The sequence below is a fragment of the Achroia grisella genome, unplaced genomic scaffold (assembly GCF_030625045.1).
Source record: "Achroia grisella isolate CSIRO2021 unplaced genomic scaffold, CSIRO_AGI_Agris_v1 utg537, whole genome shotgun sequence".
NCBI classification, from domain to species: Eukaryota; Metazoa; Arthropoda; class Insecta; order Lepidoptera; family Pyralidae; genus Achroia; species Achroia grisella.
Window position 1 is genome coordinate 206,482 of NW_026712923.1, and position 105,348 is coordinate 311,829.

The 105,348-nt window shown below is 31.4% G+C and overlaps 14 protein-coding genes and 10 pseudogenes across 15 annotated transcripts; 20 read left to right on the forward strand and 4 right to left on the reverse strand.

Moving 5' to 3' along the window:
* Positions 1-2,662: 2,662 nt before the first annotated feature.
* On the reverse strand, positions 2,663-5,215 carry LOC131847527 (uncharacterized). The gene is made up of 2 exons (XM_059197106.1): positions 4,204-5,215; positions 2,663-3,862 (listed from the first exon to the last, which is right to left on the reverse strand). The coding sequence occupies exons 1-2, from the start codon at positions 4,603-4,605 to the stop codon at positions 3,107-3,109; spliced, it is 1,158 nt and encodes a 385-aa protein (XP_059053089.1). The 5' UTR covers positions 4,606-5,215; the 3' UTR covers positions 2,663-3,106.
* On the forward strand, positions 5,011-12,587 carry LOC131847524 (zinc finger and BTB domain-containing protein 14-like). 2 transcript variants are annotated; one of them, XM_059197101.1, is made up of 9 exons: positions 5,011-5,090; positions 6,753-7,059; positions 7,678-7,875; positions 8,282-8,428; positions 9,084-9,307; positions 9,540-9,717; positions 10,462-10,558; positions 11,293-11,486; positions 12,185-12,587. In XM_059197101.1, exons 2-9 carry the CDS (start codon positions 6,771-6,773, stop codon positions 12,325-12,327), a joined length of 1,470 nt encoding a protein of 489 aa, XP_059053084.1. In that variant the 5' UTR covers positions 5,011-5,090; positions 6,753-6,770; the 3' UTR covers positions 12,328-12,587. The 2 variants fall into 2 exon arrangements, with proteins under 2 accessions (XP_059053084.1, XP_059053085.1); XM_059197102.1 differs by having other exon boundaries at positions 9,099-9,307.
* Positions 12,588-17,008: 4,421 nt separating this feature from the next.
* On the reverse strand, positions 17,009-44,037 carry LOC131847522 (gastrula zinc finger protein XlCGF46.1-like). The gene is made up of 12 exons (XM_059197100.1): positions 43,921-44,037; positions 43,349-43,397; positions 42,557-42,752; positions 41,571-41,737; positions 40,681-40,859; positions 36,823-37,018; positions 23,529-23,617; positions 22,833-23,007; positions 21,960-22,099; positions 21,214-21,403; positions 20,390-20,532; positions 17,009-19,554 (listed from the first exon to the last, which is right to left on the reverse strand). The coding sequence occupies exons 2-12, from the start codon at positions 43,365-43,367 to the stop codon at positions 19,426-19,428; spliced, it is 1,623 nt and encodes a 540-aa protein (XP_059053083.1). The 5' UTR covers positions 43,368-43,397; positions 43,921-44,037; the 3' UTR covers positions 17,009-19,425.
* A 1,528-nt stretch (positions 44,038-45,565) lies between these two features.
* Positions 45,566-48,222, forward strand: LOC131847525 (uridine 5'-monophosphate synthase-like). The gene is made up of 4 exons (XM_059197103.1): positions 45,566-46,290; positions 46,739-47,216; positions 47,334-47,806; positions 47,890-48,222. Exons 1-4 carry the CDS (start codon positions 46,147-46,149, stop codon positions 48,220-48,222), a joined length of 1,428 nt encoding a protein of 475 aa, XP_059053086.1. The 5' UTR covers positions 45,566-46,146.
* A 940-nt stretch (positions 48,223-49,162) lies between these two features.
* On the forward strand, positions 49,163-52,331 carry LOC131847483 (uridine 5'-monophosphate synthase-like; annotated as a pseudogene).
* A 136-nt stretch (positions 52,332-52,467) lies between these two features.
* Positions 52,468-54,407, forward strand: LOC131847484 (uridine 5'-monophosphate synthase-like). The gene is made up of 4 exons (XM_059197067.1): positions 52,468-52,491; positions 52,924-53,401; positions 53,519-53,991; positions 54,075-54,407. The coding sequence occupies exons 1-4, from the start codon at positions 52,468-52,470 to the stop codon at positions 54,405-54,407; spliced, it is 1,308 nt and encodes a 435-aa protein (XP_059053050.1).
* Positions 54,408-54,545: 138 nt separating this feature from the next.
* On the forward strand, positions 54,546-56,485 carry LOC131847485 (uridine 5'-monophosphate synthase-like). The gene is made up of 4 exons (XM_059197069.1): positions 54,546-54,569; positions 55,002-55,479; positions 55,597-56,069; positions 56,153-56,485. Exons 1-4 carry the CDS (start codon positions 54,546-54,548, stop codon positions 56,483-56,485), a joined length of 1,308 nt encoding a protein of 435 aa, XP_059053052.1.
* Positions 56,486-56,607: 122 nt separating this feature from the next.
* LOC131847486 (uridine 5'-monophosphate synthase-like) lies at positions 56,608-58,546 on the forward strand. The gene is made up of 4 exons (XM_059197070.1): positions 56,608-56,631; positions 57,063-57,540; positions 57,658-58,130; positions 58,214-58,546. The coding sequence occupies exons 1-4, from the start codon at positions 56,608-56,610 to the stop codon at positions 58,544-58,546; spliced, it is 1,308 nt and encodes a 435-aa protein (XP_059053053.1).
* Positions 58,547-58,678: 132 nt separating this feature from the next.
* On the forward strand, positions 58,679-60,616 carry LOC131847487 (uridine 5'-monophosphate synthase-like). The gene is made up of 4 exons (XM_059197071.1): positions 58,679-58,702; positions 59,135-59,612; positions 59,728-60,200; positions 60,284-60,616. The coding sequence occupies exons 1-4, from the start codon at positions 58,679-58,681 to the stop codon at positions 60,614-60,616; spliced, it is 1,308 nt and encodes a 435-aa protein (XP_059053054.1).
* A 128-nt stretch (positions 60,617-60,744) lies between these two features.
* On the forward strand, positions 60,745-62,684 carry LOC131847488 (uridine 5'-monophosphate synthase-like). The gene is made up of 4 exons (XM_059197072.1): positions 60,745-60,768; positions 61,201-61,678; positions 61,796-62,268; positions 62,352-62,684. The coding sequence occupies exons 1-4, from the start codon at positions 60,745-60,747 to the stop codon at positions 62,682-62,684; spliced, it is 1,308 nt and encodes a 435-aa protein (XP_059053055.1).
* A 134-nt stretch (positions 62,685-62,818) lies between these two features.
* On the forward strand, positions 62,819-64,758 carry LOC131847489 (uridine 5'-monophosphate synthase-like). Its single transcript, XM_059197073.1, has 4 exons — positions 62,819-62,842; positions 63,275-63,752; positions 63,870-64,342; positions 64,426-64,758. The coding sequence occupies exons 1-4, from the start codon at positions 62,819-62,821 to the stop codon at positions 64,756-64,758; spliced, it is 1,308 nt and encodes a 435-aa protein (XP_059053056.1).
* A 134-nt stretch (positions 64,759-64,892) lies between these two features.
* On the forward strand, positions 64,893-66,832 carry LOC131847490 (uridine 5'-monophosphate synthase-like; annotated as a pseudogene).
* A 746-nt stretch (positions 66,833-67,578) lies between these two features.
* LOC131847491 (uridine 5'-monophosphate synthase-like) lies at positions 67,579-68,891 on the forward strand. Its single transcript, XM_059197074.1, has 3 exons — positions 67,579-67,888; positions 68,357-68,478; positions 68,580-68,891. The coding sequence occupies exons 1-3, from the start codon at positions 67,579-67,581 to the stop codon at positions 68,889-68,891; spliced, it is 744 nt and encodes a 247-aa protein (XP_059053057.1).
* Positions 68,892-70,897: 2,006 nt separating this feature from the next.
* Positions 70,898-72,974, forward strand: LOC131847475 (putative nuclease HARBI1; annotated as a pseudogene).
* Positions 72,975-73,054: 80 nt separating this feature from the next.
* Positions 73,055-74,999, reverse strand: LOC131847519 (uncharacterized; annotated as a pseudogene).
* Positions 75,000-75,073: 74 nt separating this feature from the next.
* Positions 75,074-77,469, forward strand: LOC131847482 (putative nuclease HARBI1; annotated as a pseudogene).
* A 623-nt stretch (positions 77,470-78,092) lies between these two features.
* On the reverse strand, positions 78,093-79,502 carry LOC131847493 (uncharacterized). The gene is made up of 4 exons (XM_059197075.1): positions 79,394-79,502; positions 79,138-79,323; positions 78,839-79,024; positions 78,093-78,317 (listed from the first exon to the last, which is right to left on the reverse strand). Exons 2-4 carry the CDS (start codon positions 79,321-79,323, stop codon positions 78,093-78,095), a joined length of 597 nt encoding a protein of 198 aa, XP_059053058.1. The 5' UTR covers positions 79,394-79,502.
* A 231-nt stretch (positions 79,503-79,733) lies between these two features.
* LOC131847517 (putative nuclease HARBI1) lies at positions 79,734-81,423 on the forward strand (annotated as a pseudogene).
* Positions 81,424-85,307: 3,884 nt separating this feature from the next.
* Positions 85,308-87,931, forward strand: LOC131847474 (uridine 5'-monophosphate synthase-like; annotated as a pseudogene).
* Positions 87,932-88,900: 969 nt separating this feature from the next.
* LOC131847494 (uridine 5'-monophosphate synthase-like) lies at positions 88,901-90,009 on the forward strand. Its single transcript, XM_059197076.1, has 3 exons — positions 88,901-89,006; positions 89,475-89,596; positions 89,698-90,009. Exons 1-3 carry the CDS (start codon positions 88,901-88,903, stop codon positions 90,007-90,009), a joined length of 540 nt encoding a protein of 179 aa, XP_059053059.1.
* Positions 90,010-90,057: 48 nt separating this feature from the next.
* LOC131847473 (uridine 5'-monophosphate synthase-like) lies at positions 90,058-96,195 on the forward strand (annotated as a pseudogene).
* Positions 96,196-96,329: 134 nt separating this feature from the next.
* Positions 96,330-98,269, forward strand: LOC131847495 (uridine 5'-monophosphate synthase-like). Its single transcript, XM_059197077.1, has 4 exons — positions 96,330-96,353; positions 96,786-97,263; positions 97,381-97,853; positions 97,937-98,269. Exons 1-4 carry the CDS (start codon positions 96,330-96,332, stop codon positions 98,267-98,269), a joined length of 1,308 nt encoding a protein of 435 aa, XP_059053060.1.
* Positions 98,270-98,391: 122 nt separating this feature from the next.
* Positions 98,392-100,321, forward strand: LOC131847496 (uridine 5'-monophosphate synthase-like; annotated as a pseudogene).
* Positions 100,322-102,020: 1,699 nt separating this feature from the next.
* Positions 102,021-104,671, forward strand: LOC131847477 (uridine 5'-monophosphate synthase-like; annotated as a pseudogene).
* Positions 104,672-105,348: the final 677 nt, after the last annotated feature.

Sequence of the window (105,348 nt, forward strand, 5' to 3'; positions counted from 1 at the left end):
GTACGCGCTAGTTCTATGATACTAATTAGGTATAGGTATTTTTACCTTGTTGCATGTTTTTTGTGCATTAATATTACAATAATCCTTGAAATCTGGAAGTGTATTGCACATGAGTATTTTACATTTTTTTTTTTATTAAACTTGGTTGTATGATTATGCATGTACCTATATTATGTATATATTTATTAATTGTACAAATAAAGTATTTTTTATATTTTTTTAATGTTTATTAATGCTTTGTTCTTATTGAGGAAGTGATTGTTTTTAAGTATTACATTTATGTCATTTTGAAATGTGAAAAACGTAAAAATGAGCCAAGATTCCACCTCGGGACATAAAAAGTGTCAGCTTTAAATTAGGTGTAAATTGATATCAAATGTACTTAGGCTAAGTTTCTCGAGCATCGTTAATATGTAACGGAGATCGAACAGTAAAACAATAGGTTGTGTATATAAATGACACTATATACTGATAGATATTGTTTCCAAGAGTTTATTTCCATATTTATTAGTTGTTTCAGCAGAATTAATTTGTGTTATAAAAAAATCTTCGTATTGTATAACAACACAATAAAAAAACAACTATTGGCGTACATTTATCTCTTTTAAAATATATACATATTGAATATTAGGAACTTAGAGTGAACGCGGCTATGGTGGCTGGAACTAAATCTGGATTTTATCCTCAGTTTGTAGAAAAGTATGGAAGAACTTAGTAGTAATCTATGTCCATTGTATTAGTGACACTAAACGAATTTCTCCAAGGAACAGGTAAAAAAATATTTGGTTTCATCTCGTGATCGTGTGATTGTTGTAGAACTTGCATATATGCTGGAATACATAGTATTGCATGTTTGTGTAAGGTAATCTGTGGTAAAACGTACAGGTGATCATGCAGTACTTTGTGAACAAGTCTCATATTTGTCTAAGCGTTCAGTTAAGAAGATTTAATTAACAGTTACTTTTATTTTAATGAAATTCCTTGGAGAAGATCGGTTGGTGACTATTACGAAATTACCTATTAGTATACTCTTTACTACTAATCTTGTAAAATATATGTAAACGATTGTTTTCTGTCTGTATGTTGATTAAATTAGAATATTTTCTTGGTGCTCCCGATATTTCGTACTTGTACACAACAATTTAATTATTCTCACTATTCAGTATTGAACGTCTGTAATTTGGTTTAGTTGTTAATACAATCCATCACTGTTACACGTTATTTTTTGTATTTTTCTCGAATAGCAACATAAAAATTGTATGAATTAGATCATAATTATAGTTCTTTTTAAATGAATTTGAGATAAATTAGTCCTTCGATTTAAATAGATGCTAATTAGATATTTTTTTTTTGTAATTTTGTTTATTTAAAACTAGTAGTTGCAAGTATTATAAATGGTTAAGAACATAATAATAGACGAGTAAGTTATATGTCGAAACTGTAATATTAGACTTTTTTATATGATCCCCTGAACACCGTAAAAGAAATGAGAGAAAAATAAAAATCATTGATTTTTAAAATGTTTATCATTTATTACATACCTGTTCCGCAGAAGTCTGTTTACAATTTGTAAAAAAGTAATGTGATAGGTATCAAGGAGATTTTTTATTGTAGTAATTTTGATAAAAGCTATAACAGAATATCACAGAGATACCGTTATGTCTCCATTAGTTTAATTTTATTAGAAGCGCAATTATAACTTTAGCTTTTAATGCCGCATTAAATTATAAGATAAAACATGTTATTATCGAGACAAAGATGATTAGTATTATTATTATGTTGAGAAACAATTTGTTACTTTATTTATTCGGATGAAAACTATATTATTATTTTTTAACATTACTTGTTAAAAAATATTAATTTTATCCTATGTTATTTGACAATATTCGAAGTTACTGTACTCACAATAAACACTATGTACGTAGCATTAGAGTAGAAATTATTACAGTACTATTTTCAGATGCTCCAATCACTTAGATATTGATTGCAATTCTGGACTACGCAATTGTATCACGAGGACGGACATAAGCTGTTTTAAAAAAAAATCTTATAAAATAATAATAGACAAGATCGCAGGTAGTAGTAGTAATAGTAGATTATTCTGCAGTTTTATCTGTTTTTTTTTTTAATAAAAGTGCTACTTTTGTTCTTAAGACTGTGTTACCATTAGCAATAGAATAGGTAGATTACTATTACATGCGATATCTTCTATTATTTTATAATACATTTTTTTAATATAACCTATGTCTATCCTCGTCATGCAATCTATATTCATATCTAAAGGTATTAGGAAACGTTCAGCCATTAGGCATGAAAAGCTTACAGACATACTTTGGGATTAATAATATTAGAATTGATACAATCCTATTAATATTATAAACGTAAATGTTTGTAAGAATGGATGGATATTTGTTACTCTTTCACGCAATATTTTGATGAAGCTACAGTAAAATAGGTTATTATTCATCAGAATAACATATAGGCTATTTTCAAGCCGTTGAAACTGCGGGCACGACTAGTAGGTATATAACACAATTACAAGACAATATTTTTTTTTGTTATCTTTATATAGTATAAAATGAAATTGCTTCCACTGTGTGTTCGTTAAATGCATCTTTAAAATGCAGATTTTAGTTATATTTATAATACATGTATATCCATGTGAAGCCGGGGCGGGTAGCTAGTAAATGATAAAAAAGAGAGATGCTTGTAGACATTTAATTCAGCAGAGCGAAGTTACAGAAGTGTATAACATAACCATATAGATACCTACGTTTTTAAAGTTGACGCGGTCATTATTTATACGTATCTATAATTTGGAAAAATCACGGATCTAGTTTTGAAGAAATAAAGGAATAGTAAGATATATACGCAGACTAAATAATAGCATGAAGGCAAGGTAATAATGATGATGAAAGGAGCAGCAAGGAATTAATAGGGTGCAGCGGTCTTACCAAATGTAAGTTTTGCGAACGAGTTTTATAAATTACAAGAAAATATGAGGCGCTTTTGTATACAAAGCACTCATCAATATATTCACATAAAACGGTAGGTGACTGTTATTTATAATTAGTAATTCAGTAAGTATGTAGCAATAAATTAAAAACTAAAATATTATATTTATATTAGAGACATTTGTGCCATTCTCGATCATTATTGTTATAGGTTTATTAGGAATAAACATTGTAGTAACGTTATTATTTTGCGTATATGAATCAATTATAGGCTCCGGTTGATAAGAGAGATATTCAAGAAGCGGGGCAGTTGATGGTTCCTGCTGTTGTAAAGTTGGTAAATATGATGAAGATGGCGAAAAAAGCGCGTCATCTAATGTATCTAAATCTAATTGAACATTTTCAGTTGGGCAGGCATTTTTTTTCGCCTTTTTCTTCGTAGAATCTTTTTTCCGGAGCTCTTTTGTGGTTTTACTTGATTTACGTTCTCCATGTCGCTTTTTCTGTTTATTACTAGGTGCGTTTCCAGACTCTGCTAGCAGAGCAGCCGCCGTTCTTCGAAAACAGTGTCCAGTATACAGCTTGCTATCAGGTAATTTCAAGTAATTAGCGATTTCTTGTGGCATGCTAGAAAACTTATTCTTGCCTATCACATGTTTGTAGCATTTACCATTTTGATAGCGTATGAAAAATCGATTGTTTTCAACGTTATTAGGTCGCAGTGCTTGGTATTTCTCTACAATGCTTTTGTACTCGTCGGGAACGGTAAACGATCGGTCCATTTTGGTTATAGAGTCGGTCATCTTAACAAACAGCAACTGATCAGACTGCTTTTTGACATCATTGACCGTAATATTCAAGAGTTCGTTAGCACGACAAGCTCCTTTTATTCCGAAAATCAAAGCTACCTGCGACAAACAAAATCTACGTTAAACAAACCTAAATAACTCACTGCTTAAATGACACGGGATTGTGTTTAGCGTCATACTTGCCGGTCCGATTCCTTGCACAAAGCACACATTTGTATTAAAAATGATTGTTTGTATTTCTATCAGTTATTTAGTACCCATAACACAAGCTCTGCGTATTTTGGAACTATATGACGCTGTGTGAATTGTCCCGGGTTATTAATGTTTACACAACTAGACATTTATATTTTATATTTGATACTAGAAATGCATCATTACTACTTGCTACAAAACTGCTAGATACATACGTATGTAAATAAAATAAACAGTTCAGTACTAACTTTTATGGCTAAAAATTCTTTGTCTGGTGCCTCTTTTATGAACGTATTTATATTTTCTACAGAAAATACTTCAGATGTCGTTGATTTATGTCCTCTAGACCATTTCTTTAGATATGATATCAATTTTGTGTAGTTTTCCATTTTAATTCCATTTTTGTTGCCGACTGTCGACTTGAGCATTGAGTATGTGCTCCAAAGAGTGGAGGGTTTCTTAGATTTGGCCAATTCTTTAAAATAGGCCAAAAACACAGGTTCCGAAAAAGATTTCACTCCTTTTCTTTTTTTCCATAAGGCGAAGTTATAATATGCTTTCATATATTTTTTCCAGGATTTTGACGTTAACAAAGGCAGCGGTGAATTCGGTGGGCCTGTTCCAAAATTGCTGCTGCTTGATGAATTCATGTTTGAAATAATTTGCTATTTTATTGATACACACATTAACCGGCAACTTATCATAAATGTAATATTCATTCAAACACAAAATGCATATCGTAATTTCAATTCAAAACCTATTATAGTCCTCTATAAATTGCTTTAAAAATGTCTATTTTGTTATATTTCACTCATAGAAATAATCAAATAAATTGCTGAAAATACACAAATCCCTGTTTCCAGTTAGATATGTAACAATGTAAGGTGTTGAGACCTCAACAAGTCTGAGAGGCCCTCTGGCCATCGCTCCGCGGCACGTGTGCGGCTGGCGCCCCGGCCCCAGTGCCCACTCCGCCGGCTCGCCCTGCGCCGCTCCACGTCGCTCCTGCAGGCTTCACGCAGGCGCCTCCCCACGCGCACCCACACCGCGCATACCGCCATACCTCATCTAGCTTATTTCGACAGTGACCGACACATAAAACGTTATGAAACCCAGCTTCTTCGCTGCAAAACAGGTAACTACTCAACCATTACCAGATTCCATCCCCGTCGTCCCGTTAATGAGCTCGTAGTGCTCGATTCGCGTGCAATGGTGTGAGAGCGCGGGCCGGTAAAAATAGAGCGCTAGAAATGCGGCGGTGACTGGGGTGAGGCAGAATGGCGGGGGTTGAGTGAGCGCCCTGTCAGGGGCCGCACCCTTTGATTCACTTTGTTGTGGTTCGCACACCGCATACTCCACCTGCCCGATAAAACGAGTGCATGCAGTCATTGTTCCTTCGTGCTTTGGTCCATTTACGACCTTCATAGTATTCACGCCATTTCCTTAAACCTTCCGAGTGCGTCAAATTGGATCATCGCCAAACCACAAAATGCACCTACATATATTTAGTTAGTATTCGTAAATTCATATAAATTTTTGATCATAATAATTTTTCTCAAAGATTTATTTTCTATTTACTCCTTCTTTAATTACTATTAACCCTAATTAGCCATAATGTTATCCGTGCTGGAAGCGATCGATTGTAAAATGTACATAGATAGTACATAGAACTTTCACGTCTAGTGAACTGCCTTGTAGCAGGCCGCGCGAGTAATTCACGTAAGTCGTTGTAACATGGGATGGGTTTCGCGTAAGACTCACACCATTGCACCAGGGGAACTAAACCACCCCACCCTTTCATGGGAAGCGAGCATCACGTTTTTTTGTTTACAACCTTACTGCATTTTTTTAACCAAATGACGATCAAGTAACATGAGTAGGTTTTTGTTTGTTTATAATTTATCTGTGGTTTATTCAGCATTAATGTTGTTTTTATTACTTATAAATTATACTTACAAGCAAAAATTGTACAGTATAAATCAAATCGGATGACACAATAAAAAAAATCATGCGTCACTCTCAATCACGCATCGAAGTGCCTTATCCTATTTCTATGCATCAGTTCCACATAATAAATTCAGAGTTTTAGACCATAAAGCGTACCGAACAAACAAAATTACTTTCTCATTTAGGTATATTAGCGAAATTTAGAACTAGTTATAATACTTAGTTAGCGAATTAGTTCACATCCCCTATTCGAATTAGTTCACTCTCCTACTCCATTACAGAGTCAAATATCCTTGAAGCTAGAACGGCAAAAAGAAAACAAAAAATTTAAAGAACCGTTCTTTCCTACCCAAAGTAATGAAAACATTGTTAGGAAGTAGATATTTTTAATTTATAGCGAGAAATTTGTAGTTTTTAATAGTTAAATTAAATTAAATAGTTTTTAATTAAACAAGATAATTCATTAATATAAATTTTCATACAGAATTAGTAAATCCAAACTACGCTAGTATGCAGAATCTCCCTTTGTGTATTTATTTATAAAGTATCATAAACGGGTTTACAATTAGAAAACTTATCACTATTGTACATTAACCATATGTATTATATTAATGTATAAACCCAACATGTATGATCTCAGATTATATTTAGGTATTATATATTAAAGTACTTTAATTAAACGTCTTAAAGTAATATATTAACTACTACTAATAATTATGATTGGTATATTGGTTGGGTTGAATGAGGAAAAGAGTATACGAGATCATATACGTATATATCTATATGAAGTAACTTAGTATATATAAGTACATATATACAGTAAATAATAGTATTACAATAATACAAATAGTTTCAGAATTAAACCAACATGAACTTCGCCCCATTCACGGGTCATATCCCGACGGCAGCGGCGATACCATCTATCCACCAGTTCGCCGCAAAGTTCGGGTATGAAGGGACTGGTAATACCGGCGTGGTGCAAGAGACCAGATACCAGAACACAGGTGGAGGCGGCGGGGTACAGTTTGCTGTTGCACCGACATCTAGCGGGGTTTCAGTGGACGGTGTGAAGTTCAGACAAGCGGAGAGTGTTGTGGTCGTCAGCAGTGCTCAGCCTGGCGCTGTCACGTTAGCTGGAATTGCGCCTTTACATTCAGGTATGAAAATCTTTAATTCCTTGTAGAGGACAACTAAATTATTTTCAGGAATTAGGAACTTAAAACTATTGTTACATTATTATTTTTAAGGTATTTTCAATCACTATCATAACTCGTCTCATGGACACCTTTTTTACCTATTTCTGCAGACATGCACCTTGCTATGAAAACGGTCTTTCGTTTTAAGGGTGCGATATGTGAACGATATTAGAAGTTTCGGAAGCATGACAACCTCGGTGACCTAACGGTTTAGTTAGTTTAACTCCTTGCTATCTGACTCTTGCAGGTTCGATTCCTCGCACATTGCAAACATTTGTATTCATGAATACGGTTCTTTGTATTAGTTTTGGTCTGTTCTGTCTTTACAAAAAATGTGTTAAGGTATTTCAATCACTTCTCTAATACCCATAACAACTTAGACTGGTTTGCACTGTCTGAATTGTCCAGAGTTACTGTTATTATTATCTTAGCCTTAATTCTGGCAACACATCAGAGATATTACGTGCATCATATGAAGACGTGATATCTGTTTATTTATACATATAAGCGACAATTGCCATTTATCATCAGACTGTCCCTTAGATTGTTTGCCATTTCAATGACATAAATATATTTCAGTGAATACAGGAGTGAAGTATCAGACAATATCAACATCATCCGTGAACCTCGGCAACATCGCGTATGGTGGGCAGGCGAGCTATGTACAGGCTGAGACGGTCCACCAGCAGTTGAAGGCAGAGCAGCGCACCGACAAGCGAGAGTACAGAGACGAGTTGCACCATGATCTGATGGCTACAATGATGCAGCAGCATCAAGGTAACATATATGATTTAGGTACTACCAACTTCGTTCCTATTACCTATAGAGTTTAACAGACTTAAGTTTAGATATCACTTTAGATATCACATAACCTTTGTAATGTAAATGTCGATAGGATGAATATGAAGTCAAGTCAGTTGGCCCGTCGTAGCTAATCCGCCAGGAGTTAACCATAACAGTGGCCACTTGCTATTTCTAATAATAAATTGATTATGCGTTATTTATGTCCCAACCTTTAACCGCAACAAGCTTGCAAGCAACCAATATGATGGTAAAAATGGATGAAACAAAGATACTTTTGCTGATATGTCTTTCAATAGTAAATAAATAACCATAATTTCCTTATCGCCTTACCAAAGAAGAATGAAAAGAAAATAATCATGATTATACTCATCATATGTAGTGACCCAAGCAACACCACTGCAACAAGGCACGCAGCAATTGTTGGTGGTGTTACACGAGCCGAAGGAAGCGGCAGCGTTGGCGCGGGCTATCAAGCAGGAGACGAGACCGGAAAGAGCAGCGGCCACCGCACCCGCCGAGTTCATAAGTAAGCTACACTACATTACACTAATAAATAATATATATATATAAAAAATAATTGATACTATCTATAGATAGTAAAAAATAAAATATAGGTACTAAGGAATATATTCCTTAGTACCTATATTTTATTTAAAAATTAAACTATTGCAATTGTAATCCCAGTTGAAAGAGTCAAAAATATAGTAGGTAAGATCAGTATTATAAAATAAATCAAACCATATAATATAATAAGAAATATAATACGAATAATTATTTTATTAATAATAATAACTATAAAAACTTTATAATAATATTCTTTTATTTCGGATTCGGTTACGGTTACGGATATTTTTTTATATCGGATATCCGATAGTTTCGGTTACGGTTACGGAGCTCCCTAAGATCCCTGATACTTACTGTAAAAAGGCATATTACAGCGCTGCCTGCTGATATCCATCTGGCTTAATTGTATATTTATATCTGTCTGTAATGCAAATAAATGACTTACTTACTTACAAATAAAATTTCATTACTAAATAATTTAAAATTCACAAACCAAAAATACACAAAATTCACACACACAAATAATCAGTACGGAAACTAGTCAAGTTTCCGTCACAATAATATGAATCCATTACGTAGTTTTAGCATTTTGTTATGCATGTAATACATGTGATCAGTTTCATGTACGCCAGGTATCGGCGACGTGACCGATAGCTCGACATGGCAAACTCTTGGTGGCGGAGTGGCAGACTATCTCTCCGCGCTGCCTCTACCTCTGCACCACTTGCTCAAGTACTCCACACCAGCCAACTCCATGACAGACGGCAAGAGAGACGATCAACCGACTATCGTAACGGCGGTTGCTGCCAATGCCCTGCCGTCCATGTCTTCGCTCGCCTCTGTAAGTAACTTCTTTAAATATCTTTTACATATTACATATATAATATCATAAAATTGTCTTTATGCTTCGAGTGTTAATGTTTCAAATAAAAACGACTGATGGAATTAGAATGATATTTTCACAAAATGTATTGTTAAATGTGCGCCACCAACAGGTACGTGGCGCGGAATGATAAAAAAAATCATAAATATTGTAATGGTAATAACATTAAATAGTGATATTTTTTATAAAGATGCCAACGAATGCAGTCAACAGTGTGGTTGTACAAACAGCCACGATCGTGAACCAAACTGTGAACGCAAACACAATGAACACAGTCACAGCGCCCAAGAGAAAAAAGAAGAAGAAAACCACCAAGGAGAAGAAACCTCGTCCCAAGCCGGGGGAAATACGACTTAGCACTGCATTAGGTAACGAATAAATTTTCTGCCGGTCATATTTATGTGAAAAACGTATGATTACAACTTAGGTAGGTAAAGTAGTTTTAAAGCGGAATCAACAAATCCATAAAGAATTTGAGCCAAAATTGAGCCAATCCATAAAGAAAGTCTTGCGTATAAGTAAAACCGACATTATTTTTACTGTTCAAAATAGAATAGAATAGAAAATCATTTATTCAAATAAACTTACATTTACAACACTTTTGAATAGTCATCACATTTTTTTTAATCTACCGCTCATTCGGAAAGCTGTCTCATCACAAGAAGAACGAGCAAGAAACTTGCGTGTTGCTCTTTTAAATAATTTTATTCTTTACATTTTTAAGTTTAAGTGTGTGAATACAAACTACCAATTAGAACTAATTCAATTATATCTTAGTTTTAAGACAAAATTGTACACGATTATTTCGAATGAGGATAATGCTATAGGTTGTCATATTTACTTAAACACAAGAAAATAATGCAAAGTCCTTTTTTCATCTTCAACCTAGTATAGGGCAAGTCACAAGTACCTAACTCCTAACCTGTAGAGTTACTTAGAAAATAATAATAGCGTTTACTAAAACAAGGCTTTTGATTTAATATCCGACTACCAAATTATAAGGGTAATTCCTTTCAAATGACTTTTAATTGGGTTTTTTTTACACAACTACGCCTACAGAAAAAGGAAGGCTATGATTTCGACTATTGGTACACATTGTTGTTCTATTTCAGATGGCAGCACCCTGTATTGCTGTCCAGAGTGTCATATGGCATATCCTGAGCGCGGGCTGCTGGAGCAACACTTAGTTGGACACACCATGGAAAGAAGGTACAGAAATACAAAATGAAGTGATTATAATTAACAAAAAAGTATTTAGAAGTACCAAATTAAAATAATTGGAATTGGTCTCAAAATTTTCGTTATTGCTTTTGAGGTATACATTATTAAAATCACTGAATGATCAGTCTTCATGATGAATTTTTAATCACATCGAGGTAGACTTTGACGTTGATTCTAGAACTACTTAATCTGGTACCTTGATTCACCGAGACTTGACGTGTCCGCATGAGGCCGAAAGCGCTTGAATTGCCATATTAAACGTACCATTTTGCAAACAAATTTAAGTGTCGAGACATCGGTATTATTTCAACATACTCTTATTTCAGCATAACATGTCTAAATGCATAAAATGCCTATATACTCACATATACATGAACAGCACTGTGGCCATCAGGTATGACTATAGTGTGACGCCCGGGTTGCCACATCGTAGAACCACAGATGAAATAATATTACATAGTAAATTATAAAAAAAAACTTTTTTAAATTGTTTTTATTTTTTAATTCCCCACTCACACTGTAATCACACCCTACAATGGAAACATAACTTACAAACATAGTGGCTTGGTGTTTGTCGTAGTTGAGACTGGGGTACCCACAGAGACGACTTTTTACAGAGTACATCGGTAAAATCTTTTATATTGTATATTTCTTTCGTCATCCAATCATATAATGCAGATTTTAATCTTCGTAATAGTAATAATAACGTACATTTGTTTCAGATTTGTTTGCGATATCTGTCATGCGGCGTTAAAACGCAAGGACCATTTGACACGACACAAGCAGTCTCATAACCCGGAACGACCCCACGTATGCTCGGTGTGCCTGAAGGCGTTCAAACGGAAGGAACAACTTACGTTGCACTATGTGATACATTCCGGTGAAAAGAGGCATATTTGCAACGAGTGTGGTAAAGGTAAAATCCGATATGCTTATACTATTTAGTAGTAAATAATTATCATATATATGTAGAAAGTCACGTATACATATATCCATATTTTGGGAGCCTCAGGGTATAGGACACCACCTGACATCCGATGATTGCGGACTCGATTCTTCGCACGATATTTTTGTATTCATGAGTAGGTACGATGAATAGAACAACTATTCATCGTACTTACTCATGAATACAACTACTACCACAGATAAAGAGATATAGAACATGGTTCTGCGTAGTTTGAGCCTAGATGGCGCTATGTATGTATAAATTGTCTTGGATTACTACTACCACAAATAACATAATATTACATACTACTACAATCGTATCGTTCAAGGCATTTTTCGATAAAAATTTTGAAAGTTTGCTACACTAATTGGCGTTTTGGGGATCTATACTGACGTAAGTTAGATTATTATCAGAGATTTAAAATTGTTAGCTTATTTTTGAAAATATAAATTTAAAGAATATTTTAGTTATTAGACGTTTGAAATTTAATAAGTAGTTACGACAATCAAAATATCACATAAAAAAAGGTTAATTAGTATATTTTTCAAAACCAGGTTTTTGATAGACTTGCGCATTACGGATTTTATTTATGGGAGTATAATTTATTAAAAGGGTTTTATTGTATATTTCAATGCCAGGTTTTTATTAGACTTGCTTTTGTTTTACAGGTTTCTACCGCAAAGATCACCTTCGCAAGCACACCCGTTCGCACATAGCGCGGCGCGTGAAAGCGGAACTATCGCAGCAGAGCGCGTCCGGTAGCCCGCCGTTACCACAGGCGGTGCCGGCGCCGACGCCCGAGCCGTCCTGACCGCAGCCCGACGACAAGAACGACCTGCTCACACTCATCGCAGCCGCTAAGGACACCTTCTGACTCGAGTAATCACAATACACAGATTGCACAACTATTAGAGACCAAAGCCTTGTAGATGTAGGGGTGATAGTTCTTTCAATTTAAGCACGCGTGGGTCATAACCTTTATTTGTATATAGACACATTGCTTTGCGTAAATTCTACAATCTCTTTGTATGGAAAATGCTGTAGTCTTCGCTAACGAAGTACCTACCATACCAGTGGTCTTCCACTTCCAAGATGAAATTGAAGTAGAGTCAGTTAGAGCTTGTACGTCATTAATAATAAAAAGAGGCGAGCTTATGAATTGAAAGAACTACATTATAAAAGTTCTAAATAACTCCATTAGAAGACTAAATTACTTTAAGAAGGCACCTATGCAGAAGGCTATGTAATGTGAGAAAAGCTGACAGTGATATTTCCTATGTGCGAAGAGTAAAGTGGTGGTGATAACTATTTTAAGAAATATTATTTGAATTAAGTTTACCGTAGCCCGTCTCTAAAATACATGAATGAAATCTTTATTCAAATAAATATATTTTTAAGTACTTTTAAATATAGCCCACCTACAGTCTCAAAAATAGATAATGTACTGAGATTCATATTTAATTATGTGTAAAATATTTTCAGTTTTACTATATAAGTAGAACTATGGAATGTCACAACAATGTCTCCCAAAACTTATTTTATTTCTAAAAACAATTAAAAAGGTTTTTAAGATAATTTCTTTATGATATTTTTTCTTCATGAATTCTGTTACTTTTTTCTAATCAAGAAAAGAATAAATCAGTTTTCAATATTCAAAGTAGACGTTTGAGATTATTATTAATAGTCGGATTAGATTGCTCGATTCTCGAGAACCAGATTATCAAAAGAACTAAAGTCTGCATGGATGTCCCGTTAATAAGAGAAGCCAATGATTATACAATGTGATTATTATCAAACCAAATTCGTTTTTATACCTGCATAAGATATTTTTTTCTTGTTTATTATTTATTATAAAAGCTATTTGCGCATTTATAATTATTAGTAATGTTGCACTAATATTTCGTAAATATATTGCACTTACGGAACGTAGAAAAAAAAGTAAAATAGAAAAAATGATAATGATGAGTCCATATTCGGAAACAGTCAGTTGCGCAGGAGATATTTAGGTGCACAAGCGGACGCGCAAACACATGTGCACACATAGAAAAATTACTGCACTATTAACCCCGTGTCTACATAATACCTAAAAGTAATCAGATCGCCATCGATTTTCTAGCTTTTATTCAAATAAGTTTACTAAGTAAGCTGCAGTCGTAAAGACCGATACGTCATCTCAAGGATTTAAGAAATAATTTGTGGTCATTTCAATAATTAGAAAGATGGTTACATACAGATGACTTCTATACTACCAGAGTCCCGAGGTTGAGTAGCCACGGAGTATGATAGAAACATTTGAAACAGATTTTGCTCTATTTTTTATTTTGAAGACCTTTATTGTTCTATTAATTGTATTTAATTTGCTTACCCTTAGAAAGGGTTTTCCTTTTGTCTTGAGATAAAATTAATATTAAATTTAAATAAAAACTACTTATAACGCTTACTCAAAATTAGCCATAATTAAAAAAATATATAGTTTTATTTTAGCGGTGAAATTAGGTAATTGACTAAATAATTATACTTGAACCGTTAGCTTTTATGTAAATAAATATGACTAAATAGTCTGCAAATAATATTTTTTGAATATAATATTAAACACAAAATAACTTTTAAAGAGAAATCTAGTTACCACTTAGTATCTCTCAATTATCTACCCTTTTTAGCTAAGTTAAAACAAAAACTTAGTCTTTCAATAATTAAGTTATATTTAAGGGTTAAATTTACAGAATGGATTTCCTCTTGGAAGGGTTTCGCTTACTATTGGCTCGTGGTGGAAATTGGTATTCATGTTATGAATGAGAACTCTTCTTGCACACTAGTAACTCTTTAGAAGAGAGTATACTTGTAAAATTATGGTATAAATTATCGTGTCTTACGAATATCGCAATAATGGAGCGTTAAAGTAGTTTGAGTACTTTATGGTGTTCTAGGTCTCAAATTCAGTTTCAGAATTCGACGTTTGATATTTTCGTCTTTATAAAAACATCAAATATATTTACTTAATAGTTATGAGTTTTCTAATTTATTTGTAATTAAAATAGTAAAAATATTTCACTGTGGAATATTAGAATGAATCGCTTTAAGATAATATTGATCTCTCGTTGGAGTTTATTTCAATTGCGTGATTATTTTTTGCTGTGATCGTGCTAAAGATATTTTATATAAAATTGTTACGTGTTAGGAATCTCTTAGTTTTTGTTGTGTTAATGGTTATTATTAAATGTTCTAGGGATTGTATAAAAATTTTCTTTATAAATTATAGATGATCTCGGTGATTCAAAATGTACCTATTTATTATAATGTTTGCGCAATACGCATAGCTGTTATTATATAATGAGTATGAGTTTATATAAATTGTAAAAAACTTTTATAGTATAAAACTTATTTTTTTAGTAAAATTACCTTTGGACGTTTAAGTCTCTCTAAATGTATACTTTAGTTATTTAATAAAGTACAAATCATTCGACTTGTTTGTGTCCTTTGGATGTGTAATAAAGTGGTCATTCTTCGTCCTCATCATACCTCGTTGACACAAAAAATAGTTTTAAAAATCCATTCAGAAAAGGTAATTGATACCTATTATATGAACGGAAATGAAAATGAAAACCTTTTAAAAATTGACTTATTAAAGACTTACTTCCTATATAGGCTGTATTTTCTATTTACAGATTATATATTAATAGATATAGAATGACCATTTTAGACCCCCGAATGTGTGTAGCCTTTATATAGATGGTTCCAGGCATGTGTTATGATATGAACAATATTGTTACAAATATTTTGTTTGCTCAAATATTTTTTGATCACAATCTCGATTTCATTCATTAATCGGTGTTATAGTTTTATAAAGAGATTTGTCATGGCGTGACTATGTTGTTTTGATATTTCCAAACATATTTGTACATATCTTTAAACAGTCGACAAATGTCTGGGATCGAATTAAGAGAAATTATAATAATGGTTTCCCATATAATAATGTAAATAAAAATCGTTAATATTGTGCCCTCAAGCTTAGACTACGCAAAGGCGGTTCCGTAGGATGACTTCTTATGCACTATATACCATAAACTACATACCTACCACACAGTATTGATTGATGTATTAAAATTTGAAAATTACAAAAGTGTCGTGTTTACTTTTGTAATTTTTAAATAGTCTCTCAAATATCCACCTCTCATTTATCTCCGCCTCTGTGGTCTGAGCTTAATCTATTCTAAAGCGATTTAATATAAAAAAGATGAGTGAATATTATAAATATAAACATTTCTTAAGACCAGCTACGTCTGCATTAACTATCGTATTTAAACCAAATTTGAACGCTTAAATATTTTAGAAATCTGTTTACAGAGATGGAATAAACACAAAAAAATTCAAAGAGCAGCATGGCTTTAGAAAATTAACAGGAAAATTTAAATATTTTTAGGCACTAATATTTTAATTGCAATATACAATGATAATAAATCATTATTTATTGCAGATAAAGAACATAAAAAAAGACATAACATATCGTAACATCTGTTATCCCAGATGAGGTAGTCAGAGGTATTCTACTATTGATGTTGTTCTCTGGATGGGGCCTGGGCCTTTATGGATATAAGTTCATAACAATTTAGATTTAATATTTGACATGTAGTAATATGCAGATGTTGCCAGTCTTAATGACGCCTAAGCCCCGTCACACATTATTCGGTTCATTCGACGGTTGCCCTGCTACACGCGTTCGATTGGCGGCATTTGAATGCTAGGCTCTCCTATTTAGAAATGCGCCAATCGGAATAGAATCGCCATGCGGCTGAACCTAATAATATGTGACCACTGTAACCCTGGCCACACATTTCCGATAAGAGTCGGATGGTTTGATCGACGCATTAGTTGCTTCCCCGCCATTTTGGAAATGCGGCAATCGAACGGCGTCGTCAGCACGAGTCGTCCGACTCTTATCGGAAGTATGTATCCCACTGTAAGTCTGTTGATAGCCAATTGTGCTTCCCATAATTATTCGCTTCTAATAAAGAATAAATATACTAATTCACATTAACTTGGCGTTTTATTTGACTATGTTAGACATACTCTGTATAAATATTGTATTAATAGTCAACTGATTAAGAGAACCATTACCATCCCGAATAGGTGATAATCAGAGATATTTTGCTAGGTATTTGTACTAGAATCCACGTAGCGAAGTCTACCACCCTCTCTCAGAATAATTTGATTTGTTATAATTTTTCCCATCACCAGTAAGACAGGCAGAAATATAATTGTCATACAGTTGTTTTTCTGTCGCCTTGATTAAAAGTAACGAGTTTTAATTGGAAATCATGATAATAAGCAAAAAGTCCACGGAGTTCTCATTGAATTAAAAATAATCCACTGAGTTACTTGCCATTTCTTCATAAAAAGAGAGTTAATATTAACTAAAACTGCTTAAGTAGCTATAAATGTATATGTATAGGAATAAATGTTGTACTATTAAAAGAAAAGTGTATTTGCGTGCAAAATATTTTATTTTTGTACTTTCGTCACATTTCGTAACTTGTTGATTAATGTCATAACATATTCTGGATGATGACAACATTTGAGGAACTTCGTAATGAAATATTAATTTATTGATACATAGCACATTTAGGTGCTATGTGCACTTGGGTAATTACGAAACGTAGGTTTTCGATATGTTTTAACAGTCGATAAAAATCTCTAATCTAGAGACCGGCAGTTTATTTTGGAAATAATTTGCAATTATTAATATTAATATTGCTTAATAACTGATTGTAATAACTCAAAAGTCTAAAACTTAGGAAATCGAGCCTGAAGTTTAGTTTTTAAACTCTAGTTCCAAAAATTTGTAATATATCGTGTATATTTATAAATTGAAATTTTGTGCAAATAACACAATACAAAGGGAAGGCGTTTGTTAGTAATATGGACTGATGACCCATTGCTAGCAATTTGTTGTTAGGTTTCTACGACGTTCCCCCCGGAAAACCATCGTGATAAATTCCTAGTGAATTTATCACGATGGGCTACCTGACCGGACATCAACTTCATCTTATCATCCTCCACTAGTGCCCCGTTGTGCCCAGTGCCCAGCGTAAACAGTTAGCGCAATCGAGAGCAACATTTCATTATCATCCGTTTAAAAAAAATCCCGTTTCATAAAAAAATATATATTACTGACTGGCGTCAACAGTAAGGAAACGCATTAAGTTGGTGTTACATCGTTGACGCATTCAGTAAAAATATGGCTAATTTTCGGAATGTCCCGATTTTCATAATTACCCAAATCTTCACTTAAACTTATATTATTGAAATATGAGAAACTTGTCCTTAAAATTAATACATGAAATGACATTATAGATATGTACAACCTCGCGCTTCTATAATAAAATAACATATTGAGATCATTTGGACCCAGTTCACACATTTTATACGTATTTCTTATACTTGTGCCATTAATTATGTATATACATTACACAACGAATGCATAATTGATTAATTTTAAAGATGGCGACATTTCTTTTACATGCGATATAAACGATTTGGTTAAAAAATTAAAATATTCCACATTTTTACATATAATAAAATTATCACGAGGCGAAAACTGTGTGTTTATATTTCACATGAGAATTGTTCAAAGAATTGCAATAAAATTTTCACAGAATATGTTGTTAAATATACATAAATATACTAAAGAAATTGTGTAAAATATCCGCCAAAGAGAGCAAAAATTAATTTTGTGTATTTTTAATATGATACAATCAAAGCAATATTATTTGCATAAATATACTTTAAGGTTTCTTTTATAATAAATACTAACGGCCTGTCCTGGCTTCCCACGTATGCATTACAAATATTTTAATTTCTAGGCTTTTTTTAATAATATGCAGGAATTATGCATATAAACCTTCCCCTTGGATCACTGTATCTATTGCTGAAAAAGGCATCACGTAATATAACGATCCAAACGTATAGACAATGGGCGACTTCGTTATATTCTATGTAAAGATATAATGAATACTAGTTCTATATAAGTATGTGAAATTAGTTGGCACACGGTACTATCTGCCCCGTAAGGGAAGTGGCGTGAATATATATATAACTTACATAACTTCTTAACTAAAGATTATAAAAGTAAGTAACACTGACACGATATTATAAATTAGTCTTTGTAAAAAAAAATACAATATAATGAAAATCTAAAGAGCTGTCTTTAGACATTGTGTTGAAAGTTTAAAATTATTAGAAAATTGAGTATTATTGATAAAATCACTAATGCTAAAATTAATACTAAATTTGTATTGAAATATTATGCATTATAAAATTATATGAATATTTATTACAAATAAGATTGATGTAAAACTAAAAACATGATTCATTGTATATTATTTCCATAGAAACATCTTAGCAAATTTCATTCGTGAAATTAAATAAATTAAGGTACATAGGTATTTTTTTATAGTTGTTAATCAAGGAGAACAACAAAATGCTTATTGGTAAGCGACGTATTTGATTTAGTAATATAGATATAATGTATGATATGAAAAAGTTCCAAGCTGTATACATATATATGTATGTCTGAAACAATTCAATTATATTATATATCATTCTTATACTGATGCATTACAGTTACAAACTATAGCAACTATTATTTAAAAAATATGGATCTGTGCTTAGACAAAGGCAATTTCAATACTGCCAAATATATAAAAGTTACTGGTTCAGTTACTATTAAAAAAACAATTATTTTCATTATCATTGTCACAATGCACATTGAATTCACATTACCAGAAAAAAAACAATGTTTTCTTTTAGTATACGTTAATTATTTAAATAATGTCATTCTGTCATCAGCACTGTCGTATATTTTTTTTATAAAATACTTGAACTCACTGCTTCAGTTATTGTACTCAGATGTTTACATATGTTCGGCTTCTGTTTGCGGGTTGATGGTGACTGCCCGTTGTTCTCCGTTGTCCATTGACATTACCATTTGGTAGGGCACCTTAATTTGTAGGGGCACACGTAGTTTTGTGTTGGACGGTGCCTGTCAAATAAAAAAATGTTTTATAAAAAAAACAAGTCGCGATTTGATATAATTAGTATCTGTTAGACGGCCTCAATAATCTAGCGATTTAGCACACCCCGATTTCTCATACGGTACAAATATTGGTATACATTAGTATGTTTATTTGTATCGGTCTGGATGTTTTCTATGTATATGATGTATGTATGTATTTACAAAAAGTTACTATTTATTTCTATCAGTGGTCTGGTACCCATAACACAAACTCTGCTTAGCTTGATAAGAATACCTCCGAAGACTTCTCACCAGATAGTCCTGGTAAGAAGTCAGAGACACTTTTGTATTTCTATACATAAGTGTGTCTGATTGTTTCTTACAGTTTATCTTAACTGGTCAAAGAAACATTACGACTAATCATATATTTGTCACAAATACATGAGAATAACACATAGGCTATCATTTCAAAAGATATTATGTAAATTAGGTGTACATACGACTATATGACATTTTAGCCGCTTAACTGAACGTCAAATTTATTGTATTAATATTTTTCCCTACGATCCATTTCAAGATACAGATTCAATTGAAAACTGGCAAGAAACTGAACTGAATTTCTTTCTTTTCTAAAGACTTTATTTACATGGTGTGCTTATGTAGATGTGTATGTCTAACATTAAATGAAAATCCCGCGCATGAACAACTATTGCCATGCACGTTCGTCATTCAAGTAATCGTTTAGTGAGTAATATGCTTTGCTCAGTGAATATGATTTAAAAGATGTTATGAAAATTAAAGTGTGATGCAGACGAAGTTCTGCGGTAGTTAACATTATTTCAATGGCATTTAATATACTTACATGTATAGTAATCTCAGGTTTGATTTCATTATTCTTTGGCAGCATGCTGATTGGGTATAAATCAGGCAATTCTTTCTTTGGCTTTGGCTTCGCTTTCGTGTGTACTTGCGAGTGCTTCTGTAGATGATCTTTGCGATAAAATCCTGAAACGAGAAACATTCACATTAAAAATTTGACCTGAATTATAAGGTACCACACTGTTATAGCCCAGGTGTACGAATGTGCGGCCCGAATGCTATTTTTTAAGACTGCAACAGCTCAACGTCGGCGTTTCAGTGGGACAAAACGACAGTTATAGTGTGACAATCAAATACGCTAATGATCGCATTACGCATAATTATAGACATTAAGATTTAAATAAATAAAAAAATTGCCAGGAATCATTTAATTACACACTCAAGACTCTTAACTCAGAAATAAGCGCTAACAAACACACATAAAAAATAGAATTTAATAGAAGATTCTTTATATATATAAACTTAAATTTAAGCACTGCTACAATAGTCACATTTAACTTTTTTTAATCTACCGTTCATTCGAAAACCTGTTTAATCACAAGAGTAAGAAACATGCGTGTTGGTTTATATATACAAGAGTAATAAATTTGAACACAATCATGATATATTAAACTGTAACCTAGATACTGAAATTTTTAAATAAAGGACTATAAAATGTGAAATAAGAAAATCTGAATTGTTATGGGTGAAGTATTTAATATAAAGTTGTTGTAAATAAATCATAGTATTACAATTCCGTTACAAAATTTTCTTCTCTGAACATCTACATGGTAAATAATATCGAAGAATGAAATGTATGATGTATACCTTTTCCACAATCCGTGCAGAAGAATGACTTGACGCCAGTGTGTATATGCAGATGTATCTTATAGTGGTCCTTGCGTTTGAACGGCTTGTTGCAGAACTTGCATACAAAGACTCGTTGGGGCACAGGCAATTGTTCCTCTTCGATTATAAGAGGCTGCGGCTGCCTCTGATCACCTTCATCCATTACCACCTGAAATAAAAAAAAAGTGTAAATATTTTTTAATGGATAGAGATTAATTAAAGTATTTTTTGTTATTATTTCATATAGAAAAATCTTTATTCAAGTAAACTTAAGCACTTTTAAAAGTTCTATTTATTTATTTTATAACTAATACGGAACGCAGACTCAACACAAGAAGAACGACCAAAACAACTTGCATTATGCTCTTTTAAATAAATATTGTTCTAATTTTCATTTGTAAGATTTCGTGTAATTCTTTGATATGTATGTTAGTCTGTAACACGACAGCCTATCGGATTGACAAAATAACAGATAAGATAAAAACATAGATGAGTGTATAATTTCATTTTCGTCCACCTTTCGTTCACATGAAAAACACCACGAATTTCACAAAATACCCTTATACGAACTAAGGTCTTATACGAGCTAAGGTATTATACCTATGCTATTTCACTACCAGAAATCACCCATAAAACCGAAACACAGCTAGCAAAAGAAGCTCCTGGCAGCAGATTTAAGAGACAGATCTAATTGTTACAGCCATTTCTTGTATTCTAATACTTACTTGTATGCAGTCAGATGGATATTTGTTTTCTTTCTTAGCCTCTTGGACAGTGTTACCAGGATTTACATCGCCATTCTCAATGCCTTCTTGATGCAATGCCATACACTCATGGGTCTCAAACTGATCGTTGCTAAAAAAACCTGCAATAATATTATATAATTATCACGGTCTAAAAAAATACGACATATGGTCGCGGGTTGATCCTCGCACGGCACAAACATTTGTATTCATGAGTATGATTGTTGTATAAATGGCGATTATTATAATATGTATTTATTGACAAAAAAAAAATAATCTATGTATATGTATCATTTATCAAGTAATAACACAAGCTTTACTTATCTTGGGTCTAGATGGTGCTGTGTGACAGTGTTGATATTATTATTATTATATAATAAAAAAAAAATACCATATTTCCGGTGATTACGGAGGGAATTTCGTACAAATCAGCCCTGTGTGGTAAATAAATGGCGATTATTGAATCGCCTTATGACACAAACGCAATAGCCTATTCGTGGTACCCTCAAGTAATTAGTGTGAATACGACCGCTCTAAGTCAGTGGTACATTAAAAAATATATAATAAAAACTAACAATACTATATTTTTTTTTTCGGACAGCACTAGAGTATAGTTCTGTTGGCAGCAGCTGGCCTTTACAGCTTCACCGGACGATACTTTAGTCTGAGAGCACCGCTAGGGGGTTCGAACCTCAGCCCAGGCTGTCGTAATTTCGATCCCCGTTAGAAATGGACGGGGGATCGATCGAACGGGATTAATAATATTAATAAAAATAAACTAACCTTAAACAAATTTGATGTAGATTTATTGAAAAAACTATTCATTCCTATTCTAAGGGAGAATGATGTTTTTACCTTCTTTACACAGCGAGCACCATATCGTCGCCTGCTGTCGCATGTGCACGTTTCCATGTACCTTCAAGTGTTGTTTCCTTTTAAATTTTCTGTGACATATTTGACACTCGTGGGGTCTATCAGCTTTCGCTGAATTTGGGTTTGGTCTCTCTATTAACAACTCCATATCGTTTATCTGTGGAAAAAAAACAATTTTTTTTTAATGATGAATATAGAATGGCGTCTCCGTCTGCACTAATGGTATATGCTTGCAGTGCACTAGTGGACGACAAGATGACGATGAAATCAGGTCAGTTAGATTTTAAAGAAAATTCGTACATTGTTTTTTTTTTCATACTATCAAATATATTTCATATATGATTGATTTATTCTGGTTACTCAAGGAACTATTTATTCCTTTATATCAACTTTACTATTTAATAGTTTCTATTGCAACAAAATTCTTAAAAATGTAATTCTGAACAACATTTATAAAAGAGCAAAACGCAAGTTTCTTGTTCATTCATTTTGAGATGAGTCTGCAATCCGAATGAGTGGCAGAATAAAAATAAATATGACTATTTAAAAGTTCTTATATTAACTTCATTTGATAAAGATTTATATTTCTATAATTTGAATAATAGTGTATCAATTAAAACAAATTATAGATAGATAAATATATTAGACAAATTATTTATTTTGAAATGTTTTTTTTACCTTTTGCCATAGCGAATCATCATTCTGGGCGCCATACTGCTGTATGTGATTCTTCATATGATTGAGCAGTTTCTGCGTGTTATAATATACTGAAACAAAATTCAATTTTATTACTACTGTTTGAATGAATCGTCAAATCCAGTAAAATATCTATGGCTATACTTTAAATCTTCATTCTGATTTTAAAAGAATGCACTAATTCTAGCAAAAGAAATATTATTTTTATCACTCTATTCTTAATAACAATTTAATATTCATCAGTACATAAAAACTAATGCTTAAAAAGAATTTGGTGAAAATTAGAATATTAATAAAGTACATATTACTTTCAGTAGTACGTAAATGATTTATTTTTATTTATACACTTTGCACCAGTTATACAAACATGTTAATTAATATAAAAATAAGTAGGTATATACAATTATGAGTACAAAAGGCGGTTTTATCGCTAAGCAATCTTTTACAGGATATAAAATGGTCTATGATTAAAGGTTTTAATTATAAAGTGTTTAAAATTGACAGATAAAGTAAAAGCTACATAACTTCTATATGAACTTAAATAATACTAGCGGACCTAGCAACTTTGTCTGAGTCATATTTTCCTCGTTTTTGCAACACTTTCATTGCATCTCCGCTCCTATTACTCGAAGCGTGATGTTAGAAAGTGATATCCCTCGATAAAAGGGCTATCATTACTTAAAGTATTTTAAAAACTAGAACAGTAGTACCGGAGATTAGCCCGAACATTTAAACTCACAAACTTTACCTCTCTATAATATTAGTTTTAGTATAAATTATCAAAAGAGATTTTGAATTAAATACAAAACAGTAAACAAAATATCACTGATATATATTTATTTTTTGGTTTGGTAGCAAAGGCTTCGTTTTACGGGATACGTAAAGAAATCCTCAGACTTACAAATAAACTAAACAAGCAACAATAAACAAATATGATTCGCTCTTTAAAATATAAAGTACGACCTACCAATTTACTATTAGACTAATTCTGAAATGGGGGTTGTTTTGGGGTGGGCTCAGAATATAATTCCTACCACCCCTGCCCTGTGAGGGCGCAGACTGTCTATGTACAGTAATAGGACGACGCCCATGTACCAGCGCGTTGTTATGTACGCAAATAACATGAGCAATATGAAGATATAATGAAAATAATGTACTCGGCGTATATATAAGACAGCCTCGGTGGTTTAGTGGTTTAAAACACCGTCTTACTTCTAAATGACAGTGATTCGATTTCACGCACGATGCCAAGATTTGTATTAATGATAGTGATTGTTCATATTGGTTTGAGTATTTTCTGCGTTTACGAAAATATTTAAGTACTTCTACCAGTTGACCTATAACAAAAGCTCTGCTCGAGTTGGAGCTAGATGGTGTTGTGTGGATTGTCAAGAGTTATTTTTATACATACTAGAATGTTTCAAATGTGTGTTGTCCAGGATTACTATTATTATTGTACAAAAGACTTTAAAAATTACCCCAATTATATTACGAAGTAACCGATTATCTTGGTATGGACATGTTAGGAAAAGTGAGGACCATGATTTAACGATAGATTTTAACATGAAAACAAATGGAAGTAAACATAGAAGAAGAAAAGACGGAAGGTCTGTGTGAAAGATGATATGCATAAAAGGAGAGTAAGCTCAGATAAGACGGCTTATAGAGCAGGTGGAAGATACTCCGCCGACCCTAAATGATGGGCTAAAGGCGAGTCAATGATGTAGTATGTCCTACGGTTGCACACGGTCTTTAATTTAAAAAAAAAAAATGGCGGGATCTACTTCTCCACACCCGCATAGCATCGCACCACTCGCCCAGGTGTTTCTTTTTTTGCTTAGTGTTCGTTCGAATTTTATTATATTTATATTTACTCAATTGTAAAGAAAAATATAAAAAGCGACTATGTGACCACCCGAATCAACTGGCTGCTCAATTACTACAAATACTTTACCCCAAGCGACTAAAAAGAAGCGACATTGTGTAATGTTTGCAGCATGCTTAAGGAGTAGATTCGCCCGTTGGGGTGGACACTCCATTCTTAGATCCCACACCCAAAAAATCTGCTCATAGTTCCGGGACTGATTGCAGATAAGAAAAGAGAAAAAAAAAAAACAATATTTACTCCACTCTAAGGGAAATGTATTGAACACACGCTATGTTGTTCAATACATTTCATTGTCATGTATGTATATCTGTCTCCATCACTCCACTATACACTTTTTTAACTGTCGGCTACATTTGAACTCACGACCTCATGGACGTAATGCAGGATAGTAAACTACGGTCACGATGATCAAAAATCCATACTAATATTATAATTGCGAAGTGTATCTGTCTATTGGATGCCTTTTCATGGCTAAACAGTTGAACGGATCTTAATGAAATTTGATATGAAGACAGATGATATTACCGGGATGGATTTGGGCTATTTATCAAAAAGAAACTAATAGGGAGTGACAATTTCTCCAGACGAAGTCGTGGGTAACACCTAGTAGCTTATAATCCATTCGTTGTCCCCCAGCTCCCCCCCCCCCCTCTCGTCGCACCTTTTGGCAACGTATCGGCCGTCCGTGATCAACTCCTTTTTCGCTTAGTGTTCATTTTTTTATAGCATATTGTGCAAACGAGCTTGCGACACACCTGATGCTAAGTGATTACCGACGCCCATTAGCACCCGCAACACCAGGAGAATTTGGTGGGCCTTTTAAAACGAGGTGGGTAGGGAAAGAAATTAGGAAAGGGATAGGAGGGAAGCGTCCGGAACCTCGACTCACCATGCAAAACGAGAGCGAATGAAGAGGCGTGGTATTTTCCGTTTCGAACGGACCCATTCGTACTACACTCATTCAACGCGAGGACACATAGCGCACTCTACTACTTAAAAAATTAACTTAATAAAAAAAAAGATAGCTAGGATTTTTCTTTTAATCCATTTTAAAGCGTCGTAGCGTAATCTTTAGACTTTCGACACGTTAAAAATAGGTAGAACAACTTACAAAACTTTGAAGATTACCATAAACAATGTGCTGTCAATTGTACCAAAAAATTAAATATACCTTAATATATCAGTTTTTATATAGTTTTCCTCGAGGATAACGCAATCAAACTAAAATTAATTAAATTTAAGGTTATGATATATGGTAATAACCTTGATGATATGGATGACGTCATGCCACTTATCCTGTAATTTCCCTGCCTAATCTGACCCAACAAGCAAAACACAGCAAAATCTGCTTGGCTATTGAAATAGGTGTGTCTGAGTGACGCAAACGACTTTACGGACTACTTCCTGTAAAATATCTTGAAACAGTAAAGAATTTTCTAGATATTACTGTGATATAAGAAAACTCGTTCTCTCTTATATTTATTACATACTATAAAATGAAGTCGGCGCCGCTGAATATTCGCTTATATTTTTTTAATTACGTAACGAATTTTAATGCAATATTTAACAATAGATAGAGTGATTCACGAGGAAGTTTTATATGTGTAAGGCATGCGTGTTGTAGTATAGCATACAAATTGTAGTATACAAGCCGAGAAATTCAAAGAATTGCAACGTATTCGTGTGTAGCCGGGACGGGTAGCAAGTATAGTATAGATTTCATCCGGACCAGTAAATATAACATTAAACAAAGCTGTATCGGCATGAATTCCTTTACAGCGTCAATTAATAATAACTGGTAGAACATAAACGTGTTCTGTTGGGGGTAGAATGGGCGCGCCCCACCCGTTAAGGGACTAGTTCAGGTATAGAGCCCTTTGGGCATTGTGAACCCGAGCTCCCCTCCAAAAGATAACGGTTACCTACCTACCTGATCAAATGGCGTAACTTATAATATTGTAACAACGTTATTTATAACAGAACAAAGAACAAAAGTAATATTAGAAAAAAAAATAACACGATTAACTAAACATACATAGATACAAATATCTACATTGATAGTAAATACTAGCAAGACATCCCGGCTTCACTTGAGTGCACATTTCCATAGCGCATGCAATGAAATACACTAAGGCATTTTTTACACCTTGCATTATATCATTGATGTAGGGGTCTCTATTTTTTTCTAGTAATAAATATGTAATTTATAGCTTATTATAGTTACTCTGATGTACATGCTATATTACTGTAAAGTGTCATAAAAATCCGTTCAGTAGTTTTGACGTGGATGAGTAACAAACATCGATCCAAACTCACACACTTTCGCGTTTATAATATTAGATGTTACTCAGGGATAATGCAGCATTCTACAACAGAATTTTTGAAGTTGTCCAGTAGTTTTTAATTTGATTTGTCGTATTATTTTAAGCTTCACCGTACGAAAAACTAAGGACGAGTGCAGAAGGCACTAATGGATAATATTAGAAAAAACAGACTAATGGGCTAATACTGAATGGTGTTATTAAACTGAAGATACTAGGTAAACATGAATACGAAGAATAACATAAAATATAAACCACTAAACAAAAATACGCAATAATTCTCCTATTCAAAGTTGGTTCAAAATACTGTAGGTATATCTTCGTTTTGAACATAAATATTTTATTCTACAGCACTGACCTAGTGGCGAGCCAGCAGAAACGAAACCCAGCCGACCCTCCTAAACCGTCCCCCTTCCATTTTTTGTGTAACATACGCGACTGTAACCCCTGTGTTATTAAGTATTATAAAAAAAATCTTGCTGAGAGTTTCACTTGTAAACTGGTTAATGTTAATAGTAATATCAGACGCGTTGTCTAATCTACTTTTTCCAGTAAGTTTATTACTGCGATATGACTATTTTTTTTATACGAGTGCTTACTTAAAAAGGAGTTTCTCAATTGTGTTAGAACAAGCGATTGCTGCGTTAAATTAAAACCGATTTTGATGATTCCTTAAGTCGATACTTTTTAGTTCCCTACCGCGTTGGTCCTATACTAATGTTGTAACTGTGTATGTGTAACAAAATCTTAAATTACTTATTACAATCTCACAAACTACGAGTATAGCTTTATTATTCTTCTATGGTTAATTTAATAGTACATTTAAAAGAGATAGATTTATACAATGTTGTTATCGTTTAATTGTTTTATGTTGACAAAAACAAAATATCTATACATATTCCCGGCCGTATTTGTCTGTATTTTTGCGACAATCTCAAATCCACAACGGGTTTTGACTGATCCATCAACAGATTGATTATTTGAGGAAGGATTAGTTGTAGAAATCATTTTGTTTTGTATAAATTAATTAAATACGCATACCAAACCTCCCCGGTTTGGGTCGCTAGATTTTAATAAATTCTTAAAAATGTCGACAGTATGTAAACAAAGACTTAATCTGTAGGGGAGCGGGGGGTACGTTGTTACAGGGGTAGGAAGTTACACGCGTTTTTACCGGGATTTTAAACTCTTTGATGGATATAATTTGACTCATTTGTGTTCTTATAATGTCGTGCACTAGATAAAACAAGCTAGGTTGTGTGCATGTGTCTCGATTTCAACCAAGTAAGTAAAAAAATCTTTTACGAAATATTTGATTCCTGATGTCTATATATTTTATTTCCTCAAAATTTTTAACCTTGAACGTTCATTACATATCTACCTTGAAATTGCAATATTATTTTATTCTGATATTGATATACATTAATGATGACTTCAATTTATATTAAAAACGTATCATGGGGCAAGTAGTTACAATTTTTGAAAGTTGTTACATGTAACAACTACGCTTAAGCTTACTATAAAATTGAAGAATTCGTTAATGATAATAATGTTTTTATAGAAAAACTTCAAATCCATAGCACTGACAATATTATCTAATTACACTAATAATGAGTGCGTGTTATACTGTAATTATTTATATAAAAAAACATCTATTAAAAAGAGCAACACACAAGTTTGTTGCTCATTCTTCTTGTGATGAATCTGCATTCCGAATGAGTGGTAGAATCAAAATATGACTATTCAAAAGTGCTTGTAATGAGTTTATTTGAATAAAGATTATTTCTATTTCTATAAAACTCGATTTAAAAAATATTCCCCCCAGTTGGTATAAAAATAATATGGCTGGGCAGGACTGGTTTCCTGGTTTTAAATGTTACAAGACTGTTTAAAATAATGTCTATTGTTAGTTTATATAAAACATTATATGTTTTAAAATAATAATAAAAAAATATGTATAATTAATGATTGTGTTTATTTATCTACCGTAACATCGTGCCCCGATGATGTAACAACTAGCCCCAATTGGGGGGTAAGATGTTACAATCGACATACATACATACATTTTAATTAATTAACTTTGCAAGTAATCCAATGTATAACTACCTACCTACCTACTTTAATTAATGTGATGCAAAAACTTTGTACCCTTTTTACGATAAATTGCGTGGAGTGAAGGAGTAGTATGAAATTTCGCACACACAACTTTAAGTGTACAAATTTTCATACTCCTCCGTTAATATAGAGAAGGAGTGCAGAATGCTCATATTTTTTTAAAATTATTCATAAAAAATATGTATATTAAATAAATAAAAAAAATATTACATATACTACCATGTATTTGACACACACACACGCACATATATACTCTTTTGTTTATTATTAAAGTCTGTGGTCAAATTGAGAACAGATTAATGCTGTTTGTCGTTATTATTATTTGTCTGTAGTCCACATTCAGTAAATTCAGTTTAATTATGGTCGTATTTCGACCACTGGGCGAAAATTTTAAATCTTAATTCGAACTATGTGTTGTCCACATTTATTGAAGTGTAATTATATGTGATTTGTAACAAACGATTTCGGTAAACGATTTATCTGTCTATCCATTTAACTATTGGAGTGTTTTGTCGCACACATAGCGTGAACAAAATAGCATACGAGAAAGAGACGAACAGTTCTAGATACAGATAAACTTTAGCTAAATAGGTTTATAGAAAGGAGAATCTATTACTCAACAAAATAAATAATTAATGTAAAATATTTTAATATGTCGTTCTTAAATAATAATATATACATAAATAAAGCAAAGAACAAATTTGAATAACACAGATACAAATGAAAATACGGTTAAAATCAACAGTCTCAACACACCCGAGGTCGCCCCTCCTTCCAAAAATAAATTAGATCTCAGGAGCGGTCCCTAATCTAGCATCCCTTGGAATAAGCACAATCCCCCTTTTCGGTCCCCCTCATGGGTCGGTCCATGGGGGATCTCTCTTGAAATAGGGACTTTTTATAACATTCGCTTTTAGATTTTACCGCACACAAGAGTTATCTATTTTTGGTGTACAGATATAAAATACAAAATGCTACTCAATACAAACTAGTCTAGTCCATACTAAGATTATAAATGCGAAAGAGTCAATACGTTACCTTCTCATGAGTAAAAAAACTAAATAAAGCTTAATTAAATATCAGACAAATACACTGAAAAAAATGTTTACAAACGTAACTACTAAACTGTAGTAAGTTACTTCAGATGGTCGCGGGTTCGATTCCTCGCACGGCACAAACATTTATATTCATGAGTATGATTGTATCGGTCTGGGTGTTACCGATGTATGTATTTACAAAAACAAGTGTATTTGTATCAGTTATCTACTACCCATAACTACTCAAGCTTTAGCTAGCTTAATATGGGTCTAGATGGCGCTGTATGAATTGTCCTGTGATTATTATTATTACATTTGCATGCAATTTCAACACAGATAAATCATATTTCGAATTAATATATATGAAACTTTTTACTTTACCTGCTTAAGTTTAAAAATAGTACCCAAACCGGTTACTATTTTTAAACTTAAGCAGGTGTTGGCGCTATATACGGATAGTCATTACTATTTGTATACCTGTGAACACTATATTAATTACTCTAGAGGCGAAACAACTCAACCGATCTGCCCGCAATTTGGCATGCACGTAATTGTGATGGAGTAAATTAGGACGTACAGAACACAGTCAATCAATACAGCCCAGACACGGACTAGACGAGGTTGGAGGGTTGGAAGTAGTAAGATAAATATGAGTATGACTGTCTACTTCAATCACTAACGGTTAAACCGATATCTGAGTAGTCTAAATATATATAACTCAAAGGTGACTGACGTAGTGATCTATCAACGCACAGCCCAAACCACTAGACGGATCGGGCTAAAATTTGGCATGCAGATAGATGTTATGACGTAGGGATCCGCTAAGAAAGGATTTTGATTAATTCTACCGCCAAAGGGATAGGGGATGAAAGTTTATATGAAACTTTGTCAATTTTAAACCGATCGAGCTGAGACTTTGCATGCATAAAGCTAATATAACGTAGGCATCCCCTAAGAAAGGATTTTGATAAATTCCACCCATAAGAGGATAAATTAACGCGAGCCAAGTCGCGAGCGAAAGCTAGTTAAATGGTACCGGCCAAACCCGATTTTATGACAGACTAGCTTTTCCTAGGCTAAATCAGTTTATCCTAGGGCCGATAGGAGAAACTAGCTTGTCCTAAAATCGACTTTAGGACAAGGTAAATAAGTACTTAAGGACAGACAAGCTAAGTGTATATGTTACAACATATACACTTACCTTGTCTGTCCTTAAAAAGAACGGAGGCTAAATCTCCATTTTCAAATAATTGTATGGCCGATAGGAGAAACTAGCTTGTCCTAAAACCGCGTTTGTCCTACAGGACTATATGAGTTAAGTATTTAAGGACAGACAAGCTAAGTGTATATGTTACAACATATACACTGAACTCTGAAAAAGAACGTAGGGTAAATCTACATTTTCAAATAGGTGACTTTGAACAAAGTCGTCTGCGTGAGTACCACTGTCTCACCCATTACGGCCGCTAAGCAGCTTCTTTTGTAATGTGAGTTTAAGTTCAGATTCAGAAGGATGAGTGAGCTATAACAATGAAGTTATAGTATACAGGGCGGTAAGTGGATTGTTATTAATGTGAACTGATGACCCCTTTGCTATCAACGTACCATCCATGTCAGGACCGACACGCGGTTCCCTGTGGAAACCATCTAGATAAATTCCTGGTGATTTGTCACGATGTGCTAACTGACTTGACCTCATGTTCATCTTATCACCCTCCACTGGTGGCCCGCCATCGTAAACTGTTAGCGCAGGCGAATGCACAATGCACAATCCATAAGAAAAAACATGGTACTCGTACATTACTAGCAATAGGGCTATTAATTATCGGTACCACTTACCATCAGGTATTTGATAGCCATATCAGATAGTAAGCTTGTTTACTTCATTCATCGTCAATGGCTTGCCTTTATTCCAATATTTGGGGTCGGCGCAGTATGTCATTCTCTTCCACTGATCTCTATCGGATGTCATATCTGAGCATACTCTTCTTTTATTGATATCATCTTTCACACAATCCATTCATTTTTTTTAGGGCGTCCTCTCCCTTTCCATCCATCCACGTTCATATTATACACTTTCCATAAGACATGATCCTCGTTCCTCCGCGTAACATGCTAGTATAAAAAAATATTCTGTCTACCATAGATACCTACTGTTAATATTCTAAACAAGTTTTCATTGTTGGTCATTGATGGGCGTTGGTAGGGGGTGACCCCAGGGACGCTGACCTCGCCTTTCACCCCTTTTTTGGGTTGACGCTACAGCGTAGGATTGTAGGTACATAAAGTTTTTACGTGATATTTGTATCGAGTACAAAATTACAACTGAACAAGAAATTACAGTATATGCTTTTAATTTTTAAAATTGATGTAATCAAAACAAGTGCTCATTATTAATCCTGACAATGATTAATACGTTTTAATATTGAAAAATCTAATAAATAATAAAATCTACAGCGATAATTTTCTTACTTCGAAATATTTGAAAACAAATTGGAAGTAACTCTGATTTTCATATCTTATAATATGTACTAACGGAAATTCTGAAGTAACAACGAGTATTAGAGTACAATTACATTACTACAATTGATTGTGATGCATTAATTAATAGCATTATTCCCGTATTAGTTCCATATTTATTGCGTGAAATGGAATATATTCAAATAATAATTTAAGCACTGTTGAATAGTCATATAATGTTTTATTCTACCACTTGAATGCATCACAAGAATGAGAAAGAAACTTGCGTGTTGCTCTTTAAAATAAATGTTTTTTAGAATTACATTTTTAAGAATTTTGTGCGAATACAATCTGCCAAATAGCAAAGTTGACATAAATAAATAAATAGTTATGTCAGTACTACGGTATAGTAGGAGAGACATCTAACATTAATATTTTTTTATACAACGTTAATTTTACTGTAGTCTTCTTAACCCACTTTAAAGATTCTTTCACAGTTATATATTTTAAATTTTCTTTGTTTTCTATAAGGACAGAAAACTATATTTACTTTTGAAGAACTAAGAAATTCTTACAATAATTACGCCGTGCGGAGCCGAGGCGGATTATTAGTATATATACGTTCTCGTGATTCGCCGTCGCTTACAAACGGGCGCCGCCGCACCGTCACAACGGTCGGCAACCTCATTCCCCCCTGAACAGTCACTATCTATACCTACCAGTTATAAATTCTATAATGGACCCATGTGTCATACGCAAGGGGGATATCGGAAGAGTCTCTTGGCCACATACCGGAGCAATCATTATTTATCTTGACTTTTGTACTGTAGTACAAACCTTCTGACCATGGGCGATATGGGAATAGAATAGAAAATCCTTTAGTTATTTCTAAACTTTCTTATTTAACATACATTATTAATTTTATTAAACGAGTCCTTTACACGAGTAATTTAATGGCAAATAATGGTATTTACATCTCTATTATTAAAAAATATATATTCTTCCGGAATGAATAAGTAACTTGAAAAAAATACCAATGAAAAAAGCACCCTATGGCCTAACGTCATGTATGAAATAAGGAGAAACAATATAATGACGGCCTTGGTGGTCTAGCGGTTCAGTACACCGCTTACTTCTGATGGTCGAGGGTTCGATTCCTCGCACGGTGCAAACATTTGTATTCATGAGTGGCGCTGTGTCAATTGTCCAATTATTTATATATTATTACACCTTGATTTAATATACCATATTAATATTCCGGAAAAAAAAGGTGAAACTTTTATTCCGTCCTTGATATACAACCTATTTTATACCTATACATATATATTATATGTATACTAGCTGTCCCGGCAAACGTTGTTTTGCCATATAAATTAATATCGCCATTAAAAAATAAGGGTTCATGGTAAAAGGGTGGTAATATTTTTATTTAATGCCGAATCATAAAAAAAGAAAAAATTGACACAAAATAAAAAAAACAATTTGGTGTGGGTGGGTCGGTTCATTCACTTAGACAACCTATTCTCAGCCCTACTAGCTACCTACCCCGGCTTTGCAAGGGTGTACCTTTCTCTTGAATCACTCTATCTATTGCTAAAAACTGCATTAAAATCCGTTAAACTACTTAAAAGATCTAAGCTAACAGACAGCGGAAATAACTTCATTTTTATTATGTAAAGAAGAAAAAGATTAACATCATATTTTGTGAAACGGTTAAAAACCGACAAACTTATACTATGGGATGGAAGTATAGATTTTAAATTTCATACATCATGTATGTTATGGATTTTGTTTGTAAGGTGTTTTAAATATTGGTACAAATTCATTTATGACTTGAAAAAAAACTGGCAATTTGTATTCAGACACGCATTCAGTGAAGAGTGGCCGTTTTTGACTTACATAACTATTTGTCGCTCAATGGTCTAAATTCGACCATAATTAAACATTATTAAGGTCTATTGTCACAGACTATATTTCTATTCATGTGTGTGTCAAATACATGGTAGTGTGTGTAATATTTTTTTTTATTTATTTATCGTATTTATTATTCAAAATAAAAACATAGCATTCGCACTTCTACTTTATATCTTAATCTTAATAATATTATAAATGCGAAAGTTTGTAAGTATGGATGGTTGTTACTCTTTCAACTGAACAACAAAACTACTGAACGGATTTTGGTGAAAACTTATAGTAATATAGCTTATACATCAGAATAACATATAGGCTATATTTTATACTGTTATTTAACGCGGCTAAAACAGCTAATAGACTGTAAATGTGCAAAATTTCATACTACTCCGCCCGTGCAATTTTTGTAAAGGGGTACAAAGTATTTGCTTGACGTATTCATGTATTGGTATACAAATTTTGTTTGTTGTTTTAAATATTATTACGCACGATATAAAAATGAAACCGAAATAAAACATTATTTAATTATTATTACGCGCGATTAATAATAAACTGTATTATTAAATAATTAAATAATATACAAATAAAAAAATATACCAATAATGATATTTTCGAGAAAAAGACTTTATAACTTTTTATAGTCGACTAGGTGTTACTCTACTACTACTACTGTGACCTCCTCTGATTAGGAAAAAAGCCTATATTCTATCACGTGATACAATATGCATATTAATTTCTGTCAGGAGCAATAATGCTATAATTTTACACGTTACTGGTCATATTAAATTGTCCTATGCTAATTAATACATCTTCAGAAATATCTTCATGTCTCTTATAATAATATATAAGATTTATACAACGGATTAGTCGTAAACATTAACAAACATGCAGACATAAACGCCATCACATTTTGTTATATTAGTATGGATTTTCCTATTTTTAAATTATACGGCCGCATGGTGTAGCGGTTTAGCATACGGCCTTACTTCCGATGGTGTCGTATCCGACACGCGGGATTGGCCTTCAGCCGCTCCATAAGTCCTTCCGCGGGTTTGTAGTGCCATCTGCACTCGCCCCCTATCGACCGGTGAAGCTGTAAAGGCCAGCTGCGGCCAATAGCATTAGAGTAGTCCGAAAAAAAAAGAAACTTCCGATGGTCGCGGGTACGTTTTCTCGCATGGTACAAACTTGTATTCATTAGTATGTTTTTTTATACCAGTCTGGGTGTTTTCTATACATATAATATATCTATTTATAATACATATATTGTAAATGTCTATCAAAAATCTTTATTAGACTAAATCGTTCGGTATACAAAAATATAAAATACAATTCTTAATAGAAAATACAATGTAAATAAGAAGTATCAAACTATATGGCCAGTACTTCCGCAACAATATATATGTAAATATTCATATCAGTTGTGTAGTACCCCTAATACAAGCTCAGCTTAGCGTGAGACTATATTGCGCAGTGTGAATTGTCGTAAAATACTATTATTTTCATTCATATAATTATTTATGTAACTTGAAATCATCACTCACCTTTCCCGCACTCGGTGCAAGGATGCTCCTTCCTGTTATGGGTCGCAAGGTGCAGTTTTAAATGGTCTTTCCTCTTGTAAGTCTTGTTGCACAAATGGCAACCAAACGGTCTGTCGTCATCTAATTTTTTACTATTCGTATGTTTATACAATTCCGTAGAGTCTACAGATTCGTTAAAATTAAACGAATCTCCAGCCTGAAACAAACGTTACTTTATAAATAAGGAATACCATGTCCGTAAAAATACAATAAACAACCCGGCCTCGCACGGTACAATCACTGATACAGGGAGAGGGGGGAGGGAAGGGGGAGGGGGGGAAGAGGGAGTAGGCGATTTTTAGTAATGTGGATTGCTATTTGTGTTCATTGCTACCATTGGACCATGTCAAATTGACGTTCATACGGTCCTCCCTGGAAACAATCGTGCTAAATTCCTGGTAAATTTGGCGGGATGATGGGACTGACCTGACTTCACTCTGGCCTTATCGGTACTCGTATACATTAGGGGGCGGGAAGGGGATTGTTAGTAATGTGGATTAAGAACTACATTGCTAGCCACTACAATTGAATTGTGCTATGTCAGGTTGACATCCACGTGGTTCCCCATGGAAACCATCGTGCTAAATTCCTAGTAAATTTACCACGATAGGCTAACTGACCTGACCTCATACACATCTTATCATCCTCCACTGGTGCCCCGCCAGCGTATACCGTTAGCGAATACGGGTGTATCAGTCCATTAGCATCCATAAAAAACCGCGTGTCGTGTAAACAAATATACAAAAAATCCAACGTTAGTCATACAGGTAAAACTGTTGCACTTTTACGTCACTTTTCCATACCATTTCATTTAGAAGTACAAGGAAATTATTTCATACATTCCAAGGTACGACTCATGAATTGTGGTATAGAGTTTTAAACTAGGTAATATACCTTGGGAAATACCGTCCATGTGATTTAAGTATAATAACAATAACCCAGAACAATTCAAATAGCGCCATCTAGTCCCAAGATTAGCAGAGCTTGTGTTATGGGTACTAGATAACTGATAGAAATACTTAAATAATAATAATAATAATATTCTCAGGACAATTCACACAGCGCCATCCAGTCCCAGGTTAAGCTATCTAAAGCTTGTGTTACGGGTACTACATAACTGATACAAGTACATAGATTTTTTTTCCGTAAATACATACATATTATACATAGAAAACACATAGACCGATACAAACAATCATACTCATGAATACAAGTGTTTGTGCCGTGCGAGGAATCGAATCCGCGGCCATCGGAGGTAAAGCGGTGTGCTAGACCGCTAGACTACCGAGGTTGTCGAAGTTTAAATAGTTGTAAACACATACATAGTATACATAGAAAATATCCAGAGATACAAACAATCGTAATCATACAAATGTTTGCATCCTGCAAGGAAACGAATCTGCGACCATCTCGCATTCAAGACGAATTACGAGTAAATGATAAGTTAAATGTATTCAATTTTTTTATACAGGTTTCTAAAATAAAGACACTCAAACCGGCTCCCCGAGCTACCATAGTGATTCCAATATCCCCTCCATTCTGGAGTATTCCCTCGTATGTAATGTCCCCCACGTAGTTTTATATTACCCTTTCCTGCATACCGATTAAACCGTTACCTAACGGCTTAATCACCAGCAAATGCATATCCAAAGAGAATTAATTTAAGTCGAGCGGTCGATGGTAAGTTCTTATGTATTTGGAATTACATTGGACGGGCCACCTGATCATCATGTTATAATGTGTCTTGTGATAGGTACTAATCTTGCGTTGCCATCCGGAGTAATAAGTTGTCCTGTAATGTGTCCTTAATATCACTGCCTATTCTCACCCTATGACCGGCTTACAAAGCAAGCTATTGGCGGTTGAAATATGTGAGACTGAGGTACATACACAGACTTTGTACTGTAACTGTACTTTGTTAGAACAATCAATACAGGATTTTTTAGACAAAACAGCATTAAGGGCAGAACTATCGTACAGTTGTAATAACTTTTGGATTACATTCAAGTTTTGTACCAAACTCTCCTAATAAAATTCTTGTTCTTATTGTAATCTGGTTTGTGTGCTAATATATAAATAACAGAAAAAAAAAAATTATGAGTATTCTTTTAAATGCACTAAAAAAGTGCCTACCAAAAAGTAATAAACACGGAAATATTGATTAGATTTTACTAAAAAACAGTAATAGACTAGTACTAATCTAGTTGTACTAGTAACTAAAAATTAGCTATTACCAAAATATTGTAAAAAATATGAAATATTTTTGTTTATTGCACTATGGTTTTTTAACCCAGTAACCCAACAAAGTTAGTTAAACATTTCTATCAGCGTGTGTATAATAAACACAACCTAAAATATTAGTTCTAGAAAATTTATTTACAAATATACCTAGGTTACTATTATTACGTAGGCATAGAAAGGATATGCGAAATTCCCACGAGAACACGAGAGAGGGCAAGGGTGGGCAATGCCGCAGCTTGAAGGGGGTGGGGATTGTTAGTATTGGGAACTATTAGCGCCATTGCTACGGCGGGCTAACTGACCTGATTTCTGCCTCCTGGCACCCCACCGACGTGTGTCATTAGCGCAAAGCGGGATCACTAATCCGTCATCTTCATTAAATAGTATAAAACAAAGTCGCTATCGCTGTCTGTCCGTCCCTATGAATGCTTAAATCATTAATTCTACGCAACGGATTGAAAGTGTTTTTTTTATTAGTTAGAGTGATTCAAGAGGAAGGTTTATATGTATAATGCATGCGTGTTATAGTATAGAACAAGCCGAGAAACTAAAAGATTGTAAAGATACATCCTTGCGAAGTCGGGACGGGTCGGTAGTGAACAATCAAAAAAGTAATAATAATACAGTAAAATGGAAAATATACATTGAAGTGACCTATAAATGTAGTAGCTACCTATATGTATAGGTACAGCCAGTCGTTATAAACGTTATGAGTATACATTATTATCTCTAGTGAGATAACTGAATAACTTCAGTTATAACCTTTTTTATTTTTGGAACTAAACATTTTAAATAGACGAAATTATTAATAATATATAAGGGAAAAGAAGAGAACCTACACTGCCATACACACTTAATACAATACTTTTCGGGGAGCAAATGAAAGAAAAAAGGGTATGAACTGTAGTCTATGGAAAAAAAATTGACGCAATTAAATTTCTCTTTCGACTAATACAAAAAGAGTAAGATTTAAAAACAACACCAACAGATAGCGAAATTAAAAGGTAAATGTGTAGAAGGTTACAATAAACAAAATTTTTGTTACATAATACGTAATTTTTTTTAATAGAACGAGAGTATTTTACTTATAATAGTGCGAAACATAATATGTCCTTAAATCCACCCTGAATGGACCTCACGTGATTACGTCACGCGCACTTATACTTTACCATTCCGGAGAACCAATTAATTAATATCCTAATTTTACTGCCTCAACCCGACCCCTCACCCGAAACACAACTTACAAACCAAATCTACTTTTTATTATAAGTCTATCTTCGTTAAATTGTTACTTCACCCGACATTATCGCGCATAACTGAATTCTTTTTGATGAATCTTTATACAAATCCATAGTCATTTTGTCATGATTTATTTTCACACTTGTAACACCATATAAGTATATATAAACGTCTACTGTCACAATATTTATTTTATGAGATAAAAAAAGGATATATTTCTACTTTTAACTATGTGTCCTATTTCATAACATGTACGATTAACATTGATTACCACCATTGTAGTTTAAAAAAACATTGTTCAGTAAGGCTAATTATTTAAAGTAACAAAAGAAACAGTACCTCCTCATATTCCACTTGATCATTGATATCGATTAACGGCGTCATGTAGTCATCGGTGATCTCTTGCTTGATATCCATTAGTACATCACCATCATCATTGGTATATTGCAAATTCTGTTCCATGAAAGTCTTGCTGTGTGTTTGTAGATGTTTTTGTAGGTGGTCCTTGCGATAAAAAGCTGCAACAAAACCGATTATTCAGTCAACCGAACCATTATAAAAATTTGTATAAAGTCAAAATAGTTCATAGGACACTAGCTATTACCCGCTTTATATTGTTTTGAGATAAAAGTTATCCCTTATCAGTACTCTTGATAAAATATTATCACATCTAATTTCTATAAGATACACTCAGGCCTTTCTTCTAATGCCTTCTGAGGTCTAGCGGTTTAGTAGAACGCCTTACTGGTCACGAGTTCGATTCCAAGCATGGTATAAACATTTAAATTTATGAATATAACTTTTTATATTTGTTTGCGTGATTTAATGTATATTATGAATGTATTTAAGTATTTTTAGTATCCACATAATATAGTATAACAAAACATAATAGTATAACACAACCTCTGATTAGCAGATGGTTTCTAGCAGAGCTGTGTGAATTATTAAGGTTTGTTTAAAATGTTTTTTGTAAATATTTAAAAAACGTTATAAACCAATTTAAATATATTCATACATGTCAGCAGGCAACAGTCTTTGATTTTAATACATTATAATGTCAAATATATAAAAAGAACTGGCAAATACGCACATTTAGATTATTTTTAGTCCTGAAATATTTTTTCACTTCAAATTTCAACATGTTCATTCAGCTATTTAATTATGAAAAGGTAACAAACAATTTGTATTCATAATATTAGTATTGGTGTTGGTGTATCCATACTACTTACATCTGCCACATATTGTGCATGCCATATTCTTGTCTCCGCTGTGTATGGCCTTATGGATATTCAGGTGCTCCTTCCGTTTGAATGCCTTCCCACAATGAGGACACACATGTGGCCTCACCTCCTGGTGCTCTTGTGTATGTCTCTCTAAATGTTCTTTACGTTTTAAACTACATAATAGAAATTATATATTTATAACATTTTATTTCAAAGTAAAAAAACATTTATGCATGTAGTACATTTTATTTGTTTATGAAAGTTATGTTTTTGTATTCATATTATTTTCCCTACAATCTAGTAAAGACTATAGATTCAATTCAGAAGAACTGGCAAGAAAAAAAACACAATATGAAATGAAATACCATCATTATAGTATGTAGATCGGATAAATAAAAACCTTATATTATGAAAACAAAGAGTTTTAATTGACAATAAAAAAAACATAATAGCATTATTTAAATATGAAAACACTACTAAACTCATTACAGATATACATCCTATGCACTGAAAACAAAAATATTATACTTCAGCACCTACATCAAATACACATATATCTTCCCATGTACCTTAAATTTGATATTTGATAAAATAGGTATAATCTTACTTATGACTTGAGAATTCTAAAATATAATTACTCTGTTTGGTTCAAGAAGCTCCAAAACTCATGCAAATCTTTATCCTAAAGTAAGTAATGGCTGTCTTTAAATATATAAAGTATCATTATACTAAATAAAGGCATGTGTATTTCAACGGTTACAAGATCTTTGTCTTTAGTTCATTGTTATTTAGTTTGATAAAATGGAAAGTATTGTTAAAAGGAAAACATTAAAATATGCAGGAAAAATTATATGCCTAGAAGTAGATCAGTCCACCTTTCTCTGATTCCATTTAGGGGTGAATAAAAGGTTTATGGAAGTTCACAACAGTGCGGGGAACTAAATTGAGTATTCCCAGTGGTGAAATGTGATGGCATTTCGATTTTAACTCACCCCGTTCCACAGATACCACAAATATGTTTGTATTGCTTGGTATGTACACATAAGTGTAACTCAAGCTTTTCTTTTTCTACATATTTTCTGGGGCATGCTACACAGCAGTACTGTGTCACACCATCCTGATCAGTTAGTATAATAGCCAGTTTATTCTTAGACGGGTAACTGCTTTTGATAGCTTGTAGTACAGAATCTGAAATATACATATGTTATTGAAATACCATTTGGTAAAATTATAACAAGAAAACAAAAGAAAGATAATAATAGTACCTCATCAAATATTTGGGCTCATTTGAAAGTCCAGAATAGTAACAATTTTTTATCTAAACTTTATCTAAGCTACAAAATACATTTTAAAACTTTATTGGTATAACATTAATATCAGTACCTAGATGAATTAAATAACAAATATATTATTTATTTGAGTGACAACATCAAACAGAAATAATCTTTATTTAAATAAACACAATACAAGCTTTTGAATAGTCAATTTTTATTCCACCATAAAGAATATGGTGCAAACATTTATACTTATACACATCTGCTTAAATATATAAATTCTGCTTAAAAGTGATGAGAAGTGTGAGTGTGAGTGCTCATGAGAAGTTTTAGAAAATATCAGGAAATTATTACTTTACATGTTTGTTTTAAATATTAGATCATTTTTCTATGGAAGGGATGGCCTTAATATTACAATAGGTATATTAATGTAAGATATATATATACATATATATATGTAATTTAAAACTAGTAAGTATGGTAATAATACTTTTACATCTAAAAGTTTACCTTCAAAATCTTCTTCCATTCTTAATTAATACTTCTTGAATGTACACACCTAAAAAATATCACACATACTTAAAATGATGTAAATATAACTTGAATGGACATTTAAAACATGTAACTATAACAAAATATGTTTAAAAGTGGTGCTTAGTTGCTTCCGCCGTCGCCTTACAAGTGAATAGGGGGCGAAAAAAAACCCAAACTTGAAATAGTGATCCCCACCCCTACCCATGGATTTCGCCCAAGGATCGTGCTCCCCTCTGTATAGGGGTGACTACCCTTTGTCTACCCTAACTTCCCCTACAGCAGGGGAGGGGACCCCACTTCGGACCGTTAACCGGAGGGGTGGTGTTAACTTACCTCAACATCGATTCAAAATTCACTACCTGATGTCTAAATCTAAGTATATATCATTTATAGATTATTATATTTTCCTAATTTTACAAATAGTGGTAAATTTAGAAAGTTTAAATAACATTTTACTTGATAACTGATTGGTACGCGCCAAAAATTTTAAAAAAAGTATTACCTATTCATTAATCAAAAGTAATATTTCAATAACAACAAATACTTACATAAACATGCTAATTTATCACAATTATTTAATCTACAATTAGCGAATAAAATATTAAACACACACAAAGCAATAAAAACATAAAACACGTATCACTAAACCATTCAAAACAGGGTTGTATAAATGACTGAGTAAGAGTGAGTTAAGTGAACGTGTGCGTAGTGAACTGATGAGTGGTGAATTGAATGACTGAAATGACAGCACCATGGGTACAACCACAGAGTCTCTACGGGGGAACAATATGAAAATATGAAATTTATTTATGTAGAATATGTGAATTTCATACAAAATTAGCATAAATTTCGCAAAATATATACTAAGCGGAAGTTATTATATATAAGTTAAAAAATTTTTAGACGTCTCGTCATAGTATTATAACGTATTATAATAAATTTATTACATACGGGCTTAAAATTAAAATTATTCTATTCTTCCCTATTCTTGCACTGTTGAAATTCTACTTTGATTTACTAGTTGTTATGACTTGTGTTAGGACAGAAGCTAAAGGTGGGTTATATATTTATTACATTGTATTCTTACTTAGTCACCCACAAAGCCGATATGCATCTATTTACACATTCCTAGATAGACTTGTTGGTCAATTAAATACATCATGTATACAATAAACCTACAGAAGAAGGCAAGAGCATTTATTGGCATTTTATTTAAGTACCGATCTATATACTACTACTACTATTATACTATAGATGTGAAATAAATGGAATACAAAGAAAAATATCGTTTTATTGTCTATATTTTATCATTACATGTAATAAAATCGTCGAACTTTAACAAGGCGAAATCTGTGTTGTAATTTGTAAATTTGTGTGTTTACTTCCTCTCGTATACCTACTGATGATATATATATATTTATAAAATAAAGTATCGTTCTACAATTAGAATGAGAATTTCACATTACTGCAATGAAATAAGAACCATGGGTACAACGATAGCCTTTATAGGGGAACAAAATGAAATTTACGTACCTACGTAGGAGAAATAAGGGAAAATTAAACGATAATGTAGGAGAGAATGAGAATGATATAATTGTCTACTGTGGGTTAGGTGGGTAGGTACATTCGAATCATATATATCTATCTATAATTAATAATGATATATGATGTATATATAGTTGTTCTTGTAACAAAACATCCCGTCCCCTGGATGAATGGAACCAAAGAAGAATGTTATATGTGCTTCTTACGACGCGACGCTAGACGCTAGTTTACATTTACCTACATGTGTTGTGTTCTACACGTGTTACAAGGCAATTATTGTTTACTATCGTAATTAACTGTTTAATTAAACAACACGCATACATACATACTACTACTAGACATACTATTTCAAATTATTAATCAATTATTATTTCTTACCAAGTAATAAGGTATTACCTATACCTATGTAAACATTTTTCGATCTAGAGGACATACTGGCTGGTTGTAAAAAAATCGTGTATCACTTGTTTTTTTTTTTCACAAAATTTAGTATTCTGTATCAATTTTACGGAAAAGAACGGGTTAAATTTTGGACATACTCGGAATTAGTAATCATGGGTTTTCAAGTGTAATGTTATTACGTAGCTTATTTTAGACAGCTTATTTGATGAGAAAGTTTTATTAGTAATTTGTACGATTAGAGTCATGTTTTTTTTAAGCTACATGGCACTTAAACTCAACAAACGTTATAAAAAAAAATCGTTTGTGGTCCTAGCTATTATTATACTTATTAAGCATTCATGGGTATTTTGTCAGTTATTATGTTTTTGTTACCAAGTCCTCTACACATAAAAATTAGGTTGAAATACATTCAACAAGCCATTTTTTTTAATAAGTTGTAAAGACGCTGAATTGGATATTTTTTTAAAAATCACATAATTTAGAATAACTCGAAACATATAGAGGGTCAAAATAATTGCATCTGAGCTCCTCTACCTAGTCCTGATGGGAAAACGTCGAGTCACCAGTAACCTTGTATACATGAGTAATATATTAGTTATCTGTGGTAATACCGATGGACAGAAACAAAAGATAGATGCTGACTGTTAAATAGTTCGTCCCGAAAATCATAGATGTCCTATATTTTGTTACGAGTTGTTCTTCCCCTCCCCTGAATGAATGGAACTGAATGGAACATTCTTAGCATCTTAGTACTGCGCTAACGCACATACACACGTGGTATAATATAATTGTTGTTTACTATCGTAATTTTGTTTAATCAAATAACAATGGCTTATAATACACTAGAAGAACTAGCAATAAAGTTGTTTGATATAGATGCAGTTAAATTCGGGGAGTTTAAGACGAAGAGTGGAACTATGACACCTGTTTACTTTGATTTGAGGGTTATAGTTAGTTATCCGGACGTAATGGTATGTGAAAAATTAATATTCTTACTAATAAGTTGTATCTAATACTGTCTTATATTAACTTGAATTTATTGTACGACGTCAGATTCGACATTAGTTGTGTTTCATATTATATCTATTCCCAGGTTATTGAGACTGGTACTGTGGCTGTCATGTGGTGTTTTATAGAGTATCTATTGTATTCAAAATATTTATAATAATAATGTGTAAAGGGACCGGCTATATTATCAATTTAATTAACGACAATAATAAAATTATTTTTTTATTATTCAGAATTGAAATGAAATATGATTTTAATAATTTATTTGACTTGTATAAACATACTTGTGTTATAAACAGATGTTCAATATTTTAATATTTCAGATCCAATTCTAAAAGTGAATACACTTCAGGAATATAATTTGCTATTTTTGCATTATTTAAATATTAATTATCTACTTGTTTTTTTCAGGAACTATTAACAGTCCTGCTTTACGACATTGTTAGTAACCATAAAAAATATGATCACATATGTGGAGTCCCTTACACAGCTCTACCAATTGCTACTTTACTTAGTGTTAAGGTAAAGAAACCAATGCTATTGCGAAGAAAAGAGGCAAAAGCATATGGTACTAAGAAAATGATAGAAGGTCATTATAAAGTGGGTGAAACTTGTCTTATAATTGAAGATGTAGTAACTTCTGGTTCTAGTGTATTAGAAACAGTCAAAGATTTAAATAAAGAAGGGTTAATAGTTAAAAATGCTATAATTATTTTAGACAGAGAACAAGGTGGCAGAATGAATCTTGAATCCAATAATGTATATATTGATTCACTATTTACAATGACTGAGTTAATTGACATTCTCGAAAAACATAAAAAGATTACAAAAGAAATGTCTATAAAGATTCACAAATATTTAAGAGAAGTTAAAGCACCAGTAACTAAAGGTAAGTGCATATATCTGATTTCTATATAAGATTTACCATTTATTATATCAACTCCTTGATATAAGTTATTTTGTTGATGTCCATTTCCAACAATTTAATAATACTCATTGTTTGCAGATTCATTTGAGGACAGAATTCGAATACCTTTCGAGAAGAGAGCAGAGTTATCAAAGAATCTAGTAGCAAAACAACTCTTTAACATTATGTCTATTAAAAAAACAAACCTATGTTTATCTGTCGATTTGACATCAACTGTAAAAATTCTCGAACTTCTTGAAAAAGTAGGAGAATACATATGCTTAGTGAAAACCCATGTTGATATTATAGAAGATTTTACTTCTGATTTCATTTCTCGACTTAAACAATTAGCGGACAGATTTAATTTTTTGATTCTGGAGGACAGGAAATTTGCGGATATTGGTAACACAGTATCATTACAATATCAAAAAGGGTTATATAAGATTTCAGAATGGGCAGATTGTGTGACATCTCATTCTTTACCTGGAGAGGGTATATTGAAGGCTCTGAGCAGTGCATGTACTGGAATAGAAAACCGTGGTGTATTTCTTCTAGCTGAAATGAGCAGTGAGGTATAAATAGAATCTTAGCTCTTAGATGAAACGAAATTTAAACTTAGAACCTGGTTATGTAAACAAATTATTTTTTTTGACAGGGAAATTTGATCTCTGCAGAATACAGAGAAGAAAGTGTGAACATGGCTTCAAAGAATCCAAATATAATTACTGGTTTTGTATGCCAAAATAAGGATACATTTAAAGATCCTGGGCTGTTACAATTAACTCCTGGCGTACAACTCGAAAGTGCTAAGGACGATCTGGGTCAAGTATACAATACACCAGAAAAAGTAATTTTAGAAAATGGTGCAGATATTGTGGTTGTTGGGCGCGGAATAGTCAATGCAAAGAGCCCAGAAGCACAGGCGGTCGTTTACAGAGATGCTTTATGGAAATGTTATTCAAAAAGAATATCAGGTAAATTAGAGTAAGTGTTAGTTGAGTAAAAAAAAATATTATATTACATATATATATATAATTATGGTATAGTAATTATATAACTAAAGAAGTAGTAATTGAGCGACGGAGCTGAGCTCGGCATCTATGCAATGGCGCTATATCTATAAAGTCAATTTTAGATTTGTTTTGGTTTAATACTGTCTTATATTAACTTGAATTTATTGTACGACGTCAGATTCGACATTAGTTGTGTTTCATATTATATGTATTCCCAGGTTATTGAGACTGTACTGTGGCTGTAATGTGGTGTTTTGAAGAGTATCTATTGTATTCAAAATATTTATAATAATAATGTGTAAAGGGACCGGCTATATTATCAATTTAATTAACGACAATAATAAAATTATTTTTTTATTATTCAGAATTGAAATGAAATATGATTTTAATAATTTATTTGACTTGTATAAACATACTTGTGTTATAAACAGATGTTCAATATTTTAATATTTCAGATCCAATTCTAAAAGTGAATACACTTCAGGAATATAATTTGCTATTTTTGCATTATTTAAATATTAATTATCTACTTGTTTTTTTCAGGAACTATTAACAGTCCTGCTTTACGACATTGTTAGTAACCATAAAAAATATGATCACATATGTGGAGTACCTTACACAGCTCTACCAATTGCTACTTTACTAAGTGTTAAGGTAAAGAAACCAATGCTATTGCGAAGAAAAGATGCAAAAGCATATGGTACTAAGAAAATGATAGAAGGTCATTGTAAAGTGGGTGAAACTTGTCTTATAATTGAAGATGTAGTAACTTCTGGTTCTAGTGTATTAGAAACAGTCAAAGATTTAAATAAAGAAGGGTTAATAGTTAAAAATGCTATAATTATTTTAGACAGAGAACAAGGTGGCAGAATGAATCTTGAATCCAATAATGTATATATTGATTCACTATTTACAATGACTGAGTTAATTGACATTCTCGAAAAACATAAAAAGATTACAAAAGAAATGTCTATAAAGCTTCACAAATATCTAAGAGAAGTTAAAGCACCAGTAACTAAAGGTAAGTGCGTATATCTGATTTCTATATAAGATTTAACATTTATTATATCAACTCCTTGATATAAGTTATTTTATTGATGACCATTTCCAACAATTTAATAATACTCATTGTTTGCAGATTCATTTGAGGACAGAATTCGAATACCTTTCGAGAAGAGAGCAGAGTTATCAAAGAATCTAGTAGCAAAACAACTCTTTAACATTATGTCTATTAAAAAAACAAACCTATGTTTATCTGTCGATTTGACATCATCTGTAAAAATTCTCGAACTTCTAGAAAAAGTAGGAGAATACATATGCTTAGTGAAAACCCATGTTGATATTATAGAAGATTTTACTTCTGATTTCATTTCTCGACTTAAACAATTAGCGGACAGATTTAATTTTTTGATTCTGGAGGACAGGAAATTTGCGGATATTGGTAACACAGTATCATTACAATATCAAAAAGGGTTATATAAGATTTCAGAATGGGCAGATTGTGTGACATCTCATTCTTTACCTGGAGAGGGTATATTGAAGGCTCTGAGCAGTGCATGTACTGGAATAGAAAACCGTGGTGTATTTCTTCTAGCTGAATTGAGCAGTGAGGTATAAATAGAATCTTAGCTCTTAGATGAAACGAAATTTAAACTTAGAACCTGGTTATGTAAACAAATTATTTTTTTGACAGGGAAATTTGATTTCTGCAGAATACAGAGAAGAAACTGAACATGGCTTCAAAGAATCCAAATATAATTACTGGTTTTGTATGCCAAAATAAGGATACATTTAAAGATCCTGGGCTGTTACAATTAACTCCTGGCGTACAACTCGAAAGTGCTAAGGACGATCTGGGTCAAGTATACAATACACCAGAAAAAGTAATTTTAGAAAATGGTGCAGATATTGTGGTTGTTGGGCGCGGAATAGTCAATGCAAAGAGCCCAGAAGCACAGGCGGTCGTTTACAGAGATGCTTTATGGAAATGTTATTCAAAAAGAATCTCAGGTAAATTAGAGTAAGTGTTAGTTGAGTAAAAAATTAATTATATATATATATATATATATATATATATATATATATGGTATAGTAATTATATAACTAAAGAAGTAGTAATTGAGCGACGGAGCTGAGTTCGGCATCTATGCAATGGCGCTATATCTATAAAGTCAATTTTAGATTTGTTTTGGTTTAATACTGTCTTATATTAACTTGAATTTATTGTACGACGTCAGATTCGACATTAGTTGTGTTTCATATTATATCTATTCCCAGGTTATTGAGACTGTATATGTGGCTGTAATGTGGTGTTTTGAAGAGTATCTATTGTATTCAAAATATTTATAATAATAATGTGTAAAGGGACCGGCTATATTATAATTTAATTAACGACAATAATAAAATTATTTTTTTATTATTCAGAATTGAAATGAAATATGATTTTAATAATTTATTTGACTTGTATAAACATACTTGTGTTATAAACAGATGTTCAATATTTTAATATTTCAGATCCAATTCTAAAAGTGAATACACTTCAGGAATATAATTTGCTATTTTTGCATTATTTAAATATTAATTATCTACTTGTTTTTTTCAGGAACTATTAACAGTCCTGCTTTACGACATTGTTAGTAACCATAAAAAATATGATCACATATGTGGAGTACCTTACACAGCTCTACCAATTGCTACTTTACTTAGTGTTAAGGTAAAGAAACCAATGCTATTGCGAAGAAAAGATGCAAAAGCATATGGTACTAAGAAAATGATAGAAGGTCATTGTAAAGTGGGTGAAACTTGTCTTATAATTGAAGATGTAGTAACTTCTGGTTCTAGTGTATTAGAAACAGTCAAAGATTTAAATAAAGAAGGGTTAATAGTTAAAAATGCTATAATTATTTTAGACAGAGAACAAGGTGGCAGAATGAATCTTGAATCCAATAATGTATATTGATTCACTATTTACAATGACTGAGTTAATTGACATTCTCGAAAAACATAAAAAGATTACAAAAGAAATGTCTATAAAGATTCACAAATATTTAACAGAAGTTAAAGCACCAGTAACTAAAGGTAAGTGCATATACCTGATTTCTATATAAGATTTACCATTTATTATATCAACTCCTTGATATAAGTTATTTTGTTGATGTCCATTTCCAACAATTTAATAATACTCATTGTTTGCAGATTCATTTGAGGACAGAATTCGAATACCTTTCGAGAAGAGAGCAGAGTTATCAAAGAATCTAGTAGCAAAACAACTCTTTAAAATTATGTCTATTAAAAAAACAAACCTATGTTTATCTGTCGATTTGACATCAACTGTAAAAATTCTCGAACTTCTAGAAAAAGTAGGAGAATATATATGCTTAGTGAAAACCCATGTTGATATTATAGAAGATTTTACTTCTGATTTCATTTCTCGACTTAAACAATTAGCGGACAGATTTAATTTTTTTATTCTGGAGGACAGGAAATTTGCGGATATTGGTAACACAGTATCATTACAATATCAAAAAGGGTTATATAAGATTTCAGAATGGGCAGATTGTGTGACATCTCATTCTTTACCTGGAGAGGGTATATTGAAGGCTCTGAGCAGTGCATGTACTGGAATAGAAAACCGTGGTGTATTTCTTCTAGCTGAAATGAGCAGTGAGGTATAAATAGAATCTTAGCTCTTAGATGAAACGAAATTTAAACTTAGAACCTGGTTATGTAAACAAATTATTTTTTTTGACAGGGAAATTTGATCTCTGCAGAATACAGAGAAGAAACTGTGAACATGGCTTCAAAGAATCCAAATATAATTACTGGTTTTGTATGCCAAAATAAGGATACATTTAAAGATCCTGGGCTGTTACAATTAACTCCTGGCGTACAACTCGAAAGTGCTAAGGACGATCTGGGTCAAGTATACAATACACCAGAAAAAGTAATTTTAGAAAATGGTGCAGATATTGTGGTTGTTGGGCGCGGAATAGTCAATGCAAAGAGCCCAGAAGCACAGGCGGTCGTTTACAGAGATGCTTTATGGAAATGTTATTCAAAAAGAATCTCAGGTAAATTAGAGTAAGTGTTAGTTGAGTAAAAAAATATTATTACATATATATATATATATATATATATATATATATATATATATAATTATGGTATAGTAATTATATAACTAAAGAAGTAGTAATTGAGCGACGGAGCTGAGCTCGGCATCTATGCAATGGCGCTATATCTATAAAGTCAATTTTAGATTTGTTTTGGTTTAATACTGTCTTATATTAACTTGAATTTATTGTACGACGTCAGATTCGACATTAGTTGTGTTTCATATTATATCTATTCCCAGGTTATTGAGACTGTACTGTGGCTGTAATGTGGTGTTTTGAAGAGTATCTATTGTATTCAAAATATTTATAATAATAATGTGTAAAGGGACCGGCTATATTATCAATTTAATTAACGACAATAATAAAATTATTTTTTTATTATTCAGAATTGAAATGAAATATGATTTTAATAATTTATTTGACTTGTATAAACATACTTGTGTTATAAACAGATGTTCAATATTTTAATATTTCAGATCCAATTCTAAAAGTGAATACACTTCAGGAATATAATTTGCTATTTTTGCATTATTTAAATATTAATTATCTACTTGTTTTTTTCAGGAACTATTAACAGTCCTGCTTTACGACATTGTTAGTAACCATAAAAAATATGATCACATATGTGGAGTACCTTACACAGCTCTACCAATTGCTACTTTACTTAGTGTTAAGGTAAAGAAACCAATGCTATTGCGAAGAAAAGATGCAAAAGCATATGGTACTAAGAAAATGATAGAAGGTCATTGTAAAGTGGGTGAAACTTGTCTTATAATTGAAGATGTAGTAACTTCTGGTTCTAGTGTATTAGAAACAGTCAAAGATTTAAATAAAGAAGGGTTAATAGTTAAAAATGCTATAATTATTTTAGACAGAGAACAAGGTGGCAGAATGAATCTTGAATCCAATAATGTATATATTGATTCACTATTTACAATGACTGAGTTAATTGACATTCTCGAAAAACATAAAAAGATTACAAAAGAAATGTCTATAAAGATTCACAAATATTTAAGAGAAGTTAAAGCACCAGTAACTAAAGGTAAGTGCATATACCTGATTTCTATATAAGATTTACCATTTATTATATCAACTCCTTGATATAAGTTATTTTGTTGATGTCCATTTCCAACAATTTAATAATACTCATTGTTTGCAGATTCATTTGAGGACAGAATTCGAATACCTTTCGAGAAGAGAGCAGAGTTATCAAAGAATCTAGTAGCAAAACAACTCTTTAATATTATGTCTATTAAAAAAACAAACCTATGTTTATCTGTCGATTTGACATCAACTGTAAAAATTCTCGAACTTCTAGAAAAAGTAGGAGAATACATATGCTTAGTGAAAACCCATGTTGATATTATAGAAGATTTTACTTCTGATTTCATTTCTCGACTTAAACAATTAGCGGACAGATTTAATTTTTTGATTCTGGAGGACAGGAAATTTGCGGATATTGGTAACACAGTATCATTACAATATCAAAAAGGGTTATATAAGATTTCAGAATGGGCAGATTGTGTGACATCTCATTCTTTACCTGGAGAGGGTATATTGAAGGCTCTGAGCAGTGCATGTACTGGAATAGAAAACCGTGGTGTATTTCTTCTAGCTGAAATGAGCAGTGAGGTATAAATAGAATCTTAGCTCTTAGATGAAACGAAATTTAAACTTAGAACCTGGTTATGTAAACAAATTATTTTTTTTGACAGGGAAATTTGATCTCTGCAGAATACAGAGAAGAAAGTGTGAACATGGCTTCAAAGAATCCAAATATAATTACTGGTTTTGTATGCCAAAATAAGGATACATTTAAAGATCCTGGGCTGTTACAATTAACTCCTGGCGTACAACTCGAAAGTGCTAAGGATGATCTGGGTCAAGTATACAATACACCAGAAAAAGTAATTTTAGAAAATGGTGCAGATATTGTGGTTGTTGGGCGCGGAATAGTCAATGCAAAGAGCCCAGAAGCACAGGCGGTCGTTTACAGAGATGCTTTATGGAAATGTTATTCAAAAAGAATCTCAGGTAAATTAGAGTAAGTGTTAGTTGAGTAAAAAAATATTATTACATATATATATATATATATATATATATATATATATATATATATAATTATGGTATAGTAATTATATAACTAAAGAAGTAGTAATTGAGCGACGGAGCTGAGCTCGGCATCTATGCAATGGCGCTATATCTATAAAGTCAATTTTAGATTTGTTTTGGTTTAATACTGTCTTATATTAACTTGAATTTATTGTACGACGTCAGATTCGACATTAGTTGTGTTTCATATTATATCTATTCCCAGGTTATTGAGACTGTACTGTGGCTGTAATGTGGTGTTTTGAAGAGTATCTATTGTATTCAAAATATTTATAATAATAATGTGTAAAGGGACCGGCTATATTATCAATTTAATTAACGACAATAATAAAATTATTTTTTTATTATTCAGAATTGAAATGAAATATGATTTTAATAATTTATTTGACTTGTATAAACATACTTGTGTTATAAACAGATGTTCAATATTTTAATATTTCAGATCCAATTCTAAAAGTGAATACACTTCAGGAATATAATTTGCTATTTTTGCATTATTTAAATATTAATTATCTACTTGTTTTTTTCAGGAACTATTAACAGTCCTGCTTTACGACATTGTTAGTAACCATAAAAAATATGATCACATATGTGGAGTACCTTACACAGCTCTACCAATTGCTACTTTACTTAGTGTTAAGGTAAAGAAACCAATGCTATTGCGAAGAAAAGATGCAAAAGCATATGGTACTAAGAAAATGATAGAAGGTCATTGTAAAGTGGGTGAAACTTGTCTTATAATTGAAGATGTAGTAACTTCTGGTTCTAGTGTATTAGAAACAGTCAAAGATTTAAATAAAGAAGGGTTAATAGTTAAAAATGCTATAATTATTTTAGACAGAGAACAAGGTGGCAGAATGAATCTTGAATCCAATAATGTATATATTGATTCACTATTTACAATGACTGAGTTAATTGACATTCTCGAAAAACATAAAAAGATTACAAAAGAAATGTCTATAAAGATTCACAAATATTTAAGAGAAGTTAAAGCACCAGTAACTAAAGGTAAGTGCATATACCTGATTTCTATATAAGATTTACCATTTATTATATCAACTCCTTGATATAAGTTATTTTGTTGATGTCCATTTCCAACAATTTAATAATACTCATTGTTTGCAGATTCATTTGAGGACAGAATTCGAATACCTTTCGAGAAGAGAGCAGAGTTATCAAAGAATCTAGTAGCAAAACAACTCTTTAATATTATGTCTATTAAAAAAACAAACCTATGTTTATCTGTCGATTTGACATCAACTGTAAAAATTCTCGAACTTCTAGAAAAAGTAGGAGAATACATATGCTTAGTGAAAACCCATGTTGATATTATAGAAGATTTTACTTCTGATTTCATTTCTCGACTTAAACAATTAGCGGACAGATTTAATTTTTTTATTCTGGAGGACAGGAAATTTGCGGATATTGGTAACACAGTATCATTACAATATCAAAAAGGGTTATATAAGATTTCAGAATGGGCAGATTGTGTGACATCTCATTCTTTACCTGGAGAGGGTATATTGAAGGCTCTGAGCAGTGCATGTACTGGAATAGAAAACCGTGGTGTATTTCTTCTAGCTGAAATGAGCAGTGAGGTATAAATAGAATCTTAGCTCTTAGATGAAACGAAATTTAAACTTAGAACCTGGTTATGTAAACAAATTATTTTTTTTGACAGGGAAATTTGATCTCTGCAGAATACAGAGAAGAAACTGTGAACATGGCTTCAAAGAATCCAAATATAATTACTGGTTTTGTATGCCAAAATAAGGATACATTTAAAGATCCTGGGCTGTTACAATTAACTCCTGGCGTACAACTCGAAAGTGCTAAGGACGATCTGGGTCAAGTATACAATACACCAGAAAAAGTAATTTTAGAAAATGGTGCAGATATTGTGGTTGTTGGGCGCGGAATAGTCAATGCAAAGAGCCCAGAAGCACAGGCGGTCGTTTACAGAGATGCTTTATGGAAATGTTATTCAAAAAGAATCTCAGGTAAATTAGAGTAAGTGTTAGTTGAGTAAAAAAATATTATTACATATATATATATATATATATATATATAATTATGGTATAGTAATTATATAACTAAAGAAGTAGTAATTGAGCGACGGAGCTGAGCTCGGCATCTATGCAATGGCGCTATATCTATAAAGTCAATTTTAGATTTGTTTTGGTTTAATACTGTCTTATATTAACTTGAATTTATTTACGACGTCAGATTCGACATTAGTTGTGTTTCATATTATATCTATTCCCAGGTTATTGAGACTGTACTGTGGCTGTAATGTGGTGTTTTGAAGAGTATCTATTGTATTCAAAATATTTATAATAATAATGTGTAAAGGGACCGGCTATATTATCAATTTAATTAACGACAATAATAAAATTATTTTTTTATTATTCAGAATTGAAATGAAATATGATTTTAATAATTTATTTGACTTGTATAAACATACTTGTGTTATAAACAGATGTTCAATATTTTAATATTTCAGATCCAATTCTAAAAGTGAATACACTTCAGGAATATAATTTGCTATTTTTGCATTATTTAAATATTAATTATCTACTTGTTTTTTTCAGGAACTATTAACAGTCCTGCTTTACGACATTGTTAGTAACCATAAAAAATATGATCACATATGTGGAGTACCTTACACAGCTCTACCAATTGCTACTATACTTAGTGTTAAGGTAAAGAAACCAATGCTATTGCGAAGAAAAGATGCAAAAGCATATGGTACTAAGAAAATGATAGAAGGTCATTGTAAAGTGGGTGAAACTTGTCTTATAATTGAAGATGTAGTAACTTCTGGTTCTAGTGTATTAGAAACAGTCAAAGATTTAAATAAAGAAGGGTTAATAGTTAAAAATGCTATAATTATTTTAGACAGAGAACAAGGTGGCAGAATGAATCTTGAATCCAATAATGTATATATTGATTCACTATTTACAATGACTGAGTTAATTGACATTCTCGAAAAACATAAAAAGATTACAAAAGAAATGTCTATAAAGATTCACAAATATTTAACAGAAGTTAAAGCACCAGTAACTAAAGGTAAGTGCATATACCTGATTTCTATATAAGATTTACCATTTATTATATCAACTCCTTGATATAAGTTATTTTGTTGATGTCCATTTCCAACAATTTAATAATACTCATTGTTTGCAGATTCATTTGAGGACAGAATTCGAATACCTTTCGAGAAGAGAGCAGAGTTATCAAAGAATCTAGTAGCAAAACAACTCTTTAATATTATGTCTATTAAAAAAACAAACCTATGTTTATCTGTCGATTTGACATCAACTGTAAAAATTCTCGAACTTCTAGAAAAAGTAGGAGAATACATATGCTTAGTGAAAACCCATGTTGATATTATAGAAGATTTTACTTCTGATTTCATTTCTCGACTTAAACAATTAGCGGACAGATTTAATTTTTTGATTCTGGAGGACAGGAAATTTGCGGATATTGGTAACACAGTATCATTACAATATCAAAAAGGGTTATATAAGATTTCAGAATGGGCAGATTGTGTGACATCTCATTCTTTACCTGGAGAGGGTATATTGAAGGCTCTGAGCAGTGCATGTACTGGAATAGAAAACCGTGGTGTATTTCTTCTAGCTGAAATGAGCAGTGAGGTATAAATAGAATCTTAGCTCTTAGATGAAACGAAATTTAAACTTAGAACCTGGTTATGTAAACAAATTATTTTTTTTGACAGGGAAATTTGATCTCTGCAGAATACAGAGAAGAAACTGTGAACATGGCTTCAAAGAATCCAAATATAATTACTGGTTTTGTATGCCAAAATAAGGATACATTTAAAGATCCTGGGCTGTTACAATTAACTCCTGGCGTACAACTCGAAAGTGCTAAGGATGATCTGGGTCAAGTATACAATACACCAGAAAAAGTAATTTTAGAAAATGGTGCAGATATTGTGGTTGTTGGGCGCGGAATAGTCAATGCAAAGAGCCCAGAAGCACAGGCGGTCGTTTACAGAGATGCTTTATGGAAATGTTATTCAAAAAGAATCTCAGGTAAATTAGAGTAAGTGTTAGTTGAGTAAAAAAAAAAATATTATTACATATATATATATATATATATATATATATATATAATTATGGTATAGTAATTATATAACTAAAGAAGTAGTAATTGAGCGACGGAGCTGAGCTCGGCATCTATGCAATGGCGCTATATCTATAAAGTCAATTTTAGATTTGTTTTGGTTTAATACTGTCTTATATTAACTTGAATTTATTGTACGACGTCAGATTCGACATTAGTTGTGTTTCATATTATATCTATTCCCAGGTTATTGAGACTGTACTGTGGCTGTAATGTGGTGTTTTGAAGAGTATCTATTGTATTCAAAATATTTATAATAATAATGTGTAAAGGGACCGGCTATATTATCAATTTAATTAACGACAATAATAAAATTATTTTTTTATTATTCAGAATTGAAATGAAATATGATTTTAATAATTTATTTGACTTGTATAAACATACTTGTGTTATAAACAGATGTTCAATATTTTAATATTTCAGATCCAATTCTAAAAGTGAATACACTTCAGGAATATAATTTGCTATTTTTGCATTATTTAAATATTAATTATCTACTTGTTTTTTTCAGGAACTATTAACAGTCCTGCTTTACGACATTGTTAGTAACCATAAAAAATATGATCACATATGTGGAGTACCTTACACAGCTCTACCAATTGCTACTTTACTTAGTGTTAAGGTAAAGAAACCAATGCTATTGCGAAGAAAAGATGCAAAAGCATATGGTACTAAGAAAATGATAGAAGGTCATTGTAAAGTGGGTGAAACTTGTCTTATAATTGAAGATGTAGTAACTTCTGGTTCTAGTGTATTAGAAACAGTCAAAGATTTAAATAAAGAAGGGTTAATAGTTAAAAATGCTATAATTATTTTAGACAGAGAACAAGGTGGCAGAATGAATCTTGAATCCAATAATGTATATATTGATTCACTATTTACAATGACTGAGTTAATTGACATTCTCGAAAAACATAAAAAGATTACAAAAGAAATGTCTATAAAGATTCACAAATATTTAACAGAAGTTAAAGCACCAGTAACTAAAGGTAAGTGCATATACCTGATTTCTATATAAGATTTACCATTTATTATATCAACTCCTTGATATAAGTTATTTTGTTGATCCATTTCCAACAATTTAATAATACTCATTGTTTGCAGATTCATTTGAGGACAGAATTCGAATACCTTTCGAGAAGAGAGCAGAGTTATCAAAGAATCTAGTAGCAAAACAACTCTTTGACATTATGTCTATTAAAAAAACAAACCTATGTTTATCTGTCGATTTGACATCAACTGTAAAAATTCTCGAACTTCTAGAAAAAGTAGGAGAATACATATGCTTAGTGAAAACCCATGTTGATATTATAGAAGATTTTACTTCTGATTTCATTTCTCGACTTAAACAATTAGCGGACAGATTTAATTTTTTTATTCTGGAGGACAGGAAATTTGCGGATATTGGTAACACAGTATCATTACAATATCAAAAAGGGTTATATAAGATTTCAGAATGGGCAGATTGTGTGACATCTCATTCTTTACCTGGAGAGGGTATATTGAAGGCTCTGAGCAGTGCATGTACTGGAATAGAAAACCGTGGTGTATTTCTTCTAGCTGAAATGAGCAGTGAGGTATAAATAGAATCTTAGCTCTTAGATGAAACGAAATGTAAACTTAGAACCTGGTTATGTAAACAAATTATTTTTTTTGACAGGGAAATTTGATCTCTGCAGAATACAGAGAAGAAACTGTGAACATGGCTTCAAAGAATCCAAATATAATTACTGGTTTTGTATGCCAAAATAAGGATACATTTAAAGATCCTGGGCTGTTACAATTAACTCCTGGCGTACAACTCGAAAGTGCTAAGGATGATCTGGGTCAAGTATACAATACACCAGAAAAAGTAATTTTAGAAAATGGTGCAGATATTGTGGTTGTTGGGCGCGGAATAGTCAATGCAAAGAGCCCAGAAGCACAGGCGGTCGTTTACAGAGATGCTTTATGGAAATGTTATTCAAAAAGAATCTCAGGTAAATTAGAGTAAGTGTTAGTTGAGTAAAAAAAATTATTATTATATATATATATATATATATATATATATATATAATTATGGTATAGTAATTATATAACTAAAGAAGTAGTAATTGAGCGACGGAGCTGAGCTCGGCATCTATGCAATGGCGCTATATCTATAAAGTCAATTTTAGATTTGTTTTGGTTTAATACTGTCTTATATTAACTTGAATTTATTGTACGACGTCAGATTCGACATTAGTTGTGTTTCATATTATATCTATTCCCAGGTTATTGAGACTGTACTGTGGCTGTAATGTGGTGTTTTGAAGAGTATCTATTGTATTCAAAATATTTATAATAATAATGTGTAAAGGGACCGGCTATATTATCAATTTAATTAACGACAATAATAAAATTATTTTTTTATTATTCAGAATTGAAATGAAATATGATTTTAATAATTTATTTGACTTGTATAAACATACTTGTGTTATAAACAGATGTTCAATATTTTAATATTTCAGATCCAATTCTAAAAGTGAATACACTTCAGGAATATAATTTGCTATTTTTGCATTATTTAAATATTAATTATCTACTTGTTTTTTTCAGGAACTATTAACAGTCCTGCTTTACGACATTGTTAGTAACCATAAAAAATATGATCACATATGTGGAGTACCTTACACAGCTCTACCAATTGCTACTTTACTTAGTGTTAAGGTAAAGAAACCAATGCTATTGCGAAGAAAAGATGCAAAAGCATATGGTACTAAGAAAATGATAGAAGGTCATTGTAAAGTGGGTGAAACTTGTCTTATAATTGAAGATGTAGTAACTTCTGGTTCTAGTGTATTAGAAACAGTCAAAGATTTAAATAAAGAAGGGTTAATAGTTAAAAATGCTATAATTATTTTAGACAGAGAACAAGGTGGCAGAATGAATCTTGAATCCAATAATGTATATATTGATTCACTATTTACAATGACTGAGTTAATTGACATTCTCGAAAAACATAAAAAGATTACAAAAGAAATGTCTATAAAGATTCACAAATATTTAACAGAAGTTAAAGCACCAGTAACTAAAGGTAAGTGCATATACCTGATTTCTATATAAGATTTACCATTTATTATATCAACTCCTTGATATAAGTTATTTTGTTGATGTCCATTTCCAACAATTTAATAATACTCATTGTTTGCAGATTCATTTGAGGACAGAATTCGAATACCTTTCGAGAAGAGAGCAGAGTTATCAAAGAATCTAGTAGCAAAACAACTCTTTAATATTATGTCTATTAAAAAAACAAACCTATGTTTATCTGTCGATTTGACATCAACTGTAAAAATTCTCGAACTTCTAGAAAAAGTAGGAGAATACATATGCTTAGTGAAAACCCATGTTGATATTATAGAAGATTTTACTTCTGATTTCATTTCTCGACTTAAACAATTAGCGGACAGATTTAATTTTTTTATTCTGGAGGACAGGAAATTTGCGGATATTGGTAACACAGTATCATTACAATATCAAAAAGGGTTATATAAGATTTCAGAATGGGCAGATTGTGTGACATCTCATTCTTTACCTGGAGAGGGTATATTGAAGGCTCTGAGCAGTGCATGTACTGGAATAGAAAACCGTGGTGTATTTCTTCTAGCTGAAATGAGCAGTGAGGTATAAATAGAATCTTAGCTCTTAGATGAAACGAAATTTAAACTTAGAACCTGGTTATGTAAACAAATTATTTTTTTTGACAGGGAAATTTGATCTCTGCAGAATACAGAGAAGAAACTGTGAACATGGCTTCAAAGAATCCAAATATAATTACTGGTTTTGTATGCCAAAATAAGGATACATTTAAAGATCCTGGGCTGTTACAATTAACTCCTGGCGTACAACTCGAAAGTGCTAAGGACGATCTGGGTCAAGTATACAATACACCAGAAAAAGTAATTTTAGAAAATGGTGCAGATATTGTGGTTGTTGGGCGCGGAATAGTCAATGCAAAGAGCCCAGAAGCACAGGCGGTCGTTTACAGAGATGCTTTATGGAAATGTTATTCAAAAAGAATCTCAGGTAAATTAGAGTAAGTGTTAGTTGAGTAAAAAAATATTATTATATATATATATATATATATATATATATATATATATATATAATTATGGTATAGTAATTATATAACTAAAGAAGTAGTAATTGAGCGACGGAGCTGAGCTCGGCATCTATGCAATGGCGCTATATCTATAAAGTCAATTTTAGATTTGTTTTGGTTTAATACTGTCTTATATTAACTTGAATTTATTGTACGACGTCAGATTCGACATTAGTTGTGTTTCATATTATATCTATTCCCAGGTTATTGAGACTGTACTGTGGCTGTAATGTGGTGTTTTGAAGAGTATCTATTGTATTCAAAATATTTATAATAATAATGTGTAAAGGGACCGGCTATATTATCAATTTAATTAACGACAATAATAAAATTATTTTTTTATTATTCAGAATTGAAATGAAATATGATTTTAATAATTTATTTGACTTGTATAAACATACTTGTGTTATAAACAGATGTTCAATATTTTAATATTTCAGATCCAATTCTAAAAGTGAATACACTTCAGGAATATAATTTGCTATTTTTGCATTATTTAAATATTAATTATCTACTTGTTTTTTTCAGGAACTATTAACAGTCCTGCTTTACGACATTGTTAGTAACCATAAAAAATATGATCACATATGTGGAGTACCTTACACAGCTCTACCAATTGCTACTTTACTTAGTGTTAAGGTAAAGAAACCAATGCTATTGCGAAGAAAAGATGCAAAAGCATATGGTACTAAGAAAATGATAGAAGGTCATTGTAAAGTGGGTGAAACTTGTCTTATAATTGAAGATGTAGTAACTTCTGGTTCTAGTGTATTAGAAACAGTCAAAGATTTAAATAAAGAAGGGTTAATAGTTAAAAATGCTATAATTATTTTAGACAGAGAACAAGGTGGCAGAATGAATCTTGAATCCAATAATGTATATATTGATTCACTATTTACAATGACTGAGTTAATTGACATTCTCGAAAAACATAAAAAGATTACAAAAGAAATGTCTATAAAGATTCACAAATATTTAAGAGAAGTTAAAGCACCAGTAACTAAAGGTAAGTGCGTATATCTGATTTCTATATAAGATTTACCATTTATTATATCAACTCCTTGATATAAGTTATTTTGTTGATGTCCATTTCCAACAATTTAATAATACTCATTGTTTGCAGATTCATTTGAGGACAGAATTCGAATACCTTTCGAGAAGAGAGCAGAGTTATCAAAGAATCTAGTAGCAATACAACTCTTTAACAGTATGTCTATTAAAAAAACAAACCTATGTTTATCTGTCGATTTGACATCACCTGTAAAAATTCTCGAACTTCTAGAAAAAGTAGGAGAATACATATGCTTAGTGAAAACCCATGTTGATATTATAGAAGATTTTACTTCTGATTTCATTTCTCGACTTAAACAATTAGCGGACAGATTTAATTTTTTTATTCTGGAGGACAGGAAATTTGCGGATATTGGTAACACAGTATCATTACAATATCAAAAAGGGTTATATAAGATTTCAGAATGGGCAGATTGTGTGACATCTCATTCTTTACCTGGAGAGGGTATATTGAAGGCTCTGAGCAGTGCATGTACTGGAATAGAAAACCGTGGTGTATTTCTTCTAGCTGAAATGAGCAGTGAGGTATAAATAGAATCTTAGCTCTTAGATGAAACGAAATTTAAACTTAGAACCTGGTTATGTAAACAAATTATTTTTTTTGACAGGGAAATTTGATCTCTGCAGAATACAGAGAAGAAACTGTGAACATGGCTTCAAAGAATCCAAATATAATTACTGGTTTTGTATGCCAAAATAAGGATACATTTAAAGATCCTGGGCTGTTACAATTAACTCCTGGCGTACAACTCGAAAGTGCTAAGGACGATCTGGGTCAAGTATACAATACACCAGAAAAAGTAATTTTAGAAAATGGTGCAGATATTGTGGTTGTTGGGCGCGGAATAGTCAATGCAAAGAGCCCAGAAGCACAGGCGGTCGTTTACAGAGATGCTTTATGGAAATGTTATTCAAAAAGAATCTCAGGTAAATTAGAGTAAGTGTTAGTTGAGTAAAAAAATATTATTATATATATATATATATATATATATATATATATATATATATAATTATGGTATAGTAATTATATAACTAAAGAAGTAGTAATTGAGCGACGGAGCTGAGCTCGGCATCTATGCAATGGCGCTATATCTATAAAGTCAATTTTAGATTTGTTTTGGTTTAATACTGTCTTATATTAACTTGAATTTATTGTACGACGTCAGATTCGACATTAGTTGTGTTTCATATTATATCTATTCCCAGGTTATTGAGACTGTACTGTGGCTGTAATGTGGTGTTTTGAAGAGTATCTATTGTATTCAAAATATTTATAATAATAATGTGTAAAGGGACCGGCTATATTATCAATTTAATTAACGACAATAATAAAATTATTTTTTTATTATTCAGAATTGAAATGAAATATGATTTTAATAATTTATTTGACTTGTATAAACATACTTGTGTTATAAACAGATGTTCAATATTTTAATATTTCAGATCCAATTCTAAAAGTGAATACACTTCAGGAATATAATTTGCTATTTTTGCATTATTTAAATATTAATTATCTACTTGTTTTTTTCAGGAACTATTAACAGTCCTGCTTTACGACATTGTTAGTAACCATAAAAAATATGATCACATATGTGGAGTACCTTACACAGCTCTACCAATTGCTACTTTACTTAGTGTTAAGGTAAAGAAACCAATGCTATTGCGAAGAAAAGATGCAAAAGCATATGGTACTAAGAAAATGATAGAAGGTCATTATAAAGTGGGTGAAACTTGTCTTATAATTGAAGATGTAGTAACTTCTGGTTCTAGTGTATTAGAAACAGTCAAAGATTTAAATAAAGAAGGGTTAATAGTTAAAAATGCTATAATTATTTTAGACAGAGAACAAGGTGGCAGAATGAATCTTGAATCCAATAATGTATATATTGATTCACTATTTACAATGACTGAGTTAATTGACATTCTCGAAAAACATAAAAAGATTACAAAAGAAATGTCTATAAAGATTCACAAATATTTAAGAGAAGTTAAAGCACCAGTAACTAAAGGTAAGTGCATATATCTGATTTCTATATAAGATTTACCATTTATTATATCAACTCCTTGATATAAGTTATTTTATTGATGACCATTTCCAACAATTTAATAATACTCATTGTTTGCAGATTAATTTGAGGACAGAATTCGAATACCTTTCGAGAAGAGAGCAGAGTTATCAAAGAATCTAGTAGCAAAACAACTCTTTAATATTATGTCTATTAAAAAAACAAACCTATGTTTATCTGTCGATTTGACATCACCTGTAAAAATTCTCGAACTTCTAGAAAAAGTAGGAGAATACATATGCTTAGTGAAAACCCATGTTGATATTATAGAAGATTTTACTTCTGATTTCATTTCTCGACTTAAACAATTAGCGGACAGATTTAATTTTTTGATTCTGGAGGACAGGAAATTTGCGGATATTGGTAACACAGTATCATTACAATATCAAAAAGGGTTATATAAGATTTCAGAATGGGCAGATTGTGTGACATCTCATTCTTTACCTGGAGAGGGTATATTGAAGGCTCTGAGCAGTGCATGTACTGGAATAGAAAACCGTGGTGTATTTCTTCTAGCTGAAATGAGCAGTGAGGTATAAATAGAATCTTAGCTCTTAGATGAAACGAAATTTAAACTTAGAACCTGGTTATGTAAACAAATTATTTTTTTTGACAGGGAAATTTGATCTCTGCAGAATACAGAGAAGAAACTGTGAACATGGCTTCAAAGAATCCAAATATAATTACTGGTTTTGTATGCCAAAATAAGGATACATTTAAAGATCCTGGGCTGTTACAATTAACTCCTGGCGTACAACTCGAAAGTGCTAAGGACGATCTGGGTCAAGTATACAATACACCAGAAAAAGTAATTTTAGAAAATGGTGCAGATATTGTGGTTGTTGGGCGCGGAATAGTCAATGCAAAGAGCCCAGAAGCACAGGCGGTCGTTTACAGAGATGCTTTATGGAAATGTTATTCAAAAAGAATCTCAGGTAAATTAGAGTAAGTGTTAGTTGAGTAAAAAAATATTATTACATATATATATATATATATATATATATAATTATGGTATAGTAATTATATAACTAAAGAAGTAGTAATTGAGCGACGGAGCTGAGCTCGGCATCTATGCAATGGCGCTATATCTATAAAGTCAATTTTAGATTTGTTTTGGTTTAATACTGTCTTATATTAACTTGAATTTATTGTACGACGTCAGATTCGACATTAGTTGTGTTTCATATTATATCTATTCCCAGGTTATTGAGACTGTACTGTGGCTGTAATGTGGTGTTTTGAAGAGTATCTATTGTATTCAAAATATTTATAATAATAATGTGTAAAGGGACCGGCTATATTATCAATTTAATTAACGACAATAATAAAATTATTTTTTTATTATTCAGAATTGAAATGAAATATGATTTTAATAATTTATTTGACTTGTATAAACATACTTGTGTTATAAACAGATGTTCAATATTTTAATATTTCAGATCCAATTCTAAAAGTGAATACACTTCAGGAATATAATTTGCTATTTTTGCATTATTTAAATATTAATTATCTACTTGTTTTTTTCAGGAACTATTAACAGTCCTGCTTTACGACATTGTTAGTAACCATAAAAAATATGATCACATATGTGGAGTACCTTACACAGCTCTACCAATTGCTACTTTACTTAGTGTTAAGGTAAAGAAACCAATGCTATTGCGAAGAAAAGAGGCAAAAGCATATGGTACTAAGAAAATGATAGAAGGTCATTATAAAGTGGGTGAAACTTGTCTTATAATTGAAGATGTAGTAACTTCTGGTTCTAGTGTATTAGAAACAGTCAAAGATTTAAATAAAGAAGGGTTAATAGTTAAAAATGCTGTAATTATTTTAGACAGAGAACAAGGTGGCAGAATGAATCTTGAATCCAATAATGTATATATTGATTCACTATTTACAATGACTGAGTTAATTGACATTCTCGAAAAACATAAAAAGATTACAAAAGAAATGTCTATAAAGCTTCACAAATATCTAAGAGAAGTTAAAGCACCAGTAACTAAAGGTAAGTGCATATATCTGATTTCTATATAAGATTTACCATTTATTATATCAACTCCTTGATATAAGTTATTTTATTGATGACCATTTCCAACAATTTAATAATACTCATTGTTTGCAGATTAATTTGAGGACAGAATTCGAATACCTTTCGAGAAGAGAGCAGAGTTATCAAAGAATCTAGTAGCAAAACAACTCTTTAACATTATGTCTATTAAAAAAACAAACCTATGTTTATCTGTCGATTTGACATCATCTGTAAAAATTCTCGAACTTCTAGAAAAAGTAGGAGAATACATATGCTTAGTGAAAACCCATGTTGATATTATAGAAGATTTTACTTCTGATTTCATTTCTCGACTTAAACAATTAGCGGACAGATTTAATTTTTTGATTCTGGAGGACAGGAAATTTGCGGATATTGGTAACACAGTATCATTACAATATCAAAAAGGGTTATATAAGATTTCAGAATGGGGAGATTGTGTGACATCTCATTCTTTACCTGGAGAGGCTATATTGAAGGCTCTGAGCAGTGCATGTACTGGAATAGAAAACCGTGGTGTATTTCTTCTAGCTGAATTGAGCAGTGAGGTATAAATAGAATCTTAGCTCTTAGATGAAACGAAATTTAAACTTAGAACCTGGTTATGTAAACAAATTATTTTTTTGACAGGGAAATTTGATTTCTGCAGAATACAGAGAAGAAACTGAACATGGCTTCAAAGAATCCAAATATAATTACTGGTTTTGTATGCCAAAATAAGGATACATTTAAAGATCCTGGGCTGTTACAATTAACTCCTGGCGTACAACTCGAAAGTGCTAAGGACGATCTGGGTCAAGTATACAATACACCAGAAAAAGTAATTTTAGAAAATGGTGCAGATATTGTGGTTGTTGGGCGCGGAATAGTCAATGCAAAGAGCCCAGAAGCACAGGCGGTCGTTTACAGAGATGCTTTATGGAAATGTTATTCAAAAAGAATCTCAGGTAAATTAGAGTAAGTGTTAGTTGAGTAAAAAATTATTATTACATATATATATATAATTATGGTATAGTAATTATATAACTAAAGAAGTAGTAATTGAGCGACGGAGCTGAGTTCGGCATCTATGCAATGGCGCTATATCTATAAAGTAAATTTTAGATTTGTTTTGGTTTAAATAGAGTGACTTGACAGAGGTCCTATAAACTTTAGAAACTATAAAATACAGGTTCTTATATTTGTGTACAAACAGGATAGATCGTAAAATATATACTAAGCGGAAGTTTTATTTGTGAATAACTTTCGAAACATTCCAGTCTAATATATTTATTTAAGATATAAAAACAGATAAATGTCAATAACTTAAGTGCCTACTCATATATATATTATAAAACATACCTACCCTATATACCTAAGTCAATCTAATGTGAAAAATTTTTAGACGTCTCGTCATAGGACTTATTACATAAGTGCTTAAAATTAAAATTATTCTATTCCCTATTCTTGCACTGATGACAACTAGTAAATCAAAGTATAATTAGCTTATGTGTAATATCTAGAAGTTAAGGTGGGTTGGTGGTGATATATATATTGTATTCTTACTATGTCACGCACAGAGCCGATATGCATCTATTTAGACATTCCTAGATAGACTTGTATTATGGTTGGTCAATTAAATACATCATGTATACAATAAACCTACAGAAGAAGGCAAGAGCATTTATTGGCATTTTATTTAAGTACCGATCTATATACTACTACTACTATTATACTATAGATGTGAAATAAATGGAATACAAAGAAAAATATCGTTTTATTGTCTATATTTTATCATTACATGTAATAAAATCGTCGAACTTTAACAAGGCGAAATCTGTGTTGTAATTTGTAAATTTGTGTGTTTACTTCCTCTCGTATACCTACTGATGATATATATATATATTTATAAAATAAAGTATCGTTCTACAATTAGAATGAGAATTTCACATTACTGCAATGAAATAAGAACCATGGGTACAACGATAGCCTTTATAGGGGAACAAAATGAAATTTACGTACCTACGTAGGAGAAATAAGGGAAAATTAAACGATAATGTAGGAGAGAATGAGAATGATATAATTGTCTACTGTGGGTTAGGTGGGTAGGTACATTCGAATCATATATATCTATCTATAATTAATAATGATATATGATGTATATATAGTTGTTCTTGTAACAAAACATCCCGTCCCCTGGATGAATGGAACCAAAGAAAAATGTTATTTGTGCTTCTTACGACGCGACGCTAGACGCTAGTTTACATTTACCTACATGTGTTGTGTTCTACACGTGTTACAAGGCAATTATTGTTTACTATCGTAATTAACTGTTTAATTAAACAACACGCATACATACATACATACTACTACTAGACATACTATTTCAAATTATTAATCAATTATTATTTCTTACCAAGTAATAAGGTATTACCTATACCTATGTAAACATTTTTTGATCTAGAGGACATACTGGCTGGTTGTAAAAAAATCGTGTATCACTTGTTTTTTTTTTTCACAAAATTTAGTATTCTGTATCAATTTTACGGAAAAGAACGGGTTAAATTTTGGACATACTCGGAATTAGTAATCATGGGTTTTCAAGTGTAATGTTATTACGTAGCTTATTTTAGACAGCTTATTTGATGAGAAAGTTTTATTAGTAATTTGTACGCTTAGAGTCATGTTTTTTTTAAGCTACATGGCACTTAAACTCAACAAACGTTATAAAAAAAAATCGTTTGTGGTCCTAGCTATTATTATACTTATTAAGCATTCATGGGTATTTTGTCAGTTATTATGTTTTTGTTACCAAGTCCTCTACACATAAAAATTAGGTTGAAATACATTCAACAAGCCATTTTTTTTAATAAGTTGTAAGGACGCTGAATTGGATATTTTTTTAAAAATCACATAATTTAGAATAACTCGAAACATATAGAGGGTCAAAATAATTGCATCTGAGCTCCTCTACCTAGTCCTGTAGGTCTACCACGAAGTGCAATTCCGAAATTTCGGATCGATATTTCGTGTGATTCGTACCATGAAAAACGTTCATTCCGAAATCGTGCCCGAAAACGGAGAATATCGTTTCGATCGTCCCAAATCGTACCATGAAGTATCCGTTCGTACGTTATTATGACGTTTTGACAGCACGTTTATCGTGATTTAAAGTGCGAAGTAGACGAAACCTAAATAGTTAACTTTTTACTTTCGTAAGTATGGATTTTACGTATATAAGTGCTGTAATATATAAAAAAGTGATTAATTAATAATTCAGTTAATGTGTTACAGTGAATAATGTGATAAAAGTTAAACTAATTAGTGTTTTTAAATATTATTGTCTTCAATATAACCTACAACTTAGCATTACTTTATTTTGATTTAGTTTCATTATGCCAAGATTGGCTGGAATTTTAGAAGCCCTCAATGAAGAAGAAATTGAAAGACGCAGGTTTAAAAGAAAAATGCGTACTAGGTACCTCCAAAGATCCATTCCCGACTTCGAGTTTGTATCTAAATACAGACTCAGTCGGGAAGTCTTCGAGAATCTTTGTCAGTATGTGGTACGATTATTACCCCTGCCTAAAAATCGATCCAATAACCAAAGTAAGATCTTATGTACATTTTGTAGATGAAAAAATTTAGTATTTACCTATTATTTAGTATTCCCATATCTATATTTTTTTCTCAGATTCTCACTGCATTAAATTTTTATGCCAGTGGTAGCTACCAGGGTGCAGTCGGACAAAATTTAGACACCACTATGGCTCAGCAGTCTGTCTCAAACTGCATCAGGGATGTAACAGATGCCCTAAATACACCCTATATACTAAGGAAATATATAAGATTTCCTCAGTCCAGGGAAGACAGGAACATATTGAAGAGAAAGTAAGTTTATGTATATTAAATATGATTAAGATTTAACTTTATAGAATTTTATGCTCTTTGTCGATTTATAATACATATACTATTAATTTAGTTCAGTCAACTATTTGTAGCTGTAAATTTATAAATGATATTGTTGTTAATTTCAGGAATCAGCATAAGTTAATTGATGTTTAAATAATCAGTAGTTTATATTTCTTTTTCAGTTTTGCTACACAGTATGGTATCCCTGGTGTTATAGGATGTATCGACAGCACCCATGTAGCTATAATTCGGCCAACAGTCAATGAAGAGAGATTTTTCAATAGAAAACATTACCACTCTTTAAATGTTCAAGTTGTAAGTACAGTATTTTATGTAAAATTTGCATAGTGTATAAATAATTCTCAAGTTATTCATATTTGTCACTATCTGCAAATATCTTTATAATGTTTGTCCTATTTTTTAGATTGCTGACAGTAATTTAAAAATTATGAATATTGACGCCTCTTATGGTGGTACCACTCATGATGTATTCATTTGGGAGCATAACGAGATCAAAGATCATTTGGAGAGTCTTCAAGGAGAAACAACTTATTTGCTGGGTAAATAAATCGTAATTGTTAAGTTTGTAGTTGTACTACATATAAAATTGGTGAACAAACAAGAATACAATGTTTTGTCATTCCTTTTCATTATTAGGATGTCATAAAAGATGATTATAGATTGTATTTCAGTATTTTTTATGTTAAATATTATTAGCTGATATTATATTGAATAGTCTATAAGCTATCAAGTGCATTTATCAAATTCCAAGTCTCACAGTTAAGTATGTTTTCTTTTCTTTCAGGTATATAAAGATTAGAAGAGAGCCATACATTCTATTTATGGTATGGGTTCGAGATAGTCATTATATCAAGGCTTTAAAGAATCAAATATCCTCACCGTTGCCTCACAGTACATTTATGAAATATTATGTATACAAGGAAAAACTTAGATAGTTTCAAGAAACTTAAAAGACTGTACAAGTAGAAACTTATGCAATAAAAATATACTAATTTTACCTAAATGCTTTTAAAATTGATATTAAACAAATGTTATGTAAAAAAGCCTATTATAGGATAGATGAATTCATAGATGACAGCAATATAATAAGTTTATTTGAATAAATGATTTTCTATTCTATTCTATTAGAAGTTAAGGCATTACTTATTTACAAAATTAAAAACTTTTTACAATAAAATATTTTTATTTTATAATCACATATATATAGGTATATATATATATATAGATAAAAGTAAAATCAAAATTGTATATTAAACATTTTTTAAAATAACACTAATTATAAATGATTAAACATTCATTCAGAAAAATGTATAAGTATATGCAAACTAAGTAGTGTAGTTCAAGGCGCATTAAATTAATGACCAGTAAAAAACTGTAGTTTAGTACTTTGTGTCTTTGTTAATACTTATATAAAGCTAAGTAACATTTTTATACTCATTATTTAACAAATCAACAAACTAACATAATTCAACAAATCAACAATGATATATATAAAGCTAAGTAACTTTTTTATACTCATTATTTAACAAATCAACAAACTAACAGAATTCAACAAATCAACAATGATATATCTAAAGCTAACTAACCTTTTTATACTCATTATTTAACAAATCAACAAACTAACGTAATTCAACAAATCAACAATGATATATCTAAAGCTAAGTAACTTTTTTTATACTCATTATTTAATAAATCAACAAACTAACACAAATCTACATTAATCATGTCAAATTTAAAAAAAAAACAAAATTTCATCTATTCAGTCGTCTTAATTCTATTTGTAGACCATCCAATCGATCCCTTATTAATACATTTAATTCCTGGAGTGATTGGCGAATCAGCCCTGACTCTACCACCCGTCGATCCTCCGCTGCGATTCGCCGCTCCTCCATTTCGAACAAACGCCGGCGTACACTGCGAGGTCCAATGGCGTCTGCTCGACGGCGTCGTCGCTCTGGACGTGTAGTAGCCGTTGAAGTTCTAAAAAAGTTTTTTTTAAAATAATTATTATCATTATTGTTTTCGGTATGCATGATTGGTACTAATACCAGACTTGATGTCTAGGAATATACTAGTGATTAGGACTATAAGCCCCCATTACTAATAATCTTAATATTTACAGAAATATTTTCATATAACAATAATTTATTATGATATAAATTTTTTAATCAATAATAAGGTATAAGTAAGTGTTATTTATTAGTACTGTCTTATCTTTACTTCTTAGTTAACATTGAAAAACTGTGTATATATAAAAAGGTACCAACTCTGTCTCAACTCATATTTCTGCTATGAAGCAGCTGTTCTTGCATAGCTGTATTTCAGTTTGAAAGGTGGGAAAAGGCTATTTAGGTACCTTATATACAGAAATAAAAGGAATGGTAATGCATGAGGAATACTATGGAAGTCACCATGTATTTTGATGACATCCATTATGTTATATATGTCTAGAGATAACAGTTAGCACTATTTTAGTAATGGTTTTACAACATACCTCTGGAAATGCAGGAACATGTGCATCCGACTGAGGTTCTCCAAAGCCCTCTCCCATAATACCCAATATTCTGCACTGTATTGGGTTTAAAGGATCAGCAGATGATGGCCCTACCCCAGTGGCTGTGGCAGACCTTCGAGCAGCAGTAGCAGCTTTTTTAGTTAGATATTTTTTGTCAGCCCATACCTAAAATTTATAAAATTTATAAAGTATCAGTATTGGAAAATTTTATTTAATAACAAAATTATTTAACATTTTAAATGCATATCACGTACTAAAATATCAAGAAAAGTGCTTACCTTCTGCCACTGCTTTACAGTTTAGTGCATCCACCCAATGCATTGAGTTCGTCTGTGAGACGAACCCATAATTGGGTGGATCTTGTTCGCCCTTCTGCATTTCTACAGTGGCCACGAGCTAACTCCTGGTGCTCTGCTAGGAATGTTAGGAGTGTATGCACTTGTTCCACAGTGGGATTACTCATCTAAATGCATAAATACATTTGTTAGCGCTTGTCATAAATAGAAACTAATAAATAAAATCAAAGTTATTACATGTTCATTTTCATTGATGTTTAACGAACAAATTTAGCAATAAAAAATTATTTAAAAACACTTGTGATGATAATTCTTAAGTTTATATATAAAAAAATAAAAACAAAAATATTTGTAATACGCAGTAACGTTATTTTCAAATATAAATAGAGGTTTGACGTTTTCTTATGACATAAAATACTACTAATTTTAGAAGTTTATAATTTCAATACATTTAAATATAAACGACTGTACATTTTATTTTATCCGGAGTATACCACTTTATTTTTTCCTAATTTAAGAGTGTATAATAAAAGACCTCGCATCTTTCATTCGTTCACGATCATAGTCTATGGTACCCGTCCGAAATATCTTATTCCGAAGAAACTTCATGGTTCCTTTAAACTAGTATTTCGGTCGTCTTTCGTTTCGTTACGCGATAATCGGCAGTAACTTTCGTGGTAGACCTACTGATGGGAAAACGTCGAGTCACCAGTAACCTTTAGGTCTACCACGAAGTGCAATTCCGAAATTTCGGATCGATATTTCGTGTGATTCGTACCATGAAAAACGTTCATTCCGAAATCGTGCCCGAAAACGGAGAATATCGTTTCGATCGTCCCAAATCGTACCATGAAGTATCCGTTCGTACGTTATTATGACGTTTTGACAGCACGTTTATCGTGATTTAAAGTGCGAAGTAGACGAAACCTAAATAGTTAACTTTTTACTTTCGTAAGTATGGATTTTACGTATATAAGTGCTGTAATATATAAAAAAGTGATTAATTAATAATTCAGTTAATGTGTTACAGTGAATAATGTGATAAAAGTTAAACTAATTAGTGTTTTTAAATATTATTGTCTTCAATATAACCTACAACTTAGCATTACTTTATTTTGATTTAGTTTCATTATGCCAAGATTGGCTGGAATTTTAGAAGCCCTCAATGAAGAAGAAATTGAAAGACGCAGGTTTAAAAGAAAAATGCGTACTAGGTACCTCCAAAGATCCATTCCCGACTTCGAGTTTGTATCTAAATACAGACTCAGTCGGGAAGTCTTCGAGAATCTTTGTCAGTATGTGGTACGATTATTACCCCTGCCTAAAAATAGTTGAGCAATCGATCCAATAACCAAAGTAAGATCTTATGTACATTTTGTACATGAAAAAATTTAGTATTTACCTATTATTTAGTATTCCCATATCTATATTTTTTTTTCAGATTCTCACTGCATTAAATTTTTATGCCAGTGGTAGCTACCAGGGTGCAGTCGGACAAAATTTAGACACCACTATGGCTCAGCAGTCTGTCTCAAACTGCATCAGGGATGTAACAGATGCCCTAAATACACCCTATATACTAAGGAAATATATAAGATTTCCTCAGTCCAGGGAAGACAGGAACATATTGAAGAGAAAGTAAGTTTATGTATATTAAATATGATTAAGATTTAACTTTATAGAATTTTATGCTCTTTGTCGATTTATAATACATATACTATTAATTTAGTTCAGTCAACTATTTGTAGCTGTAAATTTATAAATGATATTGTTGTTAATTTCAGGAATCAGCATAAGTTAATTGATGTTTAAATAATCAGTAGTTTATATTTCTTTTTCAGTTTTGCTACACAGTATGGTATCCCTGGTGTTATAGGATGTATCGACAGCACCCATGTAGCTATAATTCGGCCAACAGTCAATGAAGAGAGATTTTTCAATAGAAAACATTACCACTCTTTAAATGTTCAAGTTGTAAGTACAGTATTTTATGTAAAATTTGCATAGTGTATAAATAATTCTCAAGTTATTCATATTTGTCACTATCTGCAAATATCTTTATAATGTTTGTCCTATTTTTTAGATTGCTGACAGTAATTTAAAAATTATGAATATTGACGCCTCTTATGGTGGTGCCACTCATGATGCATTCATTTGGGAGCATAACGAGATCAAAGATCATTTGGAGAGTCTTCAAGGAGAAACAACTTATTTGCTGGGTAAATAAATCGTAATTGTTAACTTTGTAGTTGTACTACATATAAAATTGGTGAACAAACAAGAATACAATGTTTTGTCATTCCTTTTCATTATTAGGATGTCATAAAAGATGATTATAGATTATATTTCAGTATTTTTTATGTTAAATATTATTAGCTGATATTAGTCTATAAGCTATCAAGTGCATTTATCAAATTCCAAGTCTCACAGTTAAGTGTGTTTTCTTTTCTTTCAGGTATATAAAGATTAGAAGAGAGCCATACGTTCTATTTATGGTATGGGTTCGACATAGTCATTATATCAAGGCTTTAAAGAATCAAATATCCTCACCGTTGCCTCACAGTACATTTATGAAATATTATGTATACAAGGAAAAACTTAGATAGTTTCAAGAAACTTAAAGACTGTACAAGTAGAAATTTATGCAATAAAAATATACTAATTTTACCTAAATGCTGTTAAAATTGATATTAAACAAATGTTATGTAAAAAAGCCTATTATAGGATAGATGAATTCATAGATGACAGCAATATAATAAGTTTATTTGAATAAATGATTTTCTATTCTATTCTATTAGAAGTTAAGGCATTACTTATTTACAAAATTAAAAACTTTTTACAATAAAATATTTTTATTTTATAATCACATATATGTAGGTATATATATATATAGATAAAAGTAAAATCAAAATTGTATATTAAAATTTTTTTAAAATAACACTAATTATAAATGATTAAACATTCATTCAGAAAAATGTTGTATAAGTATATGCAAACTAAGTAGTGTAAGTTCAAGGCACATTAAATTAATGACTAGTAAAAAACTGTAGTTTAGTACTTTTTCTTTTTTAATAATTATATAAATCTAACTAACTTTTTTATACTCATTATTTAACAAATCAACAAACTAACATAATTCAACAAATCAACAATGATATATATAAAGCTAAGTAACTTTTTTATACTCATTATTTAACAAATCAACAAACTAACAGAATTCAACAAATCAACAATGATATATCTAAAGCTAACTAACTTTTTTATACTCATTATTTAACAAATCAACAAACTAACGTAATTCAACAAATCAACAATGATATATCTAAAGCTAAGTAACTTTTTTTTTTTTTTTTTTTTTATACTCATTATTTAACAAATCAACAAACTAACACAAATCTACATTAATCATGTCAAATTTAAAAAAAAAACAAAATTTCATCTATTCAGTCATCTTAATTCTATTAGTAGACCATCCAATCGATCCCTTATTAATACATTTAATTCCTGGAGTGATTGGCGAATCAGCCCTGACTCTACCACCCGTCGATCCTCCGCTGCGATTCGCCGCTCCTCCATTTCGAACAAACGCCTGCGTACACTGCGAGGGCCAATGGCGTCTGCTCGACGGCGTCGTCGCTCTGGACGTGTAGTAGCCGTTGAAGTTCTAAAAAAGTTTTTTTTTTTTTTAAAAATAATTATTATCATTATTGTTTTCGGTATGCATGATTGGTACTAATACCAGACTTGATGTCTAGGAATATACTAGTGATTAGGACTATAAGCCCCCATTACTAATAATCTTAATATTTACAGAAATATTTTCATATAACAATAATTTATTATGATATAAATTTTTTAATCAATAATAAGGTATAAGTAAGTGTTATTTATTAGTACTGTCTTATCTTTACTTCTTAGTTAACATTGAAAAACTGTGTATATATAAAAAGGTACCAACTCTGTCTCAACTCATATTTCTGCTATGAAGCAGCTGTTCTTGCATAGCTGTATTTCAGTTTGAAAGGTGGGAAAAGGCTATTTAGGTACCTTATATACAGAAATAAAAGGAATGGTAATGCATGAGGAATACTATGGAAGTCACCATGTATTTTGATGACATCCATTATGTTATATATGTCTAGAGATAACAGTTAGCACTATTTTAGTAATGGTTTTACAACATACCTCTGGAAATGCAGGAACATGTGCATCCGACTGAGGTTCTCCAAAGCCCTCTCCCATAATACCCAATATTCTGCACTGTATTGGGTTTAAAGGATCAGCAGATGATGGCCCTACCCCAGTGGCTGTGGCAGACCTTCGAGCAGCAGTAGCAGCTTTTTTAGTTAGATATTTTTTGTCAGCCCATACCTAAAATTTATAAAATTTATAAAGTATCAGTATTGGAAAATTTTATTTAATAACAAAATTATTTAACATTTTAAATGCATATCACGTACTAAAATATCAAGAAAAGTGCTTACCTTCTGCCACTGCTTTACAGTTTTAGTGCATCCACCCAATGCATTGAGTTCGTCTGTGAGACGAACCCATAATTGGGTGGATCTTGTTCGCCCTTCTGCATTTCTACAGTGGCCACGAGCTAACTCCTGGTGCTCTGCTAGGAATGTTAGGAGTGTATGCACTTGTTCCACAGTGGGATTACTCATCTAAATGCATAAATACATTTGTTAGCGCTTGTCATAAATAGAAACTAATAAATAAAATCAAAGTTATTACATGTTCATTTTCATTGATGTTTAACGAACAAATTTAGCAATAAAAAATTATTTAAAAACACTTGTGATGATAATTCTTAAGTTTATATATAAAAAAATAAAAACAAAAATATTTGTAATACGCAGTAACGTTATTTTCAAATATAAATAGAGGTTTGACGTTTTCTTATGACATAAAATACTACTAATTTTAGAAGTTTATAATTTCAATACATTTAAATATAAACGACTGTACATTTTATTTTATCCGGAGTATACCACTTTATTTTTTTCCTAATTTAAGAGTGTATAATAAAAGACCTCGCATCTTTCATTCGTTCACGATCATAGTCTATGGTACCCGTCCGAAATATCTTATTCCGAAGAAACTTCATGGTTCCTTTAAACTAGTATTTCGGTCGTCTTTCGTTTCGTTACGCGATAATCGGCAGTAACTTTCGTGGTAGACCTACTGATGGGAAAACGTCGAGTCACCAGTAACCTTTAGGTCTACCACGAAGTGCAATTCCGAAATTTCGGATCGATATTTCGTGTGATTCGTACCATGAAAAACGTTCATTCCGAAATCGTGCCCGAAAACGGAGAATATCGTTTCGATCGTCCCAAATCGTACCATGAAGTATCCGTTCGTACGTTATTATGACGTTTTGACAGCACGTTTATCGTGATTTAAAGTGCGAAGTAGACGAAACCTAAATAGTTAACTTTTTACTTTCGTAAGTATGGATTTTACGTATATAAGTGCTGTAATATATAAAAAAGTGATTAATTAATAATTCAGTTAATGTGTTACAGTGAATAATGTGATAAAAGTTAAACTAATTAGTGTTTTTAAATATTATTGTCTTCAATATAACCTACAACTTAGCATTACTTTATTTTGATTTAGTTTCATTATGCCAAGATTGGCTGGAATTTTAGAAGCCCTCAATGAAGAAGAAATTGAAAGACGCAGGTTTAAAAGAAAAATGCGTACTAGGTACCTCCAAAGATCCATTCCCGACTTCGAGTTTGTATCTAAATACAGACTCAGTCGGGAAGTCTTCGAGAATCTTTGTCAGTATGTGGTACGATTATTACCCCTGCCTAAAAATAGTTGAGCAATCGATCCAATAACCAAAGTAAGATCTTATGTACATTTTGTACATGAAAAAATTTAGTATTTACCTATTATTTAGTATTCCCATATCTATATTTTTTTTTCAGATTCTCACTGCATTAAATTTTTATGCCAGTGGTAGCTACCAGGGTGCAGTCGGACAAAATTTAGACACCACTATGGCTCAGCAGTCTGTCTCAAACTGCATCAGGGATGTAACAGATGCCCTAAATACACCCTATATACTAAGGAAATATATAAGATTTCCTCAGTCCAGGGAAGACAGGAACATATTGAAGAGAAAGTAAGTTTATGTATATTAAATATGATTAAGATTTAACTTTATAGAATTTTATGCTCTTTGTCGATTTATAATACATATACTATTAATTTAGTTCAGTCAACTATTTGTAGCTGTAAATTTATAAATGATATTGTTGTTAATTTCAGGAATCAGCATAAGTTAATTGATGTTTAAATAATCAGTAGTTTATATTTCTTTTTCAGTTTTGCTACACAGTATGGTATCCCTGGTGTTATAGGATGTATCGACAGCACCCATGTAGCTATAATTCGGCCAACAGTCAATGAAGAGAGATTTTTCAATAGAAAACATTACCACTCTTTAAATGTTCAAGTTGTAAGTACAGTATTTTATGTAAAATTTGCATAGTGTATAAATAATTCTCAAGTTATTCATATTTGTCACTATCTGCAAATATCTTTATAATGTTTGTCCTATTTTTTAGATTGCTGACAGTAATTTAAAAATTATGAATATTGACGCCTCTTATGGTGGTGCCACTCATGATGCATTCATTTGGGAGCATAACGAGATCAAAGATCATTTGGAGAGTCTTCAAGGAGAAACAACTTATTTGCTGGGTAAATAAATCGTAATTGTTAACTTTGTAGTTGTACTACATATAAAATTGGTGAACAAACAAGAATACAATGTTTTGTCATTCCTTTTCATTATTAGGATGTCATAAAAGATGAGGCTAGATGGTATTTCTGTATTTTTTATGTTAAATATTATTAGCTGATATTAGTCTATATGCTATCAAGTGCATTTATCAAATTCCAAGTCTCACAGTTAAGTATGTTTTCTTTTCTTTCAGGTATATAAAGATAGAAGAGAGCCATACGTTCTATTTATGGTATGGGTTCGAGATAGTCATTATATCAAGGCTTTAAAGAATCAAATATCCTCACCGTTGCCTCACAGTACATTTATGAAATATTATGTATACAAGGAAAAACTTAGATAGTTTCAAGAAACTTAAAGACTGTACAAGTAGAAATTTATGCAATAAAAATATACTAATTTTACCTAAATGCTGTTAAAATTGATATTAAACAAATGTTATGTAAAAAAGCCTATTATAGGATAGATGAATTCATAGATGACAGCAATATAATAAGTTTATTTGAATAAATGATTTTCTATTCTATTCTATTAGAAGTTAAGGCATTACTTAATTACAAAATTAAACACTTTTTACAATAAAATATTTTTATTTTATAATCACATATATATAGGTATATATATATATAGATAAAAGTAAAATCAAAATTGTATATTAAACATTTTTTAAAATAACACTAATTATAAATGATTAAACATTCAATCAAAAAAATGTTGTATAATTATATGCAAACTAAGTAGTGTAGTTGATGGCGCATTAAATTAATGACCAGTAAAAAACTGTAGTTTAGTACTTTGTGTCATTGTTAATACTTATATAAAGCTAAGTAACATTTTTATACTCATTATTTAACAAATCAACAAACTAACATAATTCAACAAATCAACAATGATATATATAAAGCTAAGTAACTTTTTTATACTCATTATTTAACAAATCAACAAACTAACAGAATTCAACAAATCAACAATGATATATCTAAAGCTAACTAACTTTTTTATACTCATTATTTAACAAATCAACAAACTAACGTAATTCAACAAATCAACAATGATATATCTAAAGCTAAGTAACTTTTTTTTTTTTTTTTTATACTCATTATTTAACAAATCAACAAACTAACACAAATCTACATTAATCATGTCAAATTTAAAAAAAAAACAAAATTTCATCTATTCAGTCATCTTAATTCTATTTGTAGACCATCCAATCGATCCCTTATTAATACATTTAATTCCTGGAGTGATTGGCGAATCAGCCCTGACTCTACCACCCGTCGATCCTCCGCTGCGATTCGCCGCTCCTCCATTTCGAACAAACGCCTGCGTACACTGCGAGGGCCAATGGCGTCTGCTCGACGGCGTCGTCGCTCTGGACGTGTAGTAGCCGTTGAAGTTCTAAAAAAGTTTTTTTTTTTTTTTTTAAAATAATTATTATCATTATTGTTTTCGGTATGCATGATTGGTACTAATACCAGACTTGATGTCTAGGAATATACTAGTGATTAGGACTATAAGCCCCCATTACTAATAATCTTAATATTTACAGAAATATTTTCATATAACAATAATTTATTTATGATATAAATTTTTTAATCAATAATAAGGTATAAGTAAGTGTTATTTATTAGTACTGTCTTATCTTTACTTCTTAGTTAACATTGAAAAACTGTGTATATATAAAAAGGTACCAACTCTGTCTCAACTCATATTTCTGCTATGAAGCAGCTGTTCTTGCATAGCTGTATTTCAGTTTGAAAGGTGGGAAAAGGCTATTTAGGTACCTTATATACAGAAATAAAAGGAATGGTAATGCATGAGGAATACTATGGAAGTCACCATGTATTTTGATGACATCCATTATGTTATATATGTCTAGAGATAACAGTTAGCACTATTTCAGTAATGGTTTTACAACATACCTCTGGAAATGCAGGAACATGTGCATCCGACTGAGGTTCTCCAAAGCCCTCTCCCATAATACCCAATATTCTGCACTGTATTGGGTTTAAAGGATCAGCAGATGATGGCCCTACCCCAGTGGCTGTGGCAGACCTTCGAGCAGCAGTAGCAGCTTTTTTAGTTAGATATTTTTTGTCAGCCCATACATAAAATTTATAAAGTATCAGTATTGGAAAAAATTTTATTTAACAAAATTATTTAACATTTTAAATGCATATCACGTACTAAAATATCAAGAAAAGTGCTTACCTTCTGCCACTGCTTTACAGTTTTAGTGCATCCACCCAATGCATGGAGTTCGTCTGTGAGACGAACCCATAATTGGGTGGATCTTGTTCGCCCTTCTGCATTTCTACAGTGGCCACGAGCTAACTCCTGGTGCTCTGCTAGGAATGTTAGGAGTGTATGCACTTGTTCCACAGTGGGATTACTCATCTAAATGCATAAATACATTTGTTAGCGCTTGTCATAAATAGAAACTAATAAATAAAATCAAAGTTATTAGATGTTCATTTTCATTGATGTTTAACGAACAAATTTAGCAATAAAAAATTATTTAAAAACACTTGTGATGATAATTCTTAAGTTTATATATAAAAAAATAAAAACAAAAATATTTGTAATACGCAGTAACGTTATTTTCAAATATAAATAGAGGTTTGACGTTTCCTTATGACATAAAATACTACTAATTTTAGAAGTTTATAATTTTCATTTAAATATAAACGACTGTACATTTTATTTTATCCGGAGTATACCACTTTATTTTTTTCCTAATTTAAGAGTGTATAATAAAAGACCTCTCATCTTTCATTCGTTCACGATCATAGTCTATGGTACCCGTCCGAAATATCTTATTCCGAAGAAACTTCATGGTTCCTTTAAACTAGTATTTCGGTCGTCTTTCGTTTCGTTACGCGATAATCGGCAGTAACTTTCGTGGTAGACCTACTGATGGGAAAACGTCGAGTCACCAGTAACCTTTAGGTCTACCACGAAGTGCAATTCCGAAATTTCGGATCGATATTTCGTGTGATTCGTACCATGAAAAACGTTCATTCCGAAATCGTGCCCGAAAACGGAGAATATCGTTTCGATCGTCCCAAATCGTACCATGAAGTATCCATTCGTACGTGATTATGACGTTTTGACAGCACGTTTATCGTGATTTAAAGCGCGAAGTAGACGAAACCTAAATAGTTAACTTTTTACTTTAGATGCTGACTGTTAAATAGTTCGTCCCGAAAATCATAGATGTCCTATATTTTGTTACGAGTTGTTCTTCCCCTCCCCTGAATGAATGGAACTGAATGGAACATTCTTAGCATCTTAGTACTGCGCTAACGCACATACACACGTGGTATAATATAATTGTTGTTTACTATCGTAATTTTGTTTAATCAAATAACAATGGCTTATAATACACTAGAAGAACTAGCAATAAAGTTGTTTGATATAGATGCAGTTAAATTCGGGGAGTTTAAGACGAAGAGTGGAACTATGACACCTGTTTACTTTGATTTGAGGGTTATAGTTAGTTATCCGGACGTAATGGTATGTGAAAAATTAATATTCTTACTAATAAGTTGTATCTAATACTGTCTTATATTAACTTGAATTTATTGTACGACGTCAGATTCGACATTAGTTGTGTTTCATATTATATCTATTCCCAGGTTATTGAGACTGGTACTGTGGCTGTCATGTGGTGTTTTATAGAGTATCTATTGTATTCAAAATATTTATAATAATAATGTGTAAAGGGACCGGCTATATTATCAATTTAATTAACGACAATAATAAAATTATTTTTTTATTATTCAGAATTGAAATGAAATATGATTTTAATAATTTATTTGACTTGTATAAACATACTTGTGTTATAAACAGATGTTCAATATTTTAATATTTCAGATCCAATTCTATTATTAATTATAAAAAAAAATCGTTTGTGGTCCTAGCTATTATTATACTTATTAAGCATTCATGGGTATTTTGTCAGTTATTATGTTTTTGTTACCAAGTCCTCTACACATAAAAATTAGGTTGAAATACATTCAACAAGCCATTTTTTTTAATAAGTTGTAAGGACGCTGAATTGGATATTTTTTTAAAAATCACATAATTTAGAATAACTCGAAACATATAGAGGGTCAAAATAATTGCATCTGAGCTCCTCTACCTAGTCCTGATGGGAAAACGTCGAGTCACCAGTAACCTTGTATACATGAGTAATATATTAGTTATCTGTGGTAATACCGATGGACAGAAACAAAAGATAGATGCTGACTGTTAAATAGTTCGTCCCGAAAATCATAGATGTCCTATATTTTGTTACGAGTTGTTCTTCCCCTCCCCTGAATGAATGGAACTGAATGGAACATTCTTAGCATCTTAGTACTGCGCTAACGCACATACACACGTGGTATAATATAATTGTTGTTTACTATCGTAATTTTGTTTAATCAAATAACAATGGCTTATAATACACTAGAAGAACTAGCAATAAAGTTGTTTGATATAGATGCAGTTAAATTCGGGGAGTTTAAGACGAAGAGTGGAACTATGACACCTGTTTACTTTGATTTGAGGGTTATAGTTAGTTATCCGGACGTAATGGTATGTGAAAAATTAATATTCTTACTAATAAGTTGTATCTAATACTGTCTTATATTAACTTGAATTTATTGTACGACGTCAGATTCGACATTAGTTGTGTTTCATATTATATCTATTCCCAGGTTATTGAGACTGGTACTGTGGCTGTCATGTGGTGTTTTATAGAGTATCTATTGTATTCAAAATATTTATAATAATAATGTGTAAAGGGACCGGCTATATTATCAATTTAATTAACGACAATAATAAAATTATTTTTTTATTATTCAGAATTGAAATGAAATATGATTTTAATAATTTATTTGACTTGTATAAACATACTTGTGTTATAAACAGATGTTCAATATTTTAATATTTCAGATCCAATTCTAAAAGTGAATACACTTCAGGAATATAATTTGCTATTTTTGCATTATTTAAATATTAATTATCTACTTGTTTTTTTCAGGAACTATTAACAGTCCTGCTTTACGACATTGTTAGTAACCATAAAAAATATGATCACATATGTGGAGTCCCTTACACAGCTCTACCAATTGCTACTTTACTTAGTGTTAAGGTAAAGAAACCAATGCTATTGCGAAGAAAAGAGGCAAAAGCATATGGTACTAAGAAAATGATAGAAGGTCATTATAAAGTGGGTGAAACTTGTCTTATAATTGAAGATGTAGTAACTTCTGGTTCTAGTGTATTAGAAACAGTCAAAGATTTAAATAAAGAAGGGTTAATAGTTAAAAATGCTATAATTATTTTAGACAGAGAACAAGGTGGCAGAATGAATCTTGAATCCAATAATGTATATATTGATTCACTATTTACAATGACTGAGTTAATTGACATTCTCGAAAAACATAAAAAGATTACAAAAGAAATGTCTATAAAGATTCACAAATATTTAAGAGAAGTTAAAGCACCAGTAACTAAAGGTAAGTGCATATATCTGATTTCTATATAAGATTTACCATTTATTATATCAACTCCTTGATATAAGTTATTTTGTTGATGTCCATTTCCAACAATTTAATAATACTCATTGTTTGCAGATTCATTTGAGGACAGAATTCGAATACCTTTCGAGAAGAGAGCAGAGTTATCAAAGAATCTAGTAGCAAAACAACTTTTAACATTATGTCTATTAAAAAAACAAACCTATGTTTATCTGTCGATTTGACATCAACTGTAAAAATTCTCGAACTTCTTGAAAAAGTAGGAGAATACATATGCTTAGTGAAAACCCATGTTGATATTATAGAAGATTTTACTTCTGATTTCATTTCTCGACTTAAACAATTAGCGGACAGATTTAATTTTTTGATTCTGGAGGACAGGAAATTTGCGGATATTGGTAACACAGTATCATTACAATATCAAAAAGGGTTATATAAGATTTCAGAATGGGCAGATTGTGTGACATCTCATTCTTTACCTGGAGAGGGTATATTGAAGGCTCTGAGCAGTGCATGTACTGGAATAGAAAACCGTGGTGTATTTCTTCTAGCTGAAATGAGCAGTGAGGTATAAATAGAATCTTAGCTCTTAGATGAAACGAAATTTAAACTTAGAACCTGGTTATGTAAACAAATTATTTTTTTTGACAGGGAAATTTGATCTCTGCAGAATACAGAGAAGAAAGTGTGAACATGGCTTCAAAGAATCCAAATATAATTACTGGTTTTGTATGCCAAAATAAGGATACATTTAAAGATCCTGGGCTGTTACAATTAACTCCTGGCGTACAACTCGAAAGTGCTAAGGATGATCTGGGTCAAGTATACAATACACCAGAAAAAGTAATTTTAGAAAATGGTGCAGATATTGTGGTTGTTGGGCGCGGAATAGTCAATGCAAAGAGCCCAGAAGCACAGGCGGTCGTTTACAGAGATGCTTTATGGAAATGTTATTCAAAAAGAATCTCAGGTAAATTAGAGTAAGTGTTAGTTGAGTAAAAAAAATATTATTACATATATATATATATATATATATATATATATATATATATATATATAATTATGGTATAGTAATTATATAACTAAAGAAGTAGTAATTGAGCGACGGAGCTGAGCTCGGCATCTATGCAATGGCGCTATATCTATAAAGTCAATTTTAGATTTGTTTTGGTTTAATACTGTCTTATATTAACTTGAATTTATTGTACGACGTCAGATTCGACATTAGTTGTGTTTCATATTATATCTATTCCCAGGTTATTGAGACTGTACTGTGGCTGTAATGTGGTGTTTTGAAGAGTATCTATTGTATTCAAAATATTTATAATAATAATGTGTAAAGGGACCGGCTATATTATCAATTTAATTAACGACAATAATAAAATTATTTTTTTATTATTCAGAATTGAAATGAAATATGATTTTAATAATTTATTTGACTTGTATAAACATACTTGTGTTATAAACAGATGTTCAATATTTTAATATTTCAGATCCAATTCTAAAAGTGAATACACTTCAGGAATATAATTTGCTATTTTTGCATTATTTAAATATTAATTATCTACTTGTTTTTTTCAGGAACTATTAACAGTCCTGCTTTACGACATTGTTAGTAACCATAAAAAATATGATCACATATGTGGAGTACCTTACACAGCTCTACCAATTGCTACTTTACTTAGTGTTAAGGTAAAGAAACCAATGCTATTGCGAAGAAAAGATGCAAAAGCATATGGTACTAAGAAAATGATAGAAGGTCATTATAAAGTGGGTGAAACTTGTCTTATAATTGAAGATGTAGTAACTTCTGGTTCTAGTGTATTAGAAACAGTCAAAGATTTAAATAAAGAAGGGTTAATAGTTAAAAATGCTATAATTATTTTAGACAGAGAACAAGGTGGCAGAATGAATCTTGAATCCAATAATGTATATATTGATTCACTATTTACAATGACTGAGTTAATTGACATTCTCGAAAAACATAAAAAGATTACAAAAGAAATGTCTATAAAGCTTCACAAATATCTAAGAGAAGTTAAAGCACCAGTAACTAAAGGTAAGTGCATATATCTGATTTCTATATAAGATTTACCATTTATTATATCAACTCCTTGATATAAGTTATTTTATTGATGACCATTTCCAACAATTTAATAATACTCATTGTTTGCAGATTAATTTGAGGACAGAATTCGAATACCTTTCGAGAAGAGAGCAGAGTTATCAAAGAATCTAGTAGCAAAACAACTCTTTAACATTATGTCTATTAAAAAAACAAACCTATGTTTATCTGTCGATTTGACATCATCTGTAAAAATTCTCGAACTTCTAGAAAAAGTAGGAGAATACATATGCTTAGTGAAAACCCATGTTGATATTATAGAAGATTTTACTTCTGATTTCATTTCTCGACTTAAACAATTAGCGGACAGATTTAATTTTTTGATTCTGGAGGACAGGAAATTTGCGGATATTGGTAACACAGTATCATTACAATATCAAAAAGGGTTATATAAGATTTCAGAATGGGGAGATTGTGTGACATCTCATTTTTTACCTGGAGAGGGTATATTGAAGGCTCTGAGCAGTGCATGTACTGGAATAGAAAACCGTGGTGTATTTCTTCTAGCTGAATTGAGCAGTGAGGTATAAATAGAATCTTAGCTCTTAGATGAAACGAAATTTAAACTTAGAACCTGGTTATGTAAACAAATTATTTTTTTGACAGGGAAATTTGATTTCTGCAGAATACAGAGAAGAAACTGAACATGGCTTCAAAGAATCCAAATATAATTACTGGTTTTGTATGCCAAAATAAGGATACATTTAAAGATCCTGGGCTGTTACAATTAACTCCTGGCGTACAACTCGAAAGTGCTAAGGACGATCTGGGTCAAGTATACAATACACCAGAAAAAGTAATTTTAGAAAATGGTGCAGATATTGTGGTTGTTGGGCGCGGAATAGTCAATGCAAAGAGCCCAGAAGCACAGGCGGTCGTTTACAGAGATGCTTTATGGAAATGTTATTCAAAAAGAATCTCAGGTAAATTAGAGTAAGTGTTAGTTGAGTAAAAAATTATTATTATATATATATATATATATAATTATGGTATAGTAATTATATAACTAAAGAAGTAGTAATTGAGCGACGGAGCTGAGTTCGGCATCTATGCAATGGCGCTATATCTATAAAGTAAATTTTAGATTTGTTTTGGTTTAAATAGAGTGACTTGACAGAGGTCCTATAAACTTTAGAAACTATAAAATACAGGTTCTTATATTTGTGTACAAACAGGATAGATCGTAAAATATATACTAAGCGGAAGTTTTATTTGTGAATAACTTTCGAAACATTCCAGTCTAATATATTTATTTAAGATATAAAAACAGATAAATGTCAATAACTTAAGTGCCTACTCATATATATATTATAAAACATACCTACCCTATATACCTAAGTCAATCTAATGTGAAAAATTTTTAGACGTCTCGTCATAGGACTTATTACATAAGTGCTTAAAATTAAAATTATTCTATTCCCTATTCTTGCACTGATGACAACTAGTAAATCAAAGTATAATTAGCTTATGTGTAATATCTAGAAGTTAAGGTGGGTTGGTGGTGATATATATATTGTATTCTTACTATGTCACGCACAGAGCCGATATGCATCTATTTAGACATTCCTAGATAGACTTGTATTATGGTTGGTCAATTAAATACATCATGTATACAATAAACCTACAGAAGAAGGCAAGAGCATTTATTGGCATTTTATTTAAGTACCGATCTATATACTACTACTACTATTATACTATAGATGTGAAATAAATGGAATACAAAGAAAAATATCGTTTTATTGTCTATATTTTATCATTACATGTAATAAAATCGTCGAACTTTAACAAGGCGAAATCTGTGTTGTAATTTGTAAATTTGTGTGTTTACTTCCTCTCGTATACCTACTGATGATATATATATATTTATAAAATAAAGTATCGTTCTACAATTAGAATGAGAATTTCACATTACTGCAATGAAATAAGAACCATGGGTACAACGATAGCCTTTATAGGGGAACAAAATGAAATTTACGTACCTACGTAGGAGAAATAAGGGAAAATTAAACGATAATGTAGGAGAGAATGAGAATGATATAATTGTCTACTGTGGGTTAGGTGGGTAGGTACATTCGAATCATATATATCTATCTATAATTAATAATGATATATGATGTATATATAGTTGTTCTTGTAACAAAACATCCCGTCCCCTGGATGAATGGAACCAAAGAAGAATGTTATTTGTGCTTCTTACGACGCGACGCTAGACGCTAGTTTACATTTACCTACATGTGTTGTGTTCTACACGTGTTACAAGGCAATTATTGTTTACTATCGTAATTAACTGTTTAATTAAACAACACGCATACATACATACTACTACTAGACATACTATTTCAAATTATTAATCAATTATTATTTCTTACCAAGTAATAAGGTATTACCTATACCTATGTAAACATTTTTTGATCTAGAGGACATACTGGCTGGTTGTAAAAAAATCGTGTATCACTTGTTTTTTTTTTTCACAAAATTTAGTATTCTGTATCAATTTTACGGAAAAGAACGGGTTAAATTTTGGACATACTCGGAATTAGTAATCATGGGTTTTCAAGTGTAATGTTATTACGTAGCTTATTTTAGACAGCTTATTTGATGAGAAAGTTTTATTAGTAATTTGTACGCTTAGAGTCATGTTTTTTTTAAGCTACATGGCACTTAAACTCAACAAACGTTATAAAAAAAAATCGTTTGTGGTCCTAGCTATTATTATACTTATTAAGCATTCATGGGTATTTTGTCAGTTATTATGTTTTTGTTACCAAGTCCTCTACACATAAAAATTAGGTTGAAATACATTCAACAAGCCATTTTTTTTAATAAGTTGTAAAGACGCTGAATTGGATATTTTTTTAAAAATCACATAATTTAGAATAACTCGAAACATATAGAGGGTCAAAATAATTGCATCTGAGCTCCTCTACCTAGTCCTGATGGGAAAACGTCGAGTCACCAGTAACCTTGTATACATGAGTAATATATTAGTTATCTGTGGTAATACCGATGGACAGAAACAAAAGATAGATGCTGACTGTTAAATAGTTCGTCCCGAAAATCATAGATGTCCTATATTTTGTTACGAGTTGTTCTTCCCCTCCCCTGAATGAATGGAACTGAATGGAACATTCTTAGCATCTTAGTACTGCGCTAACGCACATACACACGTGGTATAATATAATTGTTGTTTACTATCGTAATTTTGTTTAATCAAATAACAATGGCTTATAATACACTAGAAGAACTAGCAATAAAGTTGTTTGATATAGATGCAGTTAAATTCGGGGAGTTTAAGACGAAGAGTGGAACTATGACACCTGTTTACTTTGATTTGAGGGTTATAGTTAGTTATCCGGACGTAATGGTATGTGAAAAATTAATATTCTTACTAATAAGTTGTATCTAATACTGTCTTATATTAACTTGAATTTATTGTACGACGTCAGATTCGACATTAGTTGTGTTTCATATTATATCTATTCCCAGGTTATTGAGACTGGTACTGTGGCTGTCATGTGGTGTTTTATAGAGTATCTATTGTATTCAAAATATTTATAATAATAATGTGTAAAGGGACCGGCTATATTATCAATTTAATTAACGACAATAATAAAATTATTTTTTTATTATTCAGAATTGAAATGAAATATGATTTTAATAATTTATTTGACTTGTATAAACATACTTGTGTTATAAACAGATGTTCAATATTTTAATATTTCAGATCAATTCTAAAAGTGAATACACTCAGGAATATAATTATTTTTGCATTATTTAAAATTAATTATCTACTTGTTTTTTTGAACTATTAACAGTCCTGCTTTCGACATTGTTAGTAACCATAAAAAATATGATCACATATGTGGACTTACACAGCTTACCAATTGCTACTTTCTTATGGGTAAAGAAACCAATTTTGGCAAAAGCATATGGTACTAAGAAAATGATAGAAGGTCATTTAAAGTGGGTGAAACTTGTCTTATAATTGAAGATGTAGTAACTTCTGGTTCTAGTGTATTAGAAACAGTCAAAGATTTAAATAAAGAAGGGTTAATAGTTAAAAATGCTATAATTATTTTAGACAGAGAACAAGGTGGCAGAATGAATCTTGAATCCAATAATGTATATATTGATTCACTATTTACAATGACTGAGTTAATTGACATTCTCGAAAAACATAAAAAGATTACAAAAGAAATGTCTATAAAGATTCACAAATATTTTTTAAAACCATCAAATAATGCATATAGATTTCTATATAACATTTATTATAAACTTGATATAGTTAGTTGATGTCCATTTCAATTTAATAATAATTGTTTGCAGATTAATTTGAGGACAGCGAATACCTTTCGAGAAGAGAGCAGAGTTATCAAAGAATCTAGTAGCAAAACTGATTTAAAATGTCTATTAAAAAAACACCTATGTTTATCTGTCGATTTACATATCTGTAAATTCTCGAACTTCTAGAAAAAGTAGGAGAATACAAAAGATATGCTTAGTGAAAACCCATGTTGATATTTCATCTGATTTCATTTCTCGACTTAAACAATTAGCGGACATAGATTTAATTTTTTTTGATTCTGAATGAGGAATGGAACTGCGGAATTGGTAAACATATCATTACAATATCAAAAAGGGTTATATAAGATTTCAGAATGGGCTAATTGTGTGACATCTCATACACACATGTACTGGAATATGGTGTATTTCTTCTATAATAGCTCTTAATGAAACGAAATTTAAACTTAGAACCTGGTTATGTAAACAAATTATTTTTTTTGACAGGGAAATTTGATTTCTGCAGAATTGAACATGGCTTCAAAGAATCCAAATATAATTACTGGTTTTGTATGCCAAAATAGGATACATTTAAAGATCCTGGGCTGTTACAATTAACTCCTGGCGTACAACTGAAAGTGCTAAGGACGATGGGTCAAGTTTAATACACCAGAAAAAGTAATTTTAGAAAATGGTGCAGATATTGTGGCTTTGTTGGGCGCGGAATAGTCAACCAGGCGGTCGTTTACAGAGATGATGGAAATGTTATTCAAAAAGAATCTCAGGTAAATTAGAGTAAGTGTTAGTTAGTAATATATATATATATATATATATATATATATATATAATAATTATATAACTAAAAATTAGTAATTGACGACGGACCTGTTCGGCTTCTATGCAATGGCGCTATATCTATAAAGTCAATTTTAATTATGTTTTAAGTTGTATCTAATACTGTCTTATATTAACTTGAATTTATTGTACGACGTCAGATTCGACATTAGTTGTGTTTCATATTATATCTATTCCCAGGTTATTGAGACTGTACTGTGGCTGTAATGTGGTGTTTTGAAGAGTATCTATTGTATTCAAAATATTTATAATAATAATGTGTAAAGGGACCGGCTATATTATCAATTTAATTAACGACAATAATAAAATTATTTTTTTATTATTCAGAATTGAAATGAAATATGATTTTAATAATTTATTTGACTTGTATAAACATACTTGTGTTATAAACAGATGTTCAATATTTTAATATTTCAGATCCAATTCTAAAAGTGAATACACTTCAGGAATATAATTTGCTATTTTTGCATTATTTAAATATTAATTATCTACTTGTTTTTTTCAGGAACTATTAACAGTCCTGCTTTACGACATTGTTAGTAACCATAAAAAATATGATCACATATGTGGAGTACCTTACACAGCTCTACCAATTGCTACTTTACTTAGTGTTAAGGTAAAGAAACCAATGCTATTGCGAAGAAAAGATGCAAAAGCATATGGTACTAAGAAAATGATAGAAGGTCATTGTAAAGTGTGAAACTATGTCTTATAATTGAAGATGTAGTAACTTCTGGTTCTAGTGTATTAGAAACAGTCAAAGATTTAAATAAAGAAGGGTTAATAGTTAAAAATGCTATAATTATTTTAGACAGAGAACAAGGTGGCAGAATGAATCTTGAATCCAATAATGTATATATTGATTCACTATTTACAATGACTGAGTTAATTGACATTCTCGAAAAACATAAAAAGATTACAAAAGAAATGTCTATAAAGATTCACAAATATTTAAGAGAAGTTAAAGCACCAGTAACTAAAGGTAAGTGCATATACCTGATTTCTATATAAGATTTACCATTTATTATATCAACTCCTTGATATAAGTTATTTTGTTGATGTCCATTTCCAACAATTTAATAATACTCATTGTTTGCAGATTCATTTGAGGACAGAATTCGAATACCTTTCGAGAAGAGAGCAGAGTTATCAAAGAATCTAGTAGCAAAACAACTCTTTAATATTATGTCTATTAAAAAACAAACCTATGTTTATCTGTCGATTTGACATCAACTGTAAAAATTCTCGAACTTCTAGAAAAAGTAGGAGAATACATATGCTTAGTGAAAACCCATGTTGATATTATAGAAGATTTTACTTCTGATTTCATTTCTCGACTTAAACAATTAGCGGACAGATTTAATTTTTTGATTCTGGAGGACAGGAAATTTGCGGATATTGGTAACACAGTATCATTACAATATCAAAAAGGGTTATATAAGATTTCAGAATGGGCAGATTGTGTGACATCTCATTCTTTACCTGGAGAGGGTATATTGAAGGCTCTGAGCAGTGCATGTACTGGAATAGAAAACCGTGGTGTATTTCTTCTAGCTGAAATGAGCAGTGAGGTATAAATAGAATCTTAGCTCTTAGATGAAACGAAATTTAAACTTAGAACCTGGTTATGTAAACAAATTATTTTTTTTGACAGGGAAATTTGATCTCTGCAGAATACAGAGAAGAAACTGTGAACATGGCTTCAAAGAATCCAAATATAATTACTGGTTTTGTATGCCAAAATAAGGATACATTTAAAGATCCTGGGCTGTTACAATTAACTCCTGGCGTACAACTCGAAAGTGCTAAGGATGATCTGGGTCAAGTATACAATACACCAGAAAAAGTAATTTTAGAAAATGGTGCAGATATTGTGGTTGTTGGGCGCGGAATAGTCAATGCAAAGAGCCCAGAAGCACAGGCGGTCGTTTACAGAGATGCTTTATGGAAATGTTATTCAAAAAGAATCTCAGGTAAATTAGAGTAAGTGTTAGTTGAGTAAAAAAATATTATTATATATATATATATATATATATATATATATATATATATATAATTATGGTATAGTAATTATATAACTAAAGAAGTAGTAATTGAGCGACGGAGCTGAGCTCGGCATCTATGCAATGGCGCTATATCTATAAAGTCAATTTTAGATTTGTTTTGGTTTAATACTGTCTTATATTAACTTGAATTTATTGTACGACGTCAGATTCGACATTAGTTGTGTTTCATATTATATCTATTCCCAGGTTATTGAGACTGTACTGTGGCTGTAATGTGGTGTTTTGAAGAGTATCTATTGTATTCAAAATATTTATAATAATAATGTGTAAAGGGACCGGCTATATTATCAATTTAATTAACGACAATAATAAAATTATTTTTTTATTATTCAGAATTGAAATGAAATATGATTTTAATAATTTATTTGACTTGTATAAACATACTTGTGTTATAAACAGATGTTCAATATTTTAATATTTCAGATCCAATTCTAAAAGTGAATACACTTCAGGAATATAATTTGCTATTTTTGCATTATTTAAATATTAATTATCTACTTGTTTTTTTCAGGAACTATTAACAGTCCTGCTTTACGACATTGTTAGTAACCATAAAAAATATGATCACATATGTGGAGTACCTTACACAGCTCTACCAATTGCTACTTTACTTAGTGTTAAGGTAAAGAAACCAATGCTATTGCGAAGAAAAGATGCAAAAGCATATGGTACTAAGAAAATGATAGAAGGTCATTGTAAAGTGGGTGAAACTTGTCTTATAATTGAAGATGTAGTAACTTCTGGTTCTAGTGTATTAGAAACAGTCAAAGATTTAAATAAAGAAGGGTTAATAGTTAAAAATGCTATAATTATTTTAGACAGAGAACAAGGTGGCAGAATGAATCTTGAATCCAATAATGTATATATTGATTCACTATTTACAATGACTGAGTTAATTGACATTCTCGAAAAACATAAAAAGATTACAAAAGAAATGTCTATAAAGATTCACAAATATTTAAGAGAAGTTAAAGCACCAGTAACTAAAGGTAAGTGCATATACCTGATTTCTATATAAGATTTACCATTTATTATATCAACTCCTTGATATAAGTTATTTTGTTGATGTCCATTTCCAACAATTTAATAATACTCATTGTTTGCAGATTCATTTGAGGACAGAATTCGAATACCTTTCGAGAAGAGAGCAGAGTTATCAAAGAATCTAGTAGCAAAACAACTCTTTAATATTATGTCTATTAAAAAAACAAACCTATGTTTATCTGTCGATTTGACATCAACTGTAAAAATTCTCGAACTTCTAGAAAAAGTAGGAGAATACATATGCTTAGTGAAAACCCATGTTGATATTATAGAAGATTTTACTTCTGATTTCATTTCTCGACTTAAACAATTAGCGGACAGATTTAATTTTTTGATTCTGGAGGACAGGAAATTTGCGGATATTGGTAACACAGTATCATTACAATATCAAAAAGGGTTATATAAGATTTCAGAATGGGCAGATTGTGTGACATCTCATTCTTTACCTGGAGAGGGTATATTGAAGGCTCTGAGCAGTGCATGTACTGGAATAGAAAACCGTGGTGTATTTCTTCTAGCTGAAATGAGCAGTGAGGTATAAATAGAATCTTAGCTCTTAGATGAAACGAAATTTAAACTTAGAACCTGGTTATGTAAACAAATTATTTTTTTTGACAGGGAAATTTGATCTCTGCAGAATACAGAGAAGAAACTGTGAACATGGCTTCAAAGAATCCAAATATAATTACTGGTTTTGTATGCCAAAATAAGGATACATTTAAAGATCCTGGGCTGTTACAATTAACTCCTGGCGTACAACTCGAAAGTGCTAAGGACGATCTGGGTCAAGTATACAATACACCAGAAAAAGTAATTTTAGAAAATGGTGCAGATATTGTGGTTGTTGGGCGCGGAATAGTCAATGCAAAGAGCCCAGAAGCACAGGCGGTCGTTTACAGAGATGCTTTATGGAAATGTTATTCAAAAAGAATCTCAGGTAAATTAGAGTAAGTGTTAGTTGAGTAAAAAAATTATTATTATATATATATATATATATATATAATTATGGTATAGTAATTATATAACTAAAGAAGTAGTAATTGAGCGACGGAGCTGAGCTCGGCATCTATGCAATGGCTATATCTATAAAGTCAATTTTAGATTTGTTTTGGTTTAATACTGTCTTATATTAACTTGAATTTATTGTACGACGTCAGATTCGACATTAGTTGTGTTTCATATTATATCTATTCCCAGGTTATTGAGACTGTACTGTGGCTGTAATGTGGTGTTTTGAAGAGTATCTATTGTATTCAAAATATTTATAATAATAATGTGTAAAGGGACCGGCTATATTATCAATTTAATTAACGACAATAATAAAATTATTTTTTTATTATTCAGAATTGAAATGAAATATGATTTTAATAATTTATTTGACTTGTATAAACATACTTGTGTTATAAACAGATGTTCAATATTTTAATATTTCAGATCCAATTCTAAAAGTGAATACACTTCAGGAATATAATTTGCTATTTTTGCATTATTTAAATATTAATTATCTACTTGTTTTTTTCAGGAACTATTAACAGTCCTGCTTTACGACATTGTTAGTAACCATAAAAAATATGATCACATATGTGGAGTACCTTACACAGCTCTACCAATTGCTACTTTACTTAGTGTTAAGGTAAAGAAACCAATGCTATTGCGAAGAAAAGATGCAAAAGCATATGGTACTAAGAAAATGATAGAAGGTCATTATAAAGTGGGTGAAACTTGTCTTATAATTGAAGATGTAGTAACTTCTGGTTCTAGTGTATTAGAAACAGTCAAAGATTTAAATAAAGAAGGGTTAATAGTTAAAAATGCTATAATTATTTTAGACAGAGAACAAGGTGGCAGAATGAATCTTGAATCCAATAATGTATATATTGATTCACTATTTACAATGACTGAGTTAATTGACATTCTCGAAAAACATAAAAAGATTACAAAAGAAATGTCTATAAAGCTTCACAAATATCTAAGAGAAGTTAAAGCACCAGTAACTAAAGGTAAGTGCATATATCTGATTTCTATATAAGATTTACCATTTATTATATCAACTCCTTGATATAAGTTATTTTATTGATGACCATTTCCAACAATTTAATAATACTCATTGTTTGCAGATTAATTTGAGGACAGAATTCGAATACCTTTCGAGAAGAGAGCAGAGTTATCAAAGAATCTAGTAGCAAAACAACTCTTTAACATTATGTCTATTAAAAAAACAAACCTATGTTTATCTGTCGATTTGACATCATCTGTAAAAATTCTCGAACTTCTAGAAAAAGTAGGAGAATACATATGCTTAGTGAAAACCCATGTTGATATTATAGAAGATTTTACTTCTGATTTCATTTCTCGACTTAAACAATTAGCGGACAGATTTAATTTTTTGATTCTGGAGGACAGGAAATTTGCGGATATTGGTAACACAGTATCATTACAATATCAAAAAGGGTTATATAAGATTTCAGAATGGGGAGATTGTGTGACATCTCATTCTTTACCTGGAGAGGGTATATTGAAGGCTCTGAGCAGTGCATGTACTGGAATAGAAAACCGTGGTGTATTTCTTCTAGCTGAATTGAGCAGTGAGGTATAAATAGAATCTTAGCTCTTAGATGAAACGAAATTTAAACTTAGAACCTGGTTATGTAAACAAATTATTTTTTTGACAGGGAAATTTGATTTCTGCAGAATACAGAGAAGAAACTGAACATGGCTTCAAAGAATCCAAATATAATTACTGGTTTTGTATGCCAAAATAAGGATACATTTAAAGATCCTGGGCTGTTACAATTAACTCCTGGCGTACAACTCGAAAGTGCTAAGGACGATCTGGGTCAAGTATACAATACACCAGAAAAAGTAATTTTAGAAAATGGTGCAGATATTGTGGTTGTTGGGCGCGGAATAGTCAATGCAAAGAGCCCAGAAGCACAGGCGGTCGTTTACAGAGATGCTTTATGGAAATGTTATTCAAAAAGAATCTCAGGTAAATTAGAGTAAGTGTTAGTTGAGTAAAAAATTATTATTAAGTATATATATATAATTATGGTATAGTAATTATATAACTAAAGAAGTAGTAATTGAGCGACGGAGCTGAGTTCGGCATCTATGCAATGGCGCTATATCTATAAAGTAAATTTTAGATTTGTTTTGGTTTAAATAGAGTGACTTGACAGAGGTCCTATAAACTTTAGAAACTATAAAATACAGGTTCTTATATTTGTGTACAAACAGGATAGATCGTAAAATATATACTAAGCGGAAGTTTTATTTGTGAATAACTTTCGAAACATTCCAGTCTAATATATTTATTTAAGATATAAAAACAGATAAATGTCAATAACTTAAGTGCCTACTCATATATATATTATAAAACATACCTACCCTATATACCTAAGTCAATCTAATGTGAAAAATTTTTAGACGTCTCGTCATAGGACTTATTACATAAGTGCTTAAAATTAAAATTATTCTATTCCCTATTCTTGCACTGATGACAACTAGTAAATCAAAGTATAATTAGCTTATGTGTAATATCTAGAAGTTAAGGTGGGTTGGTGGTGATATATATATTGTATTCTTACTATGTCACGCACAGAGCCGATATGCATCTATTTAGACATTCCTAGATAGACTTGTATTATGGTTGGTCAATTAAATACATCATGTATACAATAAACCTACAGAAGAAGGCAAGAGCATTTATTGGCATTTTATTTAAGTACCGATCTATATACTACTACTACTATTATACTATAGATGTGAAATAAATGGAATACAAAGAAAAATATCGTTTTATTGTCTATATTTTATCGTTACATGTAATAAAATCGTCGAACTTTAACAAGGCGAAATCTGTGTTGTAATTTGTAAATTTGTGTGTTTACTTCCTCTCGTATACCTACTGATGATATATATATATTTATAAAATAAAGTATCGTTCTACAATTAGAATGAGAATTTCACATTACTGCAATGAAATAAGAACCATGGGTACAACGATAGCCTTTATAGGGGAACAAAATGAAATTTACGTACCTACGTAGGAGAAATAAGGGAAAATTAAACGATAATGTAGGAGAGAATGAGAATGATATAATTGTCTACTGTGGGTTAGGTGGGTAGGTACATTCGAATCATATATATCTATCTATAATTAATAATGATATATGATGTATATATAGTTGTTCTTGTAACAAAACATCCCGTCCCCTGGATGAATGGAACCAAAGAAGAATGTTATATTGTGCTTCTTACGACGCGACGCTAGACGCTAGTTTACATTTACCTACATGTGTTGTGTTCTACACGTGTTACAAGGCAATTATTGTTTACTATCGTAATTAACTGTTTAATTAAACAACACGCATACATACATACTACTACTAGACATACTATTTCAAATTATTAATCAATTATTATTTCTTACCAAGTAATAAGGTATTACCTATACCTATGTAAACATTTTTTGATCTAGAGGACATACTGGCTGGTTGTAAAAAAATCGTGTATCACTTGTTTTTTTTTTTCACAAAATTTAGTATTCTGTATCAATTTTACGGAAAAGAACGGGTTAAATTTTGGACATACTCGGAATTAGTAATCATGGGTTTTCAAGTGTAATGTTATTACGTAGCTTATTTTAGACAGCTTATTTGATGAGAAAGTTTTATTAGTAATTTGTACGATTAGAGTCATGTTTTTTTTAAGCTACATGGCACTTAAACTCAACAAACGTTATAAAAAAAAATCGTTTGTGGTCCTAGCTATTATTATACTTATTAAGCATTCATGGGTATTTTGTCAGTTATTATGTTTTTGTTACCAAGTCCTCTACACATAAAAATTAGGTTGAAATACATTCAACAAGCCATTTTTTTTAATAAGTTGTAAAGACGCTGAATTGGATATTTTTTTAAAAATCACATAATTTAGAATAACTCGAAACATATAGAGGGTCAAAATAATTGCATCTGAGCTCCTCTACCTAGTCCTGATGGGAAAACGTCGAGTCACCAGTAACCTTGTATACATGAGTAATATATTAGTTATCTGTGGTAATACCGATGGACAGAAACAAAAGATAGATGCTGACTGTTAAATAGTTCGTCCCGAAAATCATAGATGTCCTATATTTTGTTACGAGTTGTTCTTCCCCTCCCCTGAATGAATGGAACTGAATGGAACATTCTTAGCATCTTAGTACTGCGCTAACGCACATACACACGTGGTATAATATAATTGTTGTTTACTATCGTAATTTTGTTTAATCAAATAACAATGGCTTATAATACACTAGAAGAACTAGCAATAAAGTTGTTTGATATAGATGCAGTTAAATTCGGGGAGTTTAAGACGAAGAGTGGAACTATGACACCTGTTTACTTTGATTTGAGGGTTATAGTTAGTTATCCGGACGTAATGGTATGTGAAAAATTAATATTCTTACTAATAAGTTGTATCTAATACTGTCTTATATTAACTTGAATTTATTGTACGACGTCAGATTCGACATTAGTTGTGTTTCATATTATATCTATTCCCAGGTTATTGAGACTGGTACTGTGGCTGTCATGTGGTGTTTTATAGAGTATCTATTGTATTCAAAATATTTATAATAATAATGTGTAAAGGGACCGGCTATATTATCAATTTAATTAACGACAATAATAAAATTATTTTTTTATTATTCAGAATTGAAATGAAATATGATTTTAATAATTTATTTGACTTGTATAAACATACTTGTGTTATAAACAGATGTTCAATATTTTAATATTTCAGATCCAATTCTAAAAGTGAATACACTTCAGGAATATAATTTGCTATTTTTGCATTATTTAAATATTAATTATCTACTTGTTTTTTTCAGGAACTATTAACAGTCCTGCTTTACGACATTGTTAGTAACCATAAAAAATATGATCACATATGTGGAGTCCCTTACACAGCTCTACCAATTGCTACTTTACTTAGTGTTAAGGTAAAGAAACCAATGCTATTGCGAAGAAAAGAGGCAAAAGCATATGGTACTAAGAAAATGATAGAAGGTCATTATAAAGTGGGTGAAACTTGTCTTATAATTGAAGATGTAGTAACTTCTGGTTCTAGTGTATTAGAAACAGTCAAAGATTTAAATAAAGAAGGGTTAATAGTTAAAAATGCTATAATTATTTTAGACAGAGAACAAGGTGGCAGAATGAATCTTGAATCCAATAATGTATATATTGATTCACTATTTACAATGACTGAGTTAATTGACATTCTCGAAAAACATAAAAAGATTACAAAAGAAATGTCTATAAAGATTCACAAATATTTAAGAGAAGTTAAAGCACCAGTAACTAAAGGTAAGTGCATATATCTGATTTCTATATAAGATTTACCATTTATTATATCAACTCCTTGATATAAGTTATTTTGTTGATGTCCATTTCCAACAATTTAATAATACTCATTGTTTGCAGATTCATTTGAGGACAGAATTCGAATACCTTTCGAGAAGAGAGCAGAGTTATCAAAGAATCTAGTAGCAAAACAACTCTTTAACATTATGTCTATTAAAAAACAAACCTATGTTTATCTGTCGATTTGACATCAACTGTAAAAATTCTCGAACTTCTTGAAAAAGTAGGAGAATACATATGCTTAGTGAAAACCCATGTTGATATTATAGAAGATTTTACTTCTGATTTCATTTCTCGACTTAAACAATTAGCGGACAGATTTAATTTTTTGATTCTGGAGGACAGGAAATTTGCGGATATTGGTAACACAGTATCATTACAATATCAAAAAGGGTTATATAAGATTTCAGAATGGGCAGATTGTGTGACATCTCATTCTTTACCTGGAGAGGGTATATTGAAGGCTCTGAGCAGTGCATGTACTGGAATAGAAAACCGTGGTGTATTTCTTCTAGCTGAAATGAGCAGTGAGGTATAAATAGAATCTTAGCTCTTAGATGAAACGAAATTTAAACTTAGAACCTGGTTATGTAAACAAATTATTTTTTTTGACAGGGAAATTTGATCTCTGCAGAATACAGAGAAGAAAGTGTGGGCTTCAAAGAATCCAAATATAATTACTGGTTTTGTATGCCAAAATAAGGATACATTTAAAGATCCTGGGCTGTTACAATTAACTCCTGGCGTACAACTCGAAAGTGCTAAGGATGATCTGGGTCAAGTATACAATACACCAGAAAAAGTAATTTTAGAAAATGGTGCAGATATTGTGGTTGTTGGGCGCGGAATAGTCAATGCAAAGAGCCCAGAAGCACAGGCGGTCGTTTACAGAGATGCTTTATGGAAATGTTATTCAAAAAGAATCTCAGGTAAATTAGAGTAAGTGTTAGTTGAGTAAAAAAAATTATACATATATATATATATATATATATATATAATTATGGTATAGTAATTATATAACTAAAGAAGTAGTAATTGAGCGACGGAGCTGAGCTCGGCATCTATGCAATGGCGCTATATCTATAAAGTCAATTTTAGATTTGTTTTGGTTTAATACTGTCTTATATTAACTTGAATTTATTGTACGACGTCAGATTCGACATTAGTTGTGTTTCATATTATATCTATTCCCAGGTTATTGAGACTGTACTGTGGCTGTAATGTGGTGTTTTGAAGAGTATCTATTGTATTCAAAATATTTATAATAATAATGTGTAAAGGGACCGGCTATATTATCAATTTAATTAACGACAATAATAAAATTATTTTTTTATTATTCAGAATTGAAATGAAATATGATTTTAATAATTTATTTGACTTGTATAAACATACTTGTGTTATAAACAGATGTTCAATATTTTAATATTTCAGATCCAATTCTAAAAGTGAATACACTTCAGGAATATAATTTGCTATTTTTGCATTATTTAAATATTAATTATCTACTTGTTTTTTTCAGGAACTATTAACAGTCCTGCTTTACGACATTGTTAGTAACCATAAAAAATATGATCACATATGTGGAGTACCTTACACAGCTCTACCAATTGCTACTTTACT

Bases quoted from the DNA above. Each gene is read 5' to 3' on its own strand.
- LOC131847485 (XM_059197069.1), top strand. From the start codon at position 54,546: ATGCAATGGCGCTATATCTATAAA. The intron at 54,570-55,001 runs GTCAATTTTAGA...TGTTTTTTTCAG, and splicing joins AATGGCGCTATATCTATAAA to GAACTATTAACAGTCCTGCT. The intron at 55,480-55,596 runs GTAAGTGCATAT...CATTGTTTGCAG, and splicing joins TAAAGCACCAGTAACTAAAG to ATTCATTTGAGGACAGAATT.
- LOC131847484 (XM_059197067.1), top strand. From the start codon at position 52,468: ATGCAATGGCGCTATATCTATAAA. The intron at 52,492-52,923 runs GTCAATTTTAGA...TGTTTTTTTCAG, and splicing joins AATGGCGCTATATCTATAAA to GAACTATTAACAGTCCTGCT. The intron at 53,992-54,074 runs GTATAAATAGAA...TTTTTTTGACAG, and splicing joins TAGCTGAAATGAGCAGTGAG to GGAAATTTGATCTCTGCAGA.
- LOC131847491 (XM_059197074.1), top strand. From the start codon at position 67,579: ATGATAGAAGGTCATTATAAAGTGGGTGAAACTTGTCTTATAATTGAA. The intron at 67,889-68,356 runs GTAAGTGCATAT...ATAAGATTTCAG, and splicing joins TAAAGCACCAGTAACTAAAG to AATGGGGAGATTGTGTGACA. The intron at 68,479-68,579 runs GTATAAATAGAA...TGATTTCTGCAG, and splicing joins TAGCTGAATTGAGCAGTGAG to AATACAGAGAAGAAACTGAA.
- LOC131847489 (XM_059197073.1), top strand. From the start codon at position 62,819: ATGCAATGGCGCTATATCTATAAA. The intron at 62,843-63,274 runs GTCAATTTTAGA...TGTTTTTTTCAG, and splicing joins AATGGCGCTATATCTATAAA to GAACTATTAACAGTCCTGCT. The intron at 63,753-63,869 runs GTAAGTGCGTAT...CATTGTTTGCAG, and splicing joins TAAAGCACCAGTAACTAAAG to ATTCATTTGAGGACAGAATT.
- LOC131847522 (XM_059197100.1), bottom strand. The intron at 41,738-42,556 runs GTGAGTTAAAAT...TCTATTATGTAG, and splicing joins TGTGGTATCTGTGGAACGGG to TTTAAAACGTAAAGAACATT. The intron at 23,008-23,528 runs GTAAAAAAAACA...TTTTTTCCACAG, and splicing joins ATGATTCGCTATGGCAAAAG to ATAAACGATATGGAGTTGTT.
- LOC131847525 (XM_059197103.1), top strand. From the start codon at position 46,147: ATGGCTTATAATACACTAGAAGAACTAGCAATAAAGTTGTTTGATATA. The intron at 46,291-46,738 runs GTATGTGAAAAA...TGTTTTTTTCAG, and splicing joins TTAGTTATCCGGACGTAATG to GAACTATTAACAGTCCTGCT. The intron at 47,217-47,333 runs GTAAGTGCATAT...CATTGTTTGCAG, and splicing joins TAAAGCACCAGTAACTAAAG to ATTCATTTGAGGACAGAATT.
- LOC131847486 (XM_059197070.1), top strand. From the start codon at position 56,608: ATGCAATGGCGCTATATCTATAAA. The intron at 56,632-57,062 runs GTCAATTTTAGA...TGTTTTTTTCAG, and splicing joins AATGGCGCTATATCTATAAA to GAACTATTAACAGTCCTGCT. The intron at 58,131-58,213 runs GTATAAATAGAA...TTTTTTTGACAG, and splicing joins TAGCTGAAATGAGCAGTGAG to GGAAATTTGATCTCTGCAGA.
- LOC131847494 (XM_059197076.1), top strand. From the start codon at position 88,901: ATGACTGAGTTAATTGACATTCTCGAAAAACATAAAAAGATTACAAAA. The intron at 89,007-89,474 runs GTAAGTGCATAT...ATAAGATTTCAG, and splicing joins TAAAGCACCAGTAACTAAAG to AATGGGGAGATTGTGTGACA. The intron at 89,597-89,697 runs GTATAAATAGAA...TGATTTCTGCAG, and splicing joins TAGCTGAATTGAGCAGTGAG to AATACAGAGAAGAAACTGAA.
- LOC131847524 (XM_059197101.1), top strand. From the start codon at position 6,771: ATGAACTTCGCCCCATTCACGGGTCATATCCCGACGGCAGCGGCGATA. The intron at 7,060-7,677 runs GTATGAAAATCT...AATATATTTCAG, and splicing joins AATTGCGCCTTTACATTCAG to TGAATACAGGAGTGAAGTAT. The intron at 11,487-12,184 runs GTAAAATCCGAT...TTTGTTTTACAG, and splicing joins TTGCAACGAGTGTGGTAAAG to GTTTCTACCGCAAAGATCAC.
- LOC131847527 (XM_059197106.1), bottom strand. From the start codon at position 4,605: ATGAATTCATCAAGCAGCAGCAATTTTGGAACAGGCCCACCGAATTCA. The intron at 3,863-4,203 runs GTTAGTACTGAA...TGTTTGTCGCAG, and splicing joins AAGAATTTTTAGCCATAAAA to GTAGCTTTGATTTTCGGAAT.
- LOC131847495 (XM_059197077.1), top strand. From the start codon at position 96,330: ATGCAATGGCGCTATATCTATAAA. The intron at 97,264-97,380 runs GTAAGTGCATAT...CATTGTTTGCAG, and splicing joins TAAAGCACCAGTAACTAAAG to ATTCATTTGAGGACAGAATT. The intron at 97,854-97,936 runs GTATAAATAGAA...TTTTTTTGACAG, and splicing joins TAGCTGAAATGAGCAGTGAG to GGAAATTTGATCTCTGCAGA.
- LOC131847488 (XM_059197072.1), top strand. From the start codon at position 60,745: ATGCAATGGCGCTATATCTATAAA. The intron at 60,769-61,200 runs GTCAATTTTAGA...TGTTTTTTTCAG, and splicing joins AATGGCGCTATATCTATAAA to GAACTATTAACAGTCCTGCT. The intron at 61,679-61,795 runs GTAAGTGCATAT...CATTGTTTGCAG, and splicing joins TAAAGCACCAGTAACTAAAG to ATTCATTTGAGGACAGAATT.
- LOC131847487 (XM_059197071.1), top strand. From the start codon at position 58,679: ATGCAATGGCGCTATATCTATAAA. The intron at 59,613-59,727 runs GTAAGTGCATAT...CATTGTTTGCAG, and splicing joins TAAAGCACCAGTAACTAAAG to ATTCATTTGAGGACAGAATT. The intron at 60,201-60,283 runs GTATAAATAGAA...TTTTTTTGACAG, and splicing joins TAGCTGAAATGAGCAGTGAG to GGAAATTTGATCTCTGCAGA.
- LOC131847493 (XM_059197075.1), bottom strand. From the start codon at position 79,323: ATGAGTAATCCCACTGTGGAACAAGTGCATACACTCCTAACATTCCTA. The intron at 79,025-79,137 runs GTAAGCACTTTT...TATAAATTTTAG, and splicing joins CTGTAAAGCAGTGGCAGAAG to GTATGGGCTGACAAAAAATA. The intron at 78,318-78,838 runs GTATGTTGTAAA...AAACTTTTTTAG, and splicing joins ATGTTCCTGCATTTCCAGAG to AACTTCAACGGCTACTACAC.